The sequence below is a fragment of the Barbus barbus genome (genome assembly GCF_936440315.1).
Source record: "Barbus barbus genome assembly, chromosome: 38".
Classification (NCBI taxonomy): domain Eukaryota; kingdom Metazoa; phylum Chordata; class Actinopteri; order Cypriniformes; family Cyprinidae; genus Barbus; species Barbus barbus.
This window is the reverse complement of record NC_136716.1, coordinates 26,142,106-26,286,284: the sequence shown is the minus strand read 5'-3', so window position 1 is coordinate 26,286,284 and position 144,179 is coordinate 26,142,106. Positions and strand designations below refer to the sequence as shown.

At 38.1% G+C, this 144,179-nt stretch overlaps 5 protein-coding genes across 5 annotated transcripts in view; 2 read left to right on the top strand and 3 right to left on the bottom strand.

Moving 5' to 3' along the window:
* The window catches only part of LOC306857575 (fatty acid desaturase 6-like), a 10,928-nt gene extending 7,090 nt beyond the window's left edge, over positions 1 to 3,838 (bottom strand). The window contains exons 1-2 of the mRNA XM_079397580.1: positions 3,503 to 3,838; positions 942 to 1,108 (exon numbers count right to left, since the gene is read on the bottom strand). Of these exons, the coding sequence (XP_079253706.1) occupies positions 942 to 1,108; positions 3,503 to 3,722 (387 nt within the window). The 5' untranslated portion in view covers positions 3,723 to 3,838. The remainder of the gene's footprint in view (positions 1 to 941; positions 1,109 to 3,502) is intronic.
* A 3,425-nt stretch (positions 3,839 to 7,263) lies between these two features.
* Positions 7,264 to 14,292, bottom strand: LOC306857489 (pre-mRNA splicing regulator USH1G-like; the record flags this gene model as incomplete). Its single annotated transcript, XM_079397467.1, has 4 exons — positions 7,264 to 7,548; positions 8,534 to 9,103; positions 9,927 to 10,377; positions 14,129 to 14,292. The coding sequence occupies 4 exons, from the start codon at positions 14,290 to 14,292 to the stop codon at positions 7,264 to 7,266; spliced, it is 1,470 nt and encodes a 489-aa protein (XP_079253593.1).
* A 976-nt stretch (positions 14,293 to 15,268) lies between these two features.
* Positions 15,269 to 24,925, bottom strand: LOC306857566 (protein HID1-like). Its single transcript, XM_079397563.1, has 19 exons — positions 24,818 to 24,925; positions 24,027 to 24,176; positions 23,083 to 23,253; positions 22,446 to 22,559; positions 21,706 to 21,803; positions 20,924 to 21,037; positions 20,598 to 20,850; positions 20,088 to 20,144; positions 19,779 to 19,919; positions 19,544 to 19,634; positions 19,174 to 19,325; positions 18,719 to 18,797; positions 18,480 to 18,644; positions 17,950 to 18,237; positions 16,978 to 17,126; positions 16,815 to 16,892; positions 16,562 to 16,653; positions 15,909 to 16,067; positions 15,269 to 15,743 (listed from the first exon to the last, which is right to left on the bottom strand). The coding sequence occupies exons 1-19, from the start codon at positions 24,881 to 24,883 to the stop codon at positions 15,680 to 15,682; spliced, it is 2,481 nt and encodes an 826-aa protein (XP_079253689.1). The 5' UTR covers positions 24,884 to 24,925; the 3' UTR covers positions 15,269 to 15,679.
* A 6,590-nt stretch (positions 24,926 to 31,515) lies between these two features.
* On the top strand, positions 31,516 to 57,943 carry LOC306857559 (alpha-tectorin-like). The gene is made up of 33 exons (XM_079397546.1): positions 31,516 to 31,679; positions 31,765 to 31,791; positions 38,817 to 39,233; positions 40,454 to 40,843; positions 40,940 to 41,011; positions 41,409 to 41,801; positions 41,936 to 42,319; positions 42,413 to 42,490; positions 43,799 to 44,179; positions 44,263 to 44,355; positions 44,699 to 44,841; positions 44,998 to 45,276; positions 45,390 to 45,485; positions 45,578 to 45,731; positions 45,979 to 46,232; positions 46,323 to 46,469; positions 47,969 to 48,548; positions 48,669 to 49,252; positions 49,348 to 49,912; positions 50,014 to 50,618; positions 50,738 to 51,308; positions 51,438 to 51,643; positions 51,819 to 52,028; positions 52,372 to 52,560; positions 52,655 to 52,944; positions 53,173 to 53,444; positions 53,975 to 54,094; positions 54,192 to 54,376; positions 54,575 to 54,732; positions 54,844 to 55,089; positions 55,362 to 55,524; positions 55,833 to 55,935; positions 56,033 to 57,943. Exons 1-33 carry the CDS (start codon positions 31,631 to 31,633, stop codon positions 56,134 to 56,136), a joined length of 8,508 nt encoding a protein of 2,835 aa, XP_079253672.1. The 5' UTR covers positions 31,516 to 31,630; the 3' UTR covers positions 56,137 to 57,943.
* A 15,937-nt stretch (positions 57,944 to 73,880) lies between these two features.
* Positions 73,881 to 131,013, top strand: LOC306857488 (uncharacterized protein; the record flags this gene model as incomplete). The annotated part of the gene is made up of 9 exons (XM_079397466.1): positions 73,881 to 73,986; positions 74,229 to 74,298; positions 74,433 to 74,459; positions 75,169 to 75,540; positions 75,623 to 75,661; positions 76,271 to 76,654; positions 76,737 to 76,820; positions 79,449 to 80,045; positions 130,808 to 131,013. The coding sequence occupies exons 2-9, from the start codon at positions 74,253 to 74,255 to the stop codon at positions 131,011 to 131,013; spliced, it is 1,755 nt and encodes a 584-aa protein (XP_079253592.1). The 5' UTR covers positions 73,881 to 73,986; positions 74,229 to 74,252.
* Between the last annotated feature and the right edge of the window lie 13,166 nt (positions 131,014 to 144,179).

Below are 144,179 nucleotides of genomic sequence, written 5' to 3'. Positions count from 1 at the left end.
CCTTTATCCATTAGTTTATAAAGTTTTAATAATCTTGTCTGACAAAAGTTAAAGTTTTTTTCCTTTTTTGAATTGCAGTTACTTTATTATTAAATATTATTAAGGGGCATTTTAATTTATTTAATATAAAAATTTAAAATTTGCTATTTTAATGAAATAAGCTAATTAAACAATTTAATTAGTAAATGTTTTTATGCTGCAAGTTACATTAAAATCACTAAATTAAATTTTAAATACTAATACGGAATTTATTTATATTTACTTTACTAAACATTGAACATTTTAAATATAAATATAATAAATATTATAATATTCTAATAATTGGTAAACATTAAAATATTTGAATGATGTAAATATTTAATAATATAAATAATTAAATTTAAAAAGTAGATAATTTAATCATTTAATTTAATTATCATTTAAGATATAATGATACATGAGTACAGACTGTTGCTATGGAATATGATCAACATTACAACTCTTTTACATTCTTGAGAGGATGGAAACTGTAAATTAATCTAAATCCTCCTAATCCATAAAGTTAATTCATGAGGAATTAATCAGCTAAATTCTTTCCATACTTTTGCATTTTCATGCTGCATGTGAAACACACTTCACTTAAACATCGGTACAAAGAGTCCTGATGACCCAAAACACATGGAATTAAAGTGAAAATGGTGCTTTTGGTGCTTTTTCATATAATATCTTTCCTGTAGCTCAAATAGTAGAGCATGGCGCTTGCAACGCCAAGGTCATGGGTTCGATTCCCAGGGAAAGCAAGAGCTGATAAAATGTAAAAACTGTAACTTGAATGCAATGTAAGTCGCTTTGGATAAAAGCGTCTGCTAAATGCAGAAATGTAATATATAATTTTACTTTGTAACGATAGATTTCCCTATATTGACAATGTTTAATAATTTCACATCGGCAGCAAATCTCACTTCGATGAAGAAGACGGCCCAGAAGTCGGCCCAGGCCGGAGACTCGCTGAGCGCGCCGTGACTGGCCAGGTGTGTCCCTTTAACGGTGATGACAGCATGAGCCACGCCCATTATCAGCACACCTGACAGGAAATACAGCGGCTGAGACGAACCCAACAACAGGAAGCCTGCAGACACACAACAAACATATCACAAACAGGTCTAGATGACATTTATGCTCCGTAATTCAAACTTTGACACAAAATGCTTGCATTAACAGGTTTGGGAATGAGTTATTGAGAAAACACTGAAAAAATTGAAGTAGAATTAATTTTCCCTTTGAAGTTTCAAGTAAATTTCACAATGAGTTACAAATATCAAGTGTAGCATTAGTTCACGTTAGTAGAGCTCGCGTCAGCTGACTCACGTCTTCCTATAGAAATAGGACGTGAAATATATCACGAATCAAGATATTTCATGAACATAAACAAATGGTCAAAATGATTTAGCAGTTGATTTTTAGTTGCAAATGCCCTGCAAAAGTAGATTTTGCTTACACTTTATTTCAAGGTGTCCTAGTGTAACTATACATTTTTAAGTACTGATTAATATTAATTAACTACATGTACTTACTATATAGTTAAGGTTAGGAGTAGCGTTTGGTTTAGGGATAATTGCATGTAATTACACATAATTAATTGTTATTATAATAGTGAGTACATGTAACGTGTAACAAGGATGCCTCAAAATAAAGTGTTACCTACATTTTTTATTTTTAAAATAAAATAAAAGTTTTCCATTTATAGAATATAACTTTTTTAAGGATACAGTGAAATTTGCAATGAATTTTTGCAGTGAATTTTGGCATTTGCTAAATGAATAAATAATAATTATGAATTCATGTTTAATTTGGTATCTTTTTAAAACTAAATTATATATTTTGATGGGAATGTCTTCCTAACGGGGGACTTTGAGAGTGTGATCATTTGTGTTTAATGGGTTAGTTTTTATCAGGCAATGGTTATATTTATTGTAATGTTTTGGGTGTATTATTATTATATCTGGTATTGTTTGGTGATACAGTAATTCCTATATCAATACAAATTTCTCTCATGGGACACAATAACAAGTAAGATTAACCTTAACAAGCAACTAGTACTATAATCATACATTTATATTAATATCATGCAATTCATGCCTTTTTAAAAGTTTGCAGTGTCCTGTTGTCTTGGCTAGTATAATAAAGTATTAAATGGTCTTTTTTCCTCATAATTGAACAGTTTTTGACCCCCATCGCTGTTGGTTTCTCCCTGAAAGACGAGTCAGTGGCTGGACTGCTACAGGAAACTGGATCTGCCCAATGGGAGGGAAGCACCCAGATCGAACCAGTCGCCACGACAACCACCACCACAGGAGCACCTTGCTAATTTGAATATTAAAGGGATAGTTCACCCAAAAGTGAAAATCCTGTCATCATTTACTCACTCGTTCCAAACCTGTACGAGTTTCTTTCTTCTGTTTTGCATAACCAATGTCTGAAAGCTTAAAAGCTTATTAAATAAAGAAGCTGAGTTTGGATTGAAAGTCAAAGAACATTTGGCACGAAACTGAAGTTTTGGTTTCTGTGTCAGTGTTAAAGCAAAGTTTAACCCAATAACCGGCTGGCACACAGTCACACCCCTGCATGACTAAACCAGTCAACAACTCGTTTTTTATGCACATTATTCAAAACAGTCCCTATTAATGACATTACACACCTTCATATCACCAATAAAGGCCGTTTTAAACACAATCACATTACAATCAATCACAGCATAAAAACACAATATTAAATCTAAATGCAGATCATTTCAGGATAAAGCAACAATGGATACAAATTCAGTTGTTAATAGTAATTTCCCCACACACCATAAACTATTTATAAAAAGTTACTTACAATACATAGAAAAAAAAAAAAAAAAGGTTAATTAGTAAATAAATACAAAAAAGATTCTTAGAGTTTTTTGCAAGAAAATACTGTTTCAGTGTTTTTACTTAAATACCGTGGTTCACATTTCTTTGTAATAATTTGGGAAGTTCTACAAATTTGTGAGTGAAAACTGTCTCAAAGTAAAGTTTTTTTTCCCCAGATATGAATATGTGAATGTGAAATTATATTTTGCATTAAGAAATCAAAGCCTATTGCCTTGCCATACATATAAATGCATGCATGACATATATGACATTTTCATTTGGGTAAAATTCTCACTTTTCTAATGCATGTTTGTTTTTTTTTACTTTTTAGTGTTTTTGTAATTTCCCTCATTATTCTCCTTAAATCAGTAAAGAAATAATAATAATAATAATAATTACGCACACACACATAATTGTTCCCACATCACAGTGATGGAAATTATATATTTTTTTCATTATAGTAATGAAAATTTAGTGGAAATGTGGCTAATTTTCATGGAAGCTATATAATGGACTCGAAATCGGAGTTAATTTGAGTATCTTTTGTTTGTTTGGAGATTCTCCCAAAGAGCCTGTGTGTCTAAACAGTCTTTTGTGTCTATAATGAAAAGAGGTGAAAGGGTGTGTACCTGCCGGTAAACTGATGAAGGCTGCGGTGAGGATGCTGCAGTCTATTCCTCTCCTCTCCCACCAGCTGCTCTCTCTCAAACTCTTCTGCACCAGGCGCGTCAGCTCCATCATCAGCGTCTCCCGCTCCGCGTCCGCCGGCGGCTTTCCCTGCGCTCCGTCCCGGTGTCCTTCGCCATCCCGGGACGCGGTGTCTCTCCTCTTCTCCGGATTGTTCTGCATGCTAGCGCTGGAGCTCAGAGACGCATGGATCACCGTCCCGTCCGCGAAACAAGGCAGTGAGGGACTTTAGTGCTGACTGCGCTAGAAACGGATCTCTCTCTCTCTCTCTCTCGTTCCCACGGCGATGCCTTTGGCAGGAGTGTCCTCAGTGCTGCAAGAGTCCTGCGTCATCTCCTATCCCAAGAACACACACACACGTTTCATGGGGACTCTCCATAGGCGTAATGGTTTTTATACTGTACAAATGAATTCATTCGTTTGAATTCATTCATTCATTCATTCAAACTTTCTGCGTTTTTTGATTTTCAAAAAACTTAATTTATAATAAAATAATTGTACAATTTTTACTTGCATAGAAATTCAGCAGAATTCATAAAATCATTTTACAAAAATCTAAAACCTGTGCTATTATTTATATAAATCATGCAAGGGTTTAACATACAATGTTCACATGAATTTTGCACTATGTAAAACAAACCAATAAAAAACTATCAAAACACAAAATCATGCAACAATTTCTGTAGAAGTTCTTTACACAAAAATCTGTAAGTTCTCATATTTCTTGTTCCTACAATGATGCCCTTGGTCCACAGTGCAGGTCCCATGTGGTGTCTTGTATCACAAGAACACAGTAAAACACTCATTTCTCATTTCATCTCTCTCTCACATACACACTCGCCCATGTTTTCATTCTGTCTCTTTTACTTGGCAGAAGACAAAAGAAAAGCTGCAGCAAAAAAGGCAGGAAGGATACAATACATAGAATGCAGACTATTTAAAATATAAATAAACATCAAATAAAGGTCAGTAATAATGACTAGTTTATTAAATCAACATTTTAAAACAACTATCCACAATTTGTCACTGAAAACACTGGTATTTGGCTAACCTGAAAATGAGTCTTGGGTCAGATTTTACCCCCAAATCAAAAGTAAATATACCTTTTTAAAAATCTAATTTTGAATTTTTGATTTTAGGGTATGAAAATATGACCTGACATAGTCAGGGACATTGTTAAAATGTAAAGACAATATTTAGAGTGTCATGCAAGACTACAAAAGAGGAGACGAAAGAGCACAGGATGGAGCACAAAACACTGTGCTTCATGAAAATAATACAAAACAAAAGTAACATAAGCAGAAACAAACTTCTGATTCTGATAATTGTTCATTTCTACAGTGAAAAATGTCATGCATTTCTCTGTTCAACAATGACTTACACAAGAGTGGTTTTACAAAACATTTACATAGAAATTTGAGAATGAATGAGAATCAATCTGACCAAAGAGTCAGTGAAAGACACAGAAGCAAATAAACTTGTATCCAGACAGGCACTGAACACACATACTGTCATGTATGCTGTACATGTAAAAAGGGCTAGTCATGTGTAGCTGAACTGTGTGGAGATGGAGTGTGATCGATAAACAGATAAAGTAACAAGAGTTATATCAGCTTTCAGCATGTCAGCCTCTAAATCCTGCCACACACACCCATAAATGAGCAGACAGCAGAGGCACACGGCTCCAGAACAAACATCTCACCCACTGAGCGAGAAGCTTTGACTAGTCGATCAATAACATACACAGAACCGTACAGCAATAAAACTGTACAAACACCAGGTGGCCTATGAAGGTATTTCACACACCCAAACTCCAACCACCTCTCAGCTGGAGTCAGTTCAGCATACAAACATTATAATCACCAGAATTCAAAAGATAAAAACTCTAAATCACCTACATAACTTTTTATATAACTGAAAAGTCTTTTGGCTGGACATTGATGCTGTCCAAAGCTTCATATGTACAACTAAACACAAACAATTAGACAATGCTTGCACATACAGTAAGCGATGAGCCAAGTTTGGACACATCTGACCTGAATGTATGATCTTACAGAATTTTTGATCTAAATGATTCTATTTAAATGCTTGAAATTACGTTCATATAAATTGTGGATATATTTACCATTTTAATTCTCCGCCATGGTACATATAATTAGAGTAATGTGGGACACTAAAGCGCTGATATATAGATTTTTGCTCCACTAGTAAATATACAGTATGTCAATATCAAGATGCATCATCATGTAACAAAGGCTTCGTTTCTTGGTCTGAATGGTTAGAGTTGAAAATCATTGTGAAGTTGAAAATGCTAATTATTACTACAAATTACTCTATTTTAGCCATAAAATACTGCATCAATATGCAAGGAAATAATTAACAGAATGTATCAGGAACCACAATATCTTTGATGAACCTCAAGATGGTAAATAGCTGGTCAGATTAAAAGTTTGTGTGAATTTTAACTCCAAAATGCATGTGCATTCAAAACAGCAACCATCAGCATATAGACGTCATTTTCCAAGTAGAACTACTTTGTGAGCAGACAGTTTTGCTGGCTAGAGAGTGATGTGTACCATAGAATAGCTGTAGTTGTCCTCCCAGCCACAAGGAGGCAGGCATATCACTCACTCATGCACAGACGCACACAATGGCTCTGCTCCAGGTGCAGGTATAGAAAGCATTTCAAAAATGTGAATTGCACTGCCCAACCTGTTTTCTTCCACAATGTCATGCATTTAAAAGTGAAACAGGATATTTAATCAGGAGAACAAGTAGGGTGGGGCTTGATTTTGTCAATCTGGTATTGACCAGACCGAGTTACAATTGGGCGTCAAAATTAATGAGTTTTTAATTAAGCTATTTGGCTAAGATTAACATTATTAAGTCACCTGCAGCAGAAAAGCAAAGTCACTCCACAGGTAAAGCAAGTTACTGTATGCTAGATTAGGGAACACATTCACTATTAACTAAGTGTTTTCCCCTCAATAAATTCCTAATTTGCTGCTTATTATTGATAGTAAGGTAGTTGTTGTTGTAGTAGCTATGTTTAGGTATTAAGTAGGGTTAAGGGATTTAGAATATGGTCGTGCATTAGTATGTGCTTTGTATGTACTAATAAACAGCCAATATGCTAAGAATATGCATGCCAATAAGCAACTAGTTATTACTGAATAGTGTTCCCTAATCTAAAATGTTACCATATTTTGCTTTAAAAAAACTCCAAAAAACACAAAGCCAAATATTTTTTTTTTCTTTGAAATATCAAAAACATAACTTGCTTATAAAATGTAGCTGAAATTGATAATGTGAACGTACCTTTAGACGGGATGAACATTTCGTAAACCAGGTCAATTGAGGCTTTGTAGAGGTCGCTAAGTGGCTATAAATAGTAGGCAGCATAATTATCTTGTAACAAATACATTGTTTTGGCCAAATCTTCACAGAGAATGCAATCTTAGAATGCAACAAGCAATTAGTAAACAAATACATCCAAGATGGTAGTCAAAGTGAGAGAAATACTGGAAGTCTTGTCTAATACAGAGGAGAAATGCATTTTTTTGCACTTTTTGTGGTGTGTTGAGTTGCTGCCTATGTAGACACAAGTTCATCTAGGACGCTACTTTAAAAAACAACTGCTTATGCAGGCAACAAGAAAATACACTAGATTTTGGAACAATAGTCAATAACAGACATACACACTCTACAGCATAGTGTCCTGCATGCCATCAACTTCGTCCAGAGCATTGTTGCGTCTGCTGCATGCATCAAGTAGCTTTTTTCGAGGTCCGAGTGGGATGTGGATGCTGATGAGGTCCTGCTCGGAGCATAACAGCAATGCATCCAGGTCCATCTGCTCTCGATGGAAGATGGAGAGGAAGTCACTCAGTCCCTGAGATGCCAGGAACACTTCTAAAGGAGCCGAAGATGGCTGAAGCTCGTCATCCTCCTCCTCCAAACCCAGGTCTCCTTCCTCCCATGGCAAATCCTACAGTATGCCGCCACATAAGAACAATCATCATAATTATCATAAAGCCCTCTTCCAGATGTAGATGCAGTGTCTTCTCAAACTGATTAGATCAACAGATTGACACTGAATGATTCAGATTAGCACATTTCTATCATGACAACTCTCAGAAGATTTTAGCATGGTAATGGACATGACAATGTTAATGTATTTGGTCTTGGCAGAATAGATCTGCTACACTGCTGCTGCTGTTGAATTGCTGCTGCTGTTAGTTATTGCAGTAGTTGTAGATTTCTGATGCTGCAAGCAAGTACAGGAACTTGCTACTGCCAATGCATACAGCGATACGATGCTGTGAATATTTAAGACATACTGCTGATGCACAAATAGCATATAAAATAAAAATATCCCGTAGCAGATCTGTACAGGTGGATATGGGGAAGATGAAGGGTTTCAGAGAAACTTTGAAAGCGCGCTGCAAAATGCTCAATTGAATGTTAACCAGCCATTTAAATGTAAAGCAGTGTAGTGCAGGGATGGGCAACTACAGTCCTGGAGAACCACCATTGTCCTGCAGAGTTCAGCTCTATCCAAATCAAACACTTGCCTATACATTTCTAGTAATCCTGAAGAATTTTTGGTTAAACTGGGGATGAAGCTAAACTCAGCTGGACAGTAATCCTCCGGGACCAGAGTTGCCTATACTTTATGTTCTGCAAGTTCAAGACTGCCAATAGTACGAATCTAGTTCAGGGGTAGCCAACCCTTTTCCTGGAGGGCCATCCTAGAGAGTGTAGTCCCAACCTGAATCAAACACACCTGAATGGGCTAATCAAGGTCTTCTGCATTACTTGAAAACAAGAGTCAGGCATGTTGGTGCAGGGTTAGAACTGAAGACCTTAAGAAGTTAGCCCTCCAGGAGCATTTACTTAGAACTAATCAGATAAAGATAGCACTTAATGAAACAAGTGGAATTCATCTGGTATCTAGTGATTCTTGTTTGTACCTGCAAGTTCTTCTCTTGGAGACTCAATGAGCTTCCAATGCTGACTTCATCAAGACTAGGTGACCGTAGTGGCAATCTCCCCCGTAAGCGGACGTTTGGGACCCGTCCCACTGGTTCACTCCCCACCACACTGCCCTCATCCCGTCCCATTCGGAGCAGCCCATCAGTCACATAATTCCGACGGAATACCATAGTACCGAGTCCTGGGCGGTTGAACAAGGAGTCCCTACCAGAGTCTGTACTTATTTCCGAGTATGCAGCATCATACAGACCCGGATCACTGAGTGCCCTTGAAACAGTGTCTACCTCATCATCATCATCGTCTGGCCTGATGTCCTGTTTATGAGAAAACATGTTACGGATGTTGAGCCGAGGGCTGGACTGCTGGCGTCGATCGACATACGTTCCCTGCTTCAAGAACATGACGTCATTGCCCAGCTGAAGACCAGAGAGCGAGCGAACACTCCTTCGCCCGTCTTCGGAAATCTTGAATGTTCCGTCGCCTTGCTTTTTCTTCTCAAGACGCCGCTGAATCTTGGTCCGGCCTCTTGTTGTGGACTGAAGCGTTGCCTGTAAAGAGAAGTTTATAGTGGTCATATTCTTTGTACTACTTCACACTGTATATAAACTTTGTCTAACACACGTTTAGGCACCCTATTTGAAGACTGACTACTTTTAGTGAACTAGCATGCACTGATGTCCACAGAAGCATTATGCTACTCTAACAAGGAAGCAAGTCTTTATTTATAAAATGCTATATCTAAAGCAATATCCCAGGTTTTGCACAAGAGAATAATGGTGATAAATCACGTGGGGACTGAACCAGCAACTGCTACAATCTACTGCCAAGTGTTTAACAGAGTTCAAGTTTATTCATACCCTCTTCTAAATTACAGGATTTGCATATTTTAGCTACACCTTTTACTAATGAGCATAAGGTCAAGTAATGAAATCACCATAGGCAATCACTTTTACTAAGATAGGAAACTTTTCCATTGCACCATGATGTGCACAAAGGTCAATAAAGAAAAACCCCTGCCTCGAACCCCAATGAACACCTTTGGGATAAATTGAAAATGCAGACTGTGAACCAGGCTACAGTCTTATTGGTAACATGCTACTCTCTTATTCAGGGTTGTCCAGTCGTGGAGGGCCAATGTCCTCCAACCTGCCCAAACACACTTGCCTAGAAGCTTCTAGTGATCATGAAGAACTTGATTAGCTGGTTTCAAGTGTGTTTGATTAAGACTGGAGGCCCTCTAGGAATAGGTTTTGAAACAGAGCTTTATAACTTGCTTGTATACATTGACCTATTCCAAGAAGCGAAGGTTTTATGATGAGTTTTACCAGTTCTATGCCTTTTTAGTACCAATGTGTTGTTCAGGCACAGTACCTGTGAGTATGTCATGTTGGAGTCGAGGGTGTTGAACTGAGGGATCCTTCGACTCAGGGTGCTGCTGAAACTGCTGTAACTCATCGTATCCGACGTGTCCATTGCAGCACTCTCTCTCAAGAAATGCTTCTCCATGCGTTCGTGATGCTTGCGCTGAAGCTTTTCACAGTTCTTAATGCGTTTCTCTGCATTACGGAATGCACGGTCCTTCAATTTGCTCACCAGTTTGGGGTTGATGGTGATCTGCTTGGCGGCGATAGAGTCCAGATATCGCACACAGTCCATGTGGCTCTTAGAGGCTGCCATGTCCAGTGGCGTGTGGTAGTCATTGTCCAAGCACCACACATTGGTGCCAAATGACACCAGAAAGGACAGACAGTTGAGATGTCCATTAGCTGCTGCCAGGTGAAGAGGAGTGTTTCCCCAAATATCACATTTATCTGGATCTCCTCTGTGGACCAACAAAACAACAGTGGATCAGTTATATCTAATTCTATAGTTTACATAGTTACATGATCAAAATTAGGGGTTGATGGATATGGGTTTGTCAGTGACTGATACCAGTAATGATATTTAGAAAGCAGGGTGGCTGATGGCCAATAATATAATACAAATTAATAATAAGAAATGAGATGTTCACAAAATATTTATGCAAAATGGTTATCGACCAATGCTAATGCTCTTAAAATGGACAATAATTGTCTGATTAATTGGTCAAGCCAATACATGAATCAATTCCTAGTGAAAATATAGGGTGTGTGAATACATGTGTATGTGCATATGTGCGTGTCGGTGCATGAGTGCATGCGTTCATGTTCTGTTGTGTGGCAAGGTGTTGATCTCAATACGTAACATGATGCTTTGGAGCTCTACTGTAACACACATGTACACACACTATGCACACTGCCTTTGTGGCTCACCTCTCCGAGTCATTAAAAGCTATGCACCATGCAATGCATTCATCATCTGCATTGAAAGAGACCTGCAGTATTCATTACCAACCGTACTTTACATACAATTCATTATGTTTGTGCTTCATTCATTAGGCACAATGTTGATAATTTAGCACAAAACCCTGTTTATTATATGTTAGTATCACATGGAGAGCATGTTAACCAGTAATCATGGTGTCAAGATCATGTATGCTTGAAATGGCCTGTCAACAAACTGAAGTGCAACAGACTTTAGTTAAGACAAATGCATTTAAAACATGCTGTATATATACTCTGCATATTTAATAAGCTGTCTGCTCTCACTAAGGTCCATAAGTCAGTATAACCACTTTCTCTTTTAATCTCATATTTGCCAAAAATCTGATAAGAGTTGCTGAGGTATAAATGGCAACCACCCATAAGCACAGACCAGCAGAAACGATGTAAGGTTTTATGGGACCATGCGGGGTAACAAGATTAAAATACTATAGAAAGCAAAACGTGAAAGCCTGAGGTGTATAATGGTGCTGCCATTCAAGTTAGCAAAATGCCAACAGCCAAGGAAACAGGCAGGCGGAAGAGGAATAGCCCTAATTCATTATGTTGACCTTTAACTGTGAACATTAACATCTTTCTCTCTGTCTGCCCATGTGTAAAATTCCTCTCCATGAACATGCATGCGGCCCTGAACTGTCTTTAAAGACTCTAAGTATTAAAACTTACTGCTCGTTAGAAATGTAGCACAGCGTTTAGCATCTGTACTCTAGACATATTTGGGCCATAATGCTTAAATTTGTGATGGAAAGTCTGTGTTGTCAATCCCATTATTGATTGTTCCTAGTAGTGGAAAAGTCAAATAATTTAGTTCTCAGCTACTAAAAAAAAAAGAAAAAAAAGTGTATTACTCTGCTCTTTTTCAAAATGAAAAAAAGCAACCAAAAAAACTTGCTATTGAATAATTTATTTTCTCTCCAACCACCTAACTCCATTAATTAATCTAATGCCCATTTTTCATAATCCATAATTCATAATCAACTCCTGATGGATAAAGTTAAGCACCTGCCATACATTTTTCTTGCTGAATGTTTTGTTTTACTCAGAAATAAAGTAAAATTTATTTGGGGGATGGCAGTTGTGGCCGTGAGCCGGGATAGTTGTGGTCGTGGGTTCGAGTCTCAGGTCCGGCAGGAATTGTAGGTGGGGGAGTGAATGTCCAGCGCTCTCTCCACCTTCAATACCACAACAAGGCACCGAACCCCCAACTGCTCCCCGGGCGCCGCGGCATAAATGGTTGCCCACTGCTCTGGGTGTGTGTTCACTACTGTGTGTGTGTGCACTTTCACTTTACAAATAGGATGGAAAGAAGTAAAACATATAAGTTAAACATGATTTACCAAATTTACCAAAGTAAAAATCAGTTCCATTGAATGAAGTGAAAATATATGGAAAGGCAAAAATATTCAGTCAGTTCCATGGGATCAATCATGACATCCAAATAAATGCTCAGACTGTAAAAATCAAAGTGATCCTCTGTCCTAAACACACACTTTGAAATGCTGAGTTATTATGAGTTTGATCTCTTTGTGAACGTGTTTTCAGTAACAGATCTGGTTCAGTCAGAGATCTGGAGGGACTGATGCAGAACACTAATTAGAGAACAGCGAGGGTGTTCACAGAGCAGAACATTTAGCTTCTGTTATTAACCTGGACATGCGATAAGAGCCAGGTTATTTAGATCTAATTACCTAATGACTTGTTAAACAATACAACACTACTGCTCTCTCCTAAAGCCAGTTCTAAAAATGAATAGAAAACTGTGTCGTTATTCACTGTCCATCACGTTTCAAACCCACAAGATGATATTTTCAATGGAACACAGAAGGATATATTTTTGAAGAATCTTGATGCAGCTTGTTCTATATGTAAAATCAAAACAACAGCATATGATTTTGGAACAACATGAGTGTGCGAAAAAAAGACAATTTTCATATTTGGTTACATATTCCAACTAGATGGAGCTGAATGCTTAAGATATCCTTGACATATCAGATTATTACAGCATGCTTTTATCAGCAACTCTTCTGCAGGCAGAATTCATAATTTATAATGAAATATAGACCTAGTACTTTTAAGCAGTAATAACAATAGTGACACTCAAGAGTGAATTTAATTGTTCTCCCGGGTGACCTTTATTTTAATTAGCCTAGGACAGTAAATATGCAAATAATAGATATCCATCAGTGAGAGTGGTTGGGTGGAGGGCTAAATTATCTGTGCAGATACTGAACTGCCATCCTGTTAATGAAACTGCATATGCCAAAACATAACCACAACCTGAGAGCGCTGTATATTATATTAATTATTTTAAAATGTATTAACTCTTAGAATGACATGCTTCAAGTAGAACCAAATAGAAAAGGTGTTTTATAGACTGATGCAATAAAGAAGTACATATCAGTGTGCAATATACGTATCACAAACCTTCATCAATGTTGAGGGTCTCAGAGAATGAATGATTGAAAGAAATTCTCATGCTACGATATTCAGATGGTACATTGTCAGCAAAATAAATACTGTACATTTACACAATGTGTTTTGGTGGAGTCAGTCTGACCCAACACAAGCTTTACAGATGTTACTATACTACATATTTTTGAAAAGAACATGGCTAGAATCTCAGTAACAACTGTTTTCTGGAATTAGACTTGAGCAAATATGTCATAAGTCAGCAAATATGCGAGTCGCTGGGGTATATTTGTAGCAATAGCCAGCAATACATTGTATGGGTCAAAATTATACATTTTTCTTTAATGCCAAAAATCATTAGGATATTAAGTAAAGATCATATTCCAGGAACATATTTTGTAAATTTCCTACTGTAAATATATCAAATTTTTGATTAGTACTATGCATTGCTAAGAACTTCATTTGAACAACTTTAAAGGTGATTTTCTCAATATTTAGATATTTTTGCACCCTTAGATTTTCAAATTTGTATCTCGGCCAAATATTGTCCTATCATAACAAACCATACATCAATGGAAAGATTATTTATTCAGGTTTCAGATTATGTATACATTTCAGTTTAAAAAAATTGGTTTTGTGGTCCAGCGTCAAATATTACCAAAAATTAAAGAGAAAACAACCATTTACATTCATCAAGTGGTCTGGAATTTTATATTTTAAACTAAAATAGTTTATAAAATGAATGCATGAATAATAATTTTATATAAATATCTATTCCTCATGAATAATTGACGCATCACTCACCCTCGTGCCACCAGCAGTCTGAGCGCATCCAGGTTGCCGTGGTGCGCGGCCCAGAGCGTCGGCGTCATCCCATCCTCATCCGGCGCGTTCAGATCTTTGCGCGTCGCGTCTTTCAGCAGGTGCAGGTGACCGTCTCGAGCCGCCCGGTGGTATTTGTCGTTCATGGCGACATCAGTAGATGAATATATCTCCATGGCGGCGGCGACTGACCCCTCTATCCCGGCTCACGGACTCTCATTTGGCGTGTGCTGTGTCGGCGAGATTTCACGTGCGCTTCTGGCGTCTCCACTCGAGGGACTGCAGGCACTCTCGCGCGGTTGCTATGGGAGGAGTGCTGAATGGTCACACCCACTTCCGGTCAGCGCACACCTGACAGATGAGAACTCGGTGACACATTCAGGTAAAATCACACTCTGTTACAATTACATTACCAGAATGATGAATATTGATGCAGGGTATGATGTAATGATTTGACGCGAACTGCAATTATATTTAGATAAAAACAAACAAAATGACTAAATAAACACTGTAAATAGGCTATTTATAATGTTGCAGTGTTGAAAATAGGTACCTCCTGTATATATAGTCTATTTTATATTTTTATATGATATTTTATAGCCTTTAAACTTTTTATTCTCCTCCCTGCAGCTGAGAAACTTAACACACAACAAACATTAAACTAATGCAGTGTAAACAGAGCCAAACCCTGCTGTGACCCCAGCATCACCTCATCCTAGCAGATCTGATCAAATGTGCAGTCTTGCTGTTAGTCGAAGCACCATGGAAAGCCTGGACTTGTCATTCTCACTTCTAAGACTATTAAAGGTCTAATGAAAGTGCATGATATTTTAACTTCATTAACTTTAGTCAAAACGTTAGAATTCGTTATTTCGGTATTATTTCTCCATGTCCTCTCTTCTAAGCGCAAGCAAGCAGAACTAGAAACACTTTTTATCATTCAATAAATGTATGGTGCATTAAATGAAATCTCATCCTGCATTTTATTAATTAAATATCCTGTTTCAGTCAGAGACAAAATATTGCCTATTCAGAGATTATGCAGTTTTTCATGTTGATCTTAACAGGTTTCTGACATATATTGTCATTGTTTTGCATTAAAAAAAAAAAAAGTAGACCAAAAGGCATTCAAGAGTTTTTATAGTATTTCTATACATGCAGCATTTCCAGCTTTTATAGGATGAAGCTTTTGCATCAGTTTATATACAGAGTTCATTCACACCCCTCCTCACAGAACACTGTTTCAGTAAAAATAACTGAAAAAAACAAAACAATATAAACACACTCCTCTCACTGCTCACGAGGTCAGAGACCTGAGGGTCATGTGTCCATCCTCGTGGATTTGGATTGACTCAGAAGAAAATGAAGCATAATGTATCAGAAATAAGTATTTCACTGGGCAGTTTAAATTCATTCATTTATATATAAACATTCATTTTTTAGAGAGAAAGTGTAAATCTGAATTAAATCTTTGTGAATGTGCCAGTTTGGAGAAATCGAGTCAGTTTTGTTGAGTTGGCTCTCTCGGTGCCATTAAATTCTCTGGATCTCAAACAGCTTGACATCAGTGTCGTACCAAACAGGAGGATCCACGTTACTAAAACAAGAAAAAAAAAGCAACTTTTATACATACAATACATACAAAACATCACACTGGTCACGTCCTAATAAAAGGTATAATACAATTACTTTGTGTGACTTTCTATGCCGAGTGTAATTTTTAGTGTATCTCCTACATTGTCCCATAGAGCGCAGGACTCACCGTAAGTAGATGATGCCCCACATGTATGTGCGGAACCACAGAGCCGTGCCCTCATTGGCCTGGTACTTGCGGATGAGGATGGGATGAGGAACCGGGAGCAAACCCACCAGAGTCCCGTGCTGCAGAAACTTCAGGATCTCAGACTCGTCCGTCAAACCTCTACAAGAACAACAAGAGCACTCACTCAGTCAGGTCAAACTGTAAAGCTTAACAATACACATGCTTTAGGGTTCAAAACCACACTAAAAATCTGGGATTAAAATTTAAACTAAATTAAATTAAAACCTGTTAACCTGAAACCTGTTAAAATCAACATGCAATATTTCTAATAATGCAGGATATTTAATGAAAAAAATATTAATTACTGTAACAATGGGCAATACATTTGTTACAGTATTTATTAATCTTTATTAACATTAGTAAAATAAAAATGATTAATTTTTAGCAAAGGTCCATTAAATAATCTTAACATATAACATTTTCTGATTGACTGAATATTGCATTTGTAAATGGTGAAGATTAATAAATGCTTTAGAAGTGTTTAGTCTGTGTTTATGTTAATTAAATAATGTTAACAAATGGAGCATTTATGTAAAGTGTTACTGATAAACTCTGAGTGTGTGAATGATGTTGGGTGTGTGTGTGTGTCTCACTTGTCTATGCAGATTTTCTCCACCTGAGGCACCAGCACCTGCAGGAGTCTCATTATAGTCTGCAGAGGAAGTTTACTCTTCCAGGAGAGGACCTGAAAGACAGCATCCAGAGATCAGATGTGATCAGAATTAATGTTTTGGAGAGGAAAACTAATTTGCCTTTTTTTTTTTCTGAAAAATGTCTCACAAATATTGCAGTGTATATGAGGTCTTCACAAGCTTTAGTTTATAATTTAAGGGTTTTATGACTGACCCAGTCTGGAGTAGGAGCCCAGTCCAATGAAGATGACACATGTTTCGGACTTCCATCACAATCCTCTTTTTCAGACTTCTACGGAATTAAAAAAAGAAAAAATTTTTATTGATATAAACAAAAAGTAACAGATTAAATGTCAGGGTCATCAGTGCTGCTGTACCTGGTCATCTTGACCTGAGGTCGGGTCAGTGTCTCTGACTTGTGTCTCAGAGCTGTGATCTGATTGGCTGTTGGTCGAGTCACTCTGCTGCGGAAACAGCGTCGTTCCATCCTCAGAAACCTGTGATGTTTCTGTTAGTTTATCAATACCTACAACATAAACCAGCAATTTACATTTTTTAATGCAATATTCTTTTAATGTCAGAAGCAAGGCCATTTTTATGGTGAGAACAATAAAATTCATACAATTAACAAATTATATGTTGACAATTGGACAGAAAAATAAAAAAATTATACAATTCTAAAATACATCTCTAAATAAAAACAGAATTTTAATAACCCAACAAAATCAATACAGCAACAATTTATTTGCATCCAAAGTTGCAAATTAAAAATCATAATATTGCATATTTCCAAATAAAACCGTTTCCAGCCCATGCAATCAAGAGCATAAAATCATGACTTCCTGGAAAACTATTATTATCACGAAGTTCGAAATGACTAAAACTGGGGAAGCCACAGTGACTATTTTTATACATAATGATTGTTCCTCAAAATGTGCAGATGGAATGCAGTAACAAACACTGTAGTGCCATCTTGTGTTTGGAAATGCGAGACAGTTCTGGGAAGGTAATTATAGCAAATCATTTTGATGACAGACCTTTAAGAATGACTGAAACAATATTTGAGATGGTTAGTTCAGGTATCTAATCACGTGATCTGTTCAAGTCACAGGTTTTTTGTTGCACCTCAAAGAATTTATTCAGTAAATGTGTTGTCACTGTAGTTTATGCACGCTTTCTTTTGGATAAAGAAATCATCTATCTCAGATGCATGCGCACAGTTTTTTATACACATTTTATGATTTTATGCACTGGATACATAATTTCCATCCATCTTTATTTATGACATTTCAAAATTTGCATAAAAATGTGGATGGAAACAGCTACTGGACTCTTAATAGTCAACATACTGAGATGGAAGAGTGCAACCGTGTATGATGAAGTCGGTTGCGTACGTGGCATGGCCTTCAAGCTTGCGTTCAGAGTGCCTGTTTGAACCGGTGTGGTTTTATACGGTCCTTCACTACAGGCAGTGTTGCATGGGTTGTTGGTCTCCATGAAGATGGCATTATGGGTGCTGTTGCTTCTGCTTTTCTTCTGCAGGGCTTTCTGGATTGAGTTGACGTCTGTAGGCAGGTTAGCCAGCTGGTGAAAGAGGTTGCGTTTGCGAATGATGCTGTACACCAGGTTAAAGTTACCTGATTTTAAGAGACAGGTGAATACAAATGCTTATGACATTTACAGTAAACAACGGAGTTTCAAAGATCAAAGTTGTAAGATTGTATACCAAGGTTCGCCACAGAAATCATGTTTTAGAGTAAAATGATTTGCATTCAGACTTTTGCTGCTTCATATTTTTTTAGTCATTTAAATGAAGAACTGCCAGCACGTCTGTGGCGACTGTATTTACAGCAGTGATGAAGCTTCAAAAGCAATTTACCATCGAACTGGTACTGAATGACGTTGTTAAAAACTTCAAGCAAAAAGAAAACCAGGTGATGGTTAACAGGTGAGCAGAACAGGAACCAGGGGCTTGAGAAAACTTCCAGCAGGTGTAGTAGTTTGTTGGCTGCTACCATAGACAGACTTTTCAGGTAAGGAGAAACTGAAAAAACAACAGCAATGATTCATCAGGAAGTGAAAAAAATCTCAATGTATGTACTTTTTAACCTTGCTTACTGTTGACTATAATAGTGAGCAGACAGTCATACAGGGGCTGCAGTCGCTGATGTCCACTGGTGATGATTTTATGGAAAACCTGTCGATAAAAAATAAATAAAAATAAAATAATTGCATTTTAATGCTCATGAAAATATTATTAGCTTATATTTCCGGGAATGCATGAACTGAAAAGATGCAACGTAAGTTGCTTTGGATAAAAGCATCTGCCAAATGCATAAATGCAAATATGCATTAAGGATGCAAGTTTAACCAATTGTGGAGCAGCTGTGTGAGTGAGATTGGAGAGCTTTAGAAAACTGGAAGACTTTAATTAAATTTTGGGTGTGTTCTTTACAAAAAGACATGCAATATTGCACAAGTCATACTTTTACTGCACTTTTATTTGTGGCTTTTAAAATCTTCATTTCCAATATGATGTGACAAAGTCTTCTTTGAATCGGTGTTCATCTCACCACTATCAGCAGGTCAGCATGAGTCCCAGCAAACACCGAAATATCCATTGGCACACGCACACTGTAGGGTTTATTTAGACGCACCCCAAAATTCCTCTCTCCACTTAACAGCAACAAGATGAACACGCCGATATGCACCAGACCGACACGTGCTGCAAACAGATGCATATCTGTCATATCGATTCAAACACACATGGCTATTATCACATCCACAGTTCATATTAATAAAACACCATTAGAAATGGGCAATAAACTGAATTAAGATGAGAAAAGTACAGGAAAATTATTTGAAAATATGAATTTTTCTTACAGTCAAATATATGGGTGAATTTCTTTTGTATGTGTAACACTGAATGCTTCAGATACTCACACTGATTGGCATGAGTGTCATTGAGATAGAATAGAATTGGTACCAAAATATCCAGCACATAACTGCTCTTCAACACATAGAACAGGAACTTCTAAAATTCAGAGATGAAGAAACATCACAGTGCACACAGTTATTTTTCAACCAATTACATAAGGATTGTAGAAGTAAAATAGTAATTAAAAAACAATTATTTTATTTAAAAAAAAAACTCAAACAAAACAACACAATGTGGCACCTTGTTGAGGTCACAGAGTTTCCAGAAAAGCACCAGCAGCTCCTGATGAAACTGGATTTTCTTGCAGGAATGGGGCAGGTATGTCTGCAGCAGGGGGTTATTGAGCAGCCGGCCGATTCCTCGCAAGATAAAATGAAAATCCTACGTGCAAAAAATACATGCATTTAGAAAAATATAGGTATTATTATGAAAGATAATATGTGAGGTTACTGATCATTTACAGTGTTTAATATTCTATTACATGTGTAAGGTAGAAGCTGAGGGCTGCTGCAGTTGATTTGGGATGATTGTGAAGTGTATGTGTCTCACCTCTTCTCTATGAATTCGAGACAGGTAGTTTACAAACAGGTTTTCACCTCTTGTTGCCTGAAAAACATCATGAGGAAAAATCTGATACTCAAGCTGAGCGTTTGAAATACTGATCTATCATAATACTGAACACAGGCTCTCTTACAAAACCTAGTGCACTGCTTAGACAACATTCTTGGGCATGCTTTGTTCCCGTTTCAAATGCACTAAAATTATGTCTTTTCACACAAGATGTTGGATGCCATTTAAGCAAAAGTTAAAAACATTAATTTTTGGATGTTATTATGGTTGACATCACTTTGCAATCGGATATTGTATTGAAAACATAAAATTGAGAAAAGTATTCATAGCTTAATGGAAATGTTACTAAAACGTTTTTAGAACATTTAAAATGTTCAGTCCTTCTGATGTTCAGAAATAATGTTTTCATATATTAATGTTAGAAAAACATTCTTATAATATATTTTTCTTAGCTGGGATGCTAATCTGAACATCTGTGAGTCCTGTTACCTGGCATCCTTCAGCAGTTGTGTTCTTGTTGTAATCAGCAGAGCAGGTGTCAGTGTTGGTGTTCAGGTTTGGGCTGGTGTTTGAGTTATCGATGAGCTCTTGCTCCAGTGAAACGATCAGTGTCTGCAGCGCCAGCTCTGCTATCACCCCCCGCTGGTCAGAGAACATCAGGTGATTGTACGGGATACCATATCCGATAGGATCATATGCACAGACCACGTTAAGAAGAGAGGTGAAGAGCGGCAGGACATGTCTGACAGAGAGAGAGAAAACTTTAATTGCTGCATCACCAACGAATGACAACAAATGAGTACATATGAGGCTACCGGTTTTCTCCAGAGCAAAAGAACGAGACCCAGGGGTTGAGTGTGTGTGTCTCAGATGGAGACTGGTACATTTCTTCTGAGAAACATGTCAATAAAAGCTTCAACAACTCTGTCCTGAGAGTGAGAAAAAGAGATTGAAAGACAAAGAAATAATACTTAATACTCTTAAAAATCAAGGATACAATAAATTTATCAAAAATGAGAGCAAAGACATTTATAAAGTTAGAAAAGATTTCTCTCTCAGATAAATGCTGTTCTTCTGAGCTTTCTATTCACCAAAGAATACATCACTGTTTCCACAAAAGTATGAAGCAGCACAACGGTTTTAAACATTGATAACAATCAAAAATTATTCTTGAGCAGCAAATCAGCATATTAGAATGATTTCTGAAGGATCATGTGACACTGAAGACTGGAGTAATGATGTATGCTGAGATTCAGTTTTGATCACAGGAATACATTACAATTTAAAATATATTAAAATAGAAAACAGTTTATTTGAATTGTAATATTTCACAATATTACAGTTTTTTTGACCAAATTTGGTGTGCATAAACTTATTTTGCCCCTAAACCTTTGAAATGGTAGTTGATGTGCTTTTCTAAAATCTCAAAAACAGTTATTTTCCCCAATGCAATAAAAAAAGAAAAAAAGAAAAGTTGTTGAACTTTTAGAGCAGTGGTTGATTGACAGGTGAGTAGGTGGTCCTTCACAGTTCTCATGTACACTTCAGAATGGATTAGATTTATAATACAATGTAATTGGACAAATGTACAACTGACCTGTTGGAGTCATGGGTGTGATTGAGAGGCGGAGTCTGAGCAAATCCAACGCCAGCTTCCCAGATGAACTCACAGCTGTCGATGGACTGGATATCATCCTGAACACACACATAACTTATGTCTATAAATTAAACTATTTATTTATTTCTTCACATGTAGATGAACATAAATTGTGTTCCTGCTTAGGGTTCTCAAACTGCTGTTCACAAACCCCTGGAAAATCATGAAATAAATGATGAAAAGAAAAGCAAACAACAAAAACAATTGATTAAAATAGTTCAAATCACAAACATTTAGTAATTTTTAATTACAGTTATTTAGGCAAATATGTTGTCAAATTATAGAAATATTAATTTAAAATTTTAGGTGTACTTCAAATACATATTTAACATTCCAAAAAAGTTCTGAAATCACACAGGAAACAAACATGCGGATAAAATCTTTACCCTAAATGCAGTGCAAGTTGCTTTGGATAAAAGCAAATCTGCCGAATGCATAAAATGTAAATGTCTAACATTTTCTGCAAATTTCTGTCTGTGCAAACATTATTTGAATCAGGAGCCATTTCTAGATGACATTTTAAAACGTGAACTATTGCTGGTCACTTCCACGTCATTCTGATGGTCTCCTAAGCAGGTACTTCTTGGCCAGAATAAGTAATATGGATCTTTGATAGTTAGATATGGATAGTCAAGAGGTCTGGCAGACTAGGAAGACTTGAGAAAGAGAGAGAGGGTTACCGAACTGGTCTTGCTGTGGCTCTCGACAGTGAAGTCTGGACAGAAAAGCAGATCAGAAATAGCTGTGAGGAGAGACTCCGCCAATGGCCGCATGCTCTCGTCATCGCCTTCATCCTGCATCAACACACACCAATTAAATTTGTCATTCTACAAAGAAATCATGTTTTTAAATCACAAAAGCAGTAAGTTCATGCATTCCTTTTTTTTTTTAAACAGTGCAAACTTCAAGACTTCAAGCTCGTCTGACAAGTGTTTGAGAAGCTACTGGCTTTCTGAAGAGTTTCATGCACACAATCACATCAATACACTCATTCTGCTCGCTTCGTCTCTTTACTCACATGATATTTAATATGCCTTCGATCTTTGAGACAGACACAATCAGAGCAGTGTTTAGGCTGGTAACAGGAGACCGTAAAATGCACCGCAGAACAAGCTCTCTCACACACATACAACTCATGTTTTAAACAAAAGTTCAAGCTAGGCAAGTTCTCTGTGTAGCTTCTTAAAATCTGCTTGCACAGCTCATGTTCGCTGGTGCCATTCTGGGAGAGTGTGCAAATGGCATATTTTACTTTAGTGCATATTCGACCATTTGGAGAGTTGCTCACTCTGGAAGCAATTCTGAAATTTCCCTCACCACAGACTTGCCCACTTTTGGCACGGTGGACCAGAAGAAACCACGCCAGTCTGGATCCTCGAAGATATACGGCAGAATCCGAGTCAACAGACGAGTGCAGCTCAGCACGGCCTGTCTCTCTCTCTCACACACACAGCCTGAGTCAGCATTCAACACGAGCCTTTCCACCGCCTGCAAAAACCCCCACACACAAACACTTTAAAAGTGTGCAATGTTTTAAAGCTTAAGAAATGACTAGTACTTTAGAGAAATCAATTGATTTAATTACATTACTTTGAATTTATTACTTAAGATTGCTAAAAAATAATCACTTTTAAAAAAAAAGATAATATCAAAACGACAAATATTACTCTGGAATATTTACAAGGAAAATAAAAATCACTTTTAGATGAAAACGATTTTTCATGCTGCAAAGGTTGATTAATATTCATGCATATTCATGTTTATCAACAAAATTCAGTCCCAAAAGTATATGTAAGATATGGGAAAGAGCCTGAATATATTTAACAAATGCATTTGAGACCAATCTAACTCGTAGATAAAACACAAAAACAAACCAAAGCATAACAAAACATCAGAATTATGCATAACATCATCTGTAAAGCCTCAGTAAATAACTGGGTCAAAAAGACCATCAAACTACATATACATATATATATATATATATATATATATATATAAACTACAAACATAATAAATAAATTGTGTGTTTTCAAAAATTTGGTTGCTCTACTAATAATATGCATTTTTCAGATATTTTATGCATCTCGTCGGAGTCAAAACAGACCTAAATACATGTATATTCATGCGAGAGTTATATTATTGGTCTACAAAACATTTTATTTTATATATATCAGTGGTCTCCTCTCTTGGTGGCCACCATGTTAAGATCACAATCACTTTTTTTCTCATTATTGACCTCTATTATGGGACACAGACTGTACCTTGTAACAGAGGGTTGCCAGATTGGATGGAGACTCCTCTCTCACAGCACGGATCTCAGCAGCAGGGACCAGAGCAAAAATATCCTGCGCCGTCAAGTTGACGTCAGTCCAGAACTGGTCCCAGAACACATCCTCAGAGGCCTCTACGGGCTACAAATCACACAAGGGCCCATTTTTAAAAGGCAAAAATAAAATAGCATAAGATAACTTTTCAGAATAAATCCATTGAGATTGAAGCCTAGTTTATAGACATCTTCCCCTGTATTTTCTTTCCATTACATTCATTATTTGTCAAAAATGTAAAAGATGTTAACGATCATAAATGCTTAATTTTCTATCAACATACAAAATATAATATTTTCCCTTTATTTTGACCATTCTTTGTTACAGGAAAGGATCTTGACAATAATAATTCATTGAAATCCTTCATAAAGGACGTTTTTATTGAGAAAACATTAAAGCAGGTCAGTTTCAACTTAAATGAGCGTCACCCGTAAAACTCAATAAGAAACGAGGAAAAGCCAAACAAACATATTATCATATTATATATCACGTTTTTGCTCTAGGTTTTGTGCATATATCCGAATGCTTTGACATTAAATGCTGATTAAAAACCTAAAATCTTATATTAAAGGAAAGGTTTAATATCCGAATGAGTGTATAAAGTTTAATATTATCAGATATTCTAAGAAAAACAGCCGACAGTTCTCCATCTGTTACACTTTAACAGCGCTTTGGAACATTTTTAACCCTGTACAAAAGTCACATATGTCAAATAAAATAAACCTGACCTGTGTTTTGGTAGTAAGTTGTATCACCGCTTTTCTGAAGTGCAGTTTGGAGTCTGAATTACCCATCTCACTGGGATCTATCCACCGCGCACCTGTAGCACAGGTGAACACGACGCCAAATTACCAATCCTACTACGGCAAAGGCTTCGCTCATGAATATTAATTACGCTGCACCTGCCTGGCGCATCCAATCGCGTAATGTTTTCATATTTGAGACTCGTTGATTCGCCAGCAGCATTGACGCCCATTCCAACCTTTAGCCAATCAGTGTGATCGATTGAGCAAACGTCCCGTTACGTCATGAATATACATGAGGCAAGGCTGTAGTAGGAATCATTTGTTCGTGACCAGGATGCAAGTATAGTATTTTTCCGGGTGTGTAAAATAAATATTTGCTCAAAGATTACCCTTTAAAAGTGGAGTACCTTAAGCACACTGTGAATGAATATTAAGCTGTTACTTTAAAGGCGCAGCCAACATTGAATACAATGGACTGTCCTCAGAATAACACACCATCATTCATTCATGTTTCCTTTATTATTCTGCACTATGGCATTAGATACATTGTGATTTAAATACAGTAAACACTCAATATTTTCTCTCTCTCTGCAGTGTAAGTATATGTTTCTCTGGAAGGTGTTTTATCATCTGTTGTAATTGTGGATATTGTTTTCTGCACCGTTATTTAAATGCTTGTTGTAATTTAGATAGTAACAGCATATTTGTTGGTTAGAGCTTAATTTACTTTGAATTTAGCAATTAGCCTACTGGGAATAAAAATACAGTGAGTTTGTGTTCGTTTGGCTCCATATGACATTTGTATTATAGTATTGCCAAAGCATTTTAAGTATATTTGACCATGGACCACAAAACCAGTCATAAGGGTCAATTTTTCAAAATTGAGATTTGTACATCATCTGAAAGCTGAATAAATAAGCGTTCCATTGATGTATGGTTTGTTATGATCGGACAATATTCGGCTGAGATACAACTATGTGAAAATCTGGAATCTGAGGGTGCAAAAAAAAATTGCCTTTAAAGTTGCCCAAATGAAGTTCTTAGCAATGCATATTACTAATGAAAAATTATGTTTTGATATAGTTACGGTAGGAAATGTACAAAATATCTTCATGGAACGTGATCTTTACTTAATATCCTAATGATTTTTGGCATAAAAGAAAAATCAATAATTTTAACCCATACAGTGTATTTTTGGCTATTGCTACAAATATACCCCAGCGACTTAAGACTGCTTTTGTGGTCACATATGTCAAATACCGAATACCAAATTAAAAAAGGAGACAATAAATGAGAAAAAAACAAAACAGTAGTATCCCTAATAATAGGGCGATTATAACATTGTTATAATTTTAACAATTACAATTAAATATAAATATGTAAAATGAAGCAAATGAATACAATGGATTTACACATATTTTGCAGGTAGTTTGGTCAAGTCAAGTTTGAAGTCAAGTCTCATGTTTAATGTTTTTTTTTTTTTTTATAATTCAGATTTGCACTTTTGAAGCTCCTCATTGAAATATAATTTTGTTTGTTTTGGTCTCATCTCTGAATAACAAAGATTATGACCCATGCAATAACTACAACATACAAGACAACTACTGGAGAAGCACACTCAATTACTGGTGTATGTATGGATTCGTCTCTGATCATGATGACACTCATGTTGAATGGGACTCGACTCTTCAAGTGCTCAGATGCCTGAGTGGTGTATGTCCTACATGTCATGTGGAGGTGTTAGTTCTCTGTGGCTTAGTGGCTCTCATCCTCAGCTAGAAGATGGAGTTGTATCTCGTGAAATTTACGGCTCTCGATGATCAGTGCAGTCAGTACAGATCTGACCCAATCCAAGTCAAAGCTTGTCCTGGAGATTATTATATCTACAAATTTACCAGACCAACAGTTTCGATCCCAGCTCCTGTATATTGTGCAGGTACATTCATTCATTCTTTGCACTTGACATGCTTGTATTGAGGTTTGCATATTATTATTATATTGGTAAGGTATAATTATTTCAGGTTATATAAGAGTCTTTTACTTCTTTTTCATAATAGTACCTTTCTGCATCCCAAGTGTTGATCCCTGCTACAACTACACCCGTCTGGATGAGCCTTGGAGAGCCATTGACAATCCTTACTATAACAACTATTACTACTACAGCATGTGTGATTATAATGTGGAGTGGAATGGATGATACAGAATGTTCTACAATGGTCAAAATACTCAGATGCCAGAATCATGTGTTAATCAGTACATGTGTGGAACTTATGAGCCTCTGTGGCTCAATGGATCTCATCCACAGCTGGAAGATGGAGTGGTCACCCGTCAGGTCTGTCTCTCCTCGTGGAACGGCTGCTGTACTTACACATCCCACCCTATACGAGTCAAAGCCTGTCCTGGAAATTACTACGTTTATGAGTTTGTCAAGCCAACATTTTGTTCAGCTTACTGTGCAGGTAGGTAGATCTAACCACATACACTTTGTTCACTACCTTTTTGAGATTATATTTTTGGAAATGACTGACATTAACAGACATCTTTCTCATATCAGATGTCAGAAGCCTTAATGAGACATCAGCCAGTGGTAAAGTATTGTACTGTTTCATAAATATGCTAGGAGAGGTGTATACTACTTGACTTTTTTTTTTATGTTTTTATTTTTTAAATAAAATGTCTCATGCTCACCAATTGTCAAAAAAATGTGTAAAATATAATAAAAGAAATAACAAAACAAACAAATGTAAAACAGCAGATATTATATTTGAATATATTGTAGTGCTTTGAATCAATTAAATTTATTTGGATTAATCACACCCTTTTTCTGTGATTTCAGCACGATTAATCACACACTTATGAAATGAAGCATACACCATTTATCTTAAACCAAAAGATTGGAGGGTGATTCTCACAAAGCTGTAATTTCTGCAAGCGTATTTAAAGATAAATTTCAATGTCTCTTCAAAAAAGGACACTTGGAGACTCCAAAAGGACACCAAAGAACCTAATAAGAAGTTCATATAACTAATATATTTGTGCACACCAAAGCACACATAAAAAATACTGAAAAGATATTTATCTACAGTATATCTACTGTAGACAAGTCAAGTTGCTATACCGAACAGGACCACATGGAGAGGCCAAAAACAACAACAACCCTAAACCAACTGCCTTGAGCTGACTGCATATACTACAGTACACAGATCCCACTCTCAGTGTGTTTCAACATCAATGTATCAGACATATTTATCTTACTGAATAAAAGTAGCAATTTCTTTAAAAAAGTCTTACTGATCCCAATCTTTTGAATAAATTGAACTAGTGACAATTAAATTGTTGATATCAAGAATTAACATTGTTACTAGTGGGAATGTAATTGCTGATATCAAAAATAGCCATTGTTACTAGTAGAAATTGAATTGTTGATATCAATAATTCATATCCTGAGAAGGAATAAAAGTCAAAACGGCTTGCCATAGTGACAAAATTATTACAGATATCGAAAATGCATTTCTTACTAGTTACAATTCTAAATGCACATAATCACCTTTGTATTTATTACTAGTAGAAATATAATTTTTGATATCAATAATGACATTTTTACTAGTAAAAAGGTATATTCTTGATATCAACAATTTAATTGTCACTAGTGACTGTCACGGTGCACACAGCAGGGAGGACACAGGAAACGAGGAGGTAACTCAAAAACAGTCTTTACTGGACATCAGGACAAGACAAGGCAGGGCAGGGCAGGGCAGGGCAGACACTGACAGCAACACCGGGGAGTAACGAGTAGACCAGACGAAATGGCACAACACAGACAGGACTATAAATACACAGGTAAATTAACAAACACGACTGGACCAGAATAAACTACTAATGACATGACAAGGACAGGAAACAAACCAAATATGGGCACAAGAGGCAGGAACACATGACACACACAACAGTTCCCTGACAGTGACAATGTTCATTTCTGATATCTGAAAATATATTTCTGATATCAACAATTTAATTCTTGATATCAGAAATTAACATTGTCACTAGTGACAATAAAATTGTTGATATCAAGAATAGACATTTTTACTAGTAAGAATTGTATTTCTGATGTGAAATTGGAATTTCAACTAGTACGAAATTAATTGTTGATATCAACAACTGATTTTGAATGGCAGCCTATGGTGACATTTAACTAGTGAAAATACAATGACAGATATCAACAATTGAATTGTTGATATCAAGAATTCATATCTGGAGAAGGAATAAAAGTCAAAACGGCTTGCCATGCTGTTGTATGTAGATTAAACACATGAAAGGAGCGATTGTGTTTCTATTGGTCTGTGAGGATTAACATGCGAGAGATTCTTTGACCAGGTGTGGCATAGTATAGCCCATATACAGTCTTCAATTATTTTAGCTAAAATTATTTCATTTTGCATTAATTTATCATTGCAATGCTTAAATTGAACATTTGGATAAAACTGTCTTAATTTCAGTTCAGTAAGAAAGTATTTGTTTAGTGAAAATGCAGCATGTCTCTATAGCGTCTCTGTGCTTCAGTGTGAGCCAATCGGTACGATCAGCTTCTAATAATGTTCAGCATTTTTATTCTGATTTGAGTAATTTTTTTCAAGATTTTTATTAGATTATATAGCTCATGGATTATTTTGGCAATTTAATATTTTGCAGAAACCGCAATCACCAGAATTTATCATCGCAAGATAATGGAGAATAAAAAAAAAACAGTTTGCAAAAATGTGCAAAGGTGACTGTCATGTACTGTATGTACTTCTTGGAGAATCTCGTTCAACTGGTTGAAACTGGAAACATCCACTTTCAGAGTGATTGACAGCTGCAGTTTAGTAACTTGATAAAAAAAGACTTTTCAAGCATCGTCTGGTGGTTTTCTTAAAGTTCTACAATGTATAACAATGACGTTAAACCTGACTATCCAGTTTGACAAAACAAATGGGGAAACAACTTTTTTTTTTTTTTTTTACATTTTCTTTGTCTTTTTTTATATTGGCGCCAAGTTTGTTGCTGCAGCAGATTTAGTACAAAGTGGCTGTCATTTTTTTCAATACTGCACACTTGCACGTGTTTCATTTCGTTAATATTGATAATTCATGATACCTAATGCAATAGCTAATGAACATTTTATTGCTTTTAATAAATAACGTATTATATTATGCTGCTTCATAAGAAATCAATTACTTAAGCGTATTAGTGTATGGAGGAGATAATAATAACAGTATAAGAGTATGTTCATAAATGCTGTAAAATCAGTGTTGATTTTATTAGTTAAGTGAAGTGAAAAAGTGATGTGTGGTCAAATATAGTGTCCCGTAATCAGAATTTGAGCTCTGCATTTCATCCATCCAAGTGCATACACACACCGTGAACACACACCTGGAGCAGTGGGCAGTCATATTGCTGCAGCGCCCGGGGAGCAGTTGGGGGTTCAGTGCCTTGCTCAAGGGTCTCACCTCAGTCGTGGTATTGAAGATGGAAGAGAGTGCTGTACATTCACTCCCTCCACCTACAATCCCTGACTCAAACCCACAACCTTTGAGTTACAAGTCCAAATTTCTAACCATTAGGCCATGACTTACAAAACCACAAACAAATTGAACCTTACAGCTACCAAAAACTCCTGACAAGCATGCACTTTTGAAAACATGTAAGATTAGAAAGTTAAACAGTGGCACAATGTTAATTTGATTATTATTTTTAATTCTTCTATATTTTTATTAGTCTGTACATTTCCTGAGGAGACATTACTGTCAGGACACATTAATGTGCATCACATGGTTTTTGGGACGTGGGTTTTTAAACGATGAGCTAAAATGTGCAGCAGAGGAATGTAGGACATTCCTAAAGAGTGTAATTCTGCACCTCCGGTAAACCTGTGAATATAGTGTTCACTTCCTTAAACTGCTCAAGAACAGACTTGAATCTTCAGACTTCATTTTATTTTGATCATTATTGAATGACCATTCTATTTTTTTTTCTCAGTAAATGTGATGTTCTTGCTTTAGGGAAGTAGCAACTGTTCTACCTCATTCGGTCTTTATAAATCAGTTTCAATGAATATTTGTTGCTACTTCTTTTTGTTTTTCCCCTTCTTTCCTTTCTCCAAATATTAAATACCTATTAATTTTCCTAATGTTAACCTGCTTTGTAACTATCATGTTGTTCCACAGCTGCTTTTAAAGACATTAGTTTACTTTAGGATTTAGGTTTGAGTCGTTAGTTGCATTAAAAATATTCTGTTTGTGTTATAATTTTGTTAGTTTGCACATCTAAAGATCTCCATCTTACTTGTCCACTGCCTGCATCCCTCCAGTATTTTTAAGTAATTAAATGTAAATACTATTAAACACCATGGTTAAACATTATTTTCAAACAGAATGATCTTTTCTGTCCCCTTTAGCTCATTCATTGGGCATTTTATAATTCTATTTTTGCAAAGCTGCTTTGAAAAGATAAAAAAAAAAAACTCATAGCAAATCAAACTGACTCGCCTGTCATTCCATCTGTGAAAGAATGCATTTCTAAATGCAGTCACACACAAGGAAACAATACAAAATAACAAATATGTCACATGAAAAACTGGTTCAAGACATTGTTGAGAAATTTCTTCTGTTTCCAGTAATGATCCACCCACAGTTATTAAAGGCACTGATAGTGTGTGAGATCAGCAGTTCAGCATCACTGTATTCTGCTGCTGAAGAGAGAATCTCCATGAGTTTGCTCTGCAGCAGCATTTGACCTCAGGAGTTGCTGTTCTTCACAATGAGGTTTCTAATCTCACTGTGTGTGTCACTACTGCTGCTGATTAATGGTGAGTGTTTTATCATCTGATATGTGCATTAAAATGATGCAGGTGAACTGACAGAATTTTTCCTTAATTCATTATATTTCAACAGGTGAAATAATCAATGGACAAACTTCAGGTAAAACTTCTTTTTTTTTTTTACTTTATCACATATTCACTTTTTCCATTTTTTGCTTTCCTTCACAAATGTAAAAATGAATGAAAAGGAATAATTAAGCGAACCAGATTACCCATTGATATGAAATCTCATATTGTAGCATTTCTGTTGTTATTTATGTCAGGCTCCTAAATAATGTTTTCACTCAGAAAAACTATCATTTTCACAATTTTGTGTTAAAAACAGACAAAAAACAAATGGTTTTGAAATTATGAAATGCATCCCAAACTTGCTAATTCTGTGTTCAGTCCTTTTTATGATGCATGTAGATTCAGCAGGCTATCACCGATTTACAGTTGTCATAATTATAATATTAATATATTTACATACACATCCACATTGTCAGGCTCTTTGGAACAAAATAGGCTATATTTTAATAAACTAGATAATGACTAGATAATGTGTTTTAGACAATAGAAAAAAAGAAGATCTTCACTTTTAAAAGGCAGGTTTATAGGCTCATTAGGCAATTTTATATCTTACAATTGTGACCTTATTTCTCATAATTCCAACCCTCTCACAACTATGACATTCTGTATAACTGATAATTTATACAGTATATTTTATATATATATATATATATATATATATATATATATGTATATATATGTATATGTGTGTGTGTGTGTGTGAGTGTGTGTGTGTTACAATTTAGAAATGGAATGGTCTTCCATTCAAATGTATTTCATACTATTGAAAAACGTTTTTGCAAAGGGAGTAAAGACTCTTCTAAATTGTTGATTTATGTCTGTATTACACTGTATTAAAGTCCTCAGGGTGGATTTGGATGCAGACTCAAATGTCAGGTTTGTAAAAGACATTTATAGAAATGCCTTGAAATCAAAATCAGACAAAAAATTACATAAAAGAAGGAACAAACTAACAGAGTTGGAAAGATTGGGCTGAGCGATACTGAAGAAAGAATATATATATATATATATATATATATAAATGAGGAGCAGGTGAAATGGGTGGAGTAACAGATGGGATGATCCATGGTAGACAGCAGAACAGTAACATCAGACTTCACCTGCTGGACAGAGCAGGAACAGCAGAGGATCTGAAAACCAACTAGAGAGAGAGATGATTGTAGACATGACAATTATTATCACATTTTTGAGGAAATTGTACATTGTTACATATTACATACATACTCCTTTAATTACATACAAGAGCAAGGGTTCACCCTAACCTTATTCATTATTTTCACTTCATGGTGTCAATAAACATTTACATTTTCAACTTTTATTCAATGCCTCAGTAATTCTGTTTGAAAAGAAATGTTGCCTGTACCAATCCAAACAAGTGGTACTATAAGCCTAATACAGATAAGCCTAATATATATACATTACAACATGTAAAAAAAAAATATATATAAATATATATATATATATATATCAAAGTTACTATATGATATGAGAACAGTAAGGCCTGTAGATAGGTAGTACGTGTTATTTAATAAAAATATAATTATATTTTTAGAATGAAATTTTTTTTCTCAAACATAGTCTGTGAGGTAAAATGCCCCCAGGGGCAATGGGCAATTACTGTAGTTATTCTGTTCTGAACATCAAATCCTTTGTTTTTCCTTCAAATGTATTCTAAATAGTTGGTTGACCAAAAATATTTGGACTTTATATTAAAAAATTACCTCACTGCCTGTACTCTGATTTTGCTGTAAAAGTTTAAAGCAAATTGGCACAAATTACATTTTTGTTAAAAATCTAATAACATGAAAACTCTGGACATTTTCCTTACTTGGTTCATAATTTATGTCATTCTCCCTAAAACAATGATAACTTTTCTGAACACATTTAACTTTTGTTTCACAGAAGAAAACTTGAAGGGGGGCATTTCCCCCCACTCTACCCCCCCCCCCCCCACCTCTCTCTCTCTATATATATATATATATACAGTGCCCTCCATAAGTATTGGAACAGTAAAGACAAAATTGCTCTGTTGGCTGTGGAGTCAGGACATTTGCAAATATGATTAAAAGATGAATATGAGACAAAACTACAGAATATCACATTTTATTATTAGCCGTTTCAGAATCAGAATCAGAATCAGCTTTATTGGCCAAGTATGTTTACACATACAAGGAATTTTTTGTAGTGATAGAAAGACAGCAACAGGACAGGACACAGATAATAAAATAATAATATCCAAATATCCAAATAGGCAATGTACAAAGCAGCAAAAACACAATATATAATATAGACAACTGTACAGGTCAAATATGTGCAAATTAGAAATGAGAAATAAAAATAAAATAAGTGAGTGTGGTGAGTGGATAATGTATTATAGTTGTTTGTTCCACGTTTATTGTTGAGTGTTAATGAGATGGATTGCCTGAGGGAAGAAACTGTTCCTGTGTCTGGTCGTTCTGGTGCTCAAAGCTCTGTAATGTCGACCAGTTCAAAGAGGGAGTGTGCTGGGTGTGAGGGGTCCAGAGTGATTTTACCAGCCCTTTTGCTCACTCTGGATAAGTACAGTTCTTGGAGAGTGGGGAGGGTTGTACCAATGATTCGCTCAGCAGTCTGGACTATCCTCCGTAGTCTTCTGAGGTCAGATTTGGTAGCTGAGCTGAACCAGACAGTTATAGAAGTGCAGAGGATGGATTCAATGATGGCAGAGTAGAAATGTTTCAGCAGCTCCTGTGGCAGGTTGAACTTCCTCAGCTGGCGAAGAAAGTACAACCTCTGCTGGGCCTTTCTGACAATGGAGTCTATGTGAATATCCCACTTCAGGTCCTGGGAGATGGTGGTGCCCAGGAATCTGAATGACTCCACTACAGTCACAGTGCTGTTCATGATGGTGAGTGGGGGGAGAGCAGGGGGGTTTCTCCTGAAGTCCACTATCATCTCGACAGTTTTGAGCGTGTTAAGTCTAGGTTGTTAAGACTGCACCAGACAGCCAGCTCCTTAACCTCCTGTCTGTAAGCAGACTCGTCACCGTCCTGGATGAGGCCGATCAGTGTGGTGTCATCTGCAAATTTCAGGAGCTTGACAGAGGGGTCTTTAGAAGTGGAGTTGTTGGTGAAGAGGTGGGAGAAGAGCAGTGGGGAGAGTACGCGGCCCTGAGGAGCTCCAGTGCTGATGGTACGAGTGCTGGATGTGAATTTACCAAGCTTTACTAACTGCTGTCTGTCTGTAAGGAAGCTGTTGATCCACTGACAGACGGAGGTGGGGACGGAGAGCTGGGTTAGTTTATTCTGAAGGATTTCCATGATGATGGTGTTAAAAGCGGAGCTGAAGTCCACAAACAGGATCCTCACATAAGTCCCTGGTCTGTCCAGATGCTGCAGGATGAAGTGCAGTCCCATGTTGACTGCATCATCCACAGTATGATGCAGTTTGCTCTGTAGGCAAACTGCAGGGTGTCCAGTAATGTCCTTCAGATAAGCCAAAACCAGTCTTTCAAATGATTTCATGGCTACAGACGTTAGGGCCACAGGTCTGTAGTCATTAAGTCCAGTAATTTTGGGTTTCTTTGGGACGGGGATGATGGTGGAGCGTTTGAAACATGAGGGGACTTCACACAGCTCCAGTGATCTGTTGAAGATCTGTGTGAAGATGGGGGCCAGCTGGTCAGCATAGATTTTTAGGCAGGCTGGTGACACACCATCTGGGCCTGGTGCTTTCCTTCTTTTGTTCTTCCTGAAGCACACATTTTGACCTGGCACACATTTTGTTCGCTGATTTGAATTGTAGGTGTGGGGGAGAGAGGGGTTGCTGGAGGTGTGAATGGTTGTGTGGAGAGGTGTTCAGGGCGGGTGTGGGGAGATTTTTCAAAATGACAATAAAACTCGTTCAAGTCGTCTGCCAGGTGTTGATTCTCCAGAGTGCTGGGGGATGGTGATTTGTAACTGGTGATATCCTTCATTCCTTTCCACACTGAAGCAGGATCACTGGAAGATATTTTTTTCCTTAGCTTGTCAGAATAATTCCTCTTTGCCACTCTGATCTCCTTTTCCAGTGTGTATTTGGCCTGTTTGTACAAGACTTTATCCCCCTTTCTGTAAGCATCTTCTTTGGCCTGACGGAGCTGTCTGAGTTTTGCAGTGAACCATGGTTTGTCATTGTTGTAGATTAGATGAGTCCTGTTAGATATAAGATGTTACAGTCTCTGTGAGCTCGTCCAGATCATTTGCAGCAGCTTCAAAAACAGTCCAATCAGTGAGAGAGAAACAGGCTTGTAGATCCCGCTCTGTTTCATTAGTCCATCTTTTAACAGATCTTAATACAGGCTTTGCATATTTAAGTTTCTGCCTGTAGGTCGGAATAAGATGAACCAAACAGTGATCAGAGAGTCCTAAAGCTGCTCGTGGGACAGAGTGATATGCGTCCTTTATTGTTGTGTAACAGTGATCCAATATATTACTGTCTCTGGTGGGACATGTGATGTGCTGTCTGTATTTTGGCAGTTCACGGGAGAAATTTGCTTTATTAAAGTCCCCGAGAATGATTAAAACAGAGTCTGGGTGTTGTTCTGTGTCTATGATCAGATCAGCAAGTTCCTTGTGAAGGAATGTAGACACTCACGAGAATGAACGAGCAGAGCTCCCACGGCGAGTAGAACGGCTTGCAGTTAATGAAGAGCGTTTCTAGATCTGAACAGCACATCTTCTTTAACACAGTTACATCTGTACACCACCTCTCATTGATGTAAAAGCACGTCCTGCCACCGCGCGATTTCCCCATTGATTCCGCGTCCCGATCTGCTCTGATCAGCGTGAAGTTAGGCATATGTAAGGCGCTGTCCGGTATGTTGCCATTTAGCCAGGTTTCCGTGAAACACAGAGCAGCAGAGTTAGAAAAATCCTTGTTTGTCCGGGAGAGCAGAAGGAGTTCGTCCGTGTTGTTGGGTAGAGAGTAGAGATTCGCCAGATGGATGCTAGGCAACGCCGCTCTAAATCCGCGCTGATAAAGCTTCACAAGTTTTCACATGTCTCTCTTTCCCCTTCTGCGCCTCCTGTAGCGTTTGACCAGAGCTACGGCTCCGCCAACTACAATGTCCAGCAAAACGTCCGAAAAATCTAAATCCGGTAAAAGATTTTGTGGTGTGTTCTGCCGAATGGTCATCCCTGGTAAAACTGATCGTATTTGAAAAACAAAAAACAGGAAAAACAAACAAAAACAGTACAAACACTGAAGAGCAACGCACAATAGCTGCCATCAGCAGCGCCATCTTGGTGACTGTACCAAATACAAATAACAGCATTTTTAGAGTTCATCCCACTCATTGATGTGAGCATAAGTATTGGGACAGTTGAACATAAGGCAGATATAAAAGATTAAAAGCTATTATTTATTTGCAGATCCCTTGCGCACAATCACAGCAGTGAGTCTGTGACCCATAGACATCACCAGACTCTTGGTCTCATCCTTTGAAATACTTTTCCCAGCCTTTAATGCAGCCAATTCCAATTGTTGCTTGTTTTGGGGAGTTTCTGCCTTTACTCTCCTCTTCAGCTGGTGAAATTCATGTTCAATCGGATTTAAATCTGGAGATTGACTTGGGCAATCTAAGACTTTCCAGTTCTTTGCTCTTATAAATTCCTTGACTGAACTGGCAGGGTGTTTTGGGTCATTGTCCTAATGCAATATAAAGCACTTCCCAATGAAACTGGTGGCATTTTCTTGAATATTGGTAGGCAAGATGGTTTTGTCCCCTTCCAAATTCATTCTGCAACTGTCATCATACATTAAGTCATCAGTAAAGTTGAGAGGGCCTGTTCCAGAGACAGCCATGCATGCCCATGCCATGACACCACCTCCTCCATGCTTTACAGATGAGGCTGTATGCTTGGGATCATTGCAGTTCCCTTTTTTCTCCACATTTTTGCTTTCCCATACCTTAGATAAAGGTTCATCTTTGCCTCATCGGTCCATACACACAGCTCCAAAACTCTTCTGGCTCACCTTTGTGCTTTTTTGCAAACTCTAATCTTGTCTTTCTATGTTTGGTGCTGGTCAGAGGTTTGCATCTTGCTGTGTAGCATCTGTAATTCTGTGTCAAATTCTCCTGAGGACAGTAGATTGTCAGAGCATCACCCCAGCTTTCTGGAAGTTGTTGGTGATTTTACAGACACGTCTTTTAGGATTCATTTTCACAGCTTTTATGATTTGTCTGTCATCAACTACTGTTGTTTTCTCAGCCGATCAGGTCATTGTTGGTTGCTGGTGTCGCTGGTGGATTTCTCCATGCCCTTTGTTTTTGCTATAGCTCTAACTGACTTCCTCTTTTCTTTTAGCATCCAATCGCCTGCTTTTCTCTCAAAGTTAGCTCCCTCATCTTCATCCTGGTTTGCGTGTGTCATCATTGAATGCAAGATTCAGAATGCAGAAGTAATGGATATAACTGATACGAGACATTCCCTGCTTTTAATATCTGAAAAATTAATGCAACAGGACACAGCTGATCACTTAGAAAGACCTGTGAGGCAATATTTATGCAAACATCAGATAGGGGGATGAAACTCTAAAAATGCTGAACTTCTTAGCTGGTAAAACATCTATGTGTTGAATTACCCAATAATAAAATGTGACATTCTGTAGTTTTGTCTCATATTCATCTTTTAATCATATTTATAAATGTCTAGACTCCAAAGCCAACAGAACAATTTTGTCTTTACTGTTCCAATACTTTTGGAGGGCACTGTATATATATACATATTTTTTGAGCACACAAAAGTTGTACTCTCTTTTTTTTTTTTAAGAGCCACATGTCAAATGTCAAATCGAGCTGATGGAAGCGAATATAGTTCCTATAAATGAACTGAGATCTAGATATTAAATCTTTTTAAATTAGTGAGCAAATGGCTTAAACTGCAGATACACTTGTTGCAGTCAGTCTACATAATCCCTCCTTAGTGTGCTATCCCGGTATTTTATCTTGTCATAAAGACACAACTGTTTGCCACATAAAAAGTGAGTATGTGTATCATCACTGGATTGTCCTTTTCTATGTCATTATTCTCTCAGAACCTACAACGTCCAGCTCTGATCCATGCTATAATTATAACACTCTTGATGAATACTGGAGAGACATACGGCAATATCACTACTATGGCTATGATGACACCCTTGTTGAATGGAGTGGGTGGTATCGGCTGTATTTGAATGGAGAAAGTGCCCAGATGTCTGAGTGGTGTACGAGTAATATGAGATGTGGTGGTTACACTGGACTGTCTCTCAATGGCTCTCATCCAACACATGAGGATGGAGTGGTGACCCGTGAAGTTGTAGGAACTTCTTCATGGTGGTGGTTGTCGGGATATGCCATTCAGTGTGGAGCTCACGCATCCACGTCCATCCAAGTCAAAGCCTGTCCAGGAGATTATTATGTCTATGAATTTGTCAAACCCATCACATCAGCCCCCAATCCTACATATTGTGCAGGTGAAGCTTTCTCTCTTTTTCTCTCCAAATTAATGTGATCTATTTTATTTTATTTTTTCAATGTCATTATCAAGAGTAAATTGTCTGATTATTTGATAACCTAATATGCATTTTAAGTTATTATTCAATGAAGTTAAACATGGGTTGACCAGTTAGAATTAGTGCAGTCCATGAACCATTCTGTTGGCTTCTGTTACATGGGTCTACTGAGGTGAGTTGAACTGAACCCAATTAATAAAAATAAACAGAACAAACCAAAATGTGATACAAAATCTTGACATGACCAGACTTTACTAGAAAACATGGGACTCACCAACAGCAAGGTTACAATGAACAAAGATAAACGACAGATAATGGCAAATGAGGGCTATATATACAAAGACACTAATCACAAAGATATCTGTGAACAATAAAGACAATGAACCAATGAGAGAACAGAACAAAACAACCAATCACAACATGACACAAAAAGTGTGTTTGACTTGAAGCTGCGCCGACCGATCAGTGTATGACATCAAAATACCGTGAGAGCGATTGGACAGCAGACGACTCTTTATTCTTTCAAATCATTCTCACAGTACTTTGATGTCATACGCTGATCGGTCTGCACAGATGCATCTCGAACAAGCCTAAAGACTAAAGAAGCACATAGCAGGATACCTGAGGGCCAGGGAATTACATGACAAAGCAGGAAACTAGACTAAGAGCGTGAATACAAAGTAAAAGACATGAACACCAACAAAACCCAAAACCAACCATGTTAGCTATGTAAGTCTCACATCTTTATCATAACCCCCCAACCCCCCCATAACACTTCCCTACTGTATCTCTACTGTATATGTGTTAGTTGTAACACAGTTCCTCAAATCTCACAACTTTAGACAAACCAAAAATAGCACTAAACTAAAGAAATTAAATTTCTACTAAATTAGTCTAAATTTGACTTAAATTTCAGCTGTGTTTTGCCATATTATTAATATTAAAACAATAATACAGAATCAATAAATTACTTAATTTATAATGAATATCGCTTCATAATTTACCTGTCCTCCAGCTAAAAATTAACCTATACATTTCTTGTTTTAATATTAGGAAATGTACGTATTAGTCTAAATACTAGCTTATTTTTGCTAAAATAAATTTGTGGGCTTTGTGAAATGTACAGTAAATAATACATTAAAAACAGTATTTTAACAGTACATTTTCAAACTCTTTGACAGTTGCCTTCCAAAACATCAGCAGTGATCCCTGCTACAACTATGAGTCTCTGGATCGTCCCTGGAGAGCCAACAATGAAAGTGGAGACTGGATTTGTGATAACTTTTTCTCCTGGAATGGCTGGTACCGGCTTTTCTACAATGGAATGAACATCCAGATGTCAGAGACCTGTATTGGTTCATACACCTGTAACACAGAATATAATCTGTGGCTCAATGATCCTCATCCTCAGATAGAGGATGGAGTGGTGACCAGAGAGGTCTGTGGAGGGTCTTATTGGGGTGGCTGCTGTAATTTCAAATCAGACCCCATCAGAGTGAAAGCGTGTCCAGGCAATTACTATGTCTATGAACTTGTGAAACCACAGTTCTGGTGTTCAGGATACTGCACAGGTACCATGCGTTTTACTTTATCTATTTACTTTCTTACAAAGTTTTTCCTAACTTTTAAAATGATCTCAGTCATGTCTTGAATGTCCTTCTTTGTAGATGTCAGCACCATTTCACAGGTGGCTCCCACTCTAAGACCAGATATAATCACTGGATCCAGCATCACCTTGAGTAAGTTACATGTTTTAATTTTTAAGTATTTATGGTAACACTTGAGATTAGGGAACACTACTCTCTGTTAAGTAGTTGCTTATTAGCATGAGAATTACTAGCATGACCACATTCTAGACCCTTTAACATACCTAAACATAACTACTACAATAACTACCTTATTTACTATCGATGAGCAGAAAGTTTACTGAGGGAAACTTCTTAATACTAATCCTGAATGTGTTCCCTAATCTAAATTTTATTTTCCAATGAAAATGTCACCTTTTATACTTTTAGCTTCACTACTTCACAGTCATGTTGTGAACGATTGTTTCTGTGTTTTATTGGTTGAGATTTGCTCTTGTGAAGCTCCTCATTAAAATGAATAAAACTTGTTTGTTTTGATATCTTAACACAGATTATGACCCGTGTGAAAACTACAATGAAATCAACAACTACTGGAGAAGCACACTCAATTACTGGTCTACGTATGGATACATCTCTGATCGTGATGACACTCGTGTAGAATGGGATGGCTGGTATCGACTCTTCGTTAATGAGTCGAATGCTCAGATACCTGAGTCGTGTTTTTATTATATGTCATGTGGAGGTTTTAGTGGTCTGTGGCTTGATGGCGCTCATCCTCAGCTAGAAGATGGAGTTGTTACTCGTGAAGTTTACGGCTCTCGCTATTATCTGTGCAGTCGGTACAGATCTGAACCAATCCAAGTCAAAGCTTGTCCTGGAGATTATTATGTCTACAAATTGACCAGGCCAAATCTTTCAATCCCATTACCTGTATATTGTGCAGGTAATGTGTACTTTCATTCATCATTATATCTGACATGCTTATCATCATTTATACTGTTGGTTTTCATTTTATTGTCTTGTATAAATTTAATCTTCAGTATGTACAGTAATGCTCTCTTTCTACTTTCATAATAGTTCCTTCCTCCACCCCAAGTGTCGATCCCTGCTACACCTATATCAGTCTGGATGAGCCTTGGAGATCCACAGACAACTATAACAACTATGGCACGTGTGATTATAATGTGGAGTGGAATGGATGGTACAGGCTGTTCTACAATGGTGAAAATACTCAGATGCCAGAATCATTTGTAAATCAAGGCATGTGTGGCACTTACGAGCCACTGTGGCTCAACGGCCCTCATCCACAGCCGGAAGATGGAGTGGTCACCCGTCAGGTCTGTCTCTCATGGAGTGCATACTGTGAATACAAATCCCACCCTATACGAGTCAAAGCCTGTCCTGGAAATTACTATGTTTATGAGTTTGTCAAGCCAATAGTTTGCGGAGCATACTGTGTAGGTGAGCATTTATTCATATGTAATGCATTAATTTAATTTCTGGGTTTTGTTTAAAAATTATTTATTGATATAAAACTGTTCTTAATACCAAAAGCCTCAAATCAGTCCATCCCATCAACACCAGAGACAATCCCATCCGCAGAATATATTACTCCACCAATCACAACCACTGGTAAAGTATTGTCTTGATTTTGTTGCAAATAAGACACAAAGTGTGTTTTCAAAGCATTCTTCTCAAAGTCATATTGCTCAGTGGCCAAAGGGCTCATGGTTGACTGTAAAGGAGAGATGAGGCAGAGAGAGAATCCACATGCACGCACAATTAAGTAAAGGCCAAACTGAGATAGTCTACACATGAAAAACAAGGAACAGGAAACAATACATGAAAACATTCAAACAACGGCTGAAATGTATGACTTTAACTTCATTACATTTGAAAGACAAATATCGTACTTTTCCACTCCACTAGATTTCTATCAAGGTCCTCGAAGTAGAAAGTCGTTACCATGTAGCAGCTTTGAAAGTCAGTTAGTGATTTTTATTTCTTCTCTAAAATGTGAATTATTTTTTTCAGACAGTCTATCAGTAATCACTAATGTAGGGTTATGTGAAGTGATTTCCCTGCATTTTTTTGAACGCTGACCAGTTGCAAATGTAAAATTTATTTACAAAAATACAAGTAGGCGTAATGTATAGTAAGTTGCTTCAGAGGCATAAGGTATTGTGAGTATTACATACAAAAATAATTAAACAGTGCATTGACATAAAAAAAAAGAAATTTACTTTTGGTAGTTAAGTACTTTTAAAAGCAAGTAGCCTACTTCTGTACTTTTACTTAAGTAAAAATCTGTCTTTACAACTTCTACTTGTAATGGGGTAATATTTGACCAGCAGTATCTGTACTTTCACTCAAGTAATGGAATTGTGTACTTTGTCCACTTCTGATGAAAACCAAGCAGTATAGAGTAGATACACACAGACAGACAGACAGACAGACAGACAATCTAAATGAGATAGCAAGGGGGCGTGGTCATTTTTCATGGGGACACACTAGGGTAACTATGGGAACAAACAAGAAGGGGTGCGTTTCCCAAAAACAACTATGGTCAAGTTCCGTCGTTACCAATAGAGTTCAATGGAACTAACGACCATAGTTAGTTAGCGATGATTTGGGAAACGCACCCCAGCTTGGGAGACAGGGCAAACACAGGAAACACAGACATAATAGCAGCTGGGAAAATACTTCAAAATAAGAGTTCACAGTGAAACAGGGAAACACAGGCAGGATCATAACATTGACATTTTAAATCAATTTTTTTCACAGCTAAATAAAAGGAGATGCTCAAACTGTTATCTGCTTTAAATTAATTAAAGCACAAGTTTATCAGGGAACTTAAGTAAAGAGTGTTCTGGAGATTTCATACCAGTTAACATTCATTCGGTCAGGAGCATTTATGTTTTAATGTTTCCATATCAACAGTTCCTCCTGTTGACCCCTGCTACAACTACAATGTCCTGGATGATCCATGGAGATCCACCAACAATCAACATTCCTCTCAAATAATGTGTGACACTTGGGTCAGCTGGAACGGCTGGTACCGTCTCTTCATTCAGGATCAGAGCGTTCAGATGCCAGACACATGTGTTGAAGAGTATAGTTGTGGCACTCATGCTCCACTCTGGCTGAACGGAGGACATCCAACAGTTGAGGATGGAGTGGTCACTCGAGATGTCTGCGGTCACTGGGACAATAACTGCTGCCATTTCCAATCCAATCCCATTAAAGTTAAAGCCTGTCCAGGAGATTATTATGTCTATGAGTTTGTGAGTCCAACAACCTGCTCTTTGGCATACTGTGCAGGTAAATATATATATTTACATGTGCCCTTTGTTTATGCAAGATATAATTCAGATTTTTTTTGTAATATTCATGATTTCTTTCAGATGCAAGCAACATAAACACTACCTCTACTACTGTCATGCCAGAGACAACCACAACAGAAACTACAACCACAACAACTATAGACATTACAACTGGTAATATATTGTAGTGTGTTACAATGTTGAGGATTATTGTTTTGCATGAGCAAATCAGATCCATGTTATGTGTTTGTGATGTATGTATATATTTTAAAATAATTTATAAAGTTATAATGCTAATATATAATAAGCTATATTAGAGTAGGCAAAAGGCCACAGGTAATCACAGCCATGATTATATACAGCCATATTGCTGTATTTCATTATGTAAATAATACAAATATTATAGTAAGGTAAATTAAAATTTAAATATAAATGCAATTTAAATGCCAGGGTATCAGAAACGGATATTTATGTTACTAACTAATGTTAAATATTGTCTTGTTGTTTCCTTTTTCAGACAATGGAATCAATATTACAGGGCCATTTTATCCTTTTGGAACTGGAGACGCAGTGAATGGACGCATTGATGATGGGAGTTCATCGGTTATATACCTGCAGCAGCCATTCATATTTTTTGGACAAACATACAACCAGATTTATGTGAGTCATTTTGGAATGGGAGGACTTTAGATTCTGCATGTCAATAAAAATTAAATGGGGAAAAAGACAATTTAATGCAGTTTAAATTTGTGTTACAAGCAATTTAGCATATTTTTAAGAACCCTGCAGACAATAATCAGTCCTCTTTTATTTTAGGTCAACAACAATGGACACTTGACATTTGACGGGTCATGGTACAGCTACACTCCATATCAGTTCCCAGCCTATGGCGGGAAAGACCTCATTGCTCCATTCTGGACAGATATTGACAACCGCTGGAATGGTGTTATTTCATATCAACAGTACACCTCTGGCAGTGTCCTTACACAGGCGACTCAAGACATAAACCAGTACTTCCCTGACTTGAGTTTCTCTGCTTCATGGGTCTTTGTTGCAACATGGGATAGAGTTGCATATTACTCCGATTCAGGAACAGTAAGTAGCTCAGTTTTGTACCATGAAAAAAAAAAAATAATGCTATACAATGTTTTCTTGCTTTATTAAAAAACAAAAAACAACAACAACAACTGACTTTTCTGTCTTTTAAGGAAACATCTTTCCAAGTGGTTTTGATTTCAAATGGCCATCTCTCATTTGTTGTAATGAACTATGGTGCAATTGCTCCAGCTAATCGATATGTACAGGTATGCATAAGATGACAAATTGATATAAAAGGTATTGCATTTCCTATGAATAACTGGCTAAGCAGACATCTGGATGTCTTCCGCATCATTAGGCTGGTTATGACACTATTGATTCAAGCCACCATTTCTCAATAACTGGATCACTTCAGGATGACATCACAAGCCTACCATATAGCAGCAATGTCAATGTGCCAGGCAGATGGGCCTTTAGAACAGATCATGGAACACGGGGTTGTCAATTTAATGGTAATGTTGCTTCCCTGACTGCATGCCGAATGTTAGTAAGCCATAGAAAAAGCCTTCCTGAAAGATGCTAGGTGTTTATATTAAGTGCCATTTTCCCGGACGTGTCCTGGCCAGGACTTCTATATTGCTTTGATTCAAAGTACCTCGAGAGCGTTTTCAAAAACATAAGGAACCAAAAAATATTCGGGGAAAATGGCACGTATGGTCACTCTAGTTTATATAAATTAACTCTATGTCCTTTTAATAGGTTTGCCAGTGCAGCTGGGAGACTCTTTCTGGAGTGATGCCGCTTGCCAGGAAAGATGCACCTGTACCAGCAGTGGCCTCCAGTGCAGCTTTGAGCCCTGTTCTTATTCCCAAGCTTGTCGTCCAGCTGCTTTCCAATACTCTTGTCAGAACATTCAGCGGCAAACATGCACCATCTCTGGTGATCCTCACTACTACACCTTTGACAATCAGATTTTTCACTTCCAAGGAACCTGCACATATGTTCTGTCTGAGGTTAGTAATGTTGCTATGGCTTTTTGTTTATTTATTGATTCGATAAGATTGAGAATCCTTTACTGATACTGAATTTTTGTCATTGTATAGGCTTGTGGAAATGATTTGCCGTACTATCGCATTGAGGGCAAAAATGAGCATCGTGGTAGCACACATGTGTCATGGACTCGAATGGTCAGAGTATTTGTCTATAATGAAGAAATTGAACTGGTTAAAGATCACTATTATGAGGCAAAGGTAAGTATCACTGCTATATAGAGAATGAGAATGTGACGTCACGCCGCGTTGAGTTCTGGGAAACTGCTTTGTTTATCCGCCATACTTGCAGGATTGCGTTGCCTCTCCACTTTTGAGTTTAGGGCAGTATTTTGATTTGTTCGTCGTTCTTGTGAAAAATGCCACCATTGTATGTCATTCATGCTGCATCGAGAATTGCTTAAGTAACTCAGATCATCTTTCTGAGCGAAAACTGTACAATGCAATTAGTTTTTCGCCTTTTCTATGTGTAAAAACACCAAGGTAAGCAGGTCGCGGAGATGACGCCGAATAAATCATTAATAATGTCACTGATTAAACCCACTACCTGTCACTCAATAAAATCAAAATAAAATCGCTGGGTGTTTTTAAAAGTTTAGATTTTTTTTGGTTTAATAATTAACATTTGCTTTGCGAGTATGATGCTCACTCATCATGTGAATTAGCAGAACCTGTGCAGGGACTTTCTGAAACGCTCAACACAAATACAGTTTCATGTGATAAAGACCCAACTGTAAAGTACATAATGTGCAGATATGCCTAAAGTGTGAACGCAACACGTTTATTTACACGCTAAGTGTTTTTCTCTCACATAAAAGAAGATGCTTAATGCACAGAGACTGTGATATTAAAAGAGCACATTCTGTACACAACCTTACTAATAAAGCATGCTATGTGCAGAAAAACAGATGAGCCCAAAATATCAACTTTCAATATCACTGTCTTAATCCATAAGCATTTTATTCATTACCATTTTCTAAAGGGAGGAAAACGCTTTAATGTTTAAACACGTTGCATTAATATTTTGGGCTCATCTGCAGGTCTTTTAGCAACACTGACTTACTACATTAAATCAGCATTTTAAAATTCTACAAAACTGTTCCACAAGCTCCTAGGGATTTTATTTTGGTTGTCATTTGTTGAAATAAAAAAATACAGTGTTTGTGTCTGTTCACTGAATGTGACCCACAATCTCTGATTCTCCTCCGTGGCCATAGAAAAAATAATATTTACAATGACAAAAATTATACTCTGTCATTTAAAAGTTTCTAACAAAGAAATGGATCGACATCTGTCAGCTGGTTGACCACACACTTTTATTTTGAAATTCTACCATTTGATGGCCAAAGCAGCAGCGAGCGTCCAGCCGGCAACTGTTTTCACGCTAATCACATCAACACTAAACCAAATTCTACAAAACTGAAAAAATATCAAATTATCATGAGATAAAATAGCTTCTCTTCCCTGCAATCCATGCAATGAAGAATGAATGAATATTTAACTTAAAGGCAAAAACAAACCAAAAGATAAGCAGTTACTCGTATGGAGAACGTGAAGTAACGGATAGCGTATCCTGCTAATATGGCGGCGCTTTCCCAAAATGCAACACGGAGTGAAAACATTGTGACGTAACTCCTCATTCTCAATTGAATTCAGCCATCCTTCCATTTTTCTAATTTCTTTTTATCAACATTGTCAAGGTTAATGGGACCTTTATAGCAACACCATTCACCCTCCGCAATGGCTCCATCCAAGTCTATCAGTCAGGGTTTTCCTTGGCCATCAGCACAGATTTTGGTCTCCTCGTTACATATGATGCATATAGCTACGTCACCATCTCTGTGCCTTATGACTACCAGAATGCCACATGTGGTCTGTGTGGGAACTATAACCTACATCCTGAAGATGACTTCCGTTCAATCTCTGGGGAGATCTTGAGCTCAGATGTTGACTTTGCCAACTCTTGGAAGGTAGAGGGGGACACAGATCCTGAATGCCATGATGTCAGGTGCACAGGTCTAGGTTGTGCAGTTTGTACAGCCAATGAAATGAGCCTTTACAGTGACACAAACCACTGTGGGATACTAGGAGATGTTTCAGGGCCTTTTGCATCTTGCCACTATGTGTTTTCACCACAGACCTACATAGAGAACTGTGTGTATGATCTTTGCTTAGGAGGAGGGTACCAGCCCATTCTGTGCCAGGCTCTCAATGTGTATGCTGCTCAATGCCAACAGCAGGGTGTGCAACTAGGGCACTGGAGACAGCCAGGCTTTTGTGGTAAGTGCCTTGTTGTGTCTTCATTAGATGTACATTTAACTTCATGTAGCTGAAATATTTTCACAAGGTGAAATACTGTAGAGTTTGAGGCATATACTTACTTCTGCTCTGCATTTCCAGAGATTCAATGTCCTGAGCACAGTCATTTCGAGTCACATGGAACAGGCTGCACTGCAACTTGTAGCAACCCCTCCGCCCCAATAAACTGTCCCTTGCCCAATCAGGAGAGCTGCGTTTGTGATGATGGCTACATCCTCAGCACTGGGCAATGTGTACCTGAAGAAAACTGTGGCTGTGTCTTTGAGGGCTTCTACTACTCTGAGGGACAGTTGGTAGTGTTGGGCGAGGACTGTGGGAGGCAATGTGTTTGCAGTAGCGGGACAATGGTGTGCAATCAGCACCAGTGTGGTCCAGCGGAAGTGTGTGGACTCCATAATGGTGTAAGGGGTTGCAGACCCATCAGTTATGCTACCTGTTCGGTTGAAAGCTTGGGTTCATACCACACCTTTGATGGACAAACTTTCAGATACCCAGGAGCTTGTGGACTGACCCTTGCAAGAGTGATGGGGCCATCCCAACTGCCATACTTTGTATTGACTGTGGAGAAAGTACCCAGGGGCCTTCAAGACTTTTCTAGGTTCCTGAAGTTTGAGGCAGGGGGAACTCAGGTTTCCATTGAATTGGGAGAAGGTAGCAATGTACAGGTTAGCCATTTTTTCTCAGTCTTGTATTAAGGGCAGTTTAACCATTATCTCAAACTCAAATGCAAGATCAAATTCTGACTTTTTTTTCTCTTCAGGTGGATGGGCAGTTGGTTGGTCTACCCATCAGGGTTGGCTCCAGTCAGATCCACATCTACCACAGCAGTGCAAGAGGTTTTGTTTTAGAGACAAATTTTGGAGTGACTGTTAGAGCTGACTGGCCACACATTGTCCGAATCACAGCTCCAACCACTTACAATGGTACACTTGGAGGTCTGTGTGGGAACTTGAATGGAAACACTGACGATGAATTCTACAGCCCAGATGGTGCCCTGCTGGATGACTCCCAACTTTTTGCAGACAGCTGGCGTGATGGATCCCTGTCAGCTCATTGTGTGGATCCAACAGATGTGTGGGAACCAGGTCTTTATCAGAACAGGAGTGAGTTCAATACACACTGCAGCATCATGGCCATGAATGATGGACCATTTGCTGAATGCAGCAGAACACTAGACCCTTGGAATCGGATTGAAGATTGCATTCAGATGCTGGAGCAGACTAACGGTGCCAGGGAGGCTCTATGTGAGGCTCTGCGAGGCTACACACTGCACTGCCAACAGAATGGCATCACAGTTGGAGAGTGGAGGAGTATCACCTACTGTGGTTAGTATTTTACAAATGTGACAAGATTTTCGGAATTAAAACTATATATCTCCTTCAAAGTGCTGATCATTCATTGTCTTGTCCATGTTTTATCTTCCCAGATCCCAACTGTCCAGCTAATAGCCATTACGAACTGTGTGGCACATCCTGTCCTGCGTCCTGCCCTAGTCTCTCATTTCCCTTCCAGTGCACACTGCCATGCCAGGGGGGATGCCAGTGCAATGATGGACTGGTGCTGGATGGAGATCACTGTGTTCCCCCCACTGGTTGTGGCTGCCGCTATGATGGGCGTTATCGACAGCCTGGAGAGCAGTTCTGGCATGGTGAAGAATGCCAGTTCCTGTGTGTCTGTGATGGAATCACTGGAAATGTCCGTTGCACACCATCATCTTGCAGTGAACAGGAAATCTGTCGTGTTGTGGAGGGGGAGTATGGCTGCCATCCTCGTCCACATGGTACCTGTTATGCTTCAGGAGACCCCCATTACATGTCTTTTGATGGAACCTATTTTGACTTTCAAGGCAGATGCCGATATGTGCTGTCCAAAGTATGTGATGATACTCGTGGCCTGCCGCACTTCCAGGTGGATGTAAAAAATGATGCATGGCATGGATGGCCAGTGTCAATAACTGTTGAAGTTTTTGTCAACGTCTCTGGTCATCTTGTGCACATGTCACAGGACATGAACGGTTATTCTGCTGTTACGGTAAGCAGGTCCCAGTCACTATAATTTGCCATGGAGTATATGTGATATGAAGAACATTACTGTTTTAATTATTGATAAGATTGTTTTGTATAAACAAGCTCCGCTTTTTCTTAAATCAGGTTGATGAAGAGATCAGAAACCTCCCTGTCTACCTTGACTCTGGTCGGATATCTGTCTACTCTACAGGACAGTTTATATATGTCTCGACTGACTTTGGTTTCAGTGTCACTTATGGTGGCTCCTGGGAGTTATTTATTGTTGTACCAGCAGACTACAATGGAGCTGTGTGTGGCATCTGTGGCAACTTTAATGGCCATCCCGAAGATGACTTTCTCACTCCTTCAGGTGCTCTGGCACCTTCAGCAGACCAGTTTGGGGCAGAATGGGTGGCTGAGGATGGCATGTCATCCAATCATGACTGTGGTTTTCCTGAATTACCTGGCTATTGCCAAGATGAGAGCACAACTCTCATCTCACAAGCCTTGTGTGAGATCATCAGGGAAAGTCAGGGTCCCTTCAGCTTCTGCCATGGCTCTGTTGATCCACAGGCCTACTTTAATAACTGTGTGTTTGATGTATGCATTTCTGAGAACAGTAATGATGTCTTATGTCACTCTGTCCAAGCCTATTTGAGTGCTTGTCAATCTGCCAATGCTGTTGTCTATCCCTGGAGAGAAAATGCATCATGTGGTAAGTATCTAAAAATGTAAAACAAAATGTTTCTTTATTCATGGTTTTTCCCTTTTTAATTTCAAAGATTAAATTTTGTGCATACTATTAACTGCATTCTACAAATACATTTTGTTGTTTCATTTCCAGTCATTGACTGCTCATCAAACATCCCAAACAGCCATTACGAGGTGTGTGGCACAGACTGTGGTCATACGTGCGCCAGCAGCATTGATGCTAGTTGTGAACACATCTGCTCAGAAGGTTGTTTCTGTGATGAGGGATTTGTGAGGAGTGGAGGACTCTGTCTACCAGTGGAGCAATGTGGCTGCTTGTATGATGGATTCTACTATAATGTAAGGATTAAAGCATTGTTTTCCTTTAAGCATTATTACATAGGCGATGGATAACATGTCACACAGACCTACAGTATGATGATACTGTACCATGATGCTGTTTGGAAGGTGAAAATACTCATTGACATCATGTTATGGAAATGTAAATTTCATCATTATTATTGTGGTTTTATAGATCGGTGAACAATTCTGGGATTCGACATGTTCTCAGCGCTGTCAGTGTTTTGCTCCAAATGATCTACGCTGCTCTGCATCTTCCTGTCCACCGGCCATGGAGTGTGCTGTCAGAAACGGACATCGTGACTGCTACAGTCCAATGTCCACTTGCACAGTCTGGGGTGACCCCCACTACATCACCTTTGATGGAGCTGTGGCCCACTTTCAGGTATAAAATGATGAAATCTGCTGTTTTTGTTGTTTTGTGTCCCAGTAGTAGGGGACAACTGATTTAACAGTCAAATTTATTCAGAGGAGGGCTATGAGGGTTATTAGTGTTAGACTAAGTATATATATATATATATATATATATATATATATATATATATATATATATATATATATATATATATATTTATTTATTTATTTATTTTTTTTTTCATAGAATTGAAAATTATTTAATTTATGAATGTATCTGATGTCTTGCAAGAAATTTCTGGGTGTGAAGTTGCAGCTGTGTGGGCAGTGAAAGAAATAATGAAGAACATGTGCGTTGTGTTATTTCTTATTAGGGAACTTGTTCATATGAGATTGCTCAGACCTGCGGTAATGTCACCGACAATGATCTGGAGTTCCGTGTGGTGGCCACTAACAGGCACCGTGGGAACATGGTGGTATCATTTGTGTCTGCAGTGGATGTTTGGTTGTCTCAGCATGGACAACAGACGCACATCACAATTGGGCAAAACAGGAGAGTTAAAGTAAGTTGGACTTCAAATGGTGTCGATATAAATATATTTTCTATCACTTTCTTTCTTTATTTTCTTATGGTGGAATTTTCTGATTGCCCTCCAGGTTGATGGGAATGCCATAGACACACCAGCATATCAAATCAATGATCTTGTAGAGATACACGAGGAGCATGGATTCGTAATTCTAAATGCTTTCAATGAATTTATTGTCCATTTTGATGGACATAACAGCCTTCTAGTCAGAGTGAGTGAAAGATTCTATGGATCTCTATGTGGAATGTGTGGAAATTTCAATGGTAATCCTGCAGATGACAAAGTGCTGCCCAGTGGAGACCTCGCTCCTGATGATAATTCCTTTGGCCACAGCTGGCAATCAGATACCAGCATTCCAGGGTAAGAACCATGAGACTTTAGGACAGTCGATTTTACCTGGTGGGTTGTGATAAAAATAAAAAATAGAGCAGTGGACAGGGAAAAAGGTTCAAAGGGCTTAAGGTTAAAATATGCAAGAATAACAAATCATGTCAGTTGCTCAGCTGTAAACTCTTTCTGTGTCCAAGTGATGAAACAGTACAGGCATTTAACTGACCTTCATTTTTTTCATGTGTTCATGTACTTAAGCTGTGGTGCCAGAGACCAGACGGGTAATGCGGATGAGTGTCCATCCAGGCAGAGGTACTCTGATCTCTGTAGCATTATCACCAACACCACTGGACCCTTCCAGAACTGCCATCTTCATGTTGACCCTGCACCTTACTACTACTCTTGTGTGTATGATCTGTGTCTGTACACACGTGCAAATGGCATGCTATGTTCAGCTGTCGAGGCCTATGAGACCGCTTGTGCCATCTTGGAGATACACATCCCAGAATGGCGCTCGGGTCTGCGGTGTGGTAAGTCATAATAATATTTCAGCACAGATTATTTTGTGATCTTGTCATTAGTATTGCAGAAAAAAAAGTAGTAGGTAGCTGAACTATCAAGTCCTATGGCAAACTGCTTTCAAATGATTCAGTGAAAGCGCTATGATTCATGAACTGATTTTGATCATTTTGCTAACCTGTCACAAATCAGACATCACTAGTTCTTAAGCTTCACAGTTAACATAGACTTAGACTTATAGAGGGTGTTTATAAAGACATTTTAAAGGTAAAGTAATAAAATCCCCCAGCAATTTAATTCTAATGTTAATTAATTCTAATTCTACTGTTAAAAACTAACTAATAAGCTATTATTTGTGGATCTCAGTGGGGAAATTATGGAACATATGAAATTAACGTTAATTAAAAAAAAAAATTTATTTAATTTATTTGAAGAATGTAGAGCAATGATCATTTAGGGGGCTCAGAATGTTGAGCTCTCGCTCTGTTATTTTGACTCAATGTCTTGTGTGTTGTATTTCATTTATCTGTGCTTCTCTTAGATGTGAGAGATCGCTGCTCTGAGCTCAGCTGCTCTGAAGATGAGTGGTGTGGAAAGAAAAATGGTGTTTATGGCTGTATGTGTAACGACGACCTACCCAGACCACAAGATGATTCTTTTGGTTGGTAACATTCCACAACAGAATGTGAAATATGATTTTTTTTATGATTACGTTTTCTTTTTTAATACTTTAATACTTGTTTTTTTTTCTCTCTCAGATTTCTCAGAAACCTGTGAAAGCAGCTCTGGCTCCATGTCTGTGTCTCGCTGTCAGCTCTTTGAGGCTGGTTTTCCGGCTGATGTCTTACACCTCAGTGATCCCAGCTGCAAAGGAACAATCCGGAATGGCAGAGTGGAATTCCATTTTGATAACGATGAACACATCTGTGGTACAAATCTTGTGGTAGGACAAATTATGTATAATCCATTCAAATACACCATCCAAACATTCTTAGTGTCTCATAGAACCAAAAAGATTGGGTTGACTGATACAAATTTTGGGGCTTTTTAAATTTAATAATTTTGCTTAAATAAAAGTTTTTTTTAACACCTTCAATTCAATTTAGGCTAAATGTCAAAATGTTATGCATGTTGTTCCCAGGCCAACGGCACCCACTTTATCTATGATAACTTTATTCTGGGGACACCGAGGTCAGAAGCTCTCATCAGCAGAGAGAAAATCCTTAAGCTTTCTTTCAGCTGCGTTTATCCACAAACACAAACACTTTCCATGAATGCGGAAATCAACCCACTGGAGACGTAAGAGTCAAATACAAATTCTGATTCCAGCTGTACTGTTTTATTAAAGTAGTAGAATTTTATCTGTAAAATGTAGTAGTTTTAACACAGATCTATCCATTATTTCAACAGTTTTGTGCACAAGACCCTCCCCGCTGGTGAAGGCAGGTATCAGGTTCGGATGACTCCATATGAGGATGATGAGTTTACCCAGCCCTTCACTGGTAGAGTGGATGCACATCTCGACCAGAAGATGAATGTGGAAGTTCGTGTTGAGGGGGTTGACAGTCGCCAGTTTGCCTCAGTAATAGACACGTGTTGGGCTACACCTGTGAACGATCCTGATTACAGTCTCCGCTGGGATCTCATCGTCTCAGAGTAAAGCAATGTTGTTTTTTGTCTGTTCCTTAAAGCTCAGTCTTAACTCACTGTAACATTTTTAAAAGTAACTTTTGATCTGCACATAGACTGAATAAATAAAAATCCATATCCCTTTTAAGATGACCTGACATAATATCTTCCAGTATTGCAGTACTAATGCAAAGAATTCCATTTATTGAATATAGAATGCAAATGTGCAATGATTTACAGGAAATCGCTTTTGAGTTGAATGCCTCTCAAGTAAAATAATTTGATTTGTTGATTCTCAGGTGTCCCAATCCAAATGATGACACAGTGGAGCTGCTGCAGAACGGCGTCTCGACATCCAGCCGTTTCTCCTTCAGGATGTTTATCTTCACTGCAAACTCCACTAAGCTTTACCTGCACTGTACTGTTCACCTTTGCCTTCTGTCAAACAACCGCTGCTCAACGGTGAGTTTAGAAAACCTCTCATAATTAATAAAACTGTGATGATGTGTTTCTGTGTAGCTATAGAACTAATGTATGGAAATTTATTGAATGTATCTCCAGTTAAATGTAATGGTTAAATTGTAAAGGTTTAAGATTTTACCATTGATAAACCCCTGTTGATCAAACAGTAAATACTGGAAGAAAAATGTTATCCTTAATGTCCATGGTGGTAAGGTTCTGGAGACTTTATGCACTCCTTTATGTTTCATGTTTGTCCAGTGATATTTAACAAGGATTCACACAGCTGGATTTTCTCTTTTCTCTTTCAGGACTGTAACTCTGGACACCAGCGGAGAGAGGGCAGGTCTCTGGACTTCCATGACAGTGCTTCCATATCCATGGGTCCTCTGGTGATGTCTGAAGGGAACACAGGTGAATATTTAATTTAATAATTTGTAAACCAAGGTTTCTGTTGATTTCTACTATCAATACATTACAATTCACCGTGCATTATATTCTCTGTTAACAGATAAGTGGGTCCCAGAGCAAGTGAAGGTATCGGAGGCTTCTTGTCTGTGTGCTTCTCTGATGCTGTTACTTGTTCCTCTTATCAGTTTCCTGACCCTATTTTAATGTTTTTATTCAAACATAATGTAATATTTTGTATGCATAATTTCTAATGCCATTTTAATGAATGTTTGAGGATTACAAAATTTCTCTTTGTCATAAATGTTATTTTATTGTTCCATAATCAGGCATTTAATCATTTACATGAATTGTTATATACTACATTCATCTTATTTTACTTCAGACGTTGTGTTACATTACCAAAGACAACCAAATTATTTTTTATTTTTGCTTAATCATGCAAAAACATTAAAAAGTAATTCCTGTTCTGCAGTTGCTTTTTTCAATTCAACAACATTTGATAAAAATTGGGTAGCAGACTTTTCGAAATAACAAACTTGAAATATGTGATAATGATATCAGGGTCAGACTTTATTGGCACCCTATTCGAAATTTTAGAAACATTGAAACTGGACAACAGTTTACTGTACTCATTAAATTAATATTATAAAATTTATAAATACAAAGTAAAAAATGTATGACAATAATGACAAATTTGACAAACAACCTGTTCCAAATTACCTTCTAATTGTTTTAAATGCACACAAGAACTAAATAAAATACAAACAGGCAAAGCATGATTGCAAGCAGTACTGTATCTGACTAAGATGTTTATGTCACATTTGAATCATGATAGAGAGTCATTCAATGTACTGTGAACAGCATAACACAGGCACTGTGAGTCTGTAAGGAGAGGGTAATGGCAATATAGATATGCATTTAATCAATTTATTATAAGCAATATAAAATAGGGACACAAAATGCAGTTGAAATGATCTAGAAGGTAATGGGGGGAAATAATTTTGATGGCTAAGCAAGTCACTTCACAATTTGCCTGTTTTCTCTTTTGCAATAATTTACTTTCAGTACAAGGAAGAAAGAGATTAATGATCATAGTCTTACCTTTAACTTGTATGTTTGACATAATCTTGCTTATAGTGATGCTACGATAATATGCATGAGATAAGGCCTTCTATTTTACTTTCAATTCTAAAGGCTTTGAAGACTGTAGCCACACTGGTTGAATTGTTCTTTCAGAGAAAGTCATGTGTGAGGTTTGATCACTGGACAGATTAACAAAAATGTTCTTGTATTGTTCTTGTGTTTACTTGAGAAACTGAAACTGAAGAGCTGGGTAGGTCAGAGTTCATTCAGTGTGAGATAGAAATTTGCATAAGTTCATATCTGAACAGTCCTTTGGCACTGCACTGAAATATTACTACATCTTACATCAAAACCCCGGTAAAGCAGTCTTGTAGTGCAGGTAATGTGTGTCGAAAATCATTTGCAGACTCACTGCAACATTCAGATAAAAATTTTATAATATTTTAAGTTTATAATATTATAAGCCACATTGTTGAATGCTGGCGTGTTTGGATTTGACAACTAAATATTACACGTCAAATAAAAATTTCTACATTTGATCATAACCAGTCTGTAGTCAGTGATCATATTGTGTGACTCAAATTGTTCCTGCCTAACATGTTAAGATATAATGACGAACATGTTAAGATATAAGTTACAAGATAAAGTATGAGCTGCTGTTGTATGTAGTGTTAATCTATTTAAGAGGTATTTATTGTGTTTCAATTGTTCTCTGAGAGTTAAAATGCTACATATATGAAATACTCTTTGGTCTGGTACTGTATGTCGTATTCAGTAGGTATTAATTCTGTATAACAAGTTTTTGAATTTAACAGATACACTTAACAGATATCTTTTTTTTCATTGCATGCATGCTTATATTGTGTTTTTTAGGTGAAATAATCAATGGACAAATAAAAAATCAATGGTCATTAAAAATGTAGAAATCAAAGTATAGTAGGAATAATTCTTATGTCTAAAGAGATTTTATTAGGTACACCTTGCAGGGTTAGGTGTTATTTTTCATCTCACAATAGTGATGTGTCATAATCGCTCATTTATCTCACAGTTTCTAAATGATGTGGAATGACATTGAGAGCTTGTTTCTGCCTCCACGAAAAGCTTTAGCCAAGGAATCAACCCCCTTTAAATTGTCCATTTATGTATATATTTCACAATATGAAATTGTTATTATTTATCATGATAGTACAGAATAGACTCAGGACTTTAAAAGAAACATCAAAATCCGGCAAGAAATAAAATAAGAAATCACAAAGTTGCAATGATTTGACCTGAACAAAGCAAGTATATATACATATAGATAATGAGATGGTAATAATGAACAGGTGAAATGGGTGAAGTAACAGGTAAATCTCAGGATGTAAATTTGACCCAATTGGCCCAACAACCAAATCCAATATTGTGGCTGAAGATTTCCTGCATGTTCTGTCTAGTGGGCAAAGTAATTTAGTTTCAGATAACTATTTATCTGAATCCATTTTATTACAAAATCAAACTTAGGTTGGGACCTTAATCATCAGTCAGTTATATCATAATTTAATAGAAATCATATAATAATTTATAGATATTTGATTATCCTATTGAACATCCTCTTTCATTCAGATTACAATGTCATTTAGTCTCGCTCTAGCCACGTGTGCAGATCATGGTCACAAACTCACCAGTCTTGGTCATTAGACAAGGGTAATTGACTAATACCATTTAGATGGCTGCCTATGCTCGCTCGTTTCTAAAAGTACTTTATTTAGTCCCCTTAGATCTCTAACTGGAGCAACACTATCTCTAGTCAGAGATCATGACCACTAATGCCTAGTTCTTTCATGAAACTCTAGATGGCGCAGGCTGATGGGTCTTCTACTGGATATTTTATATGCTATTTGTTCATCAGCAGTATGTCTTAAATACTCACAGCACTGTATCGCCGTATGCAATAACCAACAGCAGAAGCAATTCAGCAGCAGTGTTCCAGATCTATTCCGCCAAGACCAAATACATTAACTGTCATATACATTACCATGCTAAAATATTCAGAGAGTTTTCATAATGGAACTATAGAAAAGTTGACCACATTGCTTTCTCTAATAGTAGCTTTATATAATCATGTGATGGTTTCCCTTATAACTTAGCTATAGGGTCATTTTTACAATAATTAAGACTTAAGAAATTTGTTACATTTTAAGACCCTATAGACCGGTCGAGCAACACTCTTGTTCTAAACAGAAATTCTGAGGCATGACCTAACAATTTGAATTTGCATTAATCAAGATCCTACACCTTGGGAGTTTTCACCTTATTGGGGACAGCAGGCAATTTGCATGAAAGACCCTGGGAAAGGGCACAACCTCTACAGTAACAGAATATCTCTTTTACTTCAGTTCTGTGTGAATGAGGCCATTTTACCAGTCACATTGAGACATTTCAATTATACCAAACATGAGTAGTAACGTATTGTTCACATTAAACACCATATAGATTTTGGGTGCTCTTAGCATACAGAGAGAAGAGAGGGTTAAGGCTAGAAGGGATACATATGGCACTACTGGGCATGCACACATCAATACAGCATCATTTTTGTCACACTGTATAACAATAATTACTATATTTGCATTATTTTAAGGGGTAGGTTTAGGGTTGGGGTAGGTGTAGGTGTAGACGTTAATAAAACAATCTAATAGGTAGAGAATTAAATTTCATTGTTAGTTTCCGGTCTGAGCTGTCTAGCCACAACCAGAGGAGCGGGAGAGAAGAGAATGAATGGGAGCAAATGAACGAGGAAACAGTCATAAGGCCTACGATATTATTATATATTACGCTATTGTCATTCTTTTTTCTTAATGCATTAATGTTAATTTATACAAGCTGAATGTTACAAAAAGTATTATTATGTAGAAGCAAATAGTAACCTAGATTAATAAATGCTGTACTGTTTTTTTCTATTGTTGATTGTTAATTCAAGATGCCTCATGCATTGATTAATGATAATGAATTGAACTGTATTGTAAATTGTTTCAGATTTCACTGCTTAATTATCTCATTTTACAGTATTTACAATAATGTGTCACGTGTGTGTTCCTGCTGAGTTCCGTTATGCCCTTTTTTGGTTTGTTTCCTGTCATTAGTTAATCATTGTTTATTCTATTCACCTGTCTTGTATTAATCAATCATCTTGTTTGCTCCTTTATTTCCGTTCCTTTATAAATCCTCAGCTGTCCCCTTATCTTTGTCTTGGTTTAATGTTGTCAAAGACAAGTGTGTTGATGCTATTAATAAATACTCCTATTTGTCTACTCCTTCGTCTTGCTGTTTTGCTACAACCACGAACCGTATCATAATGTTTTTTCTCTTAGTAATTTGTACATTTAGAGAGGACACATTAATGTGCATCACATGGGTTTTCTCAAGAGTAGTGAGCTGCTTCCAGCTGATTTGAATGACATTAAAGTTTACTTCAGGATAAAGGTTTGAGTTGTAGTTGCAATAAAATGCAATTATTTATTTATTTATGGCATTTTGTTTCCTTTCTGTATTGATCTTGTTAGTTTGCATACTTCACAAAGTCTATCTTATTTTACCATCACCTGCATCCTCCAGTGGTCCTATGATGGACTCTAAAACTTTTTATGTAATTAACTAAATAATAGTTAAACAAATTATTTCAACATGGAATTAACATATTATTTACAGATTTTTAAATTTTTGTAAATCTGTTTTTGCAAGAGTGCTATCCATCTGCAAAGTGCAGAGTAAACGGATGTGTTTCAGGTGTTCACAAGGAAACACTTAAACTGACAAATACCTCAGTGTCACATGAAAACTGGTTTAAGCTATTGCTGATAAATCTCTTCTGGTTCCAGTAATGAGCCACCCACATGTATTAATAAAGACACTGATGGGATTGTGAGAGCTGCAGATCTCTCAATAATTGACACGGTGAAAGTTTGTTTTTCTTCTTACACTGTTAGAATAAAAGAAACAAGGTTGAAATTCTGTTGTTTTGCAATCTTATTACTAAATGTGGATTGAGATGCTTTCAGTTTAAATATTTGTGGCTCATTGGTTACTGTAGACGAATGTTCAAATGTGCTACATGAATTCGATGTGCCAACTGTCCCCTAATGCGCTTGTTAAGTCAAACATATCAAGGCCTTGTACAGTTACTAAGGGTGCATTTACATGACAACAATATACTAAAAATGGAAAATATTTTCCTTTGGTTTTTGGAAAGTTAATGTACAGATGACAACATTGTCAAAAAGGTCTTTGTTCACGCAGATCTGCAAAACAGCTAAAAATGCTTTATAGGCCAGTACATGCCTGCATATGCATACCTGTGAACATGTAATATGTACACACATGGTCAGAATTGTAGGTACCCTTGGTAAATATGATCAAAGAAGGCTGTGAAAATAAATGTGCATAGTTAATCTTTTTAATCTTTTATTTTTTAAAAATCACAAAAATCTAAGCTTTCATTGGAGAATAAGAATTTAAAATGGGGGGGGGGGGGGGGGGGGGGTATCATTATGAAGAATTTGCCAGAGAGCAATACAATCAGCAAGCACACGCACTGAACAAAACAGCGGTGGTTTCAGCGATGGCTCATCTGAACGCCTCTGATTGGCCATTGCATTCATAAGCTCAACAGAGTTGTGTGTGATTGGTTATAATGTGCAAAACTATAAAAACTAGTCTCTCTCTCTCTAGTTTAGCACCAGCCAAAGTGCGAATGCAGATTTGAATTTAGCAGCTGGTGATGTGCTGCCCTCAATGCTCTAATCACACCAGCGGGATCATATCAAATATAAAAAATGTTAATTGGCTATTTTCTTTTTGTCTTTTGGAAGCTCATATGGTGATCCATTCCATTAAAGTAATAGGAAGCAATCAATATATCACTCCAGAGTCCACTCAATGCCATCCTTGATGGAGATGCATAAGCCTACCTGCTGGATGCATTTGTATGGTCAGGTCTTTTGAAAAACTGATGAACACAGACACAAAGGAAAACAGAAACAAAATGCAAAGAATATGGGAACTCTTAGATCTTTAGAACTGAGGGTCTTGACTGTCCCTAGGTCAAGACTTAAACTGAGAGGTGTTTGTTCCTTTTCAGTAGATGCTCATGAATTGTGGAACAGTCTACCCATTCGTATTAGATTCACTTTAACTTTTTTTTTATTTTCTTTAAACCGTTCTTTTTTTCCCTCTGGTACCATTCATTCCTAACCTTTGCTCAGGATTTCTCTTTTATTGTTTTTGTTATATTTTATGCATGTACAGCACTTTCATCAATTCTCTGTTGCTAAATAAATTAACTGATGTTGACACTAACAGCATAACAGTAACACCAGGCAGCCTGAACAGCTTAACCTAAAAAGCAGTGACATAAATATGATGCTTATTGTGAATGATAATACGAGTATGTGTCATCACAGGACTATCTTTTGACTGACTGACTGTTTGTCTGACAATTCTCTCAGACCCTACAACATCCAGCTTTGATCCATGCTATGATTATACAATTCTTGATGACTTTTGGAGAGACATACGACAATTTTCATATCAATACTTTGGACAGGATGACACCCCTGTTGAATGGAGTGGCTGTATTTGAATGGAGAAAGTGCCCAGATGTCTGAGTGGTGTGTGAGTCATATGGGATGTGGTGGAGAAACGGGACTGTATCTCAACGGCTCTCATCCAACACTTGAAGATGGAGTGGTGACCCGTGACGTTTTTGGAACTTATTTATGGTGGTGGTGGTTGTCTTCTAAGAGTGAGAGCTACAGTTCCACACCCATTCGAATTAAAGCCTGTCCAGGAAATTATTATGTCTATGAGATTGTCAAACCCAACACGTCAATCCCCATGCCAACATACTGTGCAGGTGCAATTTTATTAGATTTTTTTCTCTACCCAAAGCTCTCTCTTAGCGCTCATGTTATTTGTAACAAAATTCCTCAAATCTTGCAACATCCATTTGCTGCATTTGCAGTCAAAATACTTAAAGGACAGGTGTGCCAACACAATTTATTTGTTTATGTAAGATGTAGATGTTGCTCTGTCCTGTTCTGCAGGCTGCTGCCAGGTATATATATCAGCTACAGTTTGGGCTGAGTGCAAATCATAGATTACAATATCATTGTTCAAAATCATGAAGTTAACTACCATTGTGCTTGTAGGATGTAGTTTGTTTAGTGAAGAATTAGAGACAGTTCTCTGTAGTGTGTCTCCTCTATACATGAGGTTTGAGCTTCACTGAGAGCCTAAAAATGTTCAGGTTTTGCCCTTTACATTTGTAGAAGAGTTTATGTTTATCGCTGGTTAGATTATTTTAGGGAATCTTGACCAACTGCATTTGCAACAAGTACGGGAAAAATCATCTGACAACTGCAATTTGGTAACATAAGATAAGAATCTTTAATTGTGTGGAATCCAGTTTTCTTTCTGAAAACAACAACAACACAAGTAAACCTGATTACCAGGTTTGACTACACAAACAAGGAAATACACAGTATTTCTCATGAGGATGGAAGTTAAATTTTTTAGTCGTTTATTTTTTACCCTTATTTTGTTATTTATATTGGTGCCAGATTTATGGTGTTCTTCATAATACACTGTTCTTGTTGAAAAGGTATTATATGTACAGTTTAATACTACCCTGGATTTGGTGTAAATGCTGTAATATTGTTGATGATTCTTAGTTCATGTTACATAATGCATTTAAAAAAAAATGATATGTATTTCTGCATTCCTGTTATGATCTTGCTAGTTTGCACATCTCAGAAACCCCATCTTGTTAGGCCACTGCCAGCAACCTTCAGGGTTGAACTCTAAAGTATTTAATGTAATCATTAATTATTATTTAAACTAATAAGTAACATCATTAAATTATTAGCATAAATCTTTCGGGTCACCTTTAGGTCTCTGTACGGGGTGTTTTGGTTTATTTTGTAAAGTTGCTTTGGAAAAAGTGCAAAACCAATCAATCTGCTCTCATTCCATCTACATTCACATCTATTCAAGCAGTGAAAGAATGTATTTCTGAATGCAGGTGTACACCAGGAAACAATCAGGTCACATCATAAATAAATAAATAAAACTCTCGAAGCCACATTAAAATGAAAAACTGGTTTAAGCTATTTTTGTGTGGTTCCAATAATGATAATGATCCACCCAGTTATTAATAAAGGCACTGATGAGTTTGCTCTGAGGCAGCATTTGATTTCAGGTAAACTTATTTATCTTCTTTTCATAACATTGTGCTCTGAGTTGCCTATTTCTTTTATTTTGTCAAATTGGAATGTTTCATGTTTGTTTGTTTGTTTTTCCAAAATGTGAAAAAAAGAAAAAGAAAATACCTTTTCACTTTATCTAATCTCCAATTTAATTCTTTGTTTTACATTTTTGAAAATGACACACACACACACATTTGTTTCTGTGAATTGTGGGGACTTTCCATAGACTTCTATTACTTCTATACTGACTAAACCAGGGCTGTCCAAACTCGGTCCTGCAGAGTTTAGCTCCAAGTTGCCTCAACACACCTGCATGGAAGTTTCTAGTATGCCTAGTAAGAGCTTGATTAGCTGCTTCAGGTGTGTTTAATTAGGGTTGGAGCTAAACTCTGCAGGACACCGGCCCTCCAGGACCGAGTTTGGACAGCCCTGGACTAAACAATATTTTCTATACCTTAACCCAACCATAACCCTAAACCTACCCCTTACAGAAAACCTGGTTGCATTGTTAGTTTCAGATAAACATAATTTACTATTTTTTATATTTTTTCTCCTCATGGGTCCCTACAATATATAAAAAAATCAGGTTTTACACACACACACAGAGAGGAATATCATGAGCTGGTAATGAGGAGCAGGTGAAATGGGTGGAGTAACAGGTGGGATGATCCATGATAGACAGCAGAACAGTAACACCAGACTTCACCTGCTGGGCAGAGCAGGAACTGCAGAGAACCTGAAAACCAACTAGAGAGAGCCAGTCTACACGGGTGATGTATAATTTAACAAGACTTACTTGCCCTTATTTGTTTAATTTAAGTTTTATTTTGAATTGTTCAGACAGTACAGCATCACAGTCTTTATCATAAATTTCCATTTTGTAAATAACCCTTTTGTATCTTTTGTTTCAGTGGGAAAACTTTTACTTAAATATTTGAATCTCACGTTTATCATTCAACACAAAGCATAACAATGACATTCAAATTGGTGGAAATGCATATAAATAAATTTCCTAAACATTCATTTTATCTAATCCATCATCAGTCTCTTTCGTACAGACACAGACGGTAGAGGTTTACGCATGCTCTTGTTTTTGCAAAGAGTTTGATTTTCGGCTGTGTTTGAATGGAGAAAGTGCCCAGATGTCTGAGTGGTGTGTGAGTTATGGTGGATGTGGTGGAGAAACTGGATTGCATCTCAACGGCTTTCATTCAACACTTGAGGATGGAGTGGTGACACATGAAGTCGTGGGATCTTATTCAGTGTGGTCATCATGGTTTTCCGAGTCAAAGCCTGTCCAGGAGATTATTACATCTATGAATTTGTCAAACCCAACATATCAGTCTCCAGGCATGTGTACTGTGCAGGTACAACTTCTGTTATGTTTTTATGGCAATATCAAGAGTAAATGATCTATTTAACATACACCGTAATGGACTGTTTAATGAAAATGCACATTCTTGGTTGTGGAGTCCATTACTCATTCTGTAGGTTGGCTCCAGTCCCTGTACAGATCAATAGCCCTCACTTAGATCAAAGAGTATAGAAGACCAAGAGGCGAAACTCTGATGCATTTTGGGTAACAGCCACTAGGGGACGCTTCAGAATAACAATGAAAGAGAAGTCAAAGTGGAATTGAATAAAAGAACGCAATGTTGGGCAATCCACTATCAAACTATCAGGGTGTTTTGAAGTGGGACCTAGCTCTATGCGCCTGCTAACTGTAACTGTTTTTAGTTGTAAACTTAAATCATTTTAGGAACTGCAGGTCCATAGAAAACATAATATCCATAATTATTTACGGATATGACACTAAGTTAGAATGAGCTTATGCAACTTTACACATTTACAATTACTTACAATTACTTATTACTCCACTAGGTCTGAAATATATGTTGCACGTTTTAATCCCCAGGAACACACTACAAACATGATCTAGATTAGAAAATGATGCATTGCTGTGTCTCTCATAATTAAATAATTAAACAGTTTTGGAGAAAGTGGTTGTACGTGTGTGTGTGTGTGTGTGTGTGTATGTGTGTGTTTGTTTATTATATAAAACATTTTTTGTTTTTTGTTTACAGTCTTCCTTTAATGGACATAATAATAATAATAATATAATATACACACACCTAAAGGATTATTAGGAACACCATGCTAATACTGTGTTTGACCCCCTTTCGCCTTCAGAACTGCCTTAATTCTACGTGGCATTGATTCAACAAGGTGCTGAAAGCACTCTTTAGAAATGTTGGTCCATATTGATAGGATAGCATCTTGCAGTTGATGGAGATTTGTGGGATGCACATCCAGGGCACGAAGCTCCCGTTCCACCACATCCCAAAGATGCTCTATTGGGTTGAGATCTGGTGACTGTGGGGGCCATTTTAGTACAGTGAACTCATTGTCATGTTCAAGAAACCAATTTGAAATGATTCGAGCTTTGTGACATGGTGCATTATCCTGCTGGAAGTAGCCATCAGAGGATGGGTACATGGTGGTCATGGTGCTCAGGTAGGCTGTGGCATTTAAACGATGCCCAATTGGCACTAAGGGGCCTAAAGTGTGCCAAGAAAACATTCCCCACACCATTACACCACCACCAGCAGCCTGCACAGTGGTAACAAGGCATGATGGATCCATGTTCTCATTCTGTTTACGCCAAATTCTGACTCTACCATCTGAATGTCTCAACAGAAATCGAGACTCATCAGACCAGGCAACATTTTTCCAGTCTTCAACCGTCCAATTTTGGTGAGCTCGTGCAAATTGTAGCCTCTTTTTCCTATTTGTAGTGGAGATGAGTGGTACCCGGTGGGGTCTTCTGCTGTTGTAGCCCATCCGCCTCAAGGTTGTGCGTGTTGTGGCTTCACAAATGCTTTGCTGCATACCTCGGTTGTAACGAGTGGTTATTTCAGTCAAAGTTGCTCTTCTATCAGCTTGAATCAGTCGGCCCATTCTCCTCTGACCTCTAGCATCAACAAGGCATTTTCGCCCACAGGACTGCCGCATACTGGATGTTTTTCCCTTTTCACACCATTCTTTGTAAACCCTAGAAATGGTTGTGCGTGAAAATCCCAGTAACTGAGCAGATTGTGAAATACTCAGACCGGCCCGTCTGGCACCAACAACCATGCCACGCTCAAAATTGCTTCAATCACCTTTCTTTCCCATTCTGACATTCAGTTTGGAGTTCAGGAGATTGTCTTGACCAGGACCACACCCCTAAATGCATTGAAGCAACTGCCATGTGATTGGTTGATTAGATAATTACATTAATGAGAAATTTAACAGGTGTTCCTAATAATCCTTTAGGTGAGTGTACATACAATATAAATCCATCCATGTTATATATTTATTGTCCAACATTCCTAATTTTTCTGTCATTAATTTAATTTTGTATGTCGGTATTAATTCAGTGTTTATAATGCTAACACTTGAACTTAAATGGTTGAATATGTTCAACCAAAACTGGTATGGTTTCTAGAAAGCAACATTTTTTGTAATCATCAAAATTAAAACAAAAAACTTCTGAAATGTTTTACTTAACATGTAATGAATCTAAAATAAATGAAAGTTTCGCTTTTTGAAATAAGTTACAAGAAAAAATGAACTTTTTCACGATATTCTAATTTTTTGAGATGCACCTGTATATATATATATATATATATATATGTATACTTTGTCAGATTGCAATGCATTGCAGTTTACATATGTGACTCAGGACCACAAAACCAGTCTTAAGTGTCAATTTTTAAAACTTTAGAGTTATATGTCATCTGAAAGCTGAATAAATAAGCTGTCCACTGATGTATGGTTTGTTAGGATCAGATAATATTTGGCTGAGATACAACTATTTGAATATCTGGTATCTGAGGGTGCAAAAAAATCTAAATATTGAAAATAATCGCCTTTAAGTTATCGCCTTAAAGTTGTTCAAATTAAGTTCTTAGCAATGCATTTTACTAATCAACAATTAAGTTTTGATATATTTATGGTAGGAAACATGGAACATGAAATTTACTTAATATCTAATGATTTTTGGCATTAAAAGAAAAATCTAATTTTGACCCATACAATGTATTTTTGGCTATTGCTACAAATAATTATATATATATATATATATATATATATATATATATATATATATATATATATATATATATATATATATATATATAATAATAATTCTCCAATATAACATTTAATAATAAATCTCCAAAATAATGTAGAAACAACATAACGATTGTATATTTTAAATATGTGTTTAATAGCATCACTTTTTTTTTTTTTTAGAAAGTAGGGTACAACTGGGCTAATAGTGCACCAGGGTAGAAGGCGCATATCCCTTTATTCTTCTTTTCACCACTAGATGGCACAAAAAAATCACCGTTGCACTTTTCTTAACCGCCTTTGTCTATTCACATGAAAATTTGGCTGATCCTTGACACAATCATGGACAGCAAAGTTGATTTTGCTGTAATTTGATGTAATATTTAATTTAATTTAATTTATGATTTTAATGGTGTAGATGTATGTATCAAACGAGAACCAATAAAATAATTGACTATTTTACAGTACATTATTTTATGTTATTTTATTTTACAGTACATTATTTTTTATTTTATAATATAGGCCCTGATGTGTTTATGAATATGTAAGTAAGATATTAATTTCATAGTGTAAACAGCTTCAGTGATTTTAATGGGAGTTTTTGAGAGTGCTCTAGACTGTCAGTAAAAATGTTCTTTGCTCTCTTTCTGTACAATGAAAGTGTTATGATTAGTAGTTTTTATTCACATTAACTTTCAATGTTAAATTCACATTAAATATAAAGTCAGTCGTATTAAAATATGTTATGGCATGACACCCATATTTAATAGATTACATTATTAGTTACTTTGACCATCGTCCACTAGATCACCATAAAAGGTGAGAATCAAGATATTTCATGATATAGTTAATGCGTTTGTTTCGAATAAAAAGGAAAAAATAAATAAATCATAAGTGCTGTGGCTGCTGTGTGTCACATGACGACGCCCCCCCCCCCAACTCGTGCCCCCTCAAAAATAACAAGTGCATGACACCCTTGCATAAATGAACCAAAAGACAGCAAATACATGCCTCACAGACATGCTAAATATATCTATAGAGAGCTTTACATTACTACTTAACGAAATAAATAAAAATGAAAACAAAAGCTCTTTAATATAATCATTATCCGTGAAGATGCACTTCTCTCTAAAGGCGCGTCTAATGAGGAGATGGCGAATCCTTACTATTTCCCCCGGACACATTCATGGTAATTACGTTTGCTGGGGCTTTACTGCAAGCTTTATTGAGTGTATTTGAAGCAGAACTCTTCATCTGTGCTGACGGCTTGCTGCTGCTGCGGGACACTAAACACCGTCCAGCCGCTCTTGACAGTCGCGGCAGCACGGACTCCTGTTGTTTCCACCTGTGCAGCAATTTTTCATCAATAATTGATGGATGTCTAAAATATAAAGATAAGGAGAAACCTACAACAAGCCTGAGGCCCGGCCCGCGTATGACTTGAATATTGGCCCAAAGCCCGGCCCTAGGGATGTAAAAAAAAGTCGGAGCCCGACTTTAAATTAAATTTGTAAAAAATTAAATTTTGGGCTAAAAGTGTGTTGTAACGCAAGCGTTACTGAACATGTAAAGAGTAAAATATTACTGAAAATTAATTAGTAATGCCTTGTACTACTGTTACAGCAAAAAGTAATCCATTACTGTAATGCATTACTTTTGTAACGCATTACTCCCAACACTGTACCCGTACATACATTTGTCAATTTGTATATTTTTATTCCCTTTTTACTTGTTCTATTTTTAATCCTTCTTTTTATTTATTTTTAGTCATTCTGTTGCTCTGTGAAAGCTTCTGTCACGAAAACAAATTCCTCGTATGTGTAAACACACCTGGCAATAAAGCTCCCGAACTCAGTCTTGTTCCGTACACACATGGAACGATAATTTACGGGACTCACTCCCGCACTTAAATGCGGTTATCACTCCTGAAACTTGTAGTGTGTACGTGGCCTTATTGTGGCCATATACATGAACCAAAATGAAAAAAATATGTTCAATATCTAAAACAACCGCTAACCAGTGTCCACTTAGATCAGATCTAGAAGTGATTACTTTCCCTGGACAGTTGTTAAATAAAATTGCAGTACCTGCTGAGTGAGAAGAACCATGGCTAAGTAACATCTTATCTCCCCATTGACTAGACCAAAAAGCAGTATCCGTTAAAACAGAGTGCGTTTCTTGTAGAAAAATGCAGCGAGAACCATTACTTTTACAGAATAAGAACATTGCTTTTCTTTTAACCTTGTTTTGAATGCCCCTTACATTCAATGACATTAAAGAAAATGGCAATTTAACTGGGAACATAAAAAAAGAAAAGTGCAAAATGTAAGGAAAAATGCAAACACTTGTATGAGAAAGAACAAAAAACAAAACAAAAAAATCACCAGGTTGTCTAACCACGAATCTAGAACATACCTTACAACCTAGTGCGTCTCCCAAACAGTCATTTCTCATACTACTCTACCCGTAATCAGTTCAAGTGAATAATCATGTTGAGTCAATGCGTTTCCCTTCAGTGCAACCAAACGGTCCACGGTAGGACGCCTTCTTTCCTGCCTTGCGCGCTTGATCAATCAAAGGCCAGAGCTCAGCGTGGGCCGGCCGGTCCTCTCTCGTCAGATCCTCCGTGAATCGAACTCCTCGTTCCCGGCAGACTGATGAATTCTTTGTTGATTTCCAAAATTCATCCCTGTATTTCCGCATTGTAAACTGCACAATCATCTGCCTTGGTTTCCCTGGCTCCTTCTTGCCGATTCGGTGTACTGTGTCAACAATGTCATCTAATTTCTGAAACAGGTGCGGTGCGATTTCAGCAAATAAACCGATCACTTCCCTGCGGGGATCCTCTTCAGGCTTCTCTTTTATACCATTGATCCGGAGATTCCATCTTCGTTTATACCGCTTGAGTTCAGATGTTCTCCTCGCCAGCTCTTTGTGCGATGTAGTTAATCCCAAGAGTGATTTGCTCGTCTCTAGGCACTTTTCTTAGCATTCTTTAATTTCAGCGGCGTTGAACTCGACAGCCTTGGAAATCTCTGCGACCATGATACTGTTCCTTCTCATCTGATTAGCCATTTCTTCTAGTTTTTCATCTTGCGAGTCAAAACGAGCTGTAAGTGAAGTTATAGCTTGCAGAAGAGTTGCATTAGTAATCTCTTCGTCGTGAGGCCTTTAAGGCGTTAGTTTTAGTAGGGGTGAAATGAGACGAATCACGGCGTTTATCTGTTTGAGCGGACTGTGCCTCCATTTCTGAATCATCTGAGACCGAAGCTGGAGTCGAGCCACGTGCCGGAGGAATGACAATCTTCGGAAGGCTAGTTTGCTGTGAAGATTTTCGCATTCTAAAGACATAAAAAACACCTACAGTGTTTAAATGTTATTTTAGGTAGATGTAACTGAGACTTGTGTATGTTTCAAAACTAAATTGGGAGACTAGCTAGGCAGCTCGGTAAAAACACGTGTGTTCAGCCCGGCGTTTTGTCAAATCCCCTGCTCGCACACGACACTGACTGCTTGATCTGCTGCGTCATCAGCGCGCGATCCCGATGATTTCCTCAATACATGATATCTATATTATGCTATATATGAATACAGTATATTAATGAATATGCAAGTGACCTCACTAGTTGTAGGTCTCAAAATATCAGTATTGTAATAATGTAATGTGTTCACCCACAAGCATAAAATCATCACAATTTAGTTCTGATGTACATTATACAAATCTTACATAAAAAGACAGGGATATATAAAAAAACAAACTTTGTTCAAATATGAAATAAAAGGACAAATCAAAAGAAGAAGTGATGTAACAAAGCTGGCTTCATAATCAGTTTTCCTTTAGTTTTTGAGTAATAGGCCTATAATATTGAGACAAATGTGATATTGATATTTGTACCCCATTTGTGTAATTGTCTTTATTTTCTCTTGTGATTATACTGATACTTATTTGCGTCAGCTGTGTGTAGCAATGAACATTCATTTCTAAAGGATCTGAAGAATGTTGCAGCACTGGTTAATAGGGCGAGGTTTAGCTGTTTCTTAGATCACCAAAAATCTGTGTATTGTTATCGTACTGATTGTTCACACAGGTGATGCAGCATAACGCTTTGATCCACCTTAAATGATGACAGCCTCTCCCAGTCAATATACAAGAATAGTTTGGAAATAAAAAGACACACACTTAAAAATGCTCATAACACACATACACATGCATGCAGGTCATTACGCTGCTGATGTCTATATCAAGGACCAGAGGACACAGATCCACCCAAGATTCTGTTGTGTTCTTTTCTTTTTCTTTTTTCAGCTGTAGTAACTCCAAAACAATATGAAGTGAAAAGTAATTTGTAAGACTGAATATGTACAGTAAGTGCATTCTAACAAATGAGTTAGAAACTAAAATAAAATAAACAGTGGGAAATGTGTTGATTTGTCAGGGCTGAAATTAGGTTATGATTTTGAGTCTCTGCAGAGCCAAATTACTACAGGGAGATTAAAAATGTGTATCACAAACCACTATGATAGTGAACAACTAATGTGGTTTAAAAAGACAGGCCAGTGCAATTTACGTCATTATGGATTCATAACACTGATTTTACACAAATTGTCCAGACTAAGCCAAATGATCTCAAAAATAATGAAAACTCTTGATTTGTCAGTTCTGGGTGGTTTATTGCAATGGATGAGGATGAGAAGGTTTTCTGTATAAATCTTACTTTAATTTATCTTTCTGTGTTTTATGGTCCACAGACAGCACAGGAAATCTGGGGACGCTGGGTTCTCTGACCACTGATTCAAAACACAATCACAGTTAGATTGTTTTATTTGAGGTTCCCCTGTGTCCTTTATATATAGTTAATTCTTCTCTTTAAAAGCCCTCCACTCTTTTTCTTTTATCATCTCCTACTTTTCTCCCATCATTTCTTTCTATTTCCTTCTCTCTTTCGTTTATCATCTCTCCTCTTCCTCCTATTTCTCTATTCATTCCATGCTGCACTACTTCTTCCTCTTCTTCTGGTAACTAAATTATATGTAATTGTTAAATGAACATTTCGTAAATTGTGCTTTGTGAAAGTATGGCTTAGCTGTAGTGTTAACAGTTGAACCTTGAGTCAGAGATGTTTGTGTGTAGAATTTTGTATATAATTGATATTAAATCATTAATCATTTACATTATGTTTAAGAAAATTAAGAACTGTTCAGATGGCTCTATAAACTGTTTTGTGAACATTGACCTGTTTGAGTAAATGTGGAAAAGCAACTGTAAAGGGATAGACTGTAATGATTTTGGGAATGTGTCTCATCATAATACAGGTTATTCTGATTGTCTTCGATCTACGTCCATCTATTCAAGGCTAAAAATGTTTTTTATTAATTGCAGGTGCACAAAGAAATACTGGCGTCATGTGACATGAAAAGAAAGAAAAACTGGTTTGAATTACTGTTAGAGGTGGTGTATTGTTTAACCCAACCCAGGTTTTTCGAAAAGGTCCACCCACATTTATTAATACAGTCATAGACAAGATTGTGAGACCTGAAGTTTGTTCTTCATTATATTCCGTAACTGGATTAAGCATCACTGTGTTTTGGAGTTTGCTGTCTACCAACATTTTTGTATCAGGTAAAGTTACTTTGCCTCATTTTATCTCACTGAGCTGTTATCACTGTTCCAGTCATCTGCTTTTGATAAATCTAAATGATAAGTAACATTATTTTGTAATATATGTCATAAAATGTTGTATAAACATCGGTAAATAGCTGATTTTAAACAGTTTTTCCTACTCTTGACGACAAATTTACTAAACTAAATTTACTACATTACCTATAGAAACACATATTTGACGTGTATATGTGTGTGCGCAGGTGTAGGAGGTGCCGCTATTCACAATGAGGTTCATGTTCTCATTGTGTGTTTCAATACTGCTACTGTATGGTGAGTTTGTCCATACATCTTTTTATGCATGTATTTGTGGCCTAAAACACTGGAATGATGCTGTATTCAAAAACGTGAAATGACTATTATCTTTTCAAATTAAACCATTATTCTTATATTCTTTTGCTTTAAAGGTGAAATAATTGACGGGCAAATAACAGGTAATTCTTTCCATTCATTTGCTAATAACAGTGCTTATAATAAACTGCTTCCCATTTTGACCTCTAGCTTTTCATTAGACAGAAACTGTTGAGGACGTAAGCGTCTGTTTGGATCGTTGTATTAATTGTTTAAAAAAAAAAAAAAAAAAAAAAAATGCAAACAAAATTACCCCCACGACTTAATTTATTTAAAAGTGCAGTAATGAAAAAATTTAAACGTTTTCTGTGATTTCATGCATGAAAGTCTCTAGTATTCCCAGTCCATCCTGATAGTGGAATTAGACATTGTTCTTTAACAAACTGTTTTAAGTTACTCAAAATAAATGGATTGTGAAAAGTTTGTGCTCTGTTGGAATTTACCCTAAAAGTATTAAAAAGTATGCTTTTGAGCATGTCGCAATAGTGTATGCAACTAATGGAATGTTAGTACGTCATGGAATTTCAGCTTAAAAACCACATGCTGTAGGTGTATGCATCCTGCCCCCGTAAACCGACCTATCACTCATTTTGCCACAATTGACATCCTGAGCTACACATTCCACATTTCTTTTACATTTTCCACTACAATTTTATTGAATAAACAACAGTAGGGTACGTTAGGCTGTTTATATTCTCATTGTCACTGCTAAAGGAAAAGTGATGCTCAGTATTTAGATTTCAACATCTTCAATAAGCTTAAGGCTTAATTCATTTTAATGTTCCATCACAGATGATCCTTGCCACAGCTACAATGTGCTGGACGATCCATGGAGATCCACCCACAATCTATATTCCTCTGAAATAATGTGTGACTGTGAGATGAGCTGGAACGGCTGGTACCGTCTCTTCATTCAGGGTCAGGGCGTTCAGATGCCAGACAAATGTGTTGATCAGGACAGCTGTGGCACTCATGCTCCACTGTGGCTGAGAGGAGGACATCCAAAAGTTGAGAATGGAGTGGTCACTCGAGATGTCTGTGGTCACTATGCCAATGACTGCTGCTCTTTTCTGTCCAATCCCATCAAAGTCAAAGCCTGTCCAGGAGATTATTATGTCTATGAGTTTGTGAAACCATCTTTCTGCTTTTTAGCATATTGTGCAGGTAAATATAATATATTTTCAAGTCATAATTTTATCTATGTTGCTTTGATTTTAATCTCTTTCTCCCTCTCTGTTTTTTATAGATGCAACAAACATCAGCACTACATATACAATTATGACAGGTAATGTAATGTTTTACAATCTGGAGGACTATTGTTTTGCATGAGCAGATTGGATTCATGTTTGCGATTTTATGTAAATAATAACTGTGTGAAATGTGCAGTTAAGGTTTTGATTCAGATTTGTGTCATTAGTATCACTGAGCTTCTTGCTGAATATATTTGCAGCTGCAATATTTTCCATGATTTACAATCACATAAATTAAAAGGAAATTAATTGGAGTAAAAGTGTTTATAGCCTTTTAAAAATGAAATGAACTGAACATCAAGAGAAGCATTAAAAATGTGTAATGCTTTTAAAAAAACATTTTAAAGAAAAACATTACAGAGTTTAAACATAATTTTAAAAGCTATGTAAAATATATACATTGTTGCACCTAAAATTATTGTTACTTTTGCATTGTTTCTGCCCATAAAGGTAGACTATAGATTGCTGTTGGGTTTACTTTAATAGGTTGTTTAGAATAAGTGAGACAGTATGGATAGAAAGTACAGGGCAACTTTTTGAACAATTTAGCTGGGCAACTTTTTTGCAACTATCCAACAGTAAAAAGTATGTAACATGTAAAAATAAACTTTTTCAAAAACATTATTTTCATTTTTCTATAACAGTGGTTCCTCCTGTTGACCCCTGCAACAACTACAATGTGCTAGATGATCCATGGAGAGCCACCAACAATCAATATTACTCTGAAACAATGTGTGACTGTGAAGTTAGCTGGAACGGCTGGTACCGTCTCTTCATTCAGGGTCAGAGCGTTCAGATGCCAGACACATGTGTTGAAGAGTATAGTTGTGGCACTAATGCTCCACTCTGGCTGAACGGAGGACATCCAACAGTTGAGGATGGAGTGGTCACTCGAGATGTCTGCGGTCACTGGGACAATAACTGCTGCTATTTCAAATCCAATCCCATTAAAGTTAAAGCCTGTCCAGGCAATTATTTTGTTTATGAGTTTGTGAAACCCGCTTTCTGCTCTTTGGCATACTGCGCAGGTAAAAACATTTGCATTTTACCTTTGTTTACCTAAGTCATAACTGGATCGTTGTTGACATAAAATGTATCAATGTTTTTCAGCTGTAGCAAACATAAACACTACCGATACTTCTGTCACACCAATGAAACCCTCAACAACTGCCACTACAACCATGGACTTTACTGGTAATGTATTCTGCTGAATCTGTAGGATTTATTACATGGATAGATAAATAGATGGATTTGCAATTACTGCTTTCTATTAAACTAGTTTTACAATGAAATCTGTAAAAATAAAATAATAAATAAATAAATAAAAAACACAACAGTTTACATTTCCAAACATTCACTTTGCCATTAATTGTAATAATCCAGTGAGAGTTTTGTTTGCGCAAGGAGTCTGCAAACAGCCAATTCTCTACACAGAGATCTGATCATCATCCAGTCTGTCTGGAATGACATGAAGAAACAGAACAAACTGAGACAGACTAAATCCAGAAGAACTGTGGCAACGTCTCTAAGATGCTACAATAGACCTACCTGCAAAGCTACCTGAAAAACTATGCGCAAGTTCACCGAGGGCAAAAGCTGCTTTAAGCGCAAAGGATGCTCACACCAAATGTTTAATTTAGTTAATAGAAGTTAATTAATAAAGAAAACCATTATTTTTTGACAGCATCCTCATCATTTTACAGCATTTTTACACAAGTGCCTAAAACTTTTAACAGTACTGTAGCTTTGCAGTTAGGTCTCTTAAAGCATCTTGTGCCTCGTTTCCACTGAGCGGTACGGTACAGTGCAGTACAGTACGATTCGGTACACGTAACCCTGATCATTTTCCACTGCCAACAGTATCCTTATTTGAGAGGCGTGGTGTATGCCGGAAAGTAGCGATCGACAATAAAGCGCGACAATAAGCACAACTCTGCCTTTTTTTGTCCGTTTTAATGAACAATAATAGCCATTATAAAAGTATAAGTACAAAGTATAAGAGGCTTATATAAGAGGAAATAAAGACAAAAGCAAACAATTCACAGTCAAACGTTTGCTACAAATTCAGCGCTGTAAGTTGTACGGTAAAGTTCAAAATAAATATTAAGTTAAACTTTGTGCTCAGTCAAAACGATATGACCAGGAACAAATAACAGGGTTCATGAGACCGCGAATGCCTGTTAAATATACACAAAACGAAATTATTCTCGTTTAATCACTACAGAGACATCAGAGCCAGCGGCAAATGTCGAAAAGACTAGCCGAGCGTAAGGCTGCTCAAGGCGGATATATGAGCACGGAGCACCCAGAGATCACCTGGAGCTTCGAAATCGGCACAGCAAGTTTTCAAATAGGCGCTATATCTTTATAAATAAACCGCAGATTTCAGTTTTAAACAACTACATTCTCACCTGAAAAACTCAGAATAACACTAATATTTTGCAAATTAAGCGGGTTTTTGGGCAATGACGTTTCATAAGTCCACAGAACACATATTGAGAAACGGTTATTGTCTGTGTGAAAATATAAAAGTATAAAATACACTGTGTGGCGGGAGGAGCAAATGACAGACACAATGGGTGTGGCGTCAGGCCTCTGAGAGGTTTTTATTAAACAATAATAATCAAAATAGTGTCCAAGGGGAAACAGTGTCCAAAATAAACAGGGGATCTGGTGTCCTCGTCGTGCTGCGGGGTACGCGAAGGAGGGCAGTGTTCAGAAAGGAAGGGTCCAGGGAGGGGCGGAGTCCGGTGGCCGCACGCACTCCCCTCTCGGGTCCGGGAGCGAGTGGCGGCAGCTTCTCTCGAGCGGCTTCGTCCTACTCCTTGGCCCCCGGAGCTTCTGGGGGATTAAACGGCCCGGCATCCTGGCCCGTCAGCCGTAACGGGTGCGGCAGTCTCCCATCTCGATGCTCCCTTCCTGGACCCGCGAGGACACCAGCGTGCATGCATGGGGAAGAGACCCGTCTCCCGAGGAGAGGCGCGCTCGGCATTTAAACGGCGGCGGTGATGAGGCTCTATTCACCTCAGGTGCTCCTCATCACACGCCGCCAGCCCTGGCTGTTTCAGTGCCCCTCCTCTCTCACACACCCACTCCCGTCGGGAGCCTGGTGAAGGGCGGCGAATACGGGACGGGGTGGTGATGATGATAAGGGGGGAGGCAGCCGACTCGTCACAACTGTTAGATTTTTTTGTGTGTATTTGCGCACTCTGATGTAATAAGCAGAACATGGAACGAGTGAAGGAGAAGCTTTCCCTTGTATCACGCACAAGTGACGATTCTAGTAAACCAATCAACTTCTGCAGTGAGTTTAGCTCCCCCCTTTTGCTACCCTTTGCTGTGCTAGGTACCCCAACAAAAGGGTAACAAAAAGGTGGTACAGTATGGTTCGCTATTTTGGTACCATTCACAACTTCTGACCATGGAAACGGACATAATTGCGTACTGTACTGTAATGTACCGAACTGTACCGCTCAGTGGAAACGAGCCATTGGAGAGGTTGCCACAGTTCTTATGGATTTTAGTCTGTCATAAGTCTGAATTTGTTCTATCTTCATGTCATTCCAGACAGACTGGATGATGATGAGATCAGATCTCTGTGTGGAGCTCTGGATGTTGTCAGACTCCTTGTACAAAAATCTCACTGGATTATTACAATTAATGGCAAAATGAATGTTTGGAAATGTAAACTGATATTTCCTACTGTCACACTACAGCAAAAGATAGAAATGACTGACTTTTAAAACCATTTTTTAGATGGTGAAAATACTAATGTTCTAATAATTTTGGACACCATTGTTTATATATATATTTTTTTTCCAGATATTGGGAACAACAGCATTTCCTATACTACTATCTTGATAGAAACAACCCCAAACATAAAAACCACATTAATAGAAACAACAATAATGGCCACTGGTAATGCAGAAAGTACTACCACCGAGCCCACAAGAACAAATCGCAGCACAATAGCTCCAGAAAGTTCCACAAAGGAGACCACAATAACAAGCAGCAGAAACCCAACTCCCGAAAGATCAACAACACAGACTACAACAACAGATAGCACCTCTACCGGCACCATACCATCAGAAAGTACTACCACAGGCACCACAACCGATATCACAACAACAGACAGCACGACCAACACAGAAAGTACAATCTCTAGCACGACCACTCCAGGAAGTACTACCACAGAGACCACAACAACAGAAAGTTCCAACCCCGGGAAAACAACCGAGACCATGACAATAGAAAGTACCATCACAACTGAGATCACAACAACAGAAGGCACCACCACCAGTACCACAAGTCCAGAAAGTCCCAAAACAGGTACCATAACACCAGAAAGAACCACCACAGATACCACAACACCAGAAAGCACAACAACTGAGACCACAACAACAGAAAGCACAACCACAGGTACCACAACACCAGAAAGCACAACAACTGAGACCACAACAATAGAAAGCACCAACACAGGTACCACAACACCAGAAAGTACCAAAACAGGTACCACAACACCAGAAAGAACCACCACAGATACCACAACACCAGAAAGCACAACAACTGAGACCACAGCAATAGAAAGTACCACCACAGGTACTACAACAACAGAAAGCACAACAACTGAGATCACAACAATAGAAAGCACCACCACAGGTACCACAACTCCAGAAAGCACAACAACTGAGACCACAACAACAGAAAGCACCACCACAGGTACCACAACACCAGAAAGCACAACAACTGAGACCACAACAATAGAAAGCACCACCACAGGTACCACAACACCAGAAAGCACAATAACTGAGACAACAACAATAAAAAGCACCACCACAGATACCACAAAACCAGAAAGCACAACAACTGAGACCACAACACCAGAAAGCACCACCACAGGTACCACAACTCCAGAAAGCACAACAACTGAGACCACAACAACAGAAAGCACCACCACAGGTACCAAAACACCGGAAAGCACAACAACTGAGACCAGAGAAATAGAAATCACCACCACAGTTGCCACAACACCAGAAAGCACAACAACTGAGACCAAAACAATAAAAAGCACCACCACAGATACCACAACACCAGAAAGCACAACAACCGATACCACAACAACAGAAAGTACCACCACAGGTACCACAACACCAGAAAGCACAACAACCGAGACCACAACAACAGAAAGCACCACCACAGGTACCACAGCACCAGAAAGCACAACAACAGAAAGCACCACCACAGGTACCACAACACCAGAAAGCACAACAATTGAGACCACAACAATACAAAGCACCACCACAGATAACACAACACCAGAAAGAACAACAACTGAGACTACAACAACGGAAAGCACCACCACAGGTACCACAATACCAGAAAGCACAACAACTGAGACCACAACACCAGAAAGCACCACCACAGGTACCACAACACCAGAAAGCACAACAACAGAAAGCACCAGCACAGGTACCACAACACGAGAAAGCACAACAACTGAGACCACAACAATAGAAAGCACCACCACAGGTACCACAACACCAGAAAGCACAACAACTGAGACCATAACAACAGAGAGCACCACCACAGGTACCACAACATCAGAAAGCACAACAACTGAGATTGCAACAACAGAGAGCACCACCACAGGTACCACAACATCAGAAAGCACAACAACTGAGATTGCAACAACAGAAAGCACCACCACAGGTACCTCAACACCAGAAAGCACAACAACCGAGACCACAACAACAGAAAGCACCACCACAGGTACCACAACACCAGAAAGCACAACAACCGAGATTACAACAATAGAAAGCACCACCACAGGTACCACAACACGAGAAGGCACAACAACCGAGATTAAAACAACAGAAAGCACCACCACAGGTACCACAACACCAGAAAGCACAACAACCGAGACCACAACAATAGAAAGCGCTACCACAGGTACCACAACACCAGAAAGCACAACAACCGAGACCACAACAATAGAAAGCACCACCAGAGGTACCACAACACCAGAAAGCACAACAACTGAAAGCACCACCACAGGTACCACAACACCAGAAACCACAACAACAGAAAGCACGACCACAGGTACCACAACACCAGAAATCACAACAACTGAGACCACAACAAAAGAAAGCACAACCACAGGTACCACAACACCAGAAAGCACAACAACTGAGACCACAACAACAGAAAGCACCACCACAGGTACCACAACACCAGAAATCACAACAACTGAGACCACAACAATAGAAAGCACCACCAAAGGTATCACAACACCAGAAAGCACAACAGCTGAGACCACAACAACAGAAAGCACCACCACAGGTACCACAACACCAGAAAGTACAACAACTGAGACCACAACAACAGAACTTACCACCACAGGTACCACAACACCAGAAAGCACAACAACTGAGACCACAACAGTACAAAGCACCACCACAGGTACCACAACAACAGAAAGCACAACCACAGGTACCACAACACCAGAAATCAAAACAACTGAGACCACAACAATAGAAAGCACCACCACAGGTATCACAACGCCAGAAAGCACAACAGCTGAGACCACAACAACAGAAAGCACCACCACAGGTACCACAACACCAGAAAGCACAACAACTGAGACCACAACAACAGAACTTACCACCACAGGTACCACAACACCAGAAAGCACAACAACTGAGACCACAAAATTAGAAAGCACCAACACAGGTACCACAACACCAGAAAGCACCACCACAGGTACCACAACAACAGAAATCACTACCACTGGGACCACAACACCAGAAAGCACAACAAGTGAGACCACAACTACAGAAAGCACCACCACTGGTACCACAACACAAGAAATCACAACACCTGGGACCACAACAATAGAAAGCACCACCACAGGTATCACAACACCAGAAAGCACAACAGCTGAGACAACAACAACAGAAAGCACCACCACAGGTACCACAACACCAGAAAGCACAACAACTGAGACGACAACAGTAGAAAGCACCACCACAGGTACTACAACACAAGAAAGCACCACCACAGGTACCACAACACCAGAAAGCACAACAACAGAAATCACTACCACTGGTACCGCAACACAAGAAAGCACAACAACAGAAATCATTACCACTGGTACCACAAAACCAGAAAGCACAACAACTGAGACCACAACAATAGAAAGCACCACCACAGGTACCACAACATCAGAAAGCACAACAAGTGAGACCACAACAACAGAAAGCACCAACACAGGTACCACAACACCAGAAAGCACCACCACAGGTACCACAACAACAGAAATCACTACCACTGGGACCACAACACCAGAAAGCACAACAACTGAGACCACAACAATAGAAAGCACCACCACAGGTACCACAACACCAGAAAGCACAACAAGTGAGACCACAACAACAGAAAGCACCACCACAGGTACCACAACACCAGAAAGCACAACAACTGAGACGACAACAGTAGAAAGCACCACCACAGGTACTACAACACCAGAAAGCACAACCACAGGTACCACAACACCAGAAAGCACAACCACAGAAATCATTACCACTGGTACCACAACACCAGAAAGCACAACAACTGAGACAACAACAACAGAAAGCACAACCACAGGTACCACAACACCAGAAAGCACAACAACTGAGACAACAACAACAGAAAGCACAACCACAGGTACCACAACACAAGAAAGCACAACAACTGAGACCACAACAACAGAAAGCACCACCACAGGTACCACAACAACAGAAATCACTACCACTGGTACAACAACACCAGAAAGCACAACAACTGAGACCACAACAATAGAAAGCACAACCACAGGTACCACAACACCAGAAAGCACAACAAGTGAGACCACAACAACAGAAAGCACCACCACTGGTACCACAACACAAGAAATCACAACAACTGAGACCACAACAATAGAAAGCACCACCACAGGTATCACAACACCAGAAAGCACAACAGCTGAGACCACAACAACAGAAAGCACCACCACAGGTACCACAACACCAGAAAGCACAACAACTGAGACGACAACAGTAGAAAGCACCACCACAGGTACCACAACACCAGAAAGCACAACAACAGAAAGCACCACCACAGGTATCACAACACCAGAAAGCACAACAACAGAAATCTCTACCACTGGTACCACAACACCAGAAAGCACAACAACAGAAATCACTACCACTAGTACTACAACACCAGAAAGCACAACAACTGAGACCACAACAATAGAAAGCACCACCACAGGTCCCACAACACCAGAAAGCACAACAAGTGAGACCACAACAATAGAAAGCACCAACACTGGTACCACAACAGAAGAAAGCACAACAACCGAGACCACAACAATAGAAAGCACCACCACAGGTACCACAACACCAGAAAGCACAACAATTGAGACCACAACAACAGAAAGCACCACCACAGATACCACAACACCAGAAAGCTCAACAACTGAGACCACAACAATAGAAAGCACCACCACAGGTACCACAACACCAGAAAGCACAACAACAGAAAGCACAACCACTGGTACCACAACACCAGAAAGCACAACAACTGAGACCACAACAATAGAACGCACCACCACAGGTACCACAACACCAGAAAGCACAACAAGTGAGACCACAACAACAGAAAGCACCACCACTGGTACCACAACACCAGAAAGCACATCAAGTGAGACCACAACAACAGAAAGCACCACCACTGGTACCACAACACCAGAAAGCACAACAACCGAGAGCACAACAATAGAAAGCACCACCACAGGTACCACAACACCAGAAAGCACAACAACTGAGACCACAACAACAGAAAGCACCACCACAGGTACCACAACACCAGAAAGCACAACAACTGAGACCACAACAGTAGAAAGCACCACCACAGATACCACAACACCAGAAAGCACAACAACAGAAAGTACCACCACAGGTACCACAACACCAGAAAGCACAACAACAGAAATCACTACCACTGGTACCACAACACCAGAAAGCACAACAACTGAGACGACAACAATAGAAAGCACTACCACAGGTACCACAATAGGTACCACAACACCAGAAAGCACAACAACAGAAAGCACCACCACAAGTACCACAACAACAGAAAGCACAACAACTGAGACCACAACAACAGAAAGCACCACCACAGGTACCACAACACCAGAAAGCACAACAACTGAGACCACAACAGTAGAAAGCACCACCACAGATACCACAACACCAGAAAGCACAACAACAGAAAGTACCACCACAGGTACCACAACACCAGAAAGCACAACAACAGAAATCACTACCACTGGTACCACAACACCAGAAAGCACAACAACTGAGACCACAACAAAAGAAAGCACCACCACAGGTACCCCAACACCAGAAAGCACAACAAGTGAGACCACAACAACAGAAAGCACCACCACTGATACCACAACACAAGAAAGCACAACAACCGAGACCACAACAATAGAAAGCACCACCACAGGTACCACAACACCAGAAAGCACAACAACTGAGACCACAACAACAGAAAGCACCACCACAGGTACCACAACACCAGAAAGTATAACAACTGAGACCACAACAACAGAAAGCACCACCACAGGTACCACAACACCAGAAAGCAAAACAACTGAGACCACAACAATAGAAAGCACCACCACAGGTACCACAACACCAGAAAGCACAACAACTGAGACCACAACAACAGAACTTACCACCACAGGTACGACAACACCAGAAAGCACAACAACTGAGACGACAACAGTAGAAAGCACCACCACAGGGACCACAACACCAGAAAGCACAACAACAGAAAGCACCACCACAGGTACCACAACACCAGAAAGCACAACAACAGAAATCTCTACCACTGGTACCACAACACCAGAAAGCACAACAACAGAAATCACTACCACTGGTACTACAACACCAGAAAGCACAACAACTGAGACCACAACAATAGAAAGCACCACCACAGGTACCACAACACCAGAAAGCACAACAAGTGAGACCACAACAACAGAAAGCACCACCACTGGTACCACAACAGAAGAAAGCACAACAACCGAGACCACAACATTAGAAAGCACCACCACAGGGACCACAACACCAGAAAGCACAACAACTGAGACCACAACAACAGAAAGCACCACCACAGGTACCACAACACCAGAAAGGACAACAACTGAGACTACAACAATAGAAAGCACCACCACAGGTACCACAACACCAGAAAGCACAACAACTGAGACCACAACAATAGAAAGCACCACCACAGGTACCACAACACCAGAAAGCACAACAACAGAAAGCACAACCACTGGTAGCACAACACCAGAAAGCACAACAACTGAGACCACAACAATAGAAAGCACTACCACAGGTACCACAACACCAGAAAGCACAACAAGTGAGGCCACAACAACAGAAAGCACCACCACTGGTACCACAACACAAGAAAGCACAACAACCGAGACCACAACAATAGAAAGCACCACCACAGGTACCACAACACCAGAAAGCACAACAACTGAGACAACAACAACAGAAAGCACCACCACAGGTACCACAACACCAGAAAGCACAACAACAGAAAGCACAACCACTGGTACCACAACACCAGAAAGCACAACAAGTGAGACCACAACAACAGAAAGCACCACCACTGGTACCACAACACAAGAAAGTACAACAACCGAGACCACAACAATAGAAAGCACCACCACAGGTACCACAACACCAGAAAGCACAACAACAGAAAGCACCACCACAGGTACTACAACAACAGAAAGCACAACAACTGAGACCACAACAACAGAAACCACCAGCACAGGTACCACAACACCAGAAAGCACAACAACTGAGACCACAACAACAGAAAGCACCACCACAGGTACCACAACACCAGAAAGCACAACAACTGAGACCACAACAGTAGAAAGCACCACCACAGGTACCACAACACCAGAAAGCACAACAACAGAAATCACTACCACTGGTACCACAACACCAGAAAGCACAACAACTGAGACCACAACAATAGAAAGCACCACCACAGGTACCACAACACCAGAAAGCACAACAACTGAGACCACAATAACAGAAAGCACAACAACTGAGACCACAACAATAGAAAGCACCACCACAGGTACCACAACAACAGAAAGCACCACCACTGGTACCACAACAGAAGAAAGCACAACAACCGAGACCACAACAATAGAAAGCACCACCACAGGTACCACAACACCAGAAAGCACAACAACTGAGACCCCAACAGTAGAAAGCACCACCACAGGTACCACAACACCAGAAAGCACAACAACAGAAAGTACCACCACGGGTACCACAACACCAGAAAGCACAACAACTGAGACCACAACAACAGAAAGCACCACCACAGGTACCACAACACCAGAAAGCACAACAACTGAGACCACAACAGTAGAAAGCACCACCACTGGTACCACAACACCAGAAAGCACAACAACAGAAATCACTACCACTGGTACCACAACACCAGAAAGCACAACAACTGAGACCACAACAATAGAAAGCACCACCACAGGTACCACAACACCAGAAAGCACAACAACTGCGACCACAACAACAGAAAGCACCACCACAGGTACCACAACACCAGAAAGCACAACAACTGAGACCACAACAACAGAAAGCACCACCACAGGTACCACAACACCAGAAAGCACAACAACTGAGACCACAACAGTAGAAAGCACCACCACTGGTACCACTACACCAGAAAGCACAACAACAGAAATCACTACCACTGGTACCACAACACCAGAAAGCACAACAACTGAGACCACAACAATAGAAAGCACCACCACAGGTACCACAACACCAGAAAGCACAACAACTGAGACCACAACAACAGAAAGCACCACCACAGGTACCACAACACCAGAAAGCACAACAACAGAAAGCACCACCACAGGTACCACAACACCAGAAAGCACAACAACTGAGACCACAACAATAGAAAGCACCACCACAGGTACCACAATAGGTACCACAACACCAGAAAGCACAACAACTGAGACCACAACAATAGAAAGCACTACCACAGGTACCACAACACCAGAAAGCACAACAACAGAAAGCACAACCACTGGTACCACAACACCAGAAAGCACAACAAGTGAGACCACAACAACAGAAAGCACCACCACTGGTACCACAATACCAGAAAGCACAACAACAGAAAGCAGCACAACAGGTACCACAACACCAGAAAGCACAACAACTGAGACAACAACAACAGAAAGCACCACCACAGGTACCACAACATCAGAAAGCACAACAACAGGTACCACAACACCAGAAAGCACAACAACTGAGACCACAACAACAGAAAGCACCACCACAGGTACCACAACACCAGAAAGCACAACAACTGAGACCACAACAATAGAAAGCACCACCACAGGTACCACAACACCAGAAAGCACAACAAGTGACACCACAACAACAGAAAGCACCACCACAGGTACCACAACACCAGAAAGCACAACAACTGAGACAACAACAACAGAAAGCACCACCACAGGTACCACAACACCAGAAAGCACAACAACTGAGACCACAACAACAGAAGGCACCACCACAGGTACCACAACACCAGAAAGCACAACAACTGAGACCCCAACAGTAGAAAGCACCACCACAGGTACCACAACACCAGAAAGCACAACAACAGAAAGTACCACCACAGGTACCACAACACCAGAGAGCACAACAACTGAGACCACAACAACAGAAAGCACCACCACAGGTACCACAACACCAGAAAGCACAACAACTGAGACCACAACAGTAGAAAGCACCACCACAGGTACCACAACACCAGAAAGCACAACAACTGAAATCACTACCACTGGTACCACAACACCAGAAAGCACAACAACTGAGACCACAACAATAGAAAGCACCACCACAGGTACCACAACACCAGAAAGCACAACAACTGAGACCACAACAACAGAAAGCACCACCACAGGTACCACAACACCAGAAAGCACAACAACTGAGACCACAACCAGAGAAAGCACCACCACAGGTACCACAACACCAGAAAGCACAACACCTGAGACCACAACGGTAGAAAGCACCACCACTGGTACCACAACACCAGAAAGCACAACAACAGAAATCACTACCACTGGTACCACAACACCAGAAAGCACAACAACTGAGACCACAACAACAGAAAGCACCACCACAGGTACCACAACACCAGAAAGCACAACAACTGAGACCACAACAACAGAAAGCACCACCACAGGTACCACAACACCAGAAAGCACAACAACTGAGACCACAACAATAGAAAGCACCACCACAGGTACCACAACCCCAGAAAGCACAACAACTGAGACCACAACAGTAGAAAGCACCACCACTGGTACCACAACACCAGAAAGCACAACAACTGAGACCACAACAATAGAAAGCACCACCACAGGTACCACAACACCAGAAAGCACAACAACTGAGACCACAACAACAGAAAGCACCACCACAGGTACCACAACACCAGAAAGCACAACAACTGAGACCACAACAACAGAAAGCACCACCACAGGTACCACAACACCAGAAAGCACAACAACTGAGACCACAACAGTAGAAAGCACCACCACTGGTACCACAACACCTGAAAGCACAACAACAGAAATCACTACCACTGGTACCACAACACCAGAAAGCACAACAACTGAGACCACAACAATAGAAAGCACCACCACAGGTACCACAACACCAGAAAGCACAACAACTGAGACCACAACAATAGAAAGCACCACAATAGGTACCACAACACCAGAAAGCACAACAACTGAGAGCACAACAATAGAAAGCACCACCACAGGTACCACAATAGGTACCACAACACCAGAAAGCACAACAACTGAGACAACAACAACAGAAAGCACCACCACAGGTACCACAACACCAGAAAGCACAACAACAGAAAGCACAACAACAGGTACCACAACACCAGAAAGCACAACAACTGAGACCACAACAACAGAAAGCACCACAACAGGTACCACAACACCAGAAAGCACAACAACTGAGACCACAACAGTAGAAAGCACCACCACAGGTACCACAACACCAGAAAGCACAACAACTGAAATCACTACCACTGGTACGACAACACCAGAAAGCACAACAACTGAGACCACAACAATAGAAAGCACCACCACAGGTACCACAACACCAGAAAGCACAACAACTGAGACCACAACAACAGAAAGCACCACCACAGGTACCACAACACCAGAAAGCACAACAACTGAGACCACAACAGTAGAAAGCACCACCACTGGTACCACAACACCAGAAAGCACAACAACAGAAATCACTACCACTGGTACCACAACACCAGAAAGCACAACAACTGAGATCACAACAATAGAAAGCACCACCACAGGTACCACAACACCAGAAAGCACAACAACTGAGACCACAACAACAGAAAGCACCACCACAGGTACCACAACACCAGAAAGCACAACAACTGAGAGCACAACAATAGAAAGCACTACCACAGGTACCACAACACCAGAAAGCACAACAACAGAAAGCACCACCACAGATACCACAACACCAGAAAGCACAACAACTGAGACCTCAACAATAGAAAGCACCACCACAGGTACCAGAACACCAGAAAGCACAACAACAGAAAGCACAACCACTGGTACCACAACACCAGAAAGCACAACAAGTGAGACCACAACAACAGAAAGTACCACCACTGGTACCACAACACCAGAAAGCACAACAACAGAAAGCACCACAACAGGTACCACAACACCAGAAAGCACAACAACTGAGACCACAACAACAGAAAGCACCACCACAGGTACCACAACATCAGAAAGCACAACAACAGGTACCACAACACCAGAAAGCACAACAACTGAGACCACAACAACAGAAAGCACCACCACAGGTACCACAACACCAGAAAGCACAACAACTGAGACCACAACAATAGAAAGCACCACCACAGGTACCACAACACCAGAAAGCACAACAAGTGAGACCACAACAACAGAAAGCACCACCACAGGTACCACAACCTCAGAAAGCACAACAACAGGTACCACAACACCAGAAAGCACAACAACTGAGACCACAACAACAGAAAGCACCACCACAGGTACCACAACACCAGAAAGCACAACAACTGAGACCACAACAATAGAAAGCACCACCACAGGTACCACAACACCAGAAAGCACAACAAGTGAGACCACAACAACAGAAAGCACCACCACAGGTACCACAACACCAGAAAGCACAACAACAGAAAGCACCACCACAGGTACCACAACACCAGAAAGCACAACAACTGAGACCACAACAACAGAAAGCTCCACCACAGGTACCACAACACCAGAAAGCACAACAACTGAGACCACAACAGTAGAAAGCACCACCACAGGTACCACAACACCAGAAAGCACAACAACAGAAAGTACCACCACAGGTACCACAACACCAGAAAGCACAACAACTGAGACCACAACAATAGAAAGCACCACCACAGGTACCACAACACCAGAAAGCACAACAAGTGAGACCACAACAACAGAAAGCACCACCACTGGTACCACAACACAAGAAAGCACAACAACCGAGACCACAACAAGAGAAAGCACCACCACAGGTACCACAACACCAGAAAGCACAACAACTGAGACCACAACAATAGAAAGCACTACCACAGGTACCACAATAGGTACCACAACACCAGAAAGCACAACAACAGAAAGCACCACCACAGATACCACAACACCAGAAACCACAACAACAGAAAGCACAACCACTGGTACCACAACACCAGAAAGCACAACAACTGAGACCACAACAATAGAAAGCACCACCACAGGTACCACAACACCAGAAAGTACAACAACTGAGACCACAACAATAGAAAGCACCACCACAGGTACCACAACACCAGAAAGCACAACAACTGAGACCACAACAATAGAAAGCAGCACCACAGGTACCACAACACCAGAAAGCACAACAACTGAGACAACAACAACAGAAAGCACCACCACAGGTACCACAATAGGTACCACAACACCAGAAAGCACAACAACAGAAAGCACCACCACAGATACCACAACACCAGAAACCACAACAACAGAAAGCACAACCACTGGTACCACAACACCAGAAAGCACAACAACTGAGACCACAACAATAGAAAGCACCACCACAGGTACCACAACACCAGAAAGTACAACAACTGAGACCACAACAATAGAAAGCACCACCACAGGTACCACAACACCAGAAAGCACAACAACTGAGACGACAACAGTAGAAAGCACTACCACAGATACCACAACACCAGAAAGCACAACAACTGGGACCACAACTGCCGAAAGTACAACAGCAGAAATCACCACCACTAGTACCGCAATTTCAGAAAGTACAACAACGGAGACGGCAACATCAGAAAGCACCACAACAGGAGGAACAACAGACAGCATCAACACCGGTACCACAACAGCAGAAAGCAGCACAACTTGAGAGAGATACAGAAAAACTTTACACAAGCAGCCAATAGTTTTAATGTCTTCTTAAAATTAATTCTACAAATAGTGGTTCCAGATAAACTTAGAATAAGATCAATATCTACTAAAATGCAGTGGAAGAATAAACTCTACAGTCAGGTCATCATGAGATTCTAATGAATAACACTGAGGTACTTTAAATAAAAACAGTGCACTCTGAAATACAATTATTTTATTTAAAAAATGTACTAATGAAAATGGTAACAATCCCAGAGTGCCTTTTCAATTATATTTTATTTTAAATAATTAATCTTACAATTTGTTAAATAATCATTTTACAACAATGTGTGAAGAGTTTGCTATTTAATAATAATAAGAATAATAAGAATAATAAGAATAAATTAAGTCTTCTGTATATAATACTGATAAAATTTGTATAGAAGATCAAGAACATACATCTACAGCATAAAAATGGAAGTGTTCATTGAGAGCTAATAAAAATAATCTTTTTTCAAATTGTTTCCCAGTGATATTCTTAACTTGACCCAACACCTAAAGTATGTTGTTTAAATGGTAGGAAATTTCTCCAATGCTTTAAAATATACAGTTGTTAATCTGAAATATATATGGGGGGGGGGGGGGGGGGGTGAACTGCATCGTCTTCATTGTAACATTCTCAGACCAATTTCTAATATATATATATATATTTTTTTTTTAAAGCTACAGTAATTTAAGGTAGTAAATAATTTCTAAAAAAAAGACCAATATGTGCAATGCACCAGTCTTAATCCTCTTAGACCTAAATGCATCATTTGACATTTATTTAATTTTGCTTAACAGACTAGAAATTGGTCTCTCCGGTAATATTCTAAATTGGTTTCATGACGTATGTTGGGTGAAAGGTAATAATTTATTAAAATAGTTGACTATGCATCAATGAAATATTAATGTATATTAATGTACTATATGCTGTTCCTGAAAGATAGAAGATAGCAGTAAGGAACCTTGGTGCAATTATGGACTACGATATTAGTTTAAATCTCACATTAATCAAGCAACAGACACTTTATTTATTATTTTTGCTAATTGATTACTTAAATGCTATGTATACTGTCTTATACCTAAGCTACAATCGATAAATAAATTTAGCAAAGAACTAATGAAATTAAGAAGGAGAGACCATATTAATTGTTTTAATTCAATTTCATTGGTTGCCAGTTCAGCAAATAATAGATTTTTATTTTAATGTGTTCCAAATCAAAGTTTCAAATCTTCTAGTGTTGTTTTTTTTTGGCAAACTATACAATACATACTAAGTGACTCAGTGATGCTCCTTTTAGCCACTAACCCCCCAAAATTTGGAACTGTCAACCAATGTAAATTAGAAAGGCTTTACTCTTTCATTAAAAAAAAAAAAAAGTCAAGACAAGTTTTTTTTTTTTTTATATTTTGGTTACACTTTATTTTGATAGTCCACTTTAGACATTCTACTATGTAATTTTGTAACTACATGTCAACAAATTCTCATTAATTTACAAGGTAATACTCTCTAATACTGATCCTTTGTTAATGAATAAATACACAGGAACAACTCACTAATGCACTATTAACATTGCAGTAACTGCTATTACCTAACAAGAAACTATAGTTATTGATTTAGTAAGTAATAGCGCTCAGTTGAAACTGGTAGTTCACTATTAGCAAATCAATAACTACTATTTTGTTTTATATATACTAGAGAACTACTAAGAACTACTGTATACAGGTTCATAATTAATGTGAAATATGCATTATTTATAATTCATTTTAAAATGAAGATCATGGTAACCCACTAGTAATGACTCAAGAATTATCAAATTCTTTTAAAGGAACTACTAACTACTTGACGTCATTTTAAGTTTTTGACATACATGTAAGGTTTTGGATAGTAATGATTCAAGTGTTAATACATCGTTCTGAAGAAAGTACTAATTATTTGGATCAGTAATGTAAAGTGAAGATCACGGTAAACCCACTAGTAATGATTTAAGTGTTACCCAATCTAGCAAAATGAATTACTAACCAAAACCTTACAAAAACCTTAAAAGTTTACAATGACTTCAGTAATTACTAGGGAGTTATCCCGATCTTCACTTTAGAATACTGATAAAAAAAAATTGTAATTCCTTTAGAAGGATGTAGTAACACCTGAATAATTACTATCCAATGCTTTACAACACTCTCAAAAGCTTACAATGATTTCAGTCGTTACTAGGGCGTTATCATGAGTTTCAATTTAGAATACTGATCCAAATAATTAGTAACTCCTTCTGAAGAATTTGGTAATACTTGTGTCAGAACTAGTGGGTTACCATGACCTTTACTTTAGAATTAATTATACATTATGCATTATTCATATTAATTATGAACCTGCATACAGTAGTTCTTAGGGAGGTATGAAAAAATAATAGTTACTGATTAGCTAATAGTGAACTACCACATTCGACTAAGCACTATTACTTACTAATTAATTAATCAGAGTTTCTTGTTAGTTACTAGGGGTTACTAGAGTGCTAATATTGCCTTACTCATGTGTTCTTGTGTAGTTATTCATTAATGATGGAACAGTATTCTAAAGTGTTACCATTTACATGTCTAATAACTCTCAGAGTAGACTGTTTGGTTAGTTTTAAGTTGCAGTCTCAATGTGTTTTTTATTTTTGTTTGGAGATTTGTATTTCTTGTTAAGCACTATGAGCAGCATTTTATGTATTAAAAGTGCTAAACAAAGTTTGGTAAATGTTTTACTATTATTTAATAACAGAAAGCAACACGACTCCAGAAAGCACCACAACGGAGACCACCACAGAAGAAAGTACAACCACTGGCACCACAACTCCAGAAAGTACTACCACAAAAACAGAAAGCACAACAATGGAAATTACGACAACAGAAAGTACCACCACTTTAGAAAGTACAACAGCAGATACCACAATAACAGCAGACAGCACCACAATGGATACCACAACAACAGAAAGCACCACCACCGGTACCACAACTTCAGAAAGTACAACAGCAGAAACTTCAACAACTACAGAAAGCATAACTAAATCAACAACAACAGAAAGTACATCAACAAAACAAACCACAACCATTGGTACCACTTCTCCAGAAAGTACAACAGTGGAAACCACAACAACAGACACTACAACATCAGAAACTACCACCACCATTACCACAGCTCCAGAAAGTACAACAATAGACACGTCAACAGAACGCACCACCACAGATACCACAACACCAGAAAGCACAACAACAGAAAGCACGACCACAGATACCACAACACCAGAAAGCACAACAAATGAGATCACAACAACAGAAAGCACCACCACAGATAACACAACACCAGAAAGCACAACAACTGAGACTACAACAACAGAAAGCACCACCACAGGTACCACAACACCAGAAAGCACAACAACCGAGACCACAACAGTAGAAAGCACCACCACTGGTACCACATCACCAGAAAGCACAACAACAGAAATCACTACCACTGGTACCACAACACCAGAAAGCACAACAACTGAGACCACAACAACAGAAAGCACCACCACAGGTACCACAACACCAGAAAGCACAACAACTGAGACCACAACAACAGAAAGCACCACCACAGGTACCACAACACCAGAAAGCACAACAACTGAGACCACAACAATAGAAAGCACCACAATAGGTACCACAACACCACAAAGCACAACAACTGAGAGCACAACAATAGAAAGCACCACCACAGGTACCACAACACCAGAAAGCACAACAACTGAGACCACAACAATAGAAAGCACCACAATAGGTACCACAACAGCAGAAAGCACAACAACTGAGAGCACAACAATAGAAAGCACCACCACAGGTACCACAACACCAGAAAGCACAACAACAGAAAGCACAACAACAGGTACCACAACACCAGAAAGCACAACAACTGAGACCACAACAACAGAAAGCACCACCACAGGTACCACAACACCAGAAAGCACAACAACTGAGACCACAACAGTAGAAAGCACCACCACAGGTACCACAACACCAGAAAGCACAACAACTGAAATCACTACCACTGGTACCACAACACCAGAAAGCACAACAACTGAGACCACAACAATAGAAAGCACCACCACAGGTACCACAACACCAGAAAGCACAACAACTGAGACCACAACAACAGAAATCACTACCACTGGTACCACAACACCAGAAAGCACAACAACTGAGACCACAACAATAGAAAGCACCACCACAGGTACCACAACACCAGAAAGCACAACAACTGAGACCACAACAACAGAAAGCACCACCACAGGTACCACAACACCAGAAAGCACAACAACTGAGACCACAACAACAGAAAGCACCACCACAGGTACCACAACACCAGAAAGCACAACAACTGAGACCACAACAATAGAAAGCACTACCACAGGTAACACAACACCAGAAAGCACAACAACAGAAAGCACCACCACAGATACCACAACACCAGAAAGCACAACAACTGAGACCACAACAATAGAAAGCACCACCACAGGTACAACAACACCAGAAAGCAGAACAACTGAGACAACAACAAAAGACAGCACCACCACAGGTACCACAACACCAGAAAGCACAACAACTGAGACCACAACAGTAGAAAGCACCACCACAGGTACCACAACACCAGAAAGCACAACAACAGAAAGCACAACCACAGGTACTACAACACCAGAAAGCACAACAACTGAGACCACAACAATAGAAAGCACAACCACAGGTACCACAACACCAGAAAGCACAACAACTGAGACAACAACAAAAGAAAGCACCACCACAGGTACCACAACACCAGAAAGCACAACAACTGAGACCACAACAGTAGAAAGCACCACCACAGATACCGCAACACCAGAAAGCACCACAACAGGTACCACAACACCACAAAGCACAACAACTGAGACCACAACAACAGAAAGCACCACCACAGGTACCACAACACCAGAAAGAACAACAACAGAAAGCACCACCACAGGTACCACAACACCAGAAAGCACAACAACTGAGACCACAACAATAGAAAGCACCACCACAGGTACCACAACACCAGAAAGTACAACAATAGAAAGCACCACCACAGGTACCACAACAGGTACCACAAGACCAGAAAGCACAACAACTGAGACCACAACAACAGAAAGCACCACTACAGGTACCACAACACCAGAAAGCACAACAACTGAGACCACAACACCAGAAAGCACAACAACTGAGACCACAACAACAGAAAGCACCACCACAGGTACCACAACACCAGAAAGCACAACAACAGAAAGAATCACCACAGGTACCACAACACCAGAAAGCACAACAGCTGAGATAACAACAACAGAAAGCACCACTACAGGTACCACAACACCAGAAAGCACAACAACTGAGACCACAACAATAGAAAGCACCACTACAGGTACCACAATAGGTACCACAACACCAGAAAGCACAACAACTGAGACCACAACAGTAGAAAGCACCACCACAGGTACCACAACACTAGAAAGCACAACAATAGAACTTACCACCACAGGTACCACAACACCAGAAAGCACAACAACTGAGACCACAACAATAGAAAGCACCACCACAGGTACCACAGCACCAAAAAGCACAACAACAGAAAGCACCACCACAGGTACCACAACACCAGAAAGCACAACAACTGAGACCACAACAACAGAAAGCACCACCACAGATACCACAACACCAGAAAGCACAACAACTGAGACCACAACAATAGAAAGCACCAGCACATTTACCACAACACCAGAAAGCACAACAACTGAGACCACAACAACAGAAAGCACCACTACAGGCACCACAACACCAGAAAGCACAACAACTGAGACAACAGCACCAGAAAGCACAACAACTGAGATCACAACAATAGAAAGCACCACCACAGGTACCACAACACCAGAAAGCACAACAACTGAGACCACAACAACAGAAAACCCCACCACATTTACCACAACACCAGAAAGCACAACAACTGAGACCACAACAACAGAAAGCACCACCACAGGTACCACAACACCAGAAAGCACAACAACTGAGACCACAACAGTAGAAAGCACCACCACTGGTACCACAACACCAGAAAGCACCACAACAGAAATCACTACCACTGGTACCACAACACCAGAAAGCACAACAACTGAGACCACAACAATAGAAAGCACCACCACAGGTACCACAACACCAGAAAGCACAACAACTGAGACCACAACAACAGAAAGCACCACCACAGGTACCACAACACCAGAAAGCACAACAACTGAGACCACAACAACAGAAAGCACCACCACAGGTACCACAACACCAGAAAGCACAACAACTGAGACCACAACAATAGAAAGCACTACCACAGGTAACACAACACCAGAAAGCACAACAACAGAAAGCACCACCACAGATACCACAACACCAGAAAGCACAACAACTGAGACCACAACAATAGAAAGCACCACCACAGGTACAACAACACCAGAAAGCACAACAACTGAGACAACAACAAAAGACAGCACCACCACAGGTACCACAACACCAGAAAGCACAACAACTGAGACCACAACAGTAGAAAGCACCACCACAGGTACCACAACACCAGAAAGCACAACAACAGAAAGCACAACCACAGGTACTACAACACCAGAAAGCACAACAACTGAGACCACAACAATAGAAAGCACAACCACAGGTACCACAACACCAGAAAGCACAACAACTGAGACAACAACAAAAGAAAGCACCACCACAGGTACCACAACACCAGAAAGCACAACAACTGAGACCACAACAGTAGAAAGCACCACCACAGATACCACAACACCAGAAAGCACCACAACAGGTACCACAACACCACAAAGCACAACAACTGAGACCACAACAACAGAAAGCACCACCACAGGTACCACAACACCAGAAAGAACAACAACAGAAAGCACCACCACAGGTACCACAACACCAGAAAGCACAACAACTGAGACCACAACAATAGAAAGCACCACCACAGGTACCACAACACCAGAAAGTACAACAATAGAAAGCACCACCACAGGTACCACAACAGGTACCACAAGACCAGAAAGCACAACAACTGAGACCACAACAACAGAAAGCACCACTACAGGTACCACAACACCAGAAAGCACAACAACTGAGACCACAACACCAGAAAGCACAACAACTGAGACCACAACAACAGAAAGCACCACCACAGGTACCACAACACCAGAAAGTACAACAATAGAAAGCACCACCACAGGTACCACAACAGGTACCACAAGACCAGAAAGCACAACAACTGAGACCACAACAACAGAAAGCACCACTACAGGTACCACAACACCAGAAAGCACAACAACTGAGACCACAACACCAGAAAGCACAACAACAGAAAGAATCACCACAGGTACCACAACACCAGAAAGCACAACAGCTGAGATAACAACAACAGAAAGCACCACTACAGGTACCACAACACCAGAAAGCACAACAACTGAGACCACAACAATAGAAAGCACCACTACAGGTACCACAATAGGTACCACAACACCAGAAAGCACAACAACTGAGACCACAACAGTAGAAAGCACCACCACAGGTACCACAACACTAGAAAGCACAACAATAGAACTTACCACCACAGGTACCACAACACCAGAAAGCACAACAACTGAGACCACAACAATAGAAAGCACCACCACAGGTACCACAGCACCAAAAAGCACAACAACAGAAAGCACCACCACAGGTACCACAACACCAGAAAGCACAACAACTGAGACCACAACAACAGAAAGCACCACCACAGATACCACAACACCAGAAAGCACAACAACTGAGACCACAACAATAGAAAGCACCAGCACATTTACCACAACACCAGAAAGCACAACAACTGAGACCACAACAACAGAAAGCACCACTACAGGCACCACAACACCAGAAAGCACAACAACTGAGACAACAGCACCAGAAAGCACAACAACTGAGATCACAACAATAGAAAGCACCACCACAGGTACCACAACACCAGAAAGCACAACAACTGAGACCACAACAACAGAAAACCCCACCACATTTACCACAACACCAGAAAGCACAACAACTGAGACCACAACAACAGAAAGCACCACCACAGGTACCACAACACCAGAAAGCGCAACAACTGAGACCACAACAGTAGAAAGCACCACCACTGGTACCACAACACCAGAAAGCACAACAACAGAAATCACTACCACTGGTACCACAACACCAGAAAGCACAACAACTGAGACCACAACAATAGAAAGCACCACCACAGGTACCACAACACCAGAAAGCACAACAACTGAGACCACAACAACAGAAAGCAGCACCACAGGTACCACAACACCAGAAAGCACAACAACTGAGACCACAACAACAGAAAGCACCACCACAGGTACCACAACACCAGAAAGCACAACAACTGAGACCACAACAATAGAAAGCACTACCACAGGTACCACAACACCAGAAAGCACAACAACTGAGACCACAACAACAGAAAGCACCACCACTGGTACCACAACACCAGAAAGCACAACAATTTAGACCACAACAATAGAAAGCACCACCACAGGTACCACAACAACTGAGACCACAACAGAAAGCACTACCACAGGTACCACTACACCAGAAAGCACATCAGTTGAGACCACAACAACAGAAAGCACCACCACAAGTACCACAACACCAGAAAGTACAACAACTGAGACCACAACAATAGAAAGCACCACCACAGGTACCACAACATCAGAAAGCACAACAACTGAGACCACAACAGCAGAAAGCACCACCACAGGTACCACAACACCAGAAATCACAACAACTGAGACCACAACTCCCGAAAGTACAACAGCAGACACATCAGCAACAGAAAGTACAACATAAAGCACTGAAACTGAAACTACAACAACAGAAATCACCACCACTAGTACCGCAATTTCAGAAAGTACAACAACGGAGACGGCAACATCAGAAAGCACCACAACAGGAGGAACAACAGACAGCATCAACACCGGTACCACAACAGCAGAAAGCAGCACAACTGAGAGAGATACAGAAAAACTTTACACAAGCAGTCAATAGTTTTAATGTCTTCTTAAAATTAATTCTACAAATAGTGGTTCCAGATAAACTTAGAATAAGATCAATATCTACTAAAATGCAGTGGAAGAATAAACTCTACAGTCAGGTCATCATGAGATTCTAATGAATAACACTGAGGTACTTTAAATAAAAAACAGTGCACTCTGAAATACAATTATTTTATTAAAAAAATGTACTAATGAAAATGGTAACAATCCCAGAGTGCCTTTTCAATTATATTTTATTTTAAATAATTAATCTTACAATTTGTTAAATCATCATTTTACAACAATGTGTGAAGAGTTTGCTATTTAATAACAATAAGAATAATAATAATAACAATAAATTAAGTCTTCTGTATATAATACTGATAAAATTTGTATAGAACATCAATAATATATATCTACAGCATATAAAGGGAAGTGTTCATTGAGAGCTAATAAAAAGAATCTTTTATCAAATTGTTTCCCAGTGATATTCTTAACTTGACCCTACACCTAAAGTATGTTGTTGAAATGGTAGGAAATTTCTCCAATGCTTTAAAATATACAGCTGTGAAACTGAAATATATGGGGGGGGGGGGGGGGGGGGGGGCTGCATTGTCTTCTCTGTAACATTCTCAGACCAATTTCTAACATATATATATATATTTTTTTTAAAGCTAAAGTAATTTAAGGCAGTAAATAATTTGCAATAAAATACCAATATGAGCAATGCACCAGTCTTAATCCTCTTAGACCTAAATGCATCATTTGACACTTTTGAAAATTTGAAATTTTGCTTTACAGACTAGAAATTGGTCTCTCCAGTAATATTCTAAATTGGTTCAAGACGTATATTGGGAGAAAGGTAATAATTTATTAAAATAGGTGACTATGCATCAATAACTAGGTTTTCATCCAAGGATTTTTTTTGCGGAAACATATTTAGCGCTTAAAATATTTACGATATAGCTGATGGAAATGCCAATTATCGATTAAATTTCTTTTCGATTAAATGATTTGTTGTAGAGTGAGGGAAAATAAAATATTTTTTTTATGTTTCTTCAAAATTTTTGGCTGACAGTATTTTATTATGACATGAACAGGCTGCGTTGTGGAGGCTATGCTTAACTGAGCGTGAGGCGCCGGCGAGATCGCTTGTGTTTTTTGGGGGTTTTTTTCCTTGTAAAAGTGGAAACAACTTGCACTAACCTACTCCTTCATTTCTGGTCATATAAGAGTAAGACATTATTCAAAACTATTCCAAATATTTATTTTATTTGTGTACATTCACAATAAAAAAACTAAACATACTTTTGTGAAATAAAGGAAAACGCTTTCTCAAGAGTGCATCACAAAAATGAACCGAAATCTGCATATAGGCTGTTAATTGTTGCATTTTTTTTTCTTTTGTTTTGTTAATTCATTAATTATTTAGAAAAATATATTTTGCATATGGGCCTGTTTCTTTTTTATATATAAAAGCTTATGTTTTTCTCCGTTCGCAGAAGCGCTGCAGGTCACGTTCAAGTTGTTTATGCTGCTTTTTGCATGTATAAAATGAATACCTGGAAAACTCGTTTAGGTATTTGTAATGGGTCAAGCCACCTATCAATTAAAATTTTATTTAATTGTAATTTAACATAATCTTGTCGGTTAACGGTTAATATGACGGTCGGTTAGGAGAAATAAAATAACCGGAATGAACATTCATATTTCCTATAAACGTTAATAAGAAAAAATGATAATAATACAACTGCAACTGTTTATGATTATTGCTTGATTATCAACAGTGGCCTATCTATCTAGTCTAAATTGAACCAAAGTACAAAAAAAAAAAAAACAAACAAAAAAAACCTCATGACACTTAATAAAAATTATTTTACGTAAGCCTATACAATTTAAGATATTTTTTTGCAATACACCAAAACTTATGCGACAATTAGTTTTTTTAGGGATGACGTCATGACGCACACCATGTAGTCCTATACTAAATGTGAATGTGCATTAATTCATCCCACTCGCAAAAAAAACAGATTTAGTATTCATCAAAATGAATTAAAACAGTGAAATGCAAACTCAGAATATGACGCAAACCTGCAATAATTAAATATGCTAAACAACACAAATGTTAACCAATGTCTTTGCTGCTGACCTTTGATGATCCAGTTCAATCATACTAATAATCAAAAATGACTTTAGATAAACTAACAATTGTGCTTCATTGTTTTTTATTGCTGAAGAGTGTTGAACCTTCTTCTCCTGCGTTCTACTGCACAGACATGAATTTACTCTTCCTTCAGCCTGAGGTTTATTCATTACACTTTTTGGTGTGAAAGGGCTTTTACATTTGCTATAAATAGAACTTCTTATATTAAAAACAAACAATCAAGCCCTGCTCATATTTAAAAAGTAACGCAAAAGTAACATTACGCATTACTTTCCATAAAAAGTAGCTAAGTAACGTAATTAGTAACTTTTTTAGGGAGTAACGCAATATTGCAATGCATTACTTTTAAAAGTAACTTTCCCAAACACTGATCGTACATGGGTAACAGAGAAATTACAATTAGCTTCAAGCTACGCATGACTGTGATTGATTGAGTGATTGTAATAACTTTTGACTGTGGATTTTGGTCAAATGATGAGGCAGAAATATGTTGTTAGTAACATTCTAGAAGAATTTTATGTGGAAGATACACAGTTACAACTTCTGTGGGGCATGAAGAAAATTAAATTTAACTAGTAGTGTAACTAATTACTGTTGCCAGAAAGTAATAAGTAAAGTAACAATATTACTTTTGAAAGGAGTAAGTAGTAATGAGTTCTTTGAGTAACTAGCCCAACACTGCTGGTGGCCAACTACAAGAACCCATTTCTTAAAACATACTGTACTCTCTCTCCAAACCTAGTGTCTCTAATACAACGGGAATGTCCAACGTGTTGCACAATGTATGTCACATGACATACTTATCTTAATCAACCCCAGTCAAACAAACCACAAGGGCAGTTGATGTGTCTAATGTACAGAAAAGATCTGACACCAAAATATGCACTCAGATGTAAATGTGCAGAATTATGTCCATTGTGCAACAAATATTACAAATTCATAACTGCAAAATTCCGAACTGAATTCGTGTTTTTAGGCTGATGCCTGATGAAACGTGTGCAAATAATGGGGAGCAGCAAATTCTTCCACTTCAACTGCCAATTTGGGAAATATCGCATAATAAATAGACTCACCAGCATGGACTCTCCACCCATGAATCTCAAATGAAAGGAAGAAAATACCTATATAAAGACACTGATCTTCTGACTAAGAGCACCAGAAAACAACTTTAGAGACAGAGGAACACCTGTCAATCACAGGTATGATTACATACGATCTAATCATCTACATTAATAATCTAAATCACTCAACTTTTTTGCTTTTGTATGTAACCAATGATGTAGATTATTTGGTTAAATAGAAACTGTAAAATTGACACATTACTGTATGTGGGATATTGATTGAAAGAGAATTCAAAATGTTTGAATTATTGAGGATATGGTCGATCTCCCAATTTTTATCTGCACCCTTCAGTCATTGTAAGCCATGATTGACAACATTATTTCCTCTGATATGCACCTCTGTCCTTGGCTTCTTCTTCCTCTGTTTCACCTCTGTACACTTCCATGCATCCTTACTCCTCTTCTTCCTCTCGGCTGATCGTTTTCTGGATGTTCATCCGTCAGAATTGGTAACTTTTGTGTTATCCTCTGTCTATATATGCTTTTCATTGAAGGGTCATGAAATGCACCTTTGAGCTATTTCAGAGAATTGGTTTATAATTGGTTGATCTATATTCTCTTCATTAGTGAGAGTCAAGATTCACTTGCACAATTCATGGCAAATTTACAAAAAGTCTAATAGAGATGTGTAAAATATGCTTGACAGTTTATGACAACTAGATCAACCATTTTGCATTTGTTTGCAATAACTTATACAATGAACTAATGACTATATGTTTTGAGGGGTAAGACTATAGCACAGAGAACTATATAATACATCTTGAGCAACATGACGATAGTAACTGATAATATAGGAAACTGCAGACAAATGTACATAATCAGTTGCATGAATGCACCAAAGCAATCACAACTTGTTCAAAAGAATGAGACACTGCTTTTATGATGTGCACAAGTGACTCGATGATGTGGAGGCTGAACGAGTAGTTTTGAAATGTTCATTTCTGTTCTGAGAAATGCACCAAAGCAACTGAGAAAAACTGTAATATAACAGGATATGAACACAAATATAACTCACAAGATCCATGAATGTTGTACTTTTTATAAATTATTTTGTAAATTTTTATTTTTCCCCTTTAGGAAATCGGTTACTGTCACCTCAGTGAGTTTCTGTCAAACTGAACCCTACAAGCTAATCGAACAGCATTCAAGAAAACAGAGGCACGTGAAAATAAGAGTAAATAAGAATAATCTGATGACCTTTTGTGCTAGCTTCTTGTTTGCAATAACATTGCAATAATATGATTGTTATTTTCTTGTTATCATTGTTTGCAACTTAACACACAATCATTTATGAGTGTCTACATTGGAGTCCATTTTTATGATTTTGGAAAAAGTATTTTATGTTGATCAAGGCTACATCTGTTCAATCCAAAAATAGACCCTACTACTCTAATATTGTGAAAAATAAAATAAATTGACTGGGAAATAAAACTGGGAATAAGGTTTAAAATCCAATGATTGTTTGTGTTATGCTTCTTTAATTCTGCAGAAAACATTAATCTCGCCCCAATATAAATATATTTATCACTGAACCACGTTTTACTGAAAAATAAAGAGATAATCTCACAACTAATGTGACGATTTAAGTGAAGCTACCAATTGAGCGATTCATTGCCTATTCAAATAATGAAATTGAGAGAAATAGATGTTGATCAACATCTTGTTGGCAATACAATAGTCAATTATACATTAAACATAAGTTTGATAACCGGTGTAAATATTGTTGCACTTTTAGAGTAATGCCAATTCTAAGGAAACATTCAACATTATAAAGAATGTTTTTTTTTTTTATCAAACTCACCCATAATATTTAATTTGCATATATGACATACAAATTCTGTTGTTTTTATTACATTTTTATCTCTTGGGAGAAACTTGAGTGGCCTCAAACCTCAAAACCGGACCTCATTGAACACACATTTGGGATGATTATTTATGTGAATGGATTTGAAATTTGTGGCTTTTAAAAGCTCACATTTGGCCATATGCTATCCAGTCCAGATATATACAAAGTGTGGTCTGAAGAAAAGTATCTTATGGAGATCATTGATGTCCAAACACCAAGGGCATCAAACTATTTTGCAGGGATTGACCCAAGGATTTAAGGGTTATGATAAAAAGGGCAAATTACCTTTTCACACCGCCACCTAGTGTTGAACAGATATGTGTCTGTGTGCCCAAGATGATGCACAGATGATTTCAAGTAGGGCTCGCTGCAGTCCACAAGATCCAGGGGGCATGTTTGGATCCACATCTAGGGCGTGGAGATTGGAAGGTTTAGGGGTGGAGACGAGGTGAGTTTAGGGATCAGGGGGTGGAGATGGGTAGGTTTAGGTAAATGTAAGTTGGGAGGAGTTGAATCTGGATCCAACCACGCCCCCTGGATCTTGTGGGCTGCAGCGAGACGCTGCTCGATGATTTATGGACTCTGACACCCATACACTTGTAGGGCAAAATAAATATATAAATTAAAACAAAATAAAAATAACTAAAATGAATGAATGAAGAGGAGACGGATGAAGAAAATCAGTGCTTGGACCCCCAAATATTTCACTCTCAAGGTTCAAATTAGACAAAAATAAAAACTGATTAAGGGGGAAACAACCTGACACAGAAATGAGTGCTTTCTGTCTCAGAAAAATGTGTCACAGTCATTACTGACAGCATCCATACCTGATGATGTCTCATAATATACATTATTGTTTTTGCATTCTTAATTCAATTTTGTGTATGGTTGTCAGACCAGTAAGACAACGAGTCAAAAACATGAGCTGAGATTTCATCCAACTCATTCTAATAATGAATAAGATCAAGAAAGGCAAACAGGGGTCCAAACAGGTATTCAGTGCATATAGGCTACATAACATTAGTACACTGTTTACGTATATGTGGCATGTGGGGCTTTATGATTGTTGATAGTTGTTACTATGACGCTCGTGATGAATTGGCGCCGTGCCACGCACATACATAAGTGACACACTCAGGCAAAGAACTTATACTGACTGGTCTTCTATACTCTTTGGTCAGGTATGCGACACCTCCGGGGTACTGCCTTACTGAGCCCCCTTCGGCGATACTTATTACAGTTTTTTTTAAATTGCTAACAAGCGTTGTTCAATACTGAAGTCACATTTTCAAAACTGTTCATACAGTCTGCATTACCAACATGAATCTTGGCCAAACTGTTTATCTCACCTCCAAAACTCACTCAGACCAACAAAACAGTTCATATATGTCTCAAAATAAGCTTGTTTCACCATAACACTGCCAACAATTCTCAATCAGAAAACATACATTTCATTCATAACACACTGATCTAAAAAACACTAACAACGAGGAGCATTACATAAACTATGAACTTTTATCTTTGAAGTTTGAATGATTTGTCACATAAGTATTTCATTATAGGATAAGAATAACATCTTTTCATTTTACTGACTGTATTACAGCACAAAGAATGAAGGAGAAAAGCAGCATTTTCACCCCTACTTTACAAACAAAAACCCATCAACATTTACAAAATTTACTTGTAAAAAATAAAAAATATATAAAAATAAAAGCAGAAAAAAAAATAATTCCTGAAGCAATAATTACTTTAAAAAAGAAAAAAAGAAAAGACAAAACCCCCTTCAATAGCATGTCTAGTATGTGCAGTACTGGAGTCCCAGCTGCTGAAGGAGTCTATCTGTGTGGAGTTTGTGTGTTCTCTCCGTGTTGACGTTACCGCTGGGTTTCTCTCACAATCCAGAGACATACAGGACAGGTGAACTGGAGACTGCAGTGAGTGTGAATATGGATGTGTGTGATGGACTGGCCATCTGCCCAGGGGGCTTTCCTGCCTTATGACACAGGAAAGGCTCCAGCTTCATGACCCTACTTAGGACAAGTGCTTTGGAAAATGTATGGAATAGATGGATGGTTTGATGTACATTACTGTGACGGTTGTACTGCTCCCGCTCTCTGCCACTGTTTTTTCCCCACCAATGTATCTTCCCTGATCCATGTTTCCAAACAAAATCATTCCAAAGCCATCCATATCAAAAGATAACCAAAAAAGAAAGAAAGAAAGGAAGAAGGAGAAGAATAAAAATAGGACATCTGGCTTGCCTTTCAGCTGAAATTGCATTTAGTTGTGTTCAGAATAATTATTATTCAATTTCATAATAAATATTCAGCTAAGATTTTATATTTCAATATATAGCCCACATAAATGAACAATTTGCCATTGTTCTGATTTGAATGTGGTTTTGTCAGTTTTGAAAGCAGTTTGTTAGCAATTAAAAAATGTGCTGAAAATGTATAGTGTTTTGCCAGTTGTGGAGTATGAATGACAAAAGCGTTCGTGGATTTTTGAAAAATGTGGTCATTGCATGCATTTTGTCTGAAAGCAATGAAAAATTAATCACAGTTTGGTCCACATAGACTTCTGTATCGTTGAATGTATGAACAGTTTTGAAAATGTGGCTTCAGTATTGAACAATGCTTGTTAGGAACTGAAAAAAACCCCCCTGTAACTTGTAGAACATTTCGGGTTTATTTTGTGTTGGAAGTTATGTTTTGCTAGACTATTTGTTTTTGTTTTTTTGTGTGTGTTTTCTATACGTGAGGTATTTTGTTTTTTCCTTTTATTATGTATTTTTGTTTGAGATCTGAAGCTAATTACTTGGCCTGATATTCTAAGTTTTGTTTGTTTGTTACTGCAATTGTTATTTGTTTTGTTTAACTGTTTGATTTTGTCTTTTGGAGTCTTAAGATTTTGGGTTTCTTCATCTGATACAATTTTCAGTGAAAATTGTTTCTTTTGTAGCTTGATTTTTGTACTTTGTTTGATCCAGCCAATTGATACACATTTAGTCAATTTTATTTTTTTTATATCGGTTTTCAGTTTGGTTTGGTTGAGAGACTCAGCCTGGTCCTGTATTATTATTTTTAGAGTGGTCTATTTATTTTGTTTTGTTTGACCTGTTTGAATTTCTGAAACCCTGTTACTAGTTTGTATTAATTGTGTTTGCGTGTGTTTTTTTTTTTCCTTCAGGAGCTGCAGAAGAGTGTGGTTGTCCTCCTCTTTGGTGGTTGCTGTGGCTTGCCGTGTGCACGGGGCTTTTCTGCTGGTACATGTGTGTGGTGTGAATACAGAGAACCAATTCTTTTTTTCCCCAGTTTGCCCTGTAGTCAAAGTTACAGCCCAGTTATATCGTCTGTTCTAAGTGTGTCCTGATGTGCTGGCAGGAGATACATTTATTTTATTGAAGATTATACTTCTATTTTTAATTGTAATAAAGAACCTTTTGTACTTAGACTAGATACTTGTGTCTCCGGTCATTTTCATTCTGCCTAGGGGTGAGGAACCTGTGCGTAGCCTTATGGGCAAATTCCTTGGGTGAGATTTCCAGGGTGGCGTAGTCAGGTGTTTCAATTTGGTTGGCTTATATTCTAGACCTTGTTTTGGGCCCCATCGCCCGGTCACACATACATGCTGCATTCTGCAGAAATACAGTAGTAAAAATACCTATTGAGGATGCTTTGTGAATATAGTCTCTTGTCTGTCATTTCATGTTACTCACAGTTCTCTGATTGACCCCTTGAATGAAGATTCTCCTGTATGGCAAATGATAAGCCATCTACAGTAGTTTTTTTTTATTTTTATGAAGGTGTGGTTTTTCAGTTTAACACTAGAGGGTGCTGTGACTTTTTTGTATTTTCCAACCAACTTGATTTGTTTAACACCTGGGCCTTTTTTTTGTTGCCAGTGTAGGAATCATTATCTTAAAAAAAATAAATAAATAAATAAAATATTCAATAATTTTGTCATAAGATAAAAGTGCGACAGGGGTTTATTCCAGAAAGAGAATAGAAGCATTCGTGACAACTTGCCCCGGTCACGACTATAAGGTTTTGTTATAAAGTTATAGAAACAAAAATTCTAGTTATTATTGTCCAACAGACTGGACAATGTTGGAAAACATCACAGTTGGAATTTCCACGGCTAATATACACACGTTCTCCCATAGAGAGTCACAGGCGGCTGGACACAGTAGCATGCTTCAATGCATTTACATTTTTAAACCCTGAGTGTGTGAATGCAACTGTGTAGAAGGGAAAACGCTTAATGCATTGCTCTACTTTACAAAGTATATGCATGTGCCTCTTCTTATAAAAATTATACATGAATGCACTAAATAATGGTTGTTTTCTTCTAGTAAAAAGTGTGAGGCTACAATTTATTTCACATATACAGTATATTATCTCTCTCTCTCTGAATGTTCTAGGTTTGTTCTTTCAAAAGCCTGTGCGGAACAGAAAGGCAGGGAATGAGAACAAATAAACAGTGTTGCTGTCATTCAGGCACCTGCTTTCACTTGAAAATGTTGTCTTTGCATCCACTTTAATATCCTATATCCTTGTTTCTGGAGGGAAACATGATTATTTTGTGTGGAAAGCAAATTGCTGCGTCTCTCTTTGACATTTTGCCATCACCTCACAAGACCAATGGGGCAAAACTGAAATGTGGGCCAAATCAGCCACTGTACACCAATTACGTGTGTGTGTGTGTGTGTGTGTGTGTGTGTGTGTGTGTGTGTGTGCGTGCGAGCGAGCGAGAGAGCTGCTGCCATCACAATCAGCTGAAGTTCAGCTCAGCACAGATCGGGGAATTCAAATCAAATACTTTATTAAATATATTAAAAAGCATTGTAGGGGAGACTGTGGGGTGCTATATTTTGCTTAAATGTCTGTAACTTTGTTTTGTATGCTGTGTCTCAAACTTTGATATAATAATCTCATATTGTTTTAGATTAAAGTTTTGTTTTAAATATGTGAATAAATTACTGTTAATCAAATTTGCTTTATCTAAATAATAATAATAATACTAATTATTATTATTATCTGCACAGTTAAAAAATAAATAAATCCAAAGTTGATTTCTGTTGTGTTTTACAAGTAAATACTATTTCAGGGTTGTTTCTGGTGGGACACTCATTAGTGGTGGACTCTAGGCGCTCCCTCGGCGCGTAAGGTTTGTTGTTACGGTTAGATTAAATATTTTAATCTAATAAATGTCGTCTACTTTTGTAAACCGAATTAAACTCATGTTTGCATTTCGCCTTTTTTGGTAAGTTATGTACAGTAATTAACAGCATTGTTTTGAGCTTCTGGACGCGAAATATTTGACCTTCTGTTCTGTGTGTCTTTAGAGCTAACATTATGTTTGGAATTTCTTTTGAGTCCATATGTGAAATTCTGTAAATATATAAAATAACTAAAAATCATTGTTTGTTGTATTGGTGGTGTAAAGGAATAAGGAGGACACTCTTACAGCATGTTTAATGGTTTAATGGTATTTAATGGCCAGAATCAACAACTGGCAGACGATCTGAATGAGTTCTACTGCAGGTTTGAAAAACCACCCAACACCCGCCCTGAATACCTCTCCACACAACCATGCACACCTCCAGCAACCCCCCTCTCCCCCACACCTACAATTCAGATCAGATCAGATGACGTGCGCCAGGTCTTCAGAAAGAACAAAAGAAGGAAAGCACCAGGCCCTAACGGTGTCACCAGCCTGCCTAAAAACCTGTGCTGACCAGCTGGCCCCCATCTTCACACAGATCTTCAACAGATCACTGGAGTTGTGTGAAGTCTCCTCATGCTTCAAACGCTCCACCATCATCCCCGTCCCAAAGAAACCCAAAATTACTGGACTTAATAACTACAGACTAGAGGTGTGCGTTATTCGCAATTGAAAAAGTACATTATTTGCACACAAGCCTTGCTGGTTAAGTGTTTCATTCGCGCGCTGGTCTGACGTGCGCTTTTTCTGAGCACATACACCTGAAGCACGCGCACTAAAAAGCCTGTCTAACAGCGCCTGATTACTCAACTAACTTATCTTTTGCGCTAATACTGTCAAAACACACAAGGTTTACATACAGACTCAGTTGGTTATCTCTAAAATGAAAGTAAATAGTTAAGAGAGAAACGGATGCGTGCCTGTATATTAGATGCGTGCAGGTCTTAAAGGGACAGGACACTAAACATGCTGTTGACTGTCATTAAAGGGATTGTTCACCCTAAAATTTAATTTCTGTCATTATTTACTCACTCACATGTTGTCCCAAACCTCTATTAATTTCTTGTGCTGAACCCAAAATAAGATATTTTGAAGAATGAGGGTAACCAGACAGTTGCTGGTCCACATTGACTTTGATAGCAGGAAAGAAAAATCCTATGGAAGTCACTGAGGACCAGCAACTGTTTGGTTTTCCACCTTCTTCAAAATAGCTTTTATGTTCAGCAGAAGAAAGAATGTTCTTTGTGGGTTTTGGGTTTTTATTGTTTATAAGACACAATAGGGTGAGTTTAAAGGGAAAGAGAAGAACATATAACAGATAAGATCAGTCATTAGTGTATTTAGTATTTTCTACACTTGATGAGGAGGATCAACTAATCCTTTGGCACCCAATAATGTTTATGACAAAGCTGAAGATGTCAAATGCTCAAATTATGATAGTATTAAATTAATTTCAAAGTCAGAGTATTTCTTATTCCTTCTTAAAGAGGCTGTTTGATTTAGTTTACCCATAAATGTTAATTAATGCATTAACTATCAAACATGTTCTAACATGAAGTTAAGGCTGCCGTTATCCATTTATGAAACTGTATGCCTCCAGTAATAGTTAAGGATAGCTCTTCGTTAGTTCACAATTAGTTAACTAATAATCATTAGCATGTGATGAATTAAGTATTAATTTAGGCATTGATACATGATTATTCACGTACCCTTATTGTAAAGTGTTACCGCAATTTGTAACTGAAAATTGTTTCTGACATTTTTATTTTTATTTTTTCAATGTGCCATTACATTTAAATTTGAATTCAAAATTCAAAGCATATAAAATATTTCATTTAAAAACATTTCATTTCACAGGTCAACATAACTAATAAAACTGAGATTTATATATCACTCATTACACTTGACCAAGTCTGATTAATTTGTTTTACCAACAAAGACATTTAATGCATGCTTTTCTTTTCTTTTTATTTTTAACGAAAGAGTCAGCTGGCTGGTAAAATACACTCCACTTAATCTGACACCTTCTAATTAACTTTTTCCGCAGGATTTTACAGACTTCCTGTAAGAAAGCTGCTGGTTTACTACCAAATGAAGATTGTCCATCAACAGATAAAATCCCAGAAGTGAGTAATTAATTTAAAGTTGTCACTCAGTAGGAAGTTCATGGTAATGAACTACCAATCAAAAATCTGAACAAATAAAATTTTACAGTCATTTCGAAGGGTTTCATAGGTATTAAAACCTCTTGTAACAAGTCATTTAATACAAGAAATGTGTTACATGTTTGTTTTGCTTCTTTGGTTCATAGATTTTTATGATAATAAACACAGTTTAATAAAATTTGAGAGCATACGAGGAAGCTGATGCCAGAATCCATTAATTTCCCTGACACACGAGCCCTGCAAGTGTGCGGTGTCTTTAAATACGATATATATTGACACATAATGCCTTGCTAACGGTGATTGTGCTGTTTAGTTTCCCTGTTAACCATAAGAACAACTATAAACCTAATTACAGCAGAATTCCTCAAACACTCTGCTCTAAAAATCTTGATGCCATCATTTGTTTTTTATACCTCTGATACACCACAAAGCACAAATTAGAACTGTTTTATTTGATAAATATCGTAACAGATAAATACCGTGAGCACACGAAGTGACTGCATGAATTATCTCAAATATTATCCCTTTGAAGATACACAAAACCAGTCAAAAGTTTGGACACCCCTGATCGAATGTTTTTCTCATAATCCTACAGACCTTTTGGCCTAAAGGCTTATGCTTAAATCCTTGAAATTAGTATAGCAGACAAATATAATTTAAGAGCAGACGCTGAAGCAGTCATGTGTCCAGGTAGAATAAATGGGGGCTTGCTACAATTTATAGCACTATTCTCAGTATTTCTCAGAGGGAAGGCTTTAAGTATGACTCCTTTGAAGTAATGGTGCTTCATATAACATTATAACAAGTGTTAATGATAAATCCCCTGTGATGTCTGTACTGGCTACTAGTATACAGGCCACCAGGGCACCATACAGACTTTATTAAAGAATTTGCTGATTTTGTATCAGAGTTAGTGGTGGCTGCAGATAAAGTCTTAATTGTTGGTGATTTTAATATCCATTGATAATGAAAGGGATGCATGAGAATCAGCATTCACAGACATTCTGAACTCTTTCAGGGTTAGACAACATGTGCCAGGATCTACTCATTGTCGATATCATACTCTAGATTTAATACTGTCACATGGAAATGATGTTAGTGGTGTTGAAATTCTGCAGCAAAGCAATGATATCTCAGCTCATTATCTATAGTCTTGTGTAAACTATATATAGCTAAAACTGTTAATTCTACTCCTTGTTACAAGCACGGTAGAACCATCTCTTCTACCACAAAAGACTGCTTTGTAAGTAATCTTCCTGATTTATCTCAATGCCTCAGCATATCCAACAGCGTGGAAAAACTGGATGATGTAACAGAAACTATGGACTCAGAACCGAGAACACTTCCCATAACACCCGATGTACTTGTTACATCGTAAGAAGAATGGCATCTACGCTAATATTAGTCTGTTTCTTTCTTATTCCGAGATCACCGTAGCCACCCGATCCAGTCCGAATCCAGATCAGATTGTCACTGCAGTCACCCAGATCCAGTCCGTATCCAGACCAGATGGTGGATCAGCACCTAGAGATGACCTCTACAGCCCTGAACGTCAGCGGAGATCAGGACACCTAGATGATCCCCAGAGACAGATCCCCAGTGAAGACCTACTCAGCCATCGGGACAAGACCTCGGGAAACAGATGAGTCCTTTACACAATCTAACTGAACTGCTGGTTCGTCTGGCCCCTCGACTGAGCCTGGTTTCTCCCAAGGTTTTTTTCTCCATTTATGTCACCGATGGAGTTTTGTTTCCTTGCCGCTGTCGCCTCTGGCTTGCTTAGTTGGGGACACTTAATTTCCAGCGATATCGTCGACTTGATTGCAAAGATACTATTTAAATTGAACTGAGCTGGACGATGACATCACTGAATTCATTCCTTATTTTCAAATACAGAGCATTAACCTTTTAACACCACAGGATATTTCATTTCCAAACTGCCATGATACAGACAATTGCCAATGTACTGAAATAAAACATTGCCAGATTCCCATTCATCAGTTTCAGATGAGGGTTACTATCGTTTAAACTAAAAACATAAACAAAACATAAATAAATAAAATACAATAAACATTTAAATAAAATAAACATGAACTGAAATGAAGAAACTATTACAATAATCAACTTATTTTATTTAAGCTATTTGCCAAGATATCATTTCATTTTCTTTTAAGCTAACCTGAAGTACTGAAATTGAAATAAAAGTTATTATAAAAAGACATTTGAAAATTTCAAAAACACAAAACAAAGACTTAAACTGAAATGAAATGAAAATATAAAAATAAACACTAATTCAAATATAAATAAAACAGTCTATCAATGACACTAAAATAACACTGTTTAGGATAAAATCGAATGTACTTTTAGCAGTGGACATTTCACTTTAAAAGTATTATGAAACATGCAAAAATGCAATATATTTTTGCAGATTTTCCAAATATTTCAAGGCTTGGTTGGAGTTATTTCATTTTCACAGAAGCAATGCCTAAAACCTAAACATTTTTAAAACGGTTTAACAAAGTGCCTTGCTATTGCTATTTTCTTCAGTAAATGCAAATTTAATTAATAAAGACTCACATTGTAAGAATAAAATACCTTCCTTAAGTTATATTGATATTTTTTGGGTTCACTGCTAACAAATAAAAACAAGTGACTGTCTCTCTACACAGTGGATAAAGACAAACACATGCAAAAACAAACACATTTCAAAGCACTATGCTGGCTGTGTGAGAGTGTGTGTGTGTGTGTGTGTGTGTGTGTAGCAGAACGGTTGTGCTGTGGTGGGTTTGGAGCATCTGTGCAGGCATCAGTGTGTGCTGCAGAATGAGGCTAATTAAAGGTTCCATGTGGCCGATCAGTGTTTTAATGTCCCTCCCCACCAAACATCCGTCTCAGGTAATGGGGTGTGGCTATACAGCAGCTTCACACCAAACACACACACACTCGTACGGCACACTGTCACACCCCACCCCCTAACCCCCAAAATTTTAACTCTTCCATCAGGACCGTATGCCTGATTGGAGAAGCACCATTCCTGCATCAAACGTCAAAAGTGCATTGTGGGATAGCTGTGTCATCACTAGATGGTGCAACAGGAGCTGAGGCAGTTGTCTGATGACAGCGTGTGATGTATCGAAGACTCGTTTTAACAGTCTGACCTTTTTAAGGAAAGACAAAGAAGAATAACCATCAATGAAATATGAATCATTCGCTATAAGTTATTGCGGGCTTGTATAAATCATTTGCATTAGAAATCATTTGTTATAAACCGGCTTTTGTGCTCTATGAGGACCGAGGAGGAACTCTTAAAGGTTGCTATGATAGATGAGGGTCATGTAGATTCATCTGTTCACACTCAGTAATGTTTAATACATATTGTAATATGTTCTAACAGGGATATTACAGTCAAGTAAAAACTGTAACTGTAACTAAATATTTCATTTCAACTTGAAGTACTAAAAAAACGAAATCGAATTAAAGTAAAACTAGTAAATATATTAATTAAAAACAATTTTTTTATGAATAAAATATTCTTTAAAAATACTAAAATATAAACTAAATAATTTAATAATTTATTAGAATAAAAATATAAAACACAAATAAAAATCTAGTTCAAAATATTCACAAAAACTATAATAGTACATCAATGATACAAAATAACACTGGTTTTCAATATATATGACAACATTTAAAGTTATATTTTAAATATTCAACTCAAAAATTTAAATATTGTAATTATTTATGCACACTTATTTTGCTTTTATTATGTATAAACCTGTATGTTTTGCTTAGACACTAAAGCTGGTTAGCCTCTGCTGGCAGATGTGGCAACTGCATGATTCTGAGCCAAAAAAATGCATCTTTCTCCACTGACAAGCATTAAAATGTCTGATGAGCCGTTTGTGTATTTCCAGGAGCCGCATCTTCCATTGAGATGAATGGGAATGCTAAAGCGAATAACTGTCAGCATGTATTGCAGACCTCCTTGATAAGCACAATGCTACAGTCCTCAGTGTTTTACTGCTCTGGTGTAAAATCACATATGACAGGTGGATTCTGACAGTACAGCAAACCTTGCCTGGGTCGTTAGTGCTAATATCACATTTCTTTGCCAATCCCTCATCGTTTTTGTGCTTCATTGACTATTTCTCTTCAAAAGATATTAAGTATTCAAACCTCATTTGCGTCCTTATTTTTCAATTTGCTGCCGCAGTAGTTTAATTTATTCCATATAATTTCTTTTTTTCAAGAGGGACATTAATCATTGCCTGTTCCTTTTATTGCCTGTGGGATTCTTCTTCCTTCTGTTTTTAATCAATAACACGAGGGCCCCTCCTTGGCTGAGTAAGATAAAACAGTTAGCTAAAGGATATCTGCTCTCTTTACTGGAGCTGCTGCGCACCGAAGGCGGCCGGATCTCACCTGCCCATTTCTACAAATACAGGTTCAGATCCCAAAGACATCAAAACTGGAGTTCTGTGGCTTTTAGTCCATGTCTGTCAGATTTTGCTACTGTATGCATATATGCAAATTGACTAAATGAACTTTTAGAAGATTTATGCATGTAAATAATTAACAGCCAATCATGGTTCATGACTGTGACAAACTAAAGAGTTTTGACTACATTTGTTTTTGTTGCAGTTATTCTGGAACTTAAACATTATAATGTCAAATGAGTTCAATGGGTAATGCTCTACAATAAGCTTCTATTTGTTAACATTTGTTAAAGTTAACATAAACTAACAATGAAATCGTTTATCGTAGTTAATGTTGATTTCAATTATTCATCATTAAACTAATTTACTTATATTTACAACATTTGCTAGTACATTATTAAAATCTATGTATTAATATTATTTTATGGACTTGAGTTAACATGGACTAACAATGAACAGTTGTATTTTTATTAACTAACAGCAACACAGATGAATAAATACTATAACAAATGTATTGCTCATTGTTAGTTAAAGCATTAAATATAGTTAACATATGGGACCGTATTGTAAAGTGTTACTGATAAAACCTTTAAAAATGTGATGGTATATTTAACTAATAAATTATTATAAATACACTAAAATTGACTTATAAATTCAACATTTCATATACCTCAAATGATTCATAAAATGTGTACATTGCTAAAGTTGTTAATAGCCTACAGTACGTATTAAAAAAAATAATAAAAAACAATAAATATATATATATATATATATATGAAGAGTTTGGATCCAAAACGCAATAAACGCAGTAAAAAAAAAAAAAAAAAAAAAAAGAGTTTCCACCAAAATCAGTTTTGTATATGGTCGGTATTGAAAAGTATGTTTTTAATTTTATGCAAAATGCGATATTTGTCGTGTTATTCTGTCATGTTTTCTCCCTTTTTTTTTAAACCGTGACAAATGCCAGTCTCCTTTCTTTGCAGAATGTGATAAATCCGCTCAACCAATCACAGCGCACCATTGCACGCACTGTAAACAGTACCGTTAATGGCGGCACTTTGAATACACCTGGCATCCTAGTTTTCCTTATCTACCTTGTACTTTGTCAGCTTGTCAGTGTAAGTGTTTTAATTAATGCCATTAATGTTTTAGTTATATATCCTACAGTGTATAGCACCAGTCAACTAAATGAATATAACATGGCAAAGACTGATTGAATGTATTTTAGTCCAGTGCCTGTATATAAGATTAGTATTTACCAAGTTCAGAGCCTGTCATATGTGGATCAACTTACTTTGTTGTGTATTTTCAATATGAAAAAATTACTTTTCATCTTGCCACTTTCTAGGTAAAGAAAACACATTTTTACTTAAATTAATCAAAATGGATTTATAGCGTTTTGGAACCAAACTCTTCATATATTTATATATATATATTCTGCTCAATTCATTTATTATCTTAAGACTTGAATAAACCTGATCAAGAACACAGTTCCCTTAAAGGCAATCTGTTCATTAAGATAATATGTTAATTCATGGGAAGTGCTATTAAGATGTTCTCCAAAAAGAGTGCCGGTCAGCATTTTTCCAAACTCGGCCTCCTTAATTACATCATTCTTTTGCTGTCATTAAGGATATTAAAAATTCATTAACGGGACAAGTACTGCTGAGCTGCAACAAATCAGACGAGAAGTCCCTTGATGTTCTTCTAAAGGCCATAACTGTCATTAAGTCCACTGTCACGCCAACCAAGTCTTATACTTTGTCTACACTGAATTAACTAAATTATTTACATAACATGTCATTTAATTGCAGATAATGTTTGCTAAGAAAAAGCCCTTAAATGAAGTTCATTAAGAAACATTTCCATGCTACCATATTATTTTTTTCCAACCCATTCCTGTAGTATTCGTTTTAGATGACAGTACAGTTGCATTACGGCTGTTCTTAGATAATTTTACCAAACAAGTGTCAGAGAGGCTTTAGGAGCTGAGAGAAATTCTGTCGGCTCGTGTTTGTTGGTTGAAAAGCTCCTCTAATGCGCTTGGGCCTAATATCTGACTGTATTTAACATTTACACCCCATTTTGTCGGTCATGGCCCAATGATTTTGCTCAACAATTTCGTTGGAGCTGAGGGCTGGTGCGCAGTCTTGTGGCTGTGTACACAGCTCAGTGGGTGTATACTGTAGAATTGTATTGATATTGCTCTAAGATAGCTTTGCTCTGGGCCTCCCTGCTTGCCCCGCCATCGAGGAGTCAGTGCCATTGGTGACCCGACAGATCTATTTATCTGAGCGAGAGCAGCAATCCGTGAGAGGCATATTTACTGAAAAATGAATTAAAGAAACGTGGTGGGGACGGACGAGTTTCTGTGACCTGGAGTCCAATACAGTTGATCGTCCAAAAATGGTACTATTCACATTTTAGAAGTACTATACAAAAATATACCACTTGTTTCTTAGCGCATTAATAAACAAGAAGCCTTCACATGTACTGTATTGCTTTTATAAAATGGCATCTACAGCAATATGAGACACCAATAAAAGTTTCCAAGACAGAAACACTGCCTCAAGCAATCCACTTCCATGAAAGACGACCAAAGATTGAAAAATGCACAAAAATCACATGCATCGTCATAAAAATTAATACGGCAAAACATCTGCTCAATTCCGCTAGTTAAAAACAAAAAACCTACGGCAAAACATATTTAATTAAATATACTTCAATTCCATTAACGTATTTATTGACATATCACTTAAGATTTAGCTACTATAAAATTATATTTAAACTTTATTTTTTAACATATGCCTAAAATGTGTTTTAATATCATTATTAATTAACATAAGGATTGTATGATATCTGTATAATATCTGTCTTTAAATGCAAGACATTTCAAGAGTATTATTTTAATTCAGATACACCTAAGTACATCTTTAGTTGGACCTCAGCACTACTTCTGCACAATCAAAGTGCATTAAGCACAAAATGTTTTGTTCCAATTTAGCAGACTTTAAGTCAGTTAAGTACACCAAAAGTATAATTGCAGGTTATTGTTATTAAGTACATACATGTATTACTTAATCAATTCTGTTATTATTTTCTTGTGCACTATCAAAACTATTTAGTGGCCAATTGGGCTAACCCTGTAGAACAGGAATGAGTCCATTTGTTTTGGTAAAACTCACATTTATGGACAATTTGCAACTTCATCTTCATTCTGTACATTTTTCACTGCTTGCATTATAAATCATCGATGAAAAATTGGACAAGCTAAAACAATCATGTTATGTCAGAGCAATGATTCGAAGCACATTCATGGAGTCCCTTAACCTCTTTGGGGGTCCGTGACTCCCTCTAATACCCCTCATTTTGAACACTGCATTGCAGTAATCATATTTCCAAAACTGCTAAACTTTAACAAACAGCCATATCACTAATCGTTTGGTGCTAATCTTCTTTCTTTGAAACTAAAAGCATCTCATGCACCCCCCACCCCAAATCACTTCATCGACATTAAGGCACGTCTTCAATGGAACGTGAGATAATGGTGAGTTAAAACATCTACAACCCCACGCATGCAGCAACGGGATGCTTGCGGACAATGGTATAAACGTAGGGTAAACGCGGGGGTAATAACGCTGATGAGATCTTAGCGGGGGTGATTTCATTCAGATGTGAATTAGAGCCAAAAACCGGACTCACGCTGGGATTGCACTTAGGCCAATCTCTGTCACTTACACTCACTTACTGTTAATGTGGCCCCCTCCAGGAAGCACACGATTAACTAGCCCAAACTCCAGGACTTATTTCTGGATTATTATTATTACCGCTATCCCGAAACAGCGAGAGTGCGTGTTGGTTAATGGTTATCTCAATGGGCCTGTGCGAAAGGCAGTGAAGATCCCTATAGCTTTATTTCTGTTGACAGACAGAAAAGTTTCACTCAAATAAGAGGACATTAAAGTGCGAACGAGTCGCAGCGGGAGCCGTGCGGTTATTGGGGTTCAAATGGAAAAGTTAGTTTTGGTGCGTTCGCGGGGTGTCTTTACTTGAAATGGTTTTACAGATCAGCAGTTTAGACACAATTACTATGATGTAAACAATAACATCAGGGAACCGATCGATTGCCGAATCAGGTGATATTTGAGACGTGAGCGGCGTGGCACTATCAGATATATTTACAATATAGCAAGACAATGAGTGCTTTATTGCTTTTCTGAAATTATTACAAATAGTCCATTAAACATTATTTTTTGTGCCATTTTTTGAAGATGAAATTGCAGTGACATCACACAACAGGAAACGAGATGTGGCATATAAAAGTAAAAAAAATAAAAAAAATAATAATAATAGCATCCCTAGAAATGTAATCTGAATAACTTATATTAGTACAGTACAGTATTAGTAGTATATTATATTAATTTTGTTTTGTTTTGATTATATTACTCACTCACTACAATCAAACAATAAATCAATCAAATTATTAAGATATATTAACAATTTAAAATAAATAAATACTGTGCAATGGGCACTGCATCTTCAAGTGATTTATCAGAACTTGCTGAGTAATTTTTATGTTAAATCCCTTTTTCACATCCTATAGCTTTATGCATATTTAACTACACTGCTAATTGCCGTTTCTTTGTAATTATTTGCACTATTTTCTAGCAATTTCTGACTGACAAAATACCTCTGGATATAAGTGCACCATTTGTGTGTTGATTTCCTTGAAAGTGTAAAACTGTGTGACTTTGTAATGCTTTCTGTGCAGTAAAATGTACATCAAAGGACACTGTTTCCCATAATGCAACACTCATGACTTGACCTTCCAGTGAGGAATGAATAATTTGCACCAATCTGAATAATATGATAAAACCAAACGTATGTTTGCTGAATATGAATTTGCCCAGGAGTGTTGCAGGGATTTTTGTGCTTGTTATTTTTGAATGAGTAAAACTGAGGGAAAATGTCCCTGAAGACTCGAAGCCTCCAGCTGGGCTTCTGTTCCGCTTGTGTTATGTGGAATCTGAGTCATCTGGACCCTGTGCTTAAGCACTAGATCTGATATTGAAATGATCTCACTGCAGACATGCCTGTTAAATGTGTGTGTGTGTGTGTGTGTGCTCTGTCTTCTCATGGCCTGAGGCCCTGCATTAGAAGAGGTCTGGTTTCAGTATGGGAGACACATTCTCCATGTTACAGCAGATAAAAATGTTAATAACCTGCTGTGTGTATGTGTACATAACAGTTTAATATGCAAAACATATTTGTGAAATATTACCACATACAGTAGAGTAACTAATAGAAGTATTTCTAATGTATAAAAATGCTTTACTGGTGTTATGTTCATTTTTAATAAAAATACATTGCATTTTAATTAAATTTTGCGTGAAAATCTTTTTATTCATCCATTTCAAATGACATATTTCTGATAGAAGATACAGTCCTTGATTTAAACTAAATATCTAATATGTTATTTTTTAAGGTTAATAGTTTTATTATTATAATTATTATTATTATTAGAAATATTTTTTGTGGCATGTAAAATGTCAAAATAAAAATAAAATAAATAATTGCTTTCCATATATTATATTTTAATATGTAAAACATATTTGTGCAATATTACCACACACACAACAGTAACTTAGAAACGTAAATTACAAAATACTTAACTGCTGTAATATTAGTGAAATCAAAATGCATGCATTTAAATTCTGTTTTATGAACAGGATTATTCTCAACACAACATAACATTTATTTATTGTATTATTCATGTCAAATCATCGCACTGTAAAAGAAAGGTTAAATCATGCGCATTGCATAGTGGGAAATAGTATTTTGTACAGTGTGCTTTGCTTCATGGTGCACATTATACTGCATAGAAACATCATAGAATCATAATGTTAGACTTTTCATGTCAATCAACCTAAAAATGGTGCTCTTGCATATTAAGCCAATAAAGGAAATCAACACAGAAAAACAGCGACATACTAAAATGCTCCTTTATAAGCCCATGCTCTATTCCTTGCCTTTCTGTCTCTTTCAGTCTCTCTGAATACATCAGGGTAATCAAACACCCCCTGTCGAGTATTTTAAAAGACCATATAGATCTGTGGCAACAGACCCGCAGAGAACAACACAAAAGCTCTGGCGTATCTCTAGGGCAAACATGATAGCATTACAAAACGAGCAGCTTGTAAAGTGTCGGTGCATTGATGGAATAACATTTAATGACGGTCCAGAGGGAATGAAGGGGCTTTTGAGAGGGTTTAAACCCCACTGAACGCCCTTCTCACCCTCAACACACACCAGGATACTTTAAAGCCCCTCCAAGAAAAAAACTAAAAACAGTAATGTCTGAGTTTCTGCAGCTGATTCTATGCTCGGTTGTCAGATAAAATGTAAATTGCTCTGTGAATACATTTTAATAATACACTTTTTTTTTAGATACTAACAAACATTTTAAAATAAAACTGTGATACTATTTTATAATAATAATAATAAACTACAATCCTAGGATGGTACCACCCAGTGTTATTTTAGTATTACTGATATACTATTGTTGTTTTTGTTAATATTTTAAATTATATTACATTTTTATATTTTCTTTTAGTTTTTTTTAATATGTCTTGTATTTTTTACTTTTTAATTTATGAAATTTTATAACGTTTTTTTATTTATTAAATATATATATATATATATATATATATATAGAGAGAGAGAGAGAGAGAGAGAGAGAGAGAGTGTTAACGTATATTTTACTTCAAGTAACTTTATTTTTTCAGTTTTAGCTAACAACCTACACATTACTGCCCTATAAAAACATTGAATATCTTATTCAGACATTTAAAATGTGTCCAAATTAAATATTTTAAAATACATTAATAGATCCATTTTTTTTTTGGCACAAACAGCCTCTTTGTTACATTATAATTTTATTCTGTTATATTTTTGGAGGAATATTTGTATAATTCTGAAAAGAAAGCAGATAGGAACAGTATTCTACACCGTGCATAAATCAGTTTACATATTTACCCTATTCCAGGGCTAATTTTGCAGGTTTATTTCCTAAAATGAAACCTCTTCATCAAACTCATTGATCCTTGCAAATCTGGAGCAATATGGTTGTTTGTATAATAAATTAACTTATGATTCATCTGATGTTTGGGGCTGGAGAGAGGGAGGGCTGCGTTTAGCTGGGGCTGCACAAGTTTCTGTGGTTAATTTAAAACATTAAAGCACGGGAACGAGCTTCTCCATCAAATGTCCAACTTCCATTTACATTTCTTGCATACAAGTCAATTTGTGTCTGGACCAGGCCATAAATCACTGCCAAGCCGGGCCACAGAGCCTGGAGATCCACAAATTAGCTGTGCACGCTTCTTAAACAGAAAAAAGGGCTCCAATTTAAAAAGCCATTTACACACAGAACCAGCACTTAGCGCTTCAGTCTCTGCCCTCTCAGCGAAAACAGAACAAACCTGTGCTGCTTCACGCAGTTTGACAGCAAGAAGCTAATGTTTGCTTCCAGTTAACATGAATGTGATCCGTACAAAGCAATAATAAAAGATGAGATCTCTTTAAAATCTCTATTGCTTCACTTATCTCCTGAGAAAAAGACCCAAGTAATTTCATGTTTATACTCTAGAGTTCTCAAACTGCTCAGATTTGATAAAAAGACCAAACGTTGCAATTAAATCAGAGATCTTAATATGAACTCAAACATTTTTCCATCAAATTCTCCCAAGATTACATTGTCATTCAGTTAACACTTACTGTAAATGAAACATAACTGAGAGCTCATATTGCTCAAGTCTCCTGAGCAATAAAATTGTCCTCTAACGAAAGTTTATATACCATACTGTATGTAAATATAGTAGAGTTCCAAAACTCTGTGACTGCTTGTGAAAATGTATTTAGTTTGCATTGAGATAGTATTATTTTTTAATTAATATTTAATTTGAGTTACTTTTAGTAATTTTGTTGTGTTTTTGACTTTTTTTGTTTTTTTAAGTCTATTTATTTTTCTCTCATTTGTAATAATCTTTTTTTTTTTTTTTTATAAACCAGGATAAACTAAATGAAAATTAGAAATTTTGCCTTGGTAACTAACTGAAATAAAATTACTTTACGTCTTTTTTTTTTTTTTTTTCATAATTGAAATCTTTTAAAGTATATTTTATTTCAAGGAACAAAATGTGTTTTATGGTTTTAGTTGATTATAATAATCCTGGTTTGCATTCTAATTTAATATAAATCTGAAATAATAATTATTCTAAATTTTGCATCATAAATAGTTTTCATTGTTTTACACAGTTCATAAAACTATAACTTTGTTTCTTAACAGCAAACAAATGATAAATATATCAAAGTCAACATCAAAGTTTGAGACTTTTTGACCCTATACTAAATATTCGAATAAACAAATGAAATGTTTCATCGTTGCATATTGATGATAAAATTTTGAAGAGGTGGATGAAAAAGATGCGATCTTGGAAAAGGAGCAAAAGATTCAGTGGATGAAAGCATGCACCTGTGAATCTATGAAGTCAGTCTGCCTGGTTTTTCCCTGTTCCTTCAATAAGGTACGGCTCTGAGAGTCACTGATCTCCCCTGCAGAAAACTCTGCGCTCTGTAAAACAGCTACTGCACTCCGACACGTTGCAGGAAATAATTGATGACCCCCTTCACGGGATCCTCAGACGGCACGTTGGGAAATCATTTTCAATCTTTGACTTAGCAGATGAAACAAATGCTCCCGGCTTACTTTGTCAATTCTCACTCCTTAGGGTCAAACAAAGTGGTTTTCCAGGGCCGGCCATGAGGCGAGTACGCGAGCAGCCAAGCTGAAAATGTCTCTTGTCCTCCACAAAATGGTGCAATGTAGCATTTCATTTAGCCCCCCTTTGTTATTTGTCTTTGACAGAGTTGTAATAGGAAGCACCTTCATATTCATTGAGCAGGTGACCCCTGAGCGCTGCGAGGACCCTGAGCATGGTGGGCCCTCAGAGTACAGTGAGCCGGCTCAAAACTATTTATTCTGCACAGAACGGAAAAGTCCGGAAAAGTCAGCAAGGAAAGTGAAGTAATATAACAAAATGAAATAATGAAATGAAGTCACAGAAAAGAAAGAAAGAAAGCGCTGTAGTGTGATTATCAATTTTATTAAGGAATCATTTGTATATAGATGTATTATAGATTGTACATAGTTGTATATGGAACATTATGTATGCCAAAATACATATTTTTTATTAATAGTTTGAATTAGTTAATGTTTTAGTAATGTTGTTGTTTTTGTATTTTTTGTAATTTTATTTCAGCTTTAGGTTTAGCATTTTAATACCTCAACTTAAACAAAACAAAAATTTGAAAAGTTCCCTTGGCAACTATCTGAAATTGAGTTTTAAAGATTGTTTTGATATTTAATTTCAGTTAACAGTTAGTTTTTATTTCAAGTAGCATTATTATTTTGTTCAGAACATTTTTGTTCATAGAACATGACGCACACTGAAAAAGTATATAAAAAAATATTTTAACATTTCTGATTAAAATTCTGCCTGGCGAATTAATTAAACTACACGGAACAAAATTATAAACGCAACACTTTTGTTTTTGCCCCCATTTTTCATGAGCTGAACTCAAAGATCTAAGGCTTTTTCTATGTACACAAAAGGCCTATTTCTCTCAAATATTGTTCACAAATCTGTCTAAATCTGTGTTAGTGAGCACTTCTCCTTTGCCGAAATAAACCATTCACCTCACAGGTGTGGCATATCAAGATGCTGATTCGACAGCATGATTATTGCACAGGTGTGCCTTAGGCTGGCCACAATAAAAGAAAACCAGTCTGGTGTGACCACCATATGCCTCACGCAGTGCAACACATCTCCTTCGCATAGAGTTGATCAGGTTGTTGATTGTCGCCTGTGGAATGTTGGTCCACTCCTCTTCAATGGCTGTGCGAAGTTGCCCTGCACAGTGAAAACCGGGATTCATCCATGACGAGAAAACTTCTCCAAAGGGCCAGACGCCATCGAATGTGAGCATTTGCCCACTCAAGTCGGTTACGACGACAAACTGCAGTCAGGTTGAGACCCCTATGAGGACGACGAGCATGCAGATGAGCTTCCCTGAGACGGTTTCTGACAGTTTGTGCAGAGATTCTTTGGTTATGCAAACTGATTGTTGCAGCAGCTGTCCGGGTGGCTGGTCTCAGACGATTTTGGAGGTGAAGATGCTGGATATGGAGGTCCTGGGCTGGTGTGGTTACACGTGGTCTGCGGTTGTGAGGCCGGTTGGATGTACTGCCAAATTCTCTGAAATGCCTTTGGAGACGGCTTATGGTTGAGAAATTAACATTCAATTCACGGGCAACAGCTCTGGTGGACATTCCTGCAGTCAGCATGCCAACTGAACGCTCCCTCAAAACTTGCGACATCTGTGGCATTGTGCTGTGTGATAAAACTGCACATTTTAGAGTGGGCTTTTATTGTGGCCAGCCTAAGGCACACCTGTGCAATAATCATGTTGTCTAATCAGTATCTTGATATGCCACACCTGTGAGGTGGATGGATTATCTCGGCAAAAAGGAGAATCTCACTAACACAGATTTAGACAGATTTGTGAACAATATTTGAGAGAAATAGGCCTTTTGTGTACATAGAAAAAGTCTTAGATCTTTGAGTTCCGCTCATGAAAAATGGGTGCAAAAACAAAAGTGTTGCGTTCATAATTTTGTTCAGTGTAGTTAAACTAATGAACTTTTTAGCATTATAACTTAAAAAAAAAAAGATTATTATCAAATGTTCATATTACAAATTGGTTCCAGAACTATTATCATTTTGATTATTGATATTTATTTTATTCAAGTTTTTACATATTATTAGTTATTAGCTATGAAACCAAACCAATCAGTTCAGAGATGGGGGAAAAAAAATAAAAGGAAAAAGGAAAAAGGAAAAAGAAAAAAAGGAGGGACAGTTGGAGAAAAAAGTAAAATCATAAGAAAAGACAATGGTGCAGGTATGTGTAATTGATTTATGAAGCAATGAACACATGAAGAATTGCAAATCATTTAATCAAATCAAAACGCATGGTAAAATACAAAATTTGATGCTTTAAATCTCTCATAAACTACAACGTATATTATCTAGAAAGTTTACAATAACTGGAGTATAGTGATTTCTTGATTTTACAGAACTGTGATTAATTGCAAAGAAACACCAACGTCCAAGTAATAGATTGCATTAAAAGTGAAATTTTGAAGTAAAACGACTGAAATAGCATTTTCAAACATAAAATATACTGGAAAACATACTAGAATAATTTAATTTAAAAAAGTCCTTTTATGCAGTGTACTTCTTCATCAGATCTATGGAAAATTAATGAGACTTCCAAAAAGTAAAAGCACTCTGTTGCTAACTGAAACAACACAAACTCTTTACAAGTATTAGTGCATTTCCCATGTACTCCTGTGAGCCACTGTGTGTGTGTGTGTGTGTGTGTGTGTGTGAATCAAAGCTGCAGTTGATTCTGTAGCTGCGGGCCAGAAGCGTGCAGTATTATCAACACAATACAGCCATATGGAGAACAGACGGCTCTCGCTCTCCGTCAGCATTCAGACAGACCGTTGTCCCCCGAAAGCCCCTCCACCACCACCACGGTCACTTTAGGGTTAGCGTTTTAGCATAACAACAAATGAAAGGGAAAGACCATTTTATTCCCATTTGGAGGCATTATTGTGAGGGACGCAGGCAGAGGCAAGCATTCATTGTGATTTAGCGCTTGAGCTCGGTGGACAGGGCAGCTTGGAGAATAACGGGAGATAATGAAAACATAATTTATTTAATTCCCCCGCACATCCGTGCCATGAGAAACAAGAGGCGATGGGTGTCGAAATGTAATTTGTCTCAACTAGGTGACAATACGTGGTCTAGATAACAAAGAACATCAACAGATTAGATCAACTAGGAACACTTAGCCAGTCTAATAAGAGACGCATCACTGATAGGATTTTATCTTGTACCCCCACTGCAGTTCAGATGATTCTGGAACCAATTTGTGGATATTATAATGTTTGAATGACACAAAACATGGAAGTAGCTTCAACTGCAATAATGTTTAACTTAAAATTCACAAGTATATTTTTTATACTGTAGAACTACTTTAAAAAGGACCGTTCCATTTCGATACTTCACTTGTATTGCGTCGATATGGATCTTCCCTTTGCTGATACTCGGGACTGAAGACACTCGCCGTAGAAATGCCTCACTGTGGATAGAAGCTCTTCGAGCTTGCTTCAGCGACCAGCGCAGACGCCAGCTTGTCCCCTGCTGCCATCCGGCGAGCCTAAAAAATTTCTCTAAAAGAGCAGCGGCGTTCTTGCAAATGCCGCGCCGTCATTACACGTCGTGCAGGATTTCTTACTCCCAGGGACCTGTGAGGAAAAAACAGCCCAGATCCCGTGTGCCTCGCCCCCGCCGAGCAGAGAGGATTCTCCCGTCCTCTTTGAGCACGCAGACCAGAAGTCTCGACAGACGCTTCCAACACAGGTTGGGGAGCTCTGTGTGAGGGCAATCCGACCTTCGGCTCCTGGTCGAAAGCAGAAGGCAAGCTACACATCAACTGTCTCGAAATGATTGCAGTATGTCGAGTGCTTCAAACCTTTCTGCCTGACCTGAGAGGACACCACGCACTAGTCCACTCAGACAGCATGACGGTGGTGTCATATATGAATCGCCAAGGCGGGCTCACCTCAGAACGCCTTTTCGAGATGGTAAGGCGCCTCTTGGAGTGGGCATATCTCAACCTGCGTTCATTGAGGGCAACACATGTGCCTGGCGGGCTGAACCAAGGAGCAGATATGCTGTCTCGGAGAAACGTCCCCTCAGAAGAGTGGATGCTCCACCCACAAATGGTTCAGAAAATCTGGGAGATCTTTGGTAAGGCAGAGGTTGAGCTCTTCACCTCAAAAGACAACTCTCACTGCCAAACTTATTTTTCAAAGAGCAAGTATGCGTTGGCCCACAAATGGCTCAACCTCCTCTTGTAAGCTTTTGCCCCGATCGATCTGATGCCCCAGGTAATCAGGCGAATCAGGGAACACAGACACAGAGTGCTATTAGAGGCCTCGCTCTGGAGAAACCATCCTTGGATCTCAGAGCTGACTCAGCTGTTTAGCAGCCCCGTGGCCCATTTTCCTGAGGCGGGATATCCTCTCTCAGGTGAACAAACCCCCAGCCCAAGCTGTGGGCTCTACAAGTGTGGGCTCTCAATGGGAATCGGTAGATCTCCCTGAGAATGTCCTAAACATGATCTCACAGGCTAGAGCTCTGTCCACGAGACGCCTCTACGCCCTTAAGTCCACTTGATTGGCTCTATGACTCTCTCTCCTCTCCACCTGTAGCTGGTGCATGGTGAGCGCACTGGCACCGTTGTGCTGTGGCTGCCGTCGCATCATTCAGGTGGATGCTGCACACTGGTGGTGGTTGAGGAGAGACCCCCTATATGATTGTAAAGTGCTTTGGGTGTACAACAATACACATTAAAGCGTTATATAAATGCCTTATTCATTCATTCATTAAGTGGTCTGTCTTTTCCGCCTGGTGTGCAACCTGTGGCGAAGACGCCGTGTCATGTGACATAGTGATATTGTCCTACTTGCAAGAGCTGTTAGATAAGGGCTGCTCCCCTTCCACGCTCCTATAGCCGGACAGTCGGTGGGCCGGAACAACCTAGTTGTCTGTTTCCTGAGGGGATCCAGGAGGCTAGCGAGTGGGCGACTTGCAGGCTCTCTCGATAAACCCTGCATGTCTTGAGTTTGGGCCTAACGACTCCAAGGTCGTCCTAAAGCCAAGAAAGGGGTATGTCCCTAAGGTTCTCTACACCCCATTTAGAGCCCAGGTTATTACTCTCTCTGCGCTTCCTCCTTCTGAGGAGGACCAGGAGTTTAACCTTCTCTGCCCAGTCAGGGCATTGCTGGTTGGAAGAGGTGTTAGTGAGGCCAGCAGGGGGTGCTCACCCTGTGGTCAGTGTGGGTCCTAAGGCCCCGGTATAGTGACGGGGACATTATACTGTCAAAAAGCACCGTCTTTTGGATGAGATGTTAAACTGAGACTCTCTGTGGTTATTAAAAATCCCATGGCACTTCCCGTAAAGAGTAGGGGTTTAACCCCGGTGTCCTGGCCAAATTCCCTCTACTGGCCCTTGTCAATCATGGCCTCCTAATAATCCCCATCCACTTGATTGGCTCTATCTCTCTCTCCTCTCCAACTGTAGCTGGTGTGTGGTGAGCGCACTGGCGCCGTTGTACTGTGGCTGCTGTCGCATCATCCAAGTGGATGCTGCACACTGGTGGGGGTTGAGGAGAGACCCCCCCCACATGATTGTTAAGCGCTTTGGGTGTACAACAATACACAATAAAGCACTTTATAAATGCATCATCATTCATTCATTCATTCATTGAGAATTTACATCGAGCGTTCCGCCCCCTTCAGTCAGTTGAAACAACTCTTCGTATGCTTTGGTGGTCGCACCAAGGGGTCTCCAGTCACAAAGCAGAGGATCTCTCAATGGTTGGTACATGCTATAACACTAGCTTACTCCTCCCTGGGTCTTCAGAGCCCTGTGGGAGTGAGAGCCCATTCCACTCGAGGTGTGGCCTCTTATTGGGCATGGTCTAGTGGTGTGTCCATAGCAGACATCTGTGCGGTGGCCGGCTGGGCTTCGCCGTCCACCTTCGCCAGGTTCAATAGCTTGGACATTCCGGCCCGGATACAGGCCCGGATTTTATCTGCTTAAAGGGCACACGCCTTTCTAAGCCAGTCTAACTCTCAGGCTCTGCCTGTTTCTTCAAGAACGCTCTTGGCCCTATTAATAGTGCTGAGGCGGTACATAAGACCGTTGGAACGATTATCTAAAGCTGGGCTGACCTCTATGGAGTTCAACCCTCTTGCTTCCCGCAGGGCTCACCCTGCATATAATTGGTCCCTCTGAGGCCTTATCGCTCAAGGTCAGTTTACATGTATATCAGTCGTTCCTCTTACATGGCACGGTGGTATTGGATTGGTTCCCCATTAGTGTCTCGGTTACTTACATAACCTAGGTTCCCTGAGATACGGGAACGTGTACTACGTTCCTTGCCGTACCATGATGCTGCACGACTCAGTGTCGTAGCTTCAGTCGAATTTACATGAGATCCTATGGCGAAATGCCCGTTTTTATAGCCAGATGGCCTCGCCAATTCTGGCTGGCTCTGGCGGGCTTTACCGCCATAGGTTCGTGCAGCACCTCGTTTTTAATACACTGCACGAACCAATGGCTGTGCAGTTACACTGCGTGATTGAAAAAGTCTTCAGTCCTCGAAGAAAAAGGAGTTTTCCCCCATTAGCATCTAGCGACGCAGTACTCGTTCCCGTACCTCACGGAACCGAGGTTATGTAAGTAACCGAGTACGTTTTAGCCTTACCTAACCACTGAACCACAAATATTTTGTTTGATGTTGTCATGCAAAATAAAAGTCACTAGAATGAAGTTTCCTTACCATATTGTTTTGGACAGGTATCATGTTAATATATATGTTTTCACTACCACTCAAAAAAACAGACTGTCTAAGATTTTTAAATATTTTTGAAAGAAGCCTTTTTATGCTTGCCAAAGCTACATTTTTTTTATTAAAAATACAGTGAAAATGGTAATAATGTGAAATATTATTTCAAATATCAGCTTTCTATTTGAATAAATTGTAAACTGTAATTTATTCCTGTGATCACAGCTGAATTTTCAGCATCATTACTCCAGTCTTCAGTGTCACGTGTTCCCTCAGAAATCATTCTAATATGCTGATATCATTGCATTATTATCAAAGTTGAAAACAGTTGCTGCTGAATATTTTTGTGGAAACTGTGATACATTTTATTTTTCAGCATGTCAAAAAAGAACAGCATTTATTTGAAATTGAAATCTGTTGTAACATTACTAAGGCCTTTACTGTCACTTTTGATAAATTTAATGCTTCTTTTCTGTATGAAAGTATTCAATTCTATTAAAAAAGTCTTAAGGTCACTGCACACTGAGTCCGAAATTTTCGCACGTTAAAAAATAAATACGACCTCATGTTGTGTCAATCACGTTTGCACACTGCCTACGAAACTTTCGTCCGTCAAAAAAAATTCGGATCAGGTTCGATTTTCTGCGTTTTCGCATCCGTTGCATATATTTCGGACTCAGTGTGCAATGGCCTTTACTGTCCCTTTAATGGTAGTGTACAATGCAAATAACATGACTTGACAATAACATCTGATGCCATCGGTGTACCATGATACCACTAAGGTACTTAGACTTAGCAGAGAAGTAAATAAATAATAAATAAAAAATAAAAACATACATAAATCAATAAATACAAGCATTTATTTATAAAATAAAACAAATAAATCATGTGCTGCTGTAAACTAAGCCCAAGGTATAAACTAATGCATTAACAAATACATAAATGAAATCCTCTGGCTCTTCTAAGACGGGCTCTAGTTTAATTATCAGTGTGGATGGTGTCGATAATTATCGGTCCATCTGCGTGTAATGAATAGACTGAGTCATAATCTCTCTCTGATGGCTTTAGGACACAGCAGGGTCCTCTAAAAGAGACTAGACTCTATTGATCCTCAACGTAAACGCTCTTTACAATGTTAATAGTCTAATTTGCTTCAATGATTTCTCCCTGTGTTTTTCTAGTCAAGGACAGGCTAATTTATACTTAACTGGAGGTCCCAGTCAACAGCCCGGGAACGAGAGACTTCCTGGATGAAAATGTAGGCCGTTCCAGGGGTAAACCAATGATCGTGCTGACCATTAGTTCTTCTTTATTTGCCCTTCTACAGGCAATTATCATAAATTAATGCGGCCGTACCCGGTTACCAGCATTAGCCCTGTCAATGAAATTAAATTCTCTGGGCCAATAAAAGGCGCAAAATACACAAAGCTCTTAATGAGGATGAGGTGAGATATTAGCATTGTCTCGTCTGGGACTTAATAATACATTACTTGCTGAAATGTTCATTTTCAACTTCCAAAGTTCAATAGCCAGAGATGTGTGAGAGGTACATAACAGGAGACATCATAGAATGAGCCCCAAATTTTATCACTTCATAAGAGAACAACTAGATAGCATTAATTTTATACATCTCCACAGTGCAGCTGTTCAGCTGTCAATACAAGACAGATGGAAGAGAAGATACAGATGGAACTATATACTTTCCTTAAAGGTGCTGATTTTGGCATTTTACACATAAAATGTTCTCACATTAAAAAAAAAAGAAAGAAAGAAAGAAAAAAGAGAGAGGAAAGGAACTTAAAAACCAGTCAATACACTGGCACTCTCCTGCTGGGTCGGTGACAGACACTATTAACCTTAAATCAACCTGTTTGCTAAATCACTGTCACTCTAAGCTAATAACAAGTGTAATCAAATACTTTATGGTAATATAATTTGATTTCTTTGTGCATTATGCAAATCAACCCTAAATATAATGGGTCATGACAGATGACCAGTATTTAAAGAGTCTCTGTTCCATCGTGCTAATGTGTTGATGCTATGTGAACACGCCGAATGACCTGAAAAATAAACGCTGATTCCAGCATAGTACTGTATATGGTTGCATGCCAAAACAAATAAATGTACCATTCAAAAGTTTGGGATAGGTAAGATTTTAAATGTTTTTGAAAGAACTCTTTTCTGCTCACCAAGGCTATGTTTATTTCATAAAAAATCCAATAAAAACAGCAATATTGTGAAATATTATTACAATTCAAAGAACTGCTTTATATGTTACTATGTATTAAAATGCACTTGATTCTTATGATGCAAAGCTGACCTTTCAGCATCATTACTGCAGTCTTCAGTGTCACATTTTCTGCTCAAGAAACATTTTTGATTATTATCAATGTTGATTGTGTTGCCAAATATTTTTTTGTGGAAACCGTGATGCATTTTTCTGGATTCTTTGATGAATAGAAAGTTCAAAACAACAGTTATTGAATTATATGAAGTAGAAATCTTTTGTAACATTATGTCTTATGCATACTTGCTAAATAAAATGATCATTTTTTTCTAAATAATAAAAATTGTCAGTAAGTTTTATTGACCCCAAACTTTTAAATGGAAGCAGGCATGAAATAATTAAGTTGGACACACTCCAAAAACGTATTTTAATACATTTTGCAATGTACATTTTATAAGATAATACCATTTCAGTTTTTATGCATAAAAAAAACGTATAATTTAATGGGTTACTTGCAGTGTCTTTGTATTTATTTGTGGAAAGACTTGCAAAAATTCTGCAACCGATCAGTCAGAAAGTTTTCGAGGAGTTTTATATATTCAAAATATATGCATCGCATGATGAAAAAAATATAGTTAAGTTTGATCAGAATCATACCATAACTGTTCCAATCCACATCCTGATTATTATACATGTCACAGAGTGGCTAATCATAGACAGTAAAAGACAAACAGAGAGTGTGAGAGAAAGGAAAATGAGCTTCGATCTTTCCCTGAGCTCACCCATCAAGAGATTTGGAGGTTAGTGAGTTTCTGCGGCCGATCAAGACCTTGCCCTGAGTGAGTCAGGCTAAATCAATGCTAATTACACTGCCATCTGCACGCTACTGCGTCCTGAGTAACACCTGTTCACTCGAAGACAGACATGAGCGCTGGCCAGGAGTTTCTGACATCATTCCTGCTCATGAATCACTGAGAGTTTCTGTGTGCTCAATTCATGCCTCAGCAATTTAGTCCAAATACTTTGCTTCTAAAACCTACAGAACACTCTGCCATCAGGAACACGATCAAACTTAAGAGCCTGATCCAGCGATATAACAGCATAGTTTGTGGCGGTACAAGTTTCCGAGGCATTCGCTCACCAATAATCAGTGTCTGTCAATGTTTTGCCCACTGAAAGTGAGCTGCCATTACATCAGGCAGAGAAACAAATGAGGGCCATTTCTGCACCGCTGCTCTGTCTGATATGTCAATAAACTTGCAGCAACGAGAGGAACAGCACAGATGGATTTTTCTCTCGCAGCCAGACAAACAGAGGGACAAGTCTGAGTTTTCTCTTAGAGTGGAATCAGTCAGACAAAACGAGACGAGTTACGCACAACTAGCGCTAGTGATGGTGATACAGGCGTGAGATTTCAATGTCTGGTGTGATTGACTGGAATCACTCAGATCTTGGAAGCGGGTGGAAATTCTAAGATTTTAGAATCATAAAGGCATTCTTAGTTCAATTAATAGTTACATTTATATATACTTCACTCTGAGTAAACACAGGACATTACACATGCAAGCAGGAATCCCATGTGTGCTCTGGATTTGGTATATTAATCATAATAATTATCACGGTCATAAGCAATACATAACATGAGACAGCAAAATCTTAGAGGAAGTCAAAAGGAGACTGAATCCTTAATAATACAGCTCTCAAACCGTTTAAGTTTAAATAGTGCATCGTGTGTAGTCATTGCAGGTTTCATGATCTGTCACGTTGCATCTTGACGTGCAAAATTTGAATAGAATGTAAGCACCAAAAAAAAAAAAGACCTGCCCAAGGTTCACTGCTCAGATTTGAGCACTATGACAAAGGGGGGAAGATTTCAGTAATAAATTAGACGTCTTGTTTTTCTTATAGATTAAAGATTAACAATGATAAACCAAATCCTGCCCGTTGTGAAATATGTTATGTATGAATGGCTGCGTTAGTTGTCAAACCTGTTCAGCTCACCTTTCCTGTCAATTATGAGCAAGTAAAATGCTGACATTTTCAGAGCTCCCATACCACTTAGAGAAACTATAATGCTTTGCATGCTTAAAATCTCCATAAGCAAGAATCCCTTCAGCGCTCCGTGGTGTTGGCTAATGATCTGCGGGTTTGAGTACACGTCCTCCTCGTCAGCCAAGCATTAGAACTTATAAAGTAAATCATGCAGTAATGAAGACAGACAGACAGACAGACAGACAGCAATGATATGGACCTAAAAACAAGGATATGTGATCTTGGATATCTGAAAACATCTTTGAGAGATAGATGAGGAGACAAGGAGAAAATGGCCAACATTTATTTATTCTTGCTGTTCTCTTCTCCAGTACGACACCATTAGAGTCAGTGGAAGTGTCCCATCGGCAGTCATTATCAAGGCTATCAGACCGGCCCAGCTAGACTCCAACACAGATATAAATACTATCCTCCACACACACACAGTTTAATGATGGAGCCACAGCTAATGTCTCTCACCCCCTCCTGGTATCTCCTCAAGACTGTTAAAAGCCAGGAAACTGGAAGGACAGATATGCTGTGCATGTAAATATATATGCCATATATACCTTGAAGTGGTATAAATTTGTCAGCGGAAGGGATTTTGCTGTACTGTGGTAGATATAGACAAGTCATATGTATTTATACAGCGTTTTCCAAAATAAACATTGTTTTAAAGCAGCTTTATAAAAATCTTAATATATTCATGCCTCATAAAGGCAGATTAGAGCTGTGAGAATATACAGGTACAGCTCAAAACATTAGAATATCGTGAAAAACTTAATTTTTTTGTAACATTTCAAACAGTGAAACTTTCATATATATTTTAGATTCATTACATGTAAAGTAAGACATTTCAAAAGTTTTTTTTTGGTTTTAATTTTGATGATTAGAACTTACAGCTCATGAAAGTCAAAATTCAGTATCTCAATATATTCGAATATTAAATTTGAGTTTCATTAAACAACCATCTCTACAGTATAAATTCAGGGTCTCTCTTGTTCTTTGAAACCACAATAATGGGGAACACTGCTGACTTGGCAATGATCCAGAAGACGAACATTGACGCCCTCCACAAAGAGGGTAAGTCACAGAGGGTCATTACTGAAAGGAGTGACTGTTTACAGAGTGCTGTATCAAAGCATATTAAATGCAAAGTTGACTGGAAGGAAGAAATTGGGTAGGAAAAGTAGTACAAGCAACAGGGATGACCGCAAGCTTGAGAATACTGTCAAGCAAAGCTGATTCAAACACTTGGGAGAGCTTCACAAGGAGTGGACTGAAGCTGGAGTCATTGCATCAAGAGTCATCACGCTCAGACGTCTTCAGGAAAAGGGCTACCAAGCCACTGCTGAAACAGAAACAATGTAAGAAGCATCTTACCTGGGCTAAGGAGAAAAATCTGGACTGTTGCTCAGAGGTCCAAAGTCCTTTTTCAGATAAATTTAAATATTGCATTTCATTTGGAAATCAATGTCTGGAGTCTGACCCAAGCTGCTTGAAGTCCAGTTTGAAGTTTCCACAGTCAGCGAAGATGAATGCTGGTAGGAATGCACATATCCTCACAGAAACTGATATAAGATGTTACAGTCTCTGTGAGCTCGTCCAGATCATCAGCAGCTTCAAAAACACTCCAATCAGCAAGGTCGAGACAGGCTTGTAAAACTCGCTCTGTCTCATTAGTCCATCTCTTTACAGTCCTTAATACAGGTTTAACAGATTTAAGTTTCTGCCTGTAGGTTGGAATAATATGGACCAAACAGTGATCAGAGAGTCCTAAAGCTGCTCGTGGAACAGAGTGATATGCGTCTCATTGATGTAGAAGCATGTCCCACCGCCGCACGATTTCCCCGTTGATTCCGCGTCGCGATCTGCTCTAATCAGCGTGAAATTAGGCAGATGTAACGCGCTGTCTGGAATGGTGTCGTTCAGCCAGGTTTCCGTGAATCACAGAGCAGCAGAGTTTGAAAAGTCCTTGTTAAACCGGCAAAGCAGAAGGAGTTCATCCGTTTGTTGGGTAGAGAGTGGAGATTTGCCAGAAGGATGCTAGACTGAGCTTCACGAGCGCGCCGGCTCGCTTGCCCCGTCTGCGCGTCCTGAAGTGTCTAAACAGCGCCGCAGCTCCGCTGACTACTATGTTCAGCAAAACATCCGAATAATCGAAAACCAGTTGGAGATTTTGTGGTGTGTTCTCCCAAATGTTCAGAAGTTCTTCTTGGTGAAACTTATCGTGTTAGACAAACAAATAACAGGAAAAACTAACAAAAACACTAAAACAACTGTAGAGCCAAGCACAATGGCTACCATGTGCGGCGCCATCTTGTTTGATTAAAATCAACCATTTGGCAGAAATGATCTCCTGCTATCGATTCTTACTAGTAATTATAACGTGAATTGCATTGATGATAAGAGCATATTAAGAAAGAATATTAAACATGGTATAAATTCTACATCTTTTTATTGTTTTCTTATTAACATTGAGATTACACTTAAATATAAATTAAAGGTTTTGCTTAAATATGTTAAAGAAGTTTACTTTTTGTGTGAAACAAAAGTAAGTTTATACAAAAACTTGCTTTGACCATTTATACTGTATATATAAAATAAAAAAAACTAATAATTTATAAGACATAACATATTTGGGTAACACTTTATTTTAGGGTCTCTTAACTAGTTTCTTATTAGCATGCATATTCCTAGAATATTAGCCATTTATAATTAAGCACATGTTAATGCCTTATTCTACATCCCTAATCCTACCCAATACCTAAACTTAACAACTAACTAACTGTCTATTAATAAGCAGCAAATTAGGAATTTATTGAGGGAAAAGTCGTAGTTAATAGTGAATAAGTGTTCTCTATTCTAAAGTGTTACCCATTTTTGTAATAAAAAATATCCAACTATATATGAAGAGCTGGACAACAACATAACTATATTTTATGACAAAAAGAACATTAGGTAGCAGAGATTCACTATAGTACCTTACAATATATACTATATAGCAAAATAACAGTAAATACTGTATTGCAATATACACCATCACCATAATATAAAATTACTATGCAAGATTTTGCTCATACCTCCCAAACCTATGTTGACATTTCAGATCCCACACTAAACCGCCGAGCTCAATGTTGCAAGTGAAAATAAATGAAAAGATGCAAAATGGTATCGGATGCAAACAATATGCGATAAAGAGAACAAAACATGATTGATGGGTGGCCTGATACAGTCCTGAGTTTCTTTCCTAATGCTCTGCGCTCACTGCTGATAGGTGCATATATCCATGAAGATGTTTCGACAGCGGTGCTGAAAAAAAAAAAAACTAAGCCATCATGTGGTTTTGTTATTAATGAGTCTGTATCGTATGCTCATGGCCAAGGACACAATTTGTATCACAATGCAAATATCTGTCATTAAACGCTGACAGTTCATTTTTCCTGCAAGGGAAAGAAAAATGTTTTTGGTTTTGGTGGGCCACGGCGCTTCAACCAGACAAACTTGAAAGGCGATTTGTAGACAAATGTGTGCTGTCATCAGTTTAGTTCGGATAAAATAGCATTGAGAGGGTCCTAACTGAAGCATTGTGCTATTAAGACATAAAATTACTTGAAAATAAACATATAAAGCAATCAATGAATGCTCAAAATTGATATTGAAGGAATTAAATCTCAAATTGAATTATGTAATTTTCTATAGCCTATAGGACAGTTACGAAATAATGTACTTTTTAAGGTCTGCTGAAAAAACATATATAAATTGTAAATCGTAACAATTTTTTATTAAATTAATTAAATATCAGCAATTTAATTTGTCATATTCACTTATATCAATATTTGTTCCTTACCAAATGGTTAAAAAATAAATACATTAAAAAATTTTAATTAAAATTTTTACAAATATCTTTCACTCTTGTAAGTCTGAAACAGTCAAAACATTGTGAAATGTGCACTGGAGGCCTGTGAGCAGAGGTTGCGTCCGCCGTAATGGATGGTCTCATGAGAGCGGTAGCTTTGACGGTTATTGATTTTCCCATTCTTGACTATCCATTCATTCTCCACTCACTCTTTCGTTTTTGCAACTCTGATCAGTTAATTTACATTTAAGCCAGTTGCTGCTGGAGGCAATTAACTCTACAGGTTCATTAGAGCTTGCTCTGACTTATTAATTAATCAATCTGTGTGTGTGTGTTTGTGTGTGTGCATGAAGTGGAGAATTAGCGTGGAGAATGGAGTATTTGTGCTTCCTCACAAATTTAGTAGTGTGGCGCTGATCATGCAATACTAAAGCAATGAGATACAGCAAAGTATTATCAAGAAGCTGTAGAATACCTGGAGAGAGTGATCCATTGGTGTTCTTGTTCAATAGCAGATGCTTGGCTGGTGCAGGACTCCTTTAGAAACCCACAATTTGAAATTTGCCTTCTTTGCTCAAGGCCGTTCAGTTCTGGCAGCTGTTTGGAGTTTGAGTTGTAAATCACGCATCTAGTCAGTCTAGAGCTGCAGAAAAAATACAACATAACAATGATTGGCTGATGACACCACAAGGACACAAACAGTCACTAATGACTATCCTGAACAAACAGGAAAAATATATAAATACATTCAGAGCCTGCCATAATGAAATACTGTTGCTTTCAAAAACGTCTGGCCATCAATGGAGAAAAAATAATGCTATCTACCAGCAGGGACAAACTGGTCCACACTAACAAGCCAATCTTTGACCTAATGTCAGTGGTTGTTTTAAAGACAAATAATGAGGAAAGAGAGAATCAGGAGAGATATAACCGTAAATGAGCCCTGAACGCTGCTCTTGGCTCGTTGGCTGGCATTGGCTCACATGCACCGCTGGGTTCAAACTTGCTGAGCTATGAACTCTCATTTACACACACACAGTCACACAGAACTACATTACCATTCAAGAGCTTGGGGTCAAGAAAAGAAAGAAATTATTACTTTTATTCAGCAAGGATACATTAAATTGATCAGAAGTGACAGAATGGACATTTGTAATGTTTCAATAGATTTCTATTTCAAATAAATGCTGATCTTTCTATTCATCTGTGAATCCTGAAAAATTAAATGTATCACGGTTTCCAAAAAATACTGGGCAGAAGTATTAATCAGAAATGTTTCTTGAGCAGCAAATCAGTATATTATTATGATTTCTGAAGGATCATGTGACACTGAAGACTGGAGTAATGATGCTGAAAATACAGCTTTGATCAAAGGAATAAATTACATTTAACAATATATGCACCTAGAAAACAGTTATTTTAAATTGTAATAATATTTCACAATATTACTGTTTTTACTGCATTTTTGTTCAAATAAATGCAGCCTTGGCGAGCAGAAGAGACTTCTTTTAAAAATAGTTCAAATAAAAAATCCTATATAAATGTGGGCAAGCCTAACTAATGAAACGTAGTATTTAATATATTTGACTCTTTCTTTAAGAAACTCACTCTAACAGGTTTGTATGTTTTGCCAGCCAACTGAATAAAAACAGCTAAAATACGACTGCTGTGAACACAAAGCAATTTATTATGATTATTTATTAGACTCGTCCCCAATGATTTACGTTTGTGAATTCTTCATTCTTCCAATTTAAATTCTGCTGAAATTAGATGTTACGTATGTCATCATTATGTTCATTGGGTGTAGATGGCATTTGTGGGCGGAGCCTGTGTGCTGCTGAGAGCTTAATGATGCATAAGATTAAACTGACGCGCTCAGCTGTGGTGCTGTTCTCTCACACACACATGCGCGCGCAAACACACACACACACACACACACACACACACACATTTGCTTGTTCTTCTGCCTACTCACCTAAACATGTCTCTGTGTGTGTGTGTGTGTGTTTCCCAAGAAGTCCATGACAACAACATCATGCTTCTAAACAATCTAATAAAGGTCTTAACGTACAGGAGGTTAACCTTTTTCCCGAGCACAGGATGCATCTTTGACCGTCGCATGATGGCTGCCACCACGCGT

Bases quoted from the DNA above. Each gene is read 5' to 3' on its own strand.
- LOC306857566 (XM_079397563.1), bottom strand. From the start codon at position 24,883: ATGGGTAATTCAGACTCCAAACTGCACTTCAGAAAAGCGGTGATACAA. The intron at 21,038-21,705 runs GTCAGTTGTACA...TCTCACTCTCAG, and splicing joins CACACCCATGACTCCAACAG to GACAGAGTTGTTGAAGCTTT. The intron at 16,068-16,561 runs GTGAGACACACA...TTGTTCTTGTAG, and splicing joins GAGAAAATCTGCATAGACAA to AGGTTTGACGGACGAGTCTG.
- LOC306857559 (XM_079397546.1), top strand. From the start codon at position 31,631: ATGAGGTTTCTAATCTCACTGTGTGTGTCACTACTGCTGCTGATTAAT. The intron at 51,309-51,437 runs GTAAGTATCTAA...TTTCATTTCCAG, and splicing joins GAGAGAAAATGCATCATGTG to TCATTGACTGCTCATCAAAC. The intron at 52,945-53,172 runs GTAAGAACCATG...CATGTACTTAAG, and splicing joins TCAGATACCAGCATTCCAGG to CTGTGGTGCCAGAGACCAGA.